The sequence below is a fragment of the Zonotrichia leucophrys genome, chromosome 7 (genome assembly GCF_028769735.1).
Source record: "Zonotrichia leucophrys gambelii isolate GWCS_2022_RI chromosome 7, RI_Zleu_2.0, whole genome shotgun sequence".
Taxonomy (NCBI): domain Eukaryota; kingdom Metazoa; phylum Chordata; class Aves; order Passeriformes; family Passerellidae; genus Zonotrichia; species Zonotrichia leucophrys.
This window is the reverse complement of record NC_088177.1, coordinates 16,949,426-17,093,604: the sequence shown is the minus strand read 5'-3', so window position 1 is coordinate 17,093,604 and position 144,179 is coordinate 16,949,426. Positions and strand designations below refer to the sequence as shown.

The following is a 144,179-nucleotide window of genomic DNA, read 5'->3' as shown; positions in this document are numbered from 1 at the left end:
GATTTAGGAAAACCCACTGTCATGTTTCTGGAAAGCACAGAATATGGTAGGCTTGGCTTCATTATGTTGAGGAATAGGAAATTCCTTTAAATCTCTGTTTATCTAAAGGAATGAAGTGATTCTGAACCACACATGGCCAGGCACTGTCAGTGCTGTTTGCCTCTTGAGGGTACAGGGTGGCCCTGAGTGCAAGCTGAATGGAATTGTGCCTCAGCTGCTTTTCTGCATTCCCTGGAGCTGATGCCAGCCAGCTGGGAGGAAAGCCCAGCTGCTGTACAGAGCCTGGTGCTTCCTTAGCACCCTTCAGCAGCACCCAGCTTGGGCTGGACTTACAGTTCAGTTCAGGAGTACTCAATGAACTCTTGTTTCCTGTGAAGGAAATAATCTCCTCTCTCTGCAAGTGCAAACACCTGCAGCTGCTGGAGTCAATGTACTCCACTGATGTGTTTGGTCCAGCGGCAGGTGAAGATTCAAAAGAGTCAGAATTCACTCTGGAGTGTGGCAATACTTGAGTAATTAATATTTGTTAAGGGAGAGGGAGCTTTTGCAACAATAAACCCCAAAACTGAACCTGGGCCTCCCATCCAGCCTGCAGCACTCATCAAAGGGTACCATCCTCCTTACTGGGATTTGGGCATAAGCAGCTCTAAAATAAACCTTGTTAAGATTATAGCCAGGCTTCCCCAAACAGAGGAATTACAATGTCTTGACTGACATTTTGGTTGGTTCTTTTTCCATACAAAATCCTCCATTCAAAACAAATACAAACCCCTCCATTCAAACTCCTACGTACCTGCTGAGCCTCACACCAGACCAGAGGAGACCCCACCACCTTTTCCCTTGACATGTGCCATCTGGCTGCTTTGTAGCATCTCATATTCCTCAAACTTCAGCAGATTGTTGGCAAAATTCAGCAGAACACTAATTCCTGGTAAGATGGACTCATTTCTGAAAGTCAGTCTAAAGCTGCTTCCTTGCATCTTTCCATTAAGGCCAGAGAAAGAAAAATAACCCCGATCAGAATTGGGTTTCAGCTGGCTAGATAATTTCATACATCTATGCATGTGGTTATTACTGAAAATGTAACTTTTGGCCATAAGTCTGATCTCACTGTAGACACAGCACCGTGTGTACAGGGTAAGGATGTGGCACCCTTCCTCAGCACGTGGAATATGTAAAGGGAAACAAGAGGGGGAAGAGAGAAAAAGAAGTTTTGTTTAAAGAAAGAATTTCTGTAATAAGCTGAATCACACAGCAAGGTGGTGTATAAATGCAAGCTTAGGGCTCTATAGCCCTGCATACTCCTGCAGCACCTCATCCTTTATCCATGGTGTAGCTCTGTGGAAAGGGAAATTCAGTAGACAATTTCCCCAAAGGTGAGAATAAAGAGAGCAAAACAGAGATAAAGACCCTCCTTAAACTCAGGAATGTGACCAATTTAAAGAGTCTCTTTAATGTTTAAAAGTCTCTTTAATGTTTAAACGTTCTCTACCCAAACAGAGGACAACTTGATCTGCTGAAATTCCCACTGGTGTTCTTGAACCAATTCAACTAAACTGACCAACTTTTGATGACAAAAACCTCAGTATGTGGCACACACCTGCTCAGTTTTCACCTTTAGGTGGCCAGAACTCTCACAGGTTCAACTGGAATTCTCCTTGAAGGAGAAACTGAGACACTCTAGAATGAACTTAATGAAAAAGCTGTGTGTCGAATACAGCTCCATGAACGAAAGTATTTTGTCTTTTTAAGTATTTATGTTGATTTTTTCCCCTCAAATTTGAATGGCTGGTTTTGACATGGCATTCACTTGAGTAAGCCTTAGGAGTGAGTGTACAAAAGCTGTTTTCCTACACATAATTAATATGGTTTTATAAACATGCCCAGTTCTATGATTAAATTAATTGCGAAACTACTTCTGATCTAATTGCTGTTTTACTTTTTCTGTCCTAATAAGGAATCAGGTTACATCCCAAAATTCCATGCTTCTGACAAATACAGAGAAGGTCATGCTCAGCATCTGCACTACCAGTTACTTACTTACACCTGAACTCAAAATGTCCAGGAGGTTTTCTAAACACATAAAATAGATGACATTGAACAGACGTAGATGTTTTCTACTCACATTAAAATAAAATTATAGCAACAAGAAACCAGTAATTTTGTCTCCACAGATTTAAGGTTAGAAAACATGGAAAAATGTAAACCTTGAGTTGGATTTATTTTTCTAGATTAACTGATAATTATTTCTTTTTACAACACTTTAAAAGCTGATTTGCAGTAGTTTGAAGGAAGCAATGTAGCGCTTAAAATGTGTAAATAAAATAAGCAGGACATTACTGATTTTGATACACCTAACTGGTTTGCTGCACAAACAAGACTCAAATATCAGTCAGCATCTTGTAACCAAGGGAAATCGGTAGTTGCATTTCCATATGGGGTCCTGAATCCCTTCTTTACTCTCACATTAAACTAGTAGAGTGGCAACACACACTTTGGTGATAAATTTCATCACCTTGATGTTTTTCTTAGTGTTTGAGTGAAATCAGAGTTTTGATATGCATAGGTTCATAAATGGGAAGCATATGCAAAATATTTGAATTTTATTATGACTGTGGTTATGCCACGATATGGATGAGATTAAGGAAGAAGCCTCTCCTATTACTCTTCTATTTATTTACTTATTCTGATTAAAAATAATAAATTATGCTTATCCAGGACCTTAGGCATTGTAACACATCATTAATATTACAATAAAATCTCAGCAGTATTAAACTAATCGCTCAGTTCGACACACTCCTACACAGATTCCTTCTCAGTCTTTCCTTGTGGGAAAAAACCCCCACAACACTGCCCTAAATATTATCTAACTCAAACAAACTTTTGAACTCAAACAAATTCGAGGTGTGTAAAGGAAGCAATTCTAGAAACATGAACTTTTATAAAAATTACTTGGTACAGATTCCTCTGTTCTTTATGGTGAGGAATAGGATGTTCTGGGATCCCAGCTGTTCCCTGTTTAATACTTGCAGGTAACATGTTTTTTTGCAGTAGCGTTTGCTGAGCTGGCTTGTCCAATGATGCAATTTGCCATGGCTGTGATTGATCATTTTTTGAGTGTCAGCTGTAGATGTTTTTTTGGAGGTCACCTTCAGTGTTCTTTTTATGTTCCAGTGAGCCAGAGTGGAGTTGGTAACCACACCCTGTACTACAGGTGGTCACACGCATCCTAAAACTTAGTATGTACTTTGAAAAAATATATTACTTGGATTTTGTCACATAATCCAGTCAAAAGGAAAGGATCAATCATTTAGGGGATGTTAAATATAAGTTATTAGTTATGTGTCACTGTTTGATTTTCTGAAAAGACAGGGAAATGCAGCCAATATCAACAGAACTTCCTACAGAAAGAAGTCAAATCCTTGAAAGACTTGCTAATGAAAGAAGAAAATGAAAGGACATTTGAATTTCCTTTAGTGACCTATATATACAGGGACTTTTTCTCCTTATTAACAAAAATGTCCAGTATGGCAGTTCAGTCTGTATTTTGTTGATTGTACAGGGAGAGGCACAGATAGCCTCACATCTGTTGATGCCTCATAGATATCTTCTTGAATGACATTTATTGTTTTCATATGAGTCCATTAACTTAGCTGAAATTTCATCAGTAGTCACTGTATAAGAGAAAACTACACCATAAGGATATGCAACTAGTATAGTTCTTTTCTTAATTTGATACCTTAATGAAGACTCTGCTAAAATAAGGACAGCAGTTGTGTACTGCTTTGCACAACCAAACCACTCTAATTATGACAGGACTTGTTGCATATGTTGAATTTCACAGGAGAGGTTTTTTCCCCACACTTACATCCATTTTCAGTTAATTATCTGAGTCAGAGATTACAAGAATGAGGAAACCTGTAAAATCTGTGACAGAATCAAGATTAAATTTCAGTTGTGTTTCTAGAAGCTTGCTGTTAGACTGCAGTGCCCTGTGGGAACCATTTAAAGAGCTGCAGACCTGAAGAAGACTGGGCAGAATGTTGGCTGCAGACAAGGATGCTATAGAACACCTGAGTATTCTGAGTTGCAAGGGACCCACAAGGATCAAAGAGTCCAGCTGTTAAGTGAATGGCCCATTCTGGAATCAAACCCACAGCCCTGGCATTATGAACATATTCATTATTGCCTCAAGTCCCACAAAACCTCCTGCCTTTTTTGAATATCTTTTTGGAATTCTTTCATGTCATGAGGGCAGAAAAGTAAGTTTTTAGTATCAGCCATATGAAACAGCAGAGGCCAAAATCCAGAAGGAAACAAAACACTTCTTTTTGAGTTTGCCTGGCCTCATCCTTTCCCTTCTGACCCACACAAGGAGAAAACAGAACAAGGGAACCACAGGGTGGTGCTGATAGCTCATTCCTGATACTTGCAGTATTTGATTCCTTTGGAGCCTGTCTTCCCAGCATTGGCTAAGTCAAAGCTATTTTGTTAATCATAACATCACTAATTTCCTTTCCTGCTGATAGCTGCATGGTGGTTCTGCTGCTGTCACTCCACAGTAATGAAATGTCATTGCAGGTGGTACAAAATGTGGCAAAGTTAAACAGTTGGGAGCAAACAGCCTTCTCAGTTACAGCAGCTCGATGGCATGGATTAATTTGGGGGGAGATTCCTTCATATTCTCAGGAAGGTTCACCTCTGCTCTCATTCAAAGGGTGTTGCATAAATGGTCTGTGAATTCTCACTGCTTGGGCTTTCTGGGGAGAGTGCCACAGATTCAGTTCCATGCCTGGCCTATCCTTCCTCACTCACATGATCTTTTCTAGCCACTGAAACCCTCTCCAAAGCAGGGCAAAGCAACCCAGGCTGCTAAGGCATCCTGGGCCAGCTGCATCCTGAGAATGGCTCAGAGAACACACTTTGCACCCCACCTCTTCCTGAGCTCATGCAAGTGAAGGGAAAACAGGAGGATCTCCAGCCTAAGTCACAGTTACTTCCCAAATTATCTCCTTGTGTGCCCCAGCCTATATCTGTGTTGAGTCCAACTGCTTCTTTCACTGATTGGAGGGTAATTTCACTTAACAGATGAATTCAAGGCAATCACAATATGCTCCTGGAAAACTGGAGCCCAGAAAAGCAAGAAAGAAAAAAAAAAAAGGGAGAAAAAGGGAAAAAAACCCCTGGAGTGTCATGAAATTGAAACCCAACAATTATAATCCTAATGTTTATTCTCTCACCTGAAATGATTTCCAAAGATATTTGATTTCTAAAGCATACATATGGCAAGGAATGTTTTAACACTCCTGTGTTAGTCACCACATCTCAGAATTATTTCAAGTGAATTTAAAGTGCTTGTGCATCGTGGCAGCTGTAGGAATAATATTCTAGGGGACGCCATTTCCTGTAAAGTATTTCTCAGCAGCTTCTGAGCAGAGACAAGTCACTTCTAATGGTGTTGCAGAAGCCTCCTGGGCAGTTTTACAGAGCCATTGCACTCAATCGGTGCATGGAAAAATATTGCTCTCTTGTAAAGCAAATAAAACCAGGAAAAAGCTTATAGTGAGGCAATATATCTTTTCCCCCCCAATCTTCTATGCAGATCAATACAAACAGTTCAAGTTGATTGAATGTAATTCTTTGCCCAGATCAGATCAAAACCATAAAAACTAATGCAATGAGGTAGTCACTCAGTCTTGCTTTAAACATAAAACTTTTCCCCCTTGTAATGCATTAATTAATCAGGCAATCTGGTTGGTATATGGGAACCATCATTTACATTCCCATTTGCAAAATGTGTGAGAGCTTGTTACATAAATTCATATGTGATAACTTTTTTGAAGTTCCATTTTGATGGTAGTAGAGTTTGATAGTTCCCTTTCTATATGCTTAGGTCAGAAATTGCAGCCTCTCAAGAAATGTGTTCTGCCCAGCATCTGAGTCTACGTTATTGTAGAAGCACTACTGCATGTCCCACATAACCCAGTAAACACAGAACCTTGTCTCTAAAATATTGGTGAAAAGAGAAACAAGAGTAGACATAGGCCTGCTTGAAAAGCATCCTACTTCCTCAGAACAGGTTCCATTAAAAATCTTAGTTAAGAGCCTCTCTTAAAAGCTTTTAGAAACCAAAGTGCCTTGTGTGGCCCCCTGAAGCCTGATGAAGAACCCACCAGTGATTTGTAGCTCAGGGAGGCACAAGCACCAGAGTGGATGTTAATTGCCATCATGGCAAAGTCTCTGTCTCCTTTTTTTCCCCCTATGGTTAACATTTTATGGGCAATGAACCACAGGAACTAACTGCTACTGATTATAATGAAAATGCTGAAACCTCTTAAATTACAGCATCAGGCAGGAGCAGTGCTGATGTAATTACTCTGTTAATGATCAAGTAATATTTAAGTACTCCTGTGTGATTTCCTAGTATTTTTCAGTACTCATCTCTAATGTCCTGTGGAGGGCTGAATAGCTGCTGCCATTCCCCTGCTGGGTTCCCATGCAGAGACTCTGAAAGCTGTGCTAGACCCACTTAGGTCTCACAGCAGGGACCAGGACTCCTCCTGCTGCTCTGCTCTAAGAGCCCCTTCCATCCTGCTCCAGGTCTCCAAAGAGGCACCAGCATTGTGATTAGGTCAGGATTTTCATAGGAGACTGAAAATCCCTCATCATTCCCCTCTCTGAGTCCATTTGTACCGAAGGCAGAGCCAGGACACAAAATGCAAGGTATCAGAATGGCTGCTTTGGCAAAGGGAGTGTGGAGCACACACTCCCCATAATTCTGAATTTTCACTGTGCTACAGGCTATTTTTGACACATCTCTTGCAAACTGGCATCTGGTAATTTTGGAAGTACTGCCTTTGTGTGTCTAGATACTCTTGGGAGGAAGGAAATAGAATGCAACTGTGGTTCTAGTCTGACAGCTGGCTCCCAGGCACACCTGCCATGGAGCTGCCTCAACACCAAATGCTCTTCCCCTGACAACCTTGAGCACAAGGCTAATAATTATTTACTGGGAAAGCAAGTGTTATAATGATATCACTAAAAACTTTGTTCTGTTTTCTTTGTTTCTCTGTTTCTTGTGTTTATTCAAAGAAGCCTTCCCCAGGTCTAGTGATGCAGCTATAGGTTTGGAAATCCTATAAATCCACAATTAGATCATAAGTTAAGGAAGTTTACTTTTAAATTGATATTATAAAGTCTTAGAATCCAGAATGTCTGTGCTAAAGCTACCAAAGCCTTTGAGTCACAATGAATTGTAGAGCCTCCTGTACTGGTCACCACTTTCATATTAGCTCTTCTCCACAGAAAAGGGTCTGTATTTCTGGTCTGCTATTTTTTGACTGGAAAAATTAACCCTGAAATTTTCACATGTGATATTTAATATTTTGTGTGTTTGTATTGTGACTATTCTGCTTGGGGAAAATAAGTCTCAAGTGTCACGTGTGTGTAGCTGATCATTGCACTTGTCACTTGAGGGGGGGGGGGTTCACTCCAGAGATGGTGATCCAGGTAAAGTAAAAGAGGAGAGCTGTGACACATCATTGCTTTTCTGTTTAGCAGGAACAACCCACAGCCTCACTAATAAACTCTGACACTTGTCAGAGCCTGGATGCCCTGATTCTGGTGGAACAATAGAAACACGGGACTAAATGCAATCCTGCTATAGTAGGGAAAAACAAATGGATGCAAAAATGGAGGAGTGAGCAAAGTGCATCAGGGAGACAGCTTGTGAAAGAGACAACAGTCTCAGAGCTTCTGCAGTTTAGTCATTACTTACACAAAGCTGACAGCATGACAAGAGATCTTAAAGAACAAGCCAATAGCCTGTCCCCAGGCTGAGCAGTCTGGGGAGGTTTATGGCTAATTAACTCTAACTGAAGGTACTCCAGCCAGCCTGCAGCTCTGCTGCACTCCTTCCTTGTCCACAGCTCTCCTGTCTGTGTTTGGAGCAACCAGGCTGTGTGCTGACCTTGGGGGCACACAGGTACACAACCTGGGCCCTGAGCAAGGGGGACAGAGACTCCCCAGGAGAAATAAGGAGCAGAAGGCAGAAAGAAAAAGAAAGGTGACAGGATTACTGTGTGAGTCAGAAAGAATGACACATTAATATCTAGTGGGGAAAGATGGAAGGGTGAGCCCATTTGACCAAGAGTCCCCTGGCTGGGTGTGGAGGAGTTGGAGAGTGGGTCTGCAGGAAGGGGCATCAGAGCAGGAAAATTCCTCTTCCTGAAGGTATGAAAGATGCCAAGCTCAGAACCCCCTCCCACCACACCATCTCCAGGCCAGGAGAAGCCCTGCACACCACACAGCCATGGCAGGAGCACAGAGCTTCCCTGGGGAATTTTCCAGCCCCAGGGAAGGACTGGCTGGAGCCAGCATGGCACAGTCAGTGTCTTGCATGTGTGAAAGGCTGAAAAGCTGCACTTCAATAGTTCAGCAAGGACAGCTCTTATGTGTCTAAGCCATAGGGCAGAGAACTTTTTCAGAGGCTGGGAACTGTCAGTCTCCTACTGTCCCTGATCAGGTTCAGCAGATGAGCACCTCTATCACATCACCCTTCCTTTGCAGGATAAAGTTGCTGGAAAAGTACCTGGCTCTACTCATCCATAGGCCTATTCAGGGCTCTGCCTCCTTTTATCCAAATATCTTACGTGTCTTTGACCAACCAGAATTCTAGCAGACTTTTGACACACTATGTGACTCAAAGGTACCTTCTGTGTCCTTTTCATACTTGTCAGGTGTACAGAGCTTGGCAGGGACTCCTGAGCACTGCTTATCTGTCATCCATAAACTGCTGGAAACATGTGATGGAGGAACAAATATCCTTAAAAAAAAAAAAAAAAACAAAACAAAACCAAAAACAGGTGACTAAAACACAAGTAAACATCCAAGATAATTTTTATATTTTGTTATAGGCAAGTATGTGTAGTTTGAGGGCAAATATTTGAAGATGCTAAATGGCAAGCAGAATTAGTTTTTCTGTGGATAAATGTCTTTATTTAATTACAGAAAACGGATTGGCAGACTTCTTTTAGTATTCATAGATGCTTTCCCCAAAAATGCCAATTCAGCAAAGGGATTCTTAATTTGTAAATGTGCATCACTAATTTTGATTTTCAGTCAGTAATCTCAGTCTGAACATAGACTGACATTCTGCACACACCGAAATTCTTGCATTTTGTTCTGTTTTATAGAAAACAGGTCAGTCTTGTAAATTAAGCAGATTTTGTAAGAAGTTAGTAAGTAGTGAAAGGAAACCTATTGTAGGTAATAATCTGAAACCAGAATTTTGCTTTTAAACAACACTTCAGGAGGTCCATAAGCATATTTCAAATGATATTTTAATAACTGATGCTTAAATACTTTTAAAGCAGCACTGTAATTAGATGTGTCTCTTTGAAACTTTCAGTTAAATAATTGCACACTAATGTAAAGAAAAACAGCTTTTCACTAAATAATTTTGCTTTCATCAGCTGAGATTAATACACTTAATAAGCAGTTGTTATTAAACTAAACATTCAATAATGAGCTATATTAAATCCTTAGGGCCAAGTGCTGCAGCTTGTACTCCTAGAAGTGGGCAAAGTTCCCATTGCCTGAATGGAAGATTTAACTGTACACTAATTGTAGGACTTGTCTCAAAACTAGCTGGAAAAACTGATAAGGAAAAATGAGACTGTGCTGAAGCTGAGTTTGAAAAGACATTTCAGTTCTTACCTATTCCTTCTGCCTTAAGTCATATACTTACATTATACCTGCATATATTTCTTGTACCATTCATCATTGTACAACAGTTAAAAGGGATGTGCCTAGTTCTAACTTAATGAAATTTCAATTTAACATGACTACTCTAAAAGTCATCATAGGAACTACGATATCTCTGGAGATCTTGTTCAGTTTTTGTTTCTTCAATATGATCTAATTTTTGAGTAAAAACACCATTCAGATCTAAAAATGGGTTTTAAAATCACTTTTAAATCAAAAATTCTGCCAAAACCAAGAAAATTATGAACTTAGTTGACTTAAAAGAGAGACTTCTGTAAAATTTGTCATCTTAGAAGACACAGCATACATTCTAAATTCTACATTTTTCTTCAATTTAAATAGGAAAAAATTAGCATCTTGCCTTTTTTATGATCTAAAAATCTTCAAAATTGATGGTGATCAGATGAAATAGCTGAATTTCTAACAGGAAGTTAAATGGTCTTAATGATAAATATCTTTGTTCAAAATGCAAAGTCCTGTGAACATTAGCAAACATTCCTTCACACGCATTGGGTTTTAAAAATTATAAACTTTTTAAATATGAAGAGGTGTCCAAACCAGCTGCCAGCACTTCCACTGAAGTTTAACTCTGGCATTTTAAAAGACCTGAGAAAGTTACAATGACAGAACAAATATATAGCAGCACTTGGTGGGACATTCCAGTTCACAAAGATCTGAACCAAAGGACTTCACTGGGCAGATATGATTATCTTTTTATTTAATTATTCAAGTTGCATATTTTTTGTCTGTGAAATTCAAGTATTAACTCTGCAAAATATTTTTAATAGATCAGCATTGCATATAGGAGTTTTAGGTTTTGTTCTTGTGTATAATTTCTGAGCTATCAAGACACCGTCTTCATCACTTGTAAGCAAGAACTAACTTTCTAACTTTAAAGCACAAGTACTGTACTTTCTGCTAAAGTGACAAGAATATGCATAGATTTATTATCCTTGTGAGACATGAAGCTAATAATTTGAATTTGAAAACAGTATTCAGTTCTTTTTAAAGTTTAATACTTGTAGTTAAGAACAATTTAGTATAGCAATAGTCCTTGAAATGTTCAAATGCTTTTGAGACTTGATCCCTGAATTACCACTATAAAAAAGGAATTACTCCCTTTTTTTTGTTTCAAATAATGTTGTTTGGGAGTTCAGGCTGCACAATGCACAAATGCCTCAGTGTGGATCCCAAGTGCAGTTTGTGCTTGTTATTTAAATGAGTTGGTTTTGAGCTTGTTAAGTAGAGTAGCATTTGAGCTCTCTCAGCCTAGAGCTCTACAAGGTGAATGACTTGCACAAGGAGTCCTTGTCACTCCTTTTCAATTTTCTCTCAAACTCCCTCAAGCCCTAAAAGAATCAGTTTCACTATAACAAGAGTTTAGCCTTTAACATGCAAAGCTCACAAGCCCTTAGTCTTCAAAAGGCCAATTTAACAGGAACAAGAAGAAAACCCACAACACAAACTTGTTTTGTTAAGTCTGCAGGTGAACTGCATGGTTTGTGGAAATTCTAAATTCTCCCCAAGCCTGACATTGGAAGTTTGAACCTAAAAGAAGGATATATGATACTGATATATGAATTGAGTCTTATTTAACACCATATAGGTTTAAAGCAGTTTCAATGAATGTATAATTAAAATCACTGACATGTAATTAATGGAGCACAACATTGATTCACCAAGGGCAGTAGTGGCAAAGCATGGCACTGCCCTTCTTTGGGCACAAGAACTGATCTGTGGGCTTAGGGCAAATGACAGATCTGATTTCTCTGTGTCCTGCTAATGAAACTGATCCATCTCGTGAGATTTTGTGGTTTAAGCTGAAGAACATCACAAGGATGGTAAGGAAGGTAAGAGTCTGGCTAATGGGAAGCTAATGACAAGTCATAAAACCTGGCAATAATGAGGTTGCAGACAACTTAGTGAAAAGGTTGACCTGGCATTAGATATCAATCAATATTTCTGTCAATTGTGTGACAGAAAATGAGAAAATGCTATTGAAATTGCTTGTGAGGCTGGAAACGTTCATTGATATGGGAATTAAACATTAGGATAATAAGGAATGCACTTAGGAGATCCTGTATTATGAGAATTTCATCCCTCCTAGGGAAAGTTTAGCTAAATTATTTTCTCATTCAGGACTGCTAAGTTTGGTGTTGTATTTACATTGCAAAAAGGTTCCTAAAAGGGCATTGGCTCTAGTATTTTGAAGCACAAGGTAATTTTAAAAGATGGTGATTGTGATGACCTCTGTGGATCTGTGAGCACAGGCTACCACTGCAAGGATCAGCACATCCTTGCTGGGAGCCAGCCACACACAGCACCAGCAGACCCTGCTTCAGTAAGAACAGAAAGCCAGCCCCCTGCTCTCATTTTTGGGATTTTTAGGCTAGGCCTAATTACCTTCAGGTCCAGCTCATTGTGGCCCTGTAGGAAATCTCAACTGGAAATCTGAAAATTCTTGCATTTCTCTCATAGCACACCAACAGGCAAAATAACAGAGGCTCTGCAATAATTAATGTATAAAAATAAATATAAATTGTAAATACACCATCATATGAGAACATCATTGTTGTATAATTCACCTGATAGAGGTCAGCCATCGTGCTCTGTCACCTGCAGCTGTGAGTACTTGGGCTGAATGTGATTCATGCAAAGTCCCAGGGACAAATTGCTGCAGAAATATTTGGGTGGAATTTCAAGCTCACCTTCAAGAATGATTATGTTTTGGTGTGTTGTCAGAGTCTGAGCTTAAGCCCAGAGTTCATTAAGGTATTGTCAGATTGCTGCAAGAAAACAACAGCACAGCTTTGTGGACTTCTCCACTCAAACCCATGCTCTGAATATCTTCTATTGTTCCTGACAAGTTTTAAGTTACAATATCAGTCATGTCTAATATGCTGAAAGATTGGTAAAGGAACTAATAAAAGTTTGCATTTTATCAGGCATGTGCCTTGTTATAAGAATCTGCAATAATTTGAGTAGCAATGATGCTTCTAAGAGAATTGTCACATACATAATGCCAGTGATTTCCAGTATCTTCTGCTTCCTGTGGGAGGATGGACATATATTACTGGAATTTGCTTTATAATGATGCACAAGAAAGGCAGTTCATAGTCCAAAATCAATTTTTATCTCTCTTTTTAAGATCATGACTACATGTGATTAAATTTCAGAATAGATACAACTGCATGCTACTCCCACTCTAAAGAAATATTTCAAAAGCTCTAATAATATTTGTTCATGGTTTTATTATTTTCCCATCATATTTATTCCTTCCTCTTTATGTTCAACATATGTGCTATTAAGTCAATGAAATTTAAGGGTAGATTCTGAAAGAGAAATGGGAGCACCTTACTTTACTAAGCAGCTAGGTGCAGCTATCCCAAATTACAGGTCAATGTCTGTTCTTACAGTAGGATAACTGGCTCCAATTGGTCATGTTGATATCTTTTTGCACTGGGATAGCAAAGCAGGACTTGTCACAAATCTGTCATAGCAAATGAAATGGGGAGGGCAATGTGCACTTGGCCAGCAGTGCTGAAGTGACAGGTACCTGAACTAAATGCAGCTCACTGGTACCACTCAGTCCCCCAGAAACCTCCATCCCTCATTGCAGGTTCTGTTTCTCTCATAAGAGTCTTCTCTTGAACAGATTTAGCTTTCCTGTAAGCAGGCAAATGGTGAAGAAATAAAACAAAAATAGATGAGTTGTGAACTTTACTATTGGATTGACTAGGTTTGCTGATAAAAAGCCTGTATCTAAAATGAAGACATTATGTTAGATTAATGATCCAGCTACCATGCAGCAGCAGCAATGTATTTTAGTTACAACATTTTTGATTGGCTGAATAAAATAGCTTATTTACTGAATAAATACTTAAATAGAAGCAAAAACATCCTAAGTGACTTACATAATGATCCTTCTTAAGAAATGATGAGATATTCATTTCTGAATCTATTCATGAAGAAAAATTAATACAACCAAAATAAGAATGGGTACATTTACCAGCCAGATGACAGAGGAAGGTTCTAATAAAATAAACAATACTCATAACAATGTCAATTTTAATATTCAGAAATATTTCTGAAATGAATTGTTAGAAGTGTTTTTCCTATTAAGGATGCTTCTGTGGGTGATGGATAGAAAAAATTAATTAACTTAACCTGCCATTGTGACATTGTTCCAACTGACATCCTAACCTTGACCCATCTCTTCCCTCCTGTATTACATTCACTTGTTTATTGTATATTTGCCTTCACCTGTATGGTATTTCCCCATGCTACATGATATTTTGTAAAGTAGCAATCATGTTTTGAAAACTCTGGTAAAAGTGGCATGTAGAATTATACATTGATACATATTTTTTTAAAATATCTACTTAAAAAAGGACATTAAATAAAAAGTTTAACTGAGAAATTCAGATAGTTATTTACTAGACAAAACTCTGACCTTCAAATGGCAGTTCCTTCAGCATCCCGCAAATAAAGAACTAAAGAAATACATTGGATTGTTTAATTGTCATTGTTTTGCACAGTGCTCAGCACAGTTGCAGTCTCCACCTGCCCAAAACTTGTGAGGGAGGTGATGTGCACAAACCAAATTTCACTGAATGCAGGATTACTCTATTGAAGCCCAGCCCGTAGTGAAGGAGCTGAGGAACTGCTCCAGTGAGTCCAGAGTGACTTGGAAAGGCATTTTCAAATCTGTGTTTCCCTGTCCACAGGGGCTACAAACCTAAATCTGGATTTGCTCTGGGGTGAGGGAGCTCACAATTGCCCCTGCATCATGGCTTGGGTGCACTGAGGTGCCTGTGTTTAGATTAGGGGACACTTGGAAATTATTTTAGTTCTTTGACAAGCACCAGGAGATGGAGCTCCAGACTGCACAGCACAATTTCTTGGTGCCAGAGCAATGAAACCTGTTATTTCTGCCCTGTTAAATGCTTCTTTCTTTTCAGCTCATCATTTACAGGATTTCTTTAAATCATCTCTCTACTTATGGGAATTAAATGCTCCTTCTTTGAAGCACTGTATTAACCCCAGGGAGCAATTGCTAATGTTTTTCTTCATGGATCTACAGCCTAAAGTTAAAGGGAAAAAAAAATCTGATTAGGGAGAAATCAGAACAGACATTGATTTAAAATAGGTTTTGGGGATTATTCTGGTAGTATACAGTAACTTTAACTCTATCATCTTCTCAGTTTTACAAGTGTATGGAAATGCTCAAAAAGTAAAATTCTTTGGAAAATATGACCAGGTACATCCCTACTATCTCCCTTTAGAAATGGAAAGCACAATTTTTTGTGATGTAAAAGCATAGTAGTTAGAAAGGGAAGAAGGCAACTACATGAAAGATATCCATGATACAGTGAGTGATTTCCTTCACTGGCATTTCATAAATTACATATTTTGGGAGTTCTAATAATTTTAGGTCACATTTAATCACTTCTGTGAAGAAAAAGAGTCATTGCTTTGTTCAAAGCAGTGAATTTTGGAGTTGTCTGAGAAATCATTACCTACTATGGAGGTCTAACAGGAAAACTGTTCTCACATGTAACCTGAGAGCAACATTCTAATAAATCCCTTAAAAAGTAAAAATCCCTTCATGAAACTAAATTAGTTCAATTCTGGTTAGCCTCCCACCTCATGAGAGGCCTGATACAGCAATTAACCTTGTTTTTAACTGATATTTAAACTTAAAGTGTATGCACATGCTTTGATCTCTACTCAGATTTCTGATACCAATCAGGGAGATTGTCTCCAACATCCCAGAGCTGCAGGTTCCTCAGAGCATGTTGCTATTAACATTTCCCCAGTAAAACAGTTACATGTTGAGAATAAAACTTTAAAAAGCTATAAAGAGGCTTAAGAACATAATTCATGCTGACTTTAACTTTTTGTGTATGTGTCAATGTATTTTCATTAAATCACAGTAAATTAAATGGACTTCCCCCCCTCTGTGCTATGTAAGATTAGAAGATACAGTAAAAAACAGATCTTGTTTTTATGCTATAGTGTTTCAAAAGTGTCATATTAATTCTGGAAAAAATAGTCTACAAAAGAGCTTTATGCTAGTTATAAATGTTTGACATAGGAAATATGTGAAAGACCAATTATGGGCTGATCAGACATATCTCTTGACATTTTTAGAGTGCAATGTGAGAAGGGTTCACAAATTCAATTATGACTTTTCCAAATAGGGTTCTCCAACTCAATGGGAGCCACCACACTTACTGTTTTAAGGAAAGATAGATTTTTATGATAGAGGGAGGGAAAAGAACATGTCTCCAGGCTAAAGTGGTTATCAGTTTTTAGATCAGTCACCCTTATGTAAGTGTTTCCATTGGTAGCAAGATATTAAGATATTTACAGCCAACATATATCACACTGAATGGATTGTATGAAGGAAGATGGAAAAATGAGAATATAATCAGCATGCAGACTATAGAGCTTTCATTAAAAGTCTAAATAAGATAGCTGTTAAATAACTTACCTCAGAATGTCTTGCCAAAGATTAGATAATGAAGTCCTGCTGTAAGCTTAATATTTCTTTCATATTTTTAAAATTGGACTTACCAGCATACCATTAAAATTTCATTTTCCTAAATTACTCTTCCATGTTTATACTCAAAATACTTACAAGAGCATGCAAAAGATTATTTTTTTGATTTGTGAAATTCATGGAATGAACTGGCCATTTGGGCTCCTAGAACTGTGAAAAGAATTTCTGTTGTGAAAGCCATAGGCTGCCCTCACACAGGTTACCACAGCACACCTGGATGTGATCACTGCAGTGCAACCTGAGTGAATGCACAGATTCTGCTTGAGCCAACTGCCCAAGGCTGCAGAGAAAAAGAGGAAAACTCACTCTAGACTGTTAATTCAGAGCCCTGTGGTCTGACGCCAGCACAGGTACCACCTCTGTGTGCTGCTGTTCTTGTTCTGCTGCTGGGTCCCTGTGCGTATGCAGAACACAGCTTCCTCTTCATATGAAAACAAGAAACTGGGCTCAAGAAATGCCCCCAAAGTCAGAGAAATATTAGATTAAATGCGTGCAGCTTCAAACTTTGGTCTGTTGTGGATAAGTGGCGCAAGAGAGACAACTAGTCCCAGTTTTGGCTATTAAGAGGTGGTCAAATAAATAAAACACTGCTATACTTGCACTACTTCAGATACGTTATGCAGTCATGAAGAGAAAAAGCCTCTTCTGGTCTGTTGAATTGTAAATGCTCCCTATGTGAGACAAATTTCTGTATCAAAATACAGTTAACAATACAAAATGATGAGAATTCCTGTTTCAGTATGATAACAGGATCACAGAAAGTGCTCTTGTTACTCCCAGAAAAGAGGGTGGGTATATATAGAATATGCCTGGTAGCAGCTTCTATAATTAACCTCCAAAAGTAGTTAGCATTGTAATTCCCTGTTTTCAATCACTTATAGCATTATGAAACATCTCCCTTTTGTGCTGCAATTTTCATCCTGGATTTATGCCAATGTCAGCATTTCAAAGTATGAAGAAAGTCTTCTGTATTCCCAAGAAGACTGAGAATGCACACTCACAGGAGTGACAGTGCACAGAACTGCCGTGGCTCCCTGCAGTTCTGTGCCCCAAAGTTCTGCTTGAATGTTGCATTTTGCCAAGGATTGGACCTTGCCAAGGCCCAAGACTTTGTCCCAGGAGTCAGAGTTAGTGATTTGTTCATATGGAAAAGGAAGATCATGTACTAAATGAGCTTATGCTCAGGGAATTGACACAGGGGTTTTTTTCACACTTTCCCCACAGGAAAGCCTTTATTGGCTGAGAAAATTAGCAAAATCTATCCAACCTCCCACCTCTCTCTTTTAACTAGCTCTAACAGCTGCCTTACATACTGATAGTGCTAGTTGCTTATGTTCCAGTAGCAGGATACATGGACACTTGAAAAGAAACCAGGCAAAGTTCTCATATCTGGGCAATGCTCACCCACATAGTTAAGCATTGTCCCAGTTTAAAGCAGGAAGAAAGAAAAGATTTTTGGTGTGATCACAGTTTTCATAAATACCTGCAAAGTAGAATTTTTGATGTGTCTGCAATCATAAATAGGTTTGTTGAGCATGCAGCTTTTAAAGGTCAAGTAGGACTCTTTAAATTTCTTCTAATTACAATCTTTACTCTGAAAGGATAGTAGTGTGTGCTTACTCTTGAACTGTTTGTGAAATACAGCAAAATGAAAAAGTTCCCTAGGTCTGTAAAGCTATAGTTTAATATATGACAAAAGGAAAAATCTTTTGTTTCTCAAGCTGGTAGAACCCAAGGTGCTCTTTTTATTAATTGATGCAAACATTAAAAATAAATTCTCTCACCTATATATGTATCCACTTTCTTGTGGAAGTGCACACAAAGAATCTGTGATGTTTCCTCCTGTGTTCAATCACATCTTTGCCTTTTAAGCATTCAGCAAAATCCAGACCAGTCTCATGGAGAGTTTAAGGGATTTGCTAAGGTCTTTCTTCTCTTCCTCTTCACCTCCAGCATCTCTGCCACCCAGGGAGATCCAGGGAATGCTCTAGCTTAGAAAAGAAAATAAAAACTTCTATATGGGCTACTCTCCCCAGAGATCTGCTGCTTTTAGGCCCTTGGCTCTGCTGATCCATAACTTATTGCTCTGAGCCCAGTTTCTCTCCAATGAATTCTCTTCAATTCATATTAGAAATGGAAAGGAGAAGTGATGTAACTCCAAAACCATTATCTTCTCCCCTGTGGATTTGTACATGAACATGAAATTGGTACAACGTACATGAAAATGTACCAACAAACCAGCAGTGCCTACAGATTCCCTGCTATGCCAGCAGCTGTACAAATAAAAGCACATATATAAAGGAGTCATAATCTTGGCTAAGTGTAAGATACTACAAGAAGAAAAAGCATCTTGACTAGTAGGAATTTTAGCTTGATTTTGGGCAGAGAACCTATGGATGTAGTGGCCACGCTACAAAGGCAAACCCATCAGTACTTTGTGTTCAGCAGTAGGAAAGTAAAACTTCACTCACTCAAGGATGCCTAATGCTTTAGGAGTTGGCTTCTATTCTCAATAGTTTTAGGCAGTTCAGAATCGAATATTGGTCAGATGTATAAATATGTGGCAATGTGGAAAAGGTGTTTCAGAAAGGCCCCCAACAGAGGAGGTGCTGACTCCAGCAGATGCAGAAGAGTCAGTCACACTTGCCCAGCTCTGAGCACCACACACAGAGCTGTTTCCTGCACTGCAGCTGAGCAGACACCTCTGCACATCTGACACAGACAATTTCTGTAGCTTCTACCTGGCACTCTTGTCTTAAATAAAGAGAAAAGAAGCAGACTGTGTATTTTAGCCCCCTTGTTTTTTCCCTTCTTTTAAATTTTTTTTAATAAATCTTTTATCTAGTCTTTAAGATAATTTTCTGCTGACCAGCTCAGTTGTTTAAGTTGTGTATTAAAGGTACTTAACTCCCTGTGCATCTGCCTGTTCTTGTGCATCTCCTACAGTCTCCTGGTAGTTTATACACTGGGCCCCTTCAGCAGAGTCTGAGGCTTGCCATTGCAACCCTTATATCCTTCATTATACAACAGCAATAAATGCCACAAACACACTACATATTTTTTCTTGATTTTGTCTCATCGATATTGAATTATGGTTTCTGATAGTTTTCCCCTTCTTTGGCTCCACAGGCATCTCCTAATAATTTTTCCCAATTAGGACTGGTACATTTAGCCCAACAGAACTGGACATTTACATAGAACAATTTTTCACTTGGATAAACCAATTTTCAAGTGAAGGAAAACCCAGTTCCTTGTCCTAATAAATGGTGTAAATGGCCAAATCATCAGAGCTAAATAGTGGATTCTAAAGATCTCTTGTTTGATAACCTATTGCCAGCCTTCAGACAAAGGAAGAATTCTCTGGCAACATTAGAAAGCTCCTAAAGTCAAAAAAACAGAGATTCAGCAAGTGATACTTCCTGTAAATTATACAGCATATCCCTAAGGATAGGAAATATGAATCTGTGGAATTAAATGACAGTTCTCAGATTGGTTTTTGCCAGAGGTTAAGCCAAAGGCTAAACTTGTCCTTACTGAGCAGGAGGCCACAGGCATGAGGCTCACAGCTGAAGTGTCCAATTACTGTGGTTAGATCAGGTTGAACACTGGCCTTGATGTGTGTTGGCTTTCTCTGCCAGCTCTGAGACAGTGCTGGTGTTAAGCTATTGCTTTAGAAACCCTTTTATGGTTACTGATCAGCATTTGTCCAAGAGCCCTTCAGGGTGCACTCAAGGGGTTACATAAATGATTGGCAAAAATCCACAAAAAGGAACTTGATGTGTGTGAGCTTCAAGCACCCGGTGGTCTAAATTTGGGTTTGAGTATTCAATTTAGATAATAGTTAAGTACAGCACTGAAATTAGTGGCCATCGGAATAAGGAGCTTCAGGAACAACCAAGGGTCAAACCCATAATTCTGTTTTCACACATCTTCAACCCAATTTAAGGGCTTTAGCTAATATACACAACTTGTAAACCTTTCTGTTTCTGGAGACAATGGTGGTGCTATTGTTTGATGTACCACTAAGTAATTGGCTGATGGTTCTGCTTAAGTAGAAAATTTGACCTTTTTCTATTGTTTTTTTTTGCTACCATCAGTAAATTATGCTCAGCTGAACTCTAAAAGCTTCAAGCTTTTATTCTTCTCTAATGAATAAGCTATTTACTTCATTAGAGTGATGCTAGGCTTACAGAGGCAGAGTTTTCACATGGCAATAAAATGGCATGTGAGTGGTTATAATGGCACTTCAAGATATCCCTCTTATATTCAGCAATTTATTATTATTTTCAATTATATGCTCAAGATAGGAGGTTAAATATTATCAGGTTGTCATCACCTTTATATATAAGAGTATATATAAATTGGAGAGACCTTATCAATGGTGATATTTGCTTCCAAATAGTGCTAATGGCCATTGTCCTGGTTGAGTAGTCTTCAAGACCATACTTGCAACACTGTGCTCTGGTACTCAGTGACATATTTTAGCAAGCTCAGTGGAGGGGACCAGGCTTTTATGCTTTGCAAAAAACTGCACATGTGAGGCTTTCCAAGACCTCACAGAGTTCTGTCTTTCTGACTGTATTCCATTCCTTCATACTGAGTTAGAAATTTTGTACAAAGGGTGGTGATGCCACCTGTCAAACAAAATTCCTCATTCTAATAATTCTAGGGAATCAGCCTCACTTTTTAAAGAGCAGTGAGGTTTCTCTTCTGCAGCTCCACGCTCTCTGGAGGCTATTTCTTGACAGGTAGAGTATGATGGCTTCCAGTTGTTCAAAAGAATGTCTCTTGCCATCATTGTACATGGCTAATTGCATTTTATAAAAATGGTTTGCAAGTGATTTGTGAGGGAGATGTGCATTATAGCTTGCACTTCATGCTCATTTCCAAATTCATTTATCTCACATAAGTGTTTTCTAAAAGTCAAGAACTAAAAAATATAACTAGGAGTAGTTTTCAGAAGTCTATTACTGCAAGTTCTTCTACAGGGAAATGAGCAAAATAAAGTTTAAATGCTTCTTCATTGCCAATAGCTCCCCTTGATCCAGTTATAACTTCTTTACCTAACGTTACACAAGACTGATTTAAAGATAACTGCCCAGATTGATCTGAGAAGAAATGCATTAAAACATTTATGTTATTACAATATACACAAAATGCATTAAAGTAATGAGAACAGCCTGACAGAAACTCACAAAATCAAAGACTTTCACAGGGGAGGTTGAAATGTCATTTTTAACACACCCAGCAGAGAGATTACAGCTTTTGGAGAAGAAGAAATTACATGCTTTTTTGAGGCTCCCTAATAAAGAATCACTCAGGCATATTGTAATGGTTTCAAAATTATATGGTATTTTAATCCTTTGCATTTGTCTTTGTATTATGTAAGTTAGATTTCTATCAACATTTCAACACTCTGTCTTAGTCAAATTATTATCTTTTCATTACTTCTTCTTTTTCAAGAGTAGCAGTACTTATTGTTAACTGTCTCAGTTCTAGAGACCCTTCTTGGTCTCTCTTTCAGGAAATTAGTGGGATTTTTGTTTCAGCCTTGGTTTTAGATCAGCAGTAAAGTATTTTCATATACACAACCAAAGAACTTTGAAAACTAGCTCTTAAAACCTAAAGTCAGCCGAATGGCTGTGGGTAACAGCACAAAATCCTCAGATTCTTCTCTCAAAAGCAGTTTCTCCAGCTCCAAGTCCCATGGCAATTCATGCAACTGCAGCATGATTGCTACTCAATACCCAGCACAAAGTCATACCTCTTGAGGAACAAGAGGTTTTTAGTGACAAAGCAATGGTGAGGGATAATATGGAGATCTAATAAACACATTAGACTAATTGAGAGATATGATTATTAAATACCAAGAAAATCTGAGCATTTATATTTTTCTTTAATACATTTTTATGTTCAATACCCTACTTTCTTATTCCATCTATTGCTAAAGTATCTGTCACATCTGAGGAGGCCACATTACACAAAATATCATCATACAATTTCACAAGGCTTCAACCCACAGAGAATAACACCTTACCTCTTCAGAAGGCTTTAAGCATCTGCCCTTCTTGTTCTTTAGCCCAACCTTTTATACCCATATCATACATGCACTGCACCTGTGTGCCCTCTGTTCCCTGTGGTGGTGGCTCAGTGCCCCTGGGCACTCCATGGCTCACTGCTGTCAATAGGGATGAGGGGCTGGGCCACAGCCCCACTCCCAGCCACCACAAACTGTGTGCCTACAAGTATCCAGCTGGTCAATTGTCAATGAATGTCTGAAAGTTCAGCAAAAATATAAACCAAGTACAAATCTTTTTTAATAAAGGAACAGATAAGCTAAAAATGAATTTTGAGAAGAGACAGCTTCTAGGCTTGTCTGCAGTAACTTTTCTGGTGTGGGCCCAGGTGGGCCTCAGCTCTGATTTGGGGTGTATCATTTTCACAGTAGGTCTAGGCTGTAGTTTAAGATATGCTAACCCTTTCCCAATTCCCCTGTTATTAAATAGCAACCTCAATAAAAGATTACATTTTTAAGATCATCAGTGTGCAATTTCCAGAAAGCACAATTAATCAGTACTTTCCTGATCCTCCCAGGCCAGGACAAAGGAGAGTTTTAGTTGACTCTTTTGACCATCACAGCCTATTTTCTAATTCTATTTTCTGTGAGAGCTGACCTGGGCCTTTTGCCACTGTCACTGACAGTCAAACACATAACTTATTGGATGTGGTGACTGATTTGAGACAGGCATCCATCACTCACCAGGAAAAACTACCTGTTCTGGCAGGGCTCAGGTACATCCAGGGGCACTTTTCAGGGGGAACAGCCTTAAGGACATTAGGGGCTGCCTCTGTGTTTCCATGTTACAGAGATTTCAATGCACTCCTGGTGTCACAGGCCATTCTTTGGCTCGTCTTCTAGATGAGAGAGAGAGAGAGGCAGAGAGAGGTTCCAGGTAGAGAACCTTGAGTTCAGGATTTTATGCTCTCTTCTGAGAGTAGATGCAACTGTCTGGCAAAATTTGCCCCCAAAAACTTGAACTTTGTCTTGTGCCTATTTACCAAATGCAGTGTGAATGAAGAAACAGTTGTGAAAAAATCAGGCTCAGCATGAATTTAAGTATGGTTCAGAATGGTGCACCTGAATTTTAGAAAGCTTGATGCTCATTAACTGAGAGAGTTTGTTGTGTCTCCCCAAACCATGACACATCACCCCTAAAAACCACTTAGTTCTTGAGGACAGTTCAGCACAAGAGTAGCATGGTGTATGAAGGGCTATAGTTTAAAATAACTGCTGACAAAGAAACTTCAGTGGGAAACTTGCCAGGCTTATAAAAGGAAAAGATACCATAGCAGAATATAAAAAAAGATAAATAATAAATTGCAACTTCGTCTGGAGCTGTGGAGTGTGCTAGTATTTACGGTTTTGAAAGGTTTTATGGAGAAAATATTTTATTTTTTATGTTGTGAAATATATAGCAACATAAAAATGTAATGGTTGGCTTAACCTATAAAGAGTTTTTTAATCAGTAAGTTCCTGACAGAAGGTGGAATTTGTATCTCAGTACAGATTTTTTTTTTTCTTTTAATTTTCAAAGTTCAAGATGCCTTGAAGTTGCCTGACGTTTTAGGATAAATTTTCAAAGCTCCATGCAGGAGAGATGCCAACATGAAAAACATCAAGCAAACGCTGAGTTATGTTTGTGCATCTCCTGTGTTGTGTTTTGATAATTTCTCCCATATATCTGCATAAAGATAGGGTTTGTGAGCACAGTGAAATTATAGATTGAGCTGGCTATTTTCCTTCTTCCACGTTATGTGGAAATTAATAAAGTAATTAAATGTTACATTTACTGTTCATTGAATAACTTGGTTGTTTGGTAATTATTAGTGTGATTACAAAGTGACATAAACAACTGTGTGCCTCAAATGTGCAATTATGTACAATATATGCTGAGCTGACACACACAGAACATATTCCCCCGATTGTGCAGGTAATTAATAAGTGCTCATGCAGAGCAGCCTGTGCTAAGAGCTGTAAATACTGCAAGAGAGTCCATTTCTTGTTCAGCTTGTGCTGGTGTTTGCACTGAAGCACACTGCCAGTGAGGTCAAACAGAGGCAATTTGACTTGTTCATTGCTAAATGTCATTTAAGTGGATGATAAAGGCAGTCCTGCTCACCAGCAACTTCCTTGTCTGGCCGCTTTGTCTGTCCTGCTGGGACACCTGTATATAATGGCACACTGTTGCAAGAAAGTGGTAATATTGAATTACCAGAGATTTTGAGGATTTATATGATTCTGGCCTTGATTTCTCTAGTAATGTTGCACAATTCTGAAAAAGAGAAATTTTCTGTGTTTGCATATGGCAACATTCATGTTATTATTTCCTATTTTCTGGTCTATTTACTGTAAAATAGGGCTACATGTGACTGCCACTACTGTCTGCTTTCTGATCCTAATAAGAGAGATGGTGTTCTTCCATTTCCTGAAATAATTTTTTGAAAAGACAGAAGTTGTTCATCAAAAATGAATGAAATCATGACTCACAAGGTTGAACCACAGCTATCACATAAACCATACCTGTGTAGTATTTTGTAAGCAAGGTCAGTGGGTTCTTCCTTTGCTAGGAGCAAATGAACTTTGTGTATCTATAATGTATCTGACTGTGAATATGGAGGTGATTCCAACTCTGCTCCACTACTTTAACTGCACTGGCCTTGAGCTTGATTTTGCTGGCAGGGATGCATAAGAGAATGAGCCATCCTGATACCTCATTCTTTCCCCTCCTTTTCCTTTTTCTTCTTGCATCCATTCTACACCATGCTGAAATTTTATGCTTTTCATTGCAGTCAAGTGTTTGGCAGTTTAAGGCCGTGCATAATCCATTCATGTGTCTCGACACACTAGTTATTCTCACTAGGCTGGAAGGGAGATAAAGAAGAGCAGCATAAATGTAGGACTGTGCATATATGTTACAGACATTTTCTTCTTCTTCCAAAAACTCTGGAACCTCTGGGATCATATGACCTTGAAGAAAAATCTTCCACCAGCACCACAGCACAGTAAGTTTGCTTCACCCTGGGCTGATGACTTCAGCTGTGTTTTCTGCATTGCCTCAGTAATGTCCATAAATCTTGCTTGTTTGGCTGCTAGTGCAGGTCCAGGTATGGCCTTTGATATCACTAGGTGCTGCTGTTTCCTCAATCCTTTTGGCAGTTTGAGTCATTTCCTGAAGAACTTGCACAGACTGATATATGAGGGCATTTGGCTTCTGCAGAGAGGCAAAACAGAAGGAAGCAAGGGAGGAAGAGGCTTGGATCTGTGTCCCAGACAGCTCTGAATGTGAGAGAACCAATGCAATTCCAGCCTGTGGATAGCCAGTATTGCTGTGGTGCACACTCACTGTGACCTTCAGGCCTGTGCTGTGCTGCACAAACCTCTCAGCCCAGGGTAAACACGCCCAGCTCAGTGAGCAGAGGAGTCTGGGGCAGGTCCTGCTCTGTTCCACCACTGCCTCACCTCCATGGCACCTTGCCTGTATTCAGGGGTGCAGCAAGGAGTTGGCATGTGAGCACCCCTGCTGTTTGACAGTGGAAGGGATGAACAGAGTCATTTTGTGGAGGAAAGTCAGACAAAGTTGAATGACAAAGGGTAGAATCTCTTTTGGACATGGTGTGCTGCACACACAGCACAAGCCCCATGGGTGTTTAACTGCTCACTGTTCCTGCTGTCTGGAAGGACACAAGATTTTCTATGCTAATCTCTCCTTGTAATGCCAGCTCTAATAAATGGCATAAAGCTGTCCTCCACAAGGCCTCAGAGGATTTCTAACTGCAAGCACCTTAACAGACCAGCACCTCCTGCTGCAAACCACCCACACCCTGGGTGTGCAAGAAAATAGCTCTCAAATGAGATAACCTGAATATCTTATATAGTCTTGGATGAACTACTGGTCTGCACTGTGACTTGGCACAATAAGCCCCTGGTGAAGGTATTCCCTGTGTATTATCATCAGCTACAAGTGAACAAGTACAATGGACTGAGCCAGGATTTATTGAGTCCTGATTCATTAAGAGGCAGAGGCAGGTAGGCTACAGCAATGAAGTAGGAAAAGCCATGCAGGGGACAGCACTCAAATTTAATGCCAGGAAGCAGCTTCTGTGAAGATGAAAAGACAACATTCATCCTGACATTTCTCATGCTTTCTGATTTTTTTTTTTTTTTAATGTATTGGCAACCTATGCTGTTGGAGGCAGAAAATGGATGGTCTGAGTGGAAAAGCTGTGAAAGAAAGAGCTTCTGCCATGGCCCTGATCTGCCCTGCTGGGTGCACACAATGGGGCATTGTATTAAACCCTTACAAAGTGCTGTTGCCCTCCTAGGTCTCTGGCTTTTTTGCAGGCTTGTAACAAGTTATGCACAGGGACAGTTTTTGAACAATACAATCAAGCAATGTAAAATAGCTTGCAGTCAAGCTATTAGGCCAGGGATCTGGACCAGATTTGAAGAATCAGATTTGTATCTGAATGCTAAGAGGAACAGAGGAGAAACTCATGAAGAAAGAAATAGCGTTAAGCTAATACTAACCCAGTTTCTGGCTTCATTTTCTAATTGCCATGTTCTTGTTGTAAAATGCTTAGAAAAGCAGAAACAAAATTCAGTGTTTGCTCTTCTTTCACCCCTTGCCTCGTTTTATTTTGTCAGCACTATGGTGTGACAGACAGAGACAGGGATAAAAAACTTGCCATTTAGCTGTTTCTGAAACACAGCAACCACAGCCAGTGCTTGAAAACTTGCAGGCTGATATCCACTCTGATAATGTCAGGAAATGGAGTCATCATATTGGTTTTGCTCTTGGGCAAACTCTTCCAGCCTTTGAGTAATATTTGTGAGCATGCTTTCTTTAGCTCTTTTCTGAGACCCCAACAAAGTAGTCCCTTGCACTCTTAAAAGTAAGTGGGAAACAGAAGATCAATCCTGTAGACCTTTACCTTCCTGGGTAGGCTTTCCTTTCAAGAGGTCTCTGTGCCTTTTTCCATTAGGGAGTTATCCTTTTCCTCATTTTGCTGCAGCACATTTTGTGCCTGCTTAGTGGGCTGGTAGAAAAGCAGGGCCGAACACATCTTTTAGACATGGATCTCATCTCTTTCTGGACATCTTTTTGAAAAAAATAATGGTAAACAGATGTGGAAAAGTCAGAGGATACAATTGTCACTGGTGTGATGATGTCACTTTATGCTGTTGTTTTTCTGTAGACAAACCACTAAGGTGTCACCTCTTGAGGGCTCTTTGATAAACCCAACACCGTCTTCCATTAATTTCCTTGGGAACAAAGTGCACTCAGTGGAATGTAGCTTTGGCACTGGAGTCAACGGGAATGATTTTTTTGACCTCAGTTTGCTCTGGACAGGGTCCATGGTGTCCAGCAGTGAATTTATGGTGCCACCTAAACCCTTCAGGGTATGCATGAGTCATCTCTGTGGTGCTGAGGCAATCTCAGTAAATAAGAAGAGACAGCTTCTTTCTCAACAGGTGAACCAAATCCCCAAAGTAATTTTTTTTTTTCCCTCAAGGAAACAAAAGGTTAATTTGAACTGCTCATGGTCTTCCATGAATCAAATGAAGTAATCCCATGCCTGAGGTTTAAAAGCATCTGTAAATTAGAAGGGTGTAGTGTGCAGATCAAAAAGAGGGTTATCAAAGATTAATAAAAAGAGAGAGAGAGAGGCAAGAGAGGGAGAGAGACTGCTAGAAACCCTCTCATAACTCCAACCTGGAAAGTACAGTTCACTTACTTGGGGCCAGTTAGCACACAGTGTATTGTACAGCTCAGGGCAACAATATAAAAATGTCAGAAGGAAGACATAAGGTAATTGAGAATGTGGAAAATAAAGTCTTCAAAAAAACCCCAACAAAATGAGGAATGACTATATGAGAATATGTAGAGAAAAAAATGTAAAAATCTAAGAAAAAAATTCTCGGGTATTTTATCCCGTATGAAGCTTGATTATTTTTTAATGCCAGCTCTATCTGAAAGACAAGTTATATAATGAAAATACGGGAAAAACCAGCTTTTTTTCTGGAAGGTAATTCATTAGGTGGAATGAAAAACTGATTTCTTAGGGGAAAAAAATAAAAAGAAGCTGATCATGCAAAGGGAAAACCCTTCTATCACAGAAGGAGTAGTGATGACTCTGAGAGACCAACACATTCTGTGCTCTCTAATAGTGACAAAAATTTCCCCAGGCCAAATTAAATTGCCAGGAGTATTGCAGGGGACTGGTCATGTATCCTGATTTTTAGCTAGTGACTGAAGTCCTCTACATCCCCTAATACTCAGTATTAAACAGTGTGAATTAGTTCATGCCACACCATGCAGGATGGGATTTAGGAGGAAGTGTGCAAGGCAAACAGTGAACAGTGCCCTTTTTCAATGGAGATGTCACAACAGTCTCCAGACCAACAAGGCTTTCACCTTACATGCACATGCCTGACAGTCCACTTGGGCAGAAGCTGTGTTGTCTTAATAAGACAGAATCTTTCAGTCACAACAAAAAAATCAAACCAAACCCACAATTATGCCATTGAAACACTGCAGTTCAATTACTTTGCATGCTTGCCTCTGGTTAAAATTTTATTGAAGTGAGCAATCTTCAGGAGCTCATATTTTGCACAGCAATCCGTGTTGCCAAGCAGCAGTTGGAAGAGCAGAAGATGGAGCAGAAAACCAAAAGACAATGCAGAAGGAATTTGAAAACACTGTAGAAGGGTGAGAGAAATCTCATGCCTAATTTGTTTTTCATAGATAATTGTTTATGATTGAAAAGCGTGGGGAGAAAACATTAACATTTGAGTTGGAACAAGCAGATTAAAACTTCCCTCTCACAGTGCTCTAAGTGTTGACCTACCAAGACTGCAGCTGCATCAGGGTCTTGGCAGATCAGGGAGTGTCCTGGCATACATCTCAGCTGCCAGGCATGACACCCTGCCCAGGTGGGTGGCTCTGTGCTAAACAGGAAATCTCTGCATTTCACATCCCCACGAACGGAAGGAGGGTGGAGAGGGAATAGAAGGCGTGAAGAACAAAACACACAGCAAAGGCCTGAATATTTCATGAGGACTCATTTTCAGTGGAAGTCCCTGTATAGAAAGCTCTGGTGTATCATCTATCATCTTTCTGAGAGTGTGGCTGTAATATGAGACAGCACACAACCTTGGATTGTGTTATCACACACAGCAAATGCCTTTCAATGGTTTTGTCTCAGCAAGCAAAGGCCTTGACCCTGTGCAGAGTGCTGTGTGTCAGCCCTCACTGCTGGTGCACAGCAGCATCTTGTGCTTGTTGGTACCTGAAACATTGAAATACCCCAGCCCATTTCCCCCTTTTATTCCAGCCTAGCTGGGCTCTGCTGCTGTGTCTGCTCCCCTGAGGTCAGAGCCTGTCTGCCCATCTCCCAATTCTTTTGTATCACCTTCATTTCTCTAGAAAAGAATGGTCAGTATTTTCAAAGCTGTGCAGGTAGTCTGCCCTAAAAGTTGTGTGCATGTCTGGGGCAGACCTGTCAGTATCCTGGCTCTGCATGTTTATCAGTGGGGAGATTAACCCCTAATGCTGACCTTTTGGGGCAAGGTTCCAAAGGATGCACTCTAGTCAGCCTAGTACCTTTGCTTTATTTTCAGTTTATCATGCAGCTTATCACAGATTTAAACAACGCCATCATCCTTATTGTCCTCCACTGGAAGTTCTCTCAGTGGCCAAGAAAAGGATGGTCTCTCTAAATCTCTTAGTAAGGCCCTGACCCAATGCCTGTGGAGGTAGAAATGAAGTTCCCTCTTGCCTAAGTGAGCATTGGGCTGGATCCTGGTCACCTTTTCTTTGTGGTTGAACTGGCCTGCAAACTGCTGGAAAACCTGGATTGGTTATTTCAACAGCCACAATGGTGCAGACTGAAGTTATGTTAGTAACTTATCAGCTAGCAACATCAGTGAATATGTTCAGATTATTTCCCTTTAATATGATGCTAATTTATTGTTGAGGAGCATCATACTTGATTTTTTTATGTGTCAATAATTAAAAAATAGTGATTTGAATAAGAGACCCATGGTTCAATTAGAAAACTGTACTATGTGCTGGAAAAATAAAATTGAATAAAATGAAATAAAAAAAAAATGCAGCACCATAACAGGAGATAACAGGTAATTAACTTTTAAAAATGCACTCAAATCTGTCATTCAGTTACACAAGTTGTCCAAAATCTGGTGAATAACAAATCAAAAAAATTGTTACTCACTATTACTATCAATTCAATTAAAGTCTAAAACAACTTCTCATCATGACTATTCTGAAAGCCTTAAAAACTGCTGTATTTCAGCATTCCCATTCATGGTGTTCAGCTTCTAGAAATTCAATTGAGAAAGCAACCAAAAAACTGAAGCATAAACCACTATCAACTTTGTATTCCAAGAGAAAGACATTTCAAAGTTTTATATCGACATTAATCACCAGCTGTCAGTTAAATAGCTAAATAGGCCAACTCTAAATACACCAAGATTTCACTGCTGATATTTTGAATCTGCATTTAAATCACCCTTCACTCCCATTCCATAAGCCAGTGAATATTACTCCTATTTTCTGTGAAGTCATGTTCCTAATTTCTTCTGAGCCTGCACTGAGGTTATGTCCTGCATGGTATCAGAGGTTGTGCTGTTACAGCCAGATGTCAGCAGTGAAACAATCCCTGCTGTACTTTGGGTATGATATAATAGCAAGATCCCACCTCCTGGAAAATATCTATTAGTACAGCAATGGTTGTCTTTATTTGTAGCCCAGGTTTTTCATTGTTCCTAAGCTTTTATTGAATTTTTTTGCCTCAATGTTGTGTTTTGATTGCATAAATGCATGCAGGGCCTCAGTTATGCATCTTGAGAGGTATTTGTTATTTATACTGCATGTGATCACCAGTGCAGTTATAAAACTTCAGTCACCGAGCCAGGGAGCAGAAATAGTCTCTCACAAGCTGAACATCCATTTGCACAGTGTGCTCTATGCACAGATAAAGCCAGGCTCTCAAAATGGGCACAGACTGGATTGTGCCCTCAAAGATCTTCATACTCCTACAGAAGATACTTAAACCATAACCACTACAGCTGCAAGGGGATTGCCCTCCAAAAGAGACCCCTCAGCCCACCCCTCTTCCCTGCACCCAGTTTTGCTAGCTGGCTTCTCCAACAGCTGCTGCTCATACATTTTTTGTCCTGAAGAAAGGTGCAGAATGAGCAAGGCACCTGCCAGTGTGTGCACTCTGTGGCAGAGATATGCTCAGCATGGAAGGCTGGGCAACACTTTAGAGGTAATGTGAATGTCACAAGAGCAGAATTGACAATGGCATACCATAGGATTGTGTCCTTTTAAGACCTGTGGCTTTTATGGTCACGTATTTGACCAACGCGCATTTGATGCAAGATGCTTCTTAAAGATCTCACTCTATGTAAAATTTTGTCTACACATCATCAAAATTTTGGTTCTAAGTTGCTGCTCAGCTGTCTAAGGTGGTTCTAAAGTGCTGTTTGAAAGTTACATATAAGTACCCTTGAGATTTTTACTCCAGAAATCAAGGAGCAGTTTGCAAACCAAATTCTCATCTTTGAAAGTGTTAGTGGGACCTTTTGTACATGATGTGCTTATTTTGTGTCAATTGTGATAACAATGAAAGAGAAATTGAACAGGTGTGGTACAGCAGAGAGAAAAGCCTTGATTTGACACCCTTAAACAGTTTCAATCAACAGGAACATTCAGCATCTTGCAGAATAATCCAATGTTTCCTAGTGCAAGTATTGATGGAGGACAGCTCACAAATTTGGAGTGGCACAGCAACCCCCTCTCTGATTGCGATTGCCACTGACTACCTTTGCAAAGTGAAGAGGATGTGCCTGTGTGTTTGCACACCTGATAAAGAAACCCACGCTCTGACAGTGGTCTGATTATCAACTGCACAGCTGAAGCCCTACTTAACTACAGCAGGTCTAAATAATTCATCATTGCACAGGCTGGAGCAGCAGTGACTGAGCCTTGCTGGGTAGAACAAGACTCACCTGTCTCCAGTGATTTCCCCAATCCACATTTTCAACTGTAGAGATAATGGTAAAGATGTGCACATAATAATTTTCTAATATGTAATAACTAAAAATTATGTTAAAAATAAAATAAGTGACAAACCTTACCAAGAAACAGATATTGTTTTCACAAGTGTTGTTGCATCTGGAGCATCTCTCTGTCTCTAGTTAACATATATTACATGGTTTTGTGTAGATTAATTCCCTATTTAAAGTATTGTTTCAATGGATAAACTAAGCACAAAGAGTTGTGCTGTTCTCTCTTCCGAGTGAGGAGTTAAAACCTCTTTATTTTATGCTGGGGCTGCAATAGAGTTGGGCAGGTTCTTTCCTATCCTTAATGACTTTTTCTTCTGACATTTAAAACTTCCAATTAGGAATCTACTTTGGGCTGAACATCTGAATCATTAGGGTTGGAAAAGATCTCCAAGATCATCCTGTCCAACCTTTGACCAAACAGCAGCTTGTCAACTAAACCACAGCACCAAGTGCCACACTGAGCTGTTCCTTGAACCCTTCCAGGGATGGTGATTCCACCAGCTCCCTGTGCTGCCCATCCTAATCCCTGACCACCCTTTCCTGATGTCCAGCCTGAGCCTCCTCCAGCAGAGTTTGAGGCCATTTGCTCTTGTCCTGTTGCTAGTCCTGAGAGAGGAGACTGAGACCCACCTTTCAGGAAGCTGGAGAGAGTGATAAGGACAAGATGAACAGACCCATGATATTCTGAAACCAACTGGGAAAAAACACAACAAACAAACAAACCAACAAACAACCCCACTTACATGATGAGGTAGTCCAATCCTCAAAGTGCTGCACTGCTTGGTGTCCTCAGTATTGGAATTTGTCTCTCATTTTCAGCCTTCTTCCGAATATTCTAAAGTAGAGTAAAATAGAGTGGTTCTTAAAAGGTTGAAATAATGGTTGTTGAAAAATAAAAATATTTACTTGGTAAATTCAAAATCGCTACCATTCAAAAATGGTAGGAGGTTTATATCTGCCCCCAGCAAAGACACTAGAAAGCAGCTCACAGTGGGTGAATATTTTGAAGATTATGAGAATATGGGTTATTTTACCTACATAACCATTTTGTACTTGATTCAAAGGCTGTTTGTGTAACTGAAAAGCTTGAGCATATACTCTATGTTGGCTGTCCTTTATGAATTTTTTTTGCTCTGGAAAAGAAAACAAGAGTAAATAAATACTCATTCCATCTTAATAAACCTATCAATAAATCTATTCTGTGTGCCAATGATCTTGAAAGTTCAAAGCCAATATTCTAAAAATTGTGCAGACATGACTTATTCCAAGATATTGTGCAGCTGAAATGCTGGGTCTTACCTCAATTCCATAAATCTAGAGTTATCCTTTTGTTATCATTTGCTCTTTCCACAGAAATAATTTGTTACAAATTAAGTTCTAACAAATTGCCTCGTTATCTTTGCTGTACAATCAGTTCTTCCCAACTGCAGGCACAAACCTTTGGAAAGGTTTACAGAGATTGATGTGGTGCGTTGGATGTGCACCAATAAGCCAAGATTGCTACATGTGATTGTTTCATAACAATTATCACAGATATTTTAAAGACAGCTTTTCTTTCTTTTGGAAAATGTGGGCTGGAAAAAGAAGCAGCAGACTTTTAAACAGACCTTATGATTATGACTTAATTATCTTTTCAGAGATATTTCCATTTCAGCCTGCACCTGTTTTTCTTAGGAGAAACAAGTCTTTCCATTATTTTCTTTTGTTTTTCTTCCCCCTGTCTCTGGTCCCCCATTTTTATTTGTATTCCTCTTTTAGGGCAGAGGATAACCTCAAGCAGAGGGGCCAAAAAGACTTTCTAGTAGCCATCCTGTGTTTACCCTCTGATGTCATGTGGGCTTTCAAGTGCTATTGCTCTCTTTCAGCCCCTAATCATCCCCTGACAGAAATATTTAGTGTGCACATTTATATTCTTTCCTCCAGGATACTCACTCACAAGACTGTCATACCCACCTCAAACAAAAACATGTGCCCTCAGGAGCAGGATAATCTCCTGAGTGAGCAAGCCCAGGGTTTGAAGAGTGAGTTATTCCCATGCTGACTCTGGCCACAGGATGTCAAACTTGCTTTAGCATTTTCAGGGAGCAATTTGCATAGCACCAGGCTTCACTGTAAAGGCTTTATTTTTTTTTTTCCTGTTTATCACAGTTTGCCTGCTTTAAAAGAAAAGATTTCGTTTCTGTCCTTTTTTTTTATGGATTCTGCTGGATGTATGTATTCTCTGTGATCCTCCAAGCTGTTGCAGATTAACCAGACCCTTTGCAGCTGCCCAGGACCCTTCCAAGAGGATACCTGCAGCACTGGCCCAGGCACTGAGGGTGGCCCCTCAGTTCTGGAAATAAAATCTGCACTCTTCACCTGATTGTTCAAAAGCAGAGATAGCTTAAAGGCTTTATTCATAACGTTCTGCCTGAGCTTTATAAGGAAAAGGGTCCACTGAGTTCAGTGGGGGCAAGATTAGGATGGAGCATTTGCACACTCTGAAAACAAAAGTGATGCCTGTAGGGCTGCCCAGGATATCCCCACACTTTGAGTGACATGGATTTCCTGCTGTGCACACATGCAAAACCTGCATCTCCTCAGTAGGGAAGAGAGCTTCATATTTATTTTATGCCTGGAGAGCCAGGCAGCCTGTTGGCTCCTTAAGATGCACATTAGATTTATGTCTTCCTCTAGGAATTAATGAAACTGCAGGAATTATGATGAAAGATATGGAGTGATTTATGAATGTCCATCACAGTTAGTCATTTTGCTTGTTGAGGAGGTTTCCAGGTTTTATGAACGCTGCTTTTGCAGGTTCATTGCCTCTTATATATGAACAATAAATGTCCTGTTTCATGGTGGAAAAATGGCTTGATAAAAAAAAAGGAAAAAAAAATAAAAGCCAATGTCATAAGGAGCATTTTTAAACAGCTTCAGTGTGAAGCTGTGATCTGATAACAGCCATTCAGAAAAAACGAGGAACTGTCACCTGGAAAGAGTCCTTCAGAGCAGGGCAGTGATAGATAATAAAAACCAGTGCTCATATTGTGGGTTGGGAACTTGCTGCTTGACCCTACTTGCTATAAAGTTTGATCCTTCAGTCTCTGATCTTTCACACTTGAAGCCAGTGGGAGTTTTTTCATCCTAGCACTAAGCAAGTCCCAGGACTTCAGTGGAACTAGTCTTTGGCTCTGTGTGTCAAATGAAGCACGTGTGTGAAGGAGTGACATCAGAGAGCCAGAGCCCACCTGAATCAAAACATTCAACAGTGAACCATGGAGTGGAACAGCCTTTTGGTATTTGTTTTCACAGGGAGATAGATGGCTTTTGTAAGCTCAATATCTTTTTTTATCCCAAGGCAGGCACTCATTGCTTGTGGTCGTGTTTGCAATATTGTATGGGCCAAACAAATCCAGCCGTCCTCACTTTCACACAATGAATTTTTCTCCTAATTTAATGGGTCTGGGATTTTGACCATTTGCTGAGAAATAATCCCCGAAAGAACTGTTCTGTTGGCTAGGCTTGTAGTGACAATTCCTCACTATCTAATTATATTCTCATTTTTCAGATTTGAACTACAGACCATATTAAAATAAAAAGAAAGTTAAACAGTTAAACTGTAATGAAAACACCATTCTATCTCTTATACTTCTTTCTTTTCTTTCAGCATAATATGGGATTGTGGTCTGGGTAGCATAACTAAAATATTGTATTGATTAGCCTTGCAAAGGAAAAAGACTTCCTGAGATACTTTTCTCATGCTTACAATAGAGCTTTTGGCATTGTTTATTAATTCTTTGAAATATGAAGTTGCATAAAGGCAAGTTTAGTAAGTAGTCCTGTGTTCTGGATTTCCCCTCAGTCTGATGTCCTCAGGGAAATGAAACACAGCAGTGGGATCTGGAGGGTTTGGAAAAATTCACCATTCAAAATAGCCAAGCTCAAAACAATGTTCCTGGTAGGGGCAGGGCACAGCATGAAGATGGCTGATGCCTTCACACTTTGGTGTCAGTTTTTACACTGTTTACAGCACTTCTGGTGCCTAAGTGGCTGAATCACATAGAGCCTGATCTGGTTCGGCACAATGGTGTTCTTTGGAACCTGTTTGTGAAAGTGACTGCTGTAACCTAAGGGAAATTAATAAAAACCTAACCACTGCTACTGTGTCCTAGTTCTTTTAACTCAGTGGGCCTTGAAATATGTTTCTCTGAATTTTATGTTGCTTAATGAGAATTATTTTAATACCTAGATCCTACTTCCGAGCATGAGGGTTTCTAGTCCTGGGATCTATTGGGGTAAGTAGTAGTGGATATTCATAAAATCTTACTTTGATTAAAACATGGTGTGAAATTGAGATATACGGTGAGTAGGATCAAATTGGATAAAACCCTCCAATAACTGTCTTTTTCTGTCAGCAGAACCATGGCTCTGTGTTCTCTGTTTTAGCTCCAAACTCTAGACTGTGAATAGGGCACTAAGTCAATGAGGCTTAGAAAGGATTTTTTAGATGAAAAAGTCATCTTTAATTTCAGTTATAGTGCCTGTTGATCCTCAGAACAAATATTAACTCCTCAAGAGATGCCATAGCTTTATGAACAGAAAAGCTCTTCTAAATTACATTATAGACTCACATAGTCCTTAACAAGGTGGCTTGAAAAGTTAGATGTGAAGAGCAGCCCAGATTCTGGTGTTCAGAGTGATATATATTTTTTAGTTCTTGTGTTGTTGATGACTATGTGGCATTCCATGAGCTGGAGGTCTGAGTAGTGAGTTTCAAAACTGTGGGAAAATATCTGTGCCTTTGCAGCCTGGAAAGAACCTAAATGTGATGGCAATCTATTTTGGAGCTTAGGAATCCCTACAAGTCAGGGATCTCTCTTAGGAGTCCCACAGCTCAGTCCAGACAGGGCATAACTTGGTTTATAATGACAAAAGAAAACAAAATTGGATGTTTTACTAATTTGTTATATAGTAATATTTCTATTAGTTTAGTTCACAAAGCATATTTCTCTACATATACTAGAATCTTGATTTTTCCTACTATCAAGTTTACCATAACATTCCTGTCAATATTACTAAATCCTTTGAGCTTCACCTGCAACTCCCTTAAAAAAGGCTTTTCTCGTATGTTGTGCAGGGCTGGGCCAAATTCATCTGGACATGTTGGTAATGTCTGCATTTTTGGCACTTTCTTTATTTTCTTCCCGGGGTCTAGGTCTTTAAATGAAGAGCTATTTCCCTTACTGACATTGAACAACAGTGTGAATTATTGTCAGTTGTATTTTGTAAACTATTGAACAGCATGAGGGGAAGCCTGATTTCTGTCTTAAGAGAACTAGTTTTGGATATATAACAGCTGCAGGATGTAGTGTAACAATGTACACCTGTCTAACTGCAGCCCTTTCCTTTCCACATCTTCTGTCCTGCAATTTGTGATCTTTGTGACCACAAGGTCACTGCAGATGAAATTTTGACTTTTTTTCAGAGAGGTAATGCCATAGGTGAATTTGTTATGTTCTTATCCACTCTCTCACATACAAGCAGGAGATCCTATAACTGTTATTTCTTTCCATACTTCAGATAAATGTGTTCCATGCTGTCAGAGGCAGACTTTATAGACAAAAGTGTAATCAAAGCTACTGTAAAATAAAAGCACAGGGCAAGCCAACCTGCTCAGTAGTAGCAGCAAATTAAAGATGTGGTTACATTGCCTTGTGCTGCTTTGTGAGTAGATGCCACTTGGTAAGATTTCTCAAGAAAAATACTTACTAAACTACTTCTAACCACTGAATTAATCTTAAAATATTGAATTATTTTTCAAAATATAACATTGTGTTGGTCTCAAATGAAGGCCTATGATTCAAGGGTCTATAAGAAGTTTTAATCTTCATTTATGTAAGATATATATAGTAAAAAGTAACTAACACAGGCTTGGTGAATATGCTGTTACCATTTCACTGACAGCCAGAGACCTCTGCTGATTTGCTTTGATCCTGAAGCACAACTCCAGGTCCATGCCTAAAGGAAAGGTGTACCTGATGTACCTGTGGACAGCCAAGGTGCACCATGGCTGTGAGCCCCCTGTGAGCACCCCCACTCTGGCCCTGCCTGGGGAATTTGGGATGACCAAGGGGGACCCAGCTGAGGCTGAAATTTCTTTTCATTCATACTTAGTGGCTTAAAAAACCCTACTGGGGAAACCCCAGATTGAGGTGTTCTCACTGAAACTCTTTCTCAACATCTTCTGTCAGATTTCAGGAAAAAGAACCCCAAACTCCTTTAATGTTAGGTTCTGTTTCATTACATGCACCAAGTTGCTTAAAACTACATTTTTGTTTTCCTGGCATTTAGTAAAAGCTGGTCCACAGAGTGTGCTTGGTTTGGGACTCTACCTTCTCAGGGCAATACTTTGTGATTTTTGAGAATTAATAGGTGGATGTAAACTGTTATACTCTAACAGCTTGTTCTTTTACTTCCCAAATCCTTCATTTTTACTGGTATGCCCCAAAATCCACAGTCCTGTGAAGTTCATATCAGTGATCTAAACTGCAGGTACTCAGGGAGAAAGAAGAAGAACTATCATGGAGGTGACCTGCAGGCTACAACATCTTTCTGTCAGGGGACAGTGAGATTAAGCTGATTTAGTCAGGAAGGATCCTTCATGATTGCTAATAGGTGTGGCTTTGGACTAATTTTGTATAATTGTCCATGGGTTAAGAAGGGCCTTTTCTAGCTCCCATTTGTGCAAAATGCAGTTATTCATTATGATAAGAGGGGCAAACTTTACTTCGATCTCTGCCAGACATGACAGCTACAACATCCTCTCTGTTTTTCATGTTGCTCAGTGTGTTTATTTGAAAGGCCAAGTAAGGCTCTTTCTGAAGAGGCAGGAAGATGGGTGAGCCCTGCTCTGAAGGTTTTGCAATCTGAAGATCTAACTGAAAAAACACAAAAGAAAAAAGTCTAATATCCATATTTCCTCATCCCATATTTGTGGCCTCTTTAAAAACAGCTTGAGCTCTAACCATGGCAGAAAAACTTGCAGGACTGTCAAATGACCTCAGGGAATTTATGTTTGTTTCCATGGCTGCAATTTAACTGCATCTGAGTGCAGACTAAACGGATGTCTCTGTGTCCCTGAGCTCTCCTTTGTGCTGGCATTAATGGCTGAAGGATTGTACTGGGAGCCACATCATGGAGCCACTGCTGTAAATGATCTGGGAATTTTGTGTCAGGTCACTTTTTCAACCAGCCCACTTCCCTGGCCCAGCTCCCTCTGCAGTCACGATGTCTGCTCTGCACAGTGGCCAGGGCTTGGCAGGTTGGAGCTCCCTTCCTAGTGCAGCTATCTGTGCCTAAATGAGATTAATCTGATTGTGAGTACACAGGTGCAACTCTCAAGTCACATACAGGCAGTATCCAACCCAGAGCAAATACTAACCGGGAGTTCATGGAGAGGTTTTGGCAGGAGCAGAGGGAGGAGTGTTCCTTGGTTAATTTTGTAGCCCAGTGAAGGTCAGAGAAGCCCACAGGCCCTAGAATGGCTATCTAATGTCACTGGGGTCCCTGGGAGTCTGGTGTCAAGGCATTGTGTGATATTAAAGGCCCACTTTGTGGAGATGTCCAATAACATGAGTGTAGAAAAAAGTCCAAATGAATTCCAGTGAAATCTGTAGCTGTTGCAGCTCTAGGAGTTCAGACATGTAATGCTGATGTTCCTGAGGGCCTCAGAAACCTTATTGTGATGGTGTTCAGGGCCAAAGACGGTCAATACTTTTGAGTTCTCACTTTTTGAAGTCAGACTTGTCCTGCCTGGGGTCCTGATTTATGATTTTTGAACATTTAGCTTGGTAGCAGAGAGAAAAGACAATCTTTAACTTGATTTAAGGAAAAGGCTTGTATTTGGCCTCCGTAATTTGTATTCCTGCCTGAACACAAATGCAGACCCTGAGCTACGTCCCCAGTTCTCCCCCTTGGCTCAGCTGTGCCTGTAACTTGGTGCTCTCATCCCTGCCCCAGCAGTTTCTCCTGCTGGGATCTGACCTGCTCCCCAGACCAGCTCACCAAATGGGATGGGATCCCCATCAGTCATTGTCCTGTGGCTGACAGCACCCTCATAGACAGATGCAGAGCTGACTCCCAGGCACTAGTGCAGGCTGCAGGATATTTTCCTTCATTTGGCACAATGATGAGCAAAGCCATCTATTTTTCCCCTGTATTTTCCCCCCCAACTGCTGTTACAGAATTTTTGTCTTTTATCATTAAATAGGCAACCATTCATCAAGCAAATCTGGTGCTTCTCAAAATACCATAAAGCTAAAGGGGAAAAAAAAAAAGCTTAGGAAGATAGATGGAACTGTTTGCTTAGTTTATCTTTATGTCCAAAGTGACTAATTGATTTCAAGTGATATTTTATAGAAATAGTTGATATCCAAAGCTAAAAACCTCATGTAACAAATCTCAGCACAGATGGTATTGTAGTTGCAATAAAAGAAAAATGGCATATAGTAAATGAGTAGAGAAGATTTCAAATCCAATATAGTAAGTCTTGAAACATGGTTGGAAAAACAACACTTCATGTGTTGAGAAATTAGAAAGTTGGCTTCTGACAGAAATAGCACAAAACTTGGCCTTAAATGTTTTAATCTGCCAAACTGAGCTAAAGATACTCAGGGTAGGTGTGGAAGTGAACCTTACATAAGTGAGGGCAGATAGTAGGCTCTTTGCTGAGTAACAAAATAAATCCCTTAGTCTCTACCTAAAAGTATCCTTCTTACTCTCTGGGATATGGAAAGATCTTTTGAGGAATAATATTAAGATGGTGACAATGTTGATTTGCTGGGTAAAGGGAAATACCTGCTTTAGCCTATGGAACAAATCAGTTTTACACCTGGACCCTTTCAATTCAGCAGTTTTGAATTAGTATTCCAGGAATAAAGAGTTGCTCTGAGTTCATAAGCACCAAAATACAAAACCAGAGAACACTGAATAACAAAGCATAAATTTGGAGTGCAAATATTCTGTGCATGGAGGAGGAGGTGACAGGGAAGAATTAGAAATGAAGACTGCAATGGTTAAAAAGGCACAGCTGGAAAATCTGCCTGGACAGAACAGTTACTGGGGAGGCTGGAGAGGATGGGTCTGCCTGGAATGTCTTGGGCTAAAAGACATGAATATTTCCTTGTCTTGGAGGAGAGACTCAGCCCGTTGCGGGATGGCGGGATGTCCTGTGGTGATTGAGAGCAAAGAGTTCACCCAGCTACAGCAGCCCCTGGCTGTGCATGGCTGGCAGCTGAGGGACCGTGAGGAGAAGTGTCAGACTTTGTGCCATGGTCCTCATTTCCCCCCTGGCCATCTGCCTTCAGCTGCCGCTGGAGATTGGCTGCTGCCTTGCACAGATCCTGGTCTGATCCAGTCCACATTTTCTCCTGTCCAGTGACAGGAGATGAATGCAGTGAAAGTCCTCAACAGCAACAATATGTCTCCTGAAAACTTTGGTGTCCTTCTGGGAGGTGGGCAAGGTTGATGTTTCACAGAACTGGGCAGATATTTGCAATCCCTTAGGAAATCAATAGAGTATATAATAAATTTAATGAAGAAATTTACTTTTCTTTAAAGAATAGGAGCATTTTTCAGTGTTGGTTTTGGTAGGCATGTACTTTGCACACATATGTAGGAGGGCATATGAGGTTTTGATGGAAAGAAGATAATTCAAACTCACTGACTCTAGCCTCAATAACAATATTCTATCATAATATTCACATTTTATGCTAACTGCCCATTAATGCTATTTCTTTTACCTTTTCCACTGCTGCTGAGGCATACATTATTTTCTACAAGACTTTGAAAGACACAGACAAGCATCTTCAATGGGAAATCCTTTACCTCTTGTTATCTGTAGGTTTTGTTAACTCTTCTAAAATAAATCTTAGGACAGTCTGAGAGTCACATTCATTCATATTATATATGGGTTCTGCAATGAAACAACAATTAAAATAGTGTCTGTAATGCTAAGGTTACTGACCTCAAGAAGACAGCATTTGTATCAGTTTCAGGATCATTTACAACTTCCATGATAATGGAACTAACATCTAAAGTAATTATTCTCCAAATAAATAATTAAACTGAGTAAAGCAGGGCAATTTTAACTATTTATAGGAGCTGTCCCAAAAGACACTAATGGCAAGGATGTTTCTTTTTCTTAAAGAAAATGAGTTTACAGAATTTCTGCAAGTCATTACACAGGACAAAGAGAGCAATGTCCTCTGCTTTCAACTAGAAGCCTTGAAGTGGCAGTGTCTTTGTTTACTGCAATTCAGACACACTCAATGTTTTAAGAAAATTATTAAAGAAGTTAGCAATGTCCTAGCCTTTTCTAGCTACTTCTGCTACTTACACAGATAGAAAATTTTCCCTGCTTTGACGGAAGGCTATAGATCACTGACAGTTAAAGGATTTTAGCCTGTGTTCTAGACTCATTTACTAGATCTCCACTGAATATAAATGAAGCCCAGGATGAGGACCCTATTGTACAAATATATAATGGGAATGCATGAAATATGGAGAGCTTATTCACTGATGTATATAGCTTATTCACAAGTATAAGATTCTAAGCTGGCCAAGATATTTCTGTTAGAACAGTCATGTGGATTTTGTCTTTTGTGTGCAGAAGAAAGGCAGAGATGCATTTTAAGATAAGTACAATATAAAATGCATCACTGTGTCCAAGGTTCATGTAGTAAATTACTCATTCAGAATGCTGCAAGGTATGTTGTTTGCATTTCTATCTTATTAAATGAAAATTCCAGTTTCAGTCCCTGGGAAGAGGAAGTTCTCTTTGTTGTAGACAGTGTAATGGTACCCTGGGCAGTGTTAAGAGGACGGATAAGAATAAAGATTCTATCAACAGAATATTTGACTTTTACTGTCTTCTAGTACCACAGGGAACTTTCTCTTCAGCCTGCTACTCTTTGACTTCTTAATTTATTTTTTTTTAGGTAAATCATTACTCATTAAGTATAATTAATACCAAGAAGAACGAGAGAACTCAATTAAACCGATGTCCTCTTGTTTAAACATAAACATTTTGCCAACAGTTTCTCTGGAATTACAACATCTCAGGTTTCAAATTAAATCTGACATCTAACCTACCATTTGGGACACTAAATATACGATTTTCTCTAGAGAGGAACTGTCTGTTCAGTTCAAGGGCTGCTGCATCAGCAGTGACCTATCAGGAGAAGGATAAAAACTCAGCCCTTCGCCTTGCTGCCAAGATGCTTTATATAGCATTTGAAAAACACAAAGCTGTTGATCCTGGGAAATGGTTCCAATCTGCTGTGAACAATTATATTATATAATTATGATTTTTCAGTGTGGCTGAAAGATTTGCTTGTCTCACATACAGAGCTCATGTTATCTCCTGGCCATCAGAGTGAATGGCAGGAATGAAACCATTGGTTGTATTCCAGATAATCCAGCTCTGTGAAAGGGCCCAGGCCACTAATTTGTGAAGCCATGAGCAGTATCTCCCAGGGTAATTTGTGGTAAGGGAAAGAAGAGGAATAAGTCTTTAAGTTCTACAGATATTTCATCTTTCATAGCAAAATTTATGCAAAGTAATAACTGCTCTTACAGGTGACAAGTCCTGCCCCAAAATTCCCAGTAAAATGCTAATTAGAACTGGCTCTTGAGAAGTTTGAGAAATTTGCATTTGATTTTTACATGCCAGTGATGGTCTGAATCAAAGGGATGTTTGCTGCCTATAAATCATGTTCACCATGGCGCTTCCCCTGGCAGGGAGCTCACAGTTAGAGATCCAGAATGTGGTAGGATGGCAAAGAAATGGGCATGCAAAGAAAAATGAGTGTTTCTCCCTTTAGCCAGCTCAGCTCTCATGCTGCAGAGCTGTCCCAGAGCTGCTCACACGTGCTGCATGTGGCAAGTACCAAATGAGGATGATAACGTGTGGGCTCCCATGGGCACGGGCCTGGGTGAGGTTGGCCTGGCCTCCCAGCCAAGGTTTTGAAAGTAAATTTGTAGCTGAAAGGCTCAATTTGCTTCTGAGGAACTACTGTGAAAATCAGAAGCCATGCAGACGGGTAGAGACCTGCATGTGCTGTCTTCTCCCACCTTGTGGATGATTTATAAGCAGTTTAACTGTTAGAGGTCAGCTCTTACTCTCCCATCTCAATTCTTTTGCAGGTAGGATCATCGTTTTGGTCAGGCTGTTTTCTCCTTTGACTTATTTTATCAGAACTGGACCGTTAATTGGAGCCAGGGTTTGGCTTCCTTTACTGTGAAATATAATTCTGTTATCACTGCAACCACATTCTTCCCTACGTGATTTCCACTTTGGCTTTAATTATTTTAATTTATTTTTTTTAAATCCCATGAAATATAAAGTATTTCCTTACTTGGATAAGCTGGATAGCCCTTTGGTCTAAACAGAGTTCTTTCATTTTGAGATTTCTGATATGCTAAACCTCTGTGAAAGTTTGATAAAAGGTAGCTTTGAGGCTTCTAATTAATTATGTACAAAAAGTTGACAGTACTCCACTGGGAGGTGTTCCTAATAATCCATGCATGTAATATAGTGGGAACATTGTTTATAAATATAAATGAATTGGAAGGTTTGTAACCTTGGAATAATAGAAGATGAGAAATCAAATCATGGCTGGCAACCTCACAATTAAATGTTCCAAGATTAAATGACCTACTTGAAAGCTACATTTTTATCTTTGTTTTCCAGTAAGTAGAGGAAAAATAATCCCTGTAATAGCTCCTTTAAGCTCTTACAGAGAGTGAAGCAGGGAAATGTTTGTTTTAATATTTCATATCTCCCACAAATGAAAAGACACTCTTACAGTCTGGCCTAGGTGGAAAATACACAGTTCACATCATGCTGAAAGAGAGGGTAGAGAAGGGAGAGAGAAAGGAGATGTCAATAAATTAGCTACACAACAGTGGCTAAAGGATACTGAAAGTCACACGTAAGGAAAGGAGAAACAGTCACAAAACTGGAAAAGAGTCTGTCTGTGGGGAAAGTGTTAAGAATATTAACAAAGCAAAAGGAATCCAAAGATGTAGAGGAAAGACCAGTCTTCAGATTGAATTCACTTCTGTCATCATAGCATTTGCTGGATTAAGAATCCTATACCATTGGCCAGCATGGATTTAAAAACCCCATCTTTTCATCATCGGTGTTGCACCTATTTTGCTTTTGCTTGGCAGCAGCAGAGCAGCCACCTCCTGGAGAAGGAGCAGCACATCAGGAGTCTGGATCAGGTCACTCAGAACCACCCCTCTGCAGCTGCTGCCTCAGCTCTGCTCTGCTGGCATCGTTAAAAGGAGCATTTACAGCCTGAAAGTCACATTTCTCTCTGTTCTCATGAAGCTTAACAGGGATCACCTTCATAGTTGTGAAGTTAAAGAAGTTGGGAATAAAAATCTACCTTTTAGCTGTTTTCTCTCAATGTCTGACTGTTTCAGTGAGGGGGGCACAACTCCTTCACAAGGCTGCTGCAGCAATAAAGGGCACAAAGTGCCTCGAGATTGTTACAGGGAGAAAATGTGACTGAGCAAACCCCACTTTTGTCCCTGCTGCCCTTTGCTAGGCAGAAGTGGTCACAGACTGCTGCCCTGCACCAGGGCAATGTTTGCCAGGCTGCCCTGAGCTGCCTCAGCCTGGCTGGCCCAGGGGCAGCACCACCCTGCTCACACCTGCTTGCTGCAAAGACCCTTATGCAACTTTTTGTCTTTTGAAAAAGTGCTAATTTCAAAAGTCAGCAAGCTCCCTTTGGCCCTTTAGTAATCTTTGTGACAGCACTTAAAGCTTGAGGGCGCTGGGATTGCTTTTACATATTATTTTCCATACAGAACACTCCTATTTTTCAGACATAGAGAACAAAATACTTAACCTGCTCCCTCCTCCTTTCTTCACTGGCATGTACAGAACAGCTGATATAATTTTAAAAGTCCCCTAGACATCAAAATTCCAATGTTATAATGTTTGGCTTCTGCCATTGACCAATGGACCAACAGATTTGGGAAAATGCTGTCCTGCTTTGCAAGAACACAGAATAAAAAATGAATAATAACTCATAGCTAACACTTTCATGTTCATTTTCAGTATGTCAGAGGGAAAATCTATTTCATTTAAGAAATAGATTATTTTATGTCTGATTTTGAAAGCAAAGCTCTGTTTGGGATCCATCTCCTCATTTCCATATGAGTCACAATAAGATGCAAAGCCCCAGAAGCACACAGTGGGCTGCAAACAGCAGATGCTGAGTTAATCTCCAACCCGTTGTGATTCCTTTTGCTGCTATGCTTGTTGCTCCCAGGAGATTTTTATCAAGGCATGCATTACAGTTAATTCTTCAGGGATATGGAGAAATATCTAGGGACAGTGGGCTTTGAATATCTGTATGTTTAACAACTGATTGTTATTTAATTATTTGTTGGAGAATTTTTTTAAAATAATGCAAATATTTGAAGAGAAGTACCTGGTTTTAGATTTCTGCTTCAGAAACCCAGGAAAGAAAACACGTGGCAGATATTTCCTGACTGTATTTTTAACCTTCACATAGAAAAACTGAGAGGGAAATTTGCACTTCAAACTATAGCTGGAAACAAACCGCCCACATACAGAGATAATAAAACATCAAAAGGCCTGTGAAATATGCTGGCACATGTATATGTGTTTAAAAGTGCACAAAAATGAAGAAACTGGGAACAGGAAACCAAAATTCTTTTCCAGATGTAATATTAGCTATAATAAAGAAAAGCACTACATTTTTTAGTCTTTAACTCAAGCTCAGCTGAAGTGATATGGTAAAAATGAATGTTTTCTGTACTATTCAGATTGCTGAACATAAACACATCTGCTCACAGGATTGAGAATATTGAAAGATGCAAACATCACTCAGCCTCATTAATTCTATTTGGCTAAAAAACTGTTGTCTTGTGCTCTGGGGAACATGTTGTTTTATTAAAGTGAAAGTTCTGAAAACGTATCATGGAAAAGTTAATACCATATTACTTATGATCTTAAGGCTCAACACTGTTGTGCTGAACCCAGAAGCAGCTTCTTGTTGTCTTTTGCCAGGGTAACGTGGCTGCAGAGCAGTTCCACACATGACTCCCTCTCATTTTGACATGACAGCACAATGGGGAAAATGAAATTCTGCAGTGTTGGCTGTCAGAGAGATCAGAGACACCACAGGGCTGCTGGAGCACCCTGCCCTACCTCCTCCTGCTCAGCCATGGAGATTCCTGGAGGGGACAGGCTGGCACAGCCAAACGTAGGGAAAGCTGGAGGTCACAGTGTGCCCTGGGACAGTCCAGAGGAGATTGCTGCTACTGAGAAAACCTCAGAAAGCTTTCTTCTTCTGACTGCTGGCAATTTCTCTCTTGGTCTGTGCTGGGTTTCCCTGGGAGCTGGGATGAAGCCCTGGCTGTCCCAGGCTGTCAGAAGCAGAGCAGTCCTGCTCTACCCTCTGCTCCTGCCAAGCAGTACCACCCCAGCACAGGGCACAGCATCCCAGGAATTAATCCTTTTGGCATGTGGCCATTGCTGAAGTATATTGCCAAACCAGAGTTTTTGACCTGAGTTGTTTTTTTTTAACTTTCCATTTGATAGGCTTTTATTTTATTCTGCAGTTGTTAAAGTGTAGGGTGGGAGTGCTGGAAAAATCCTGTACAGTGAGCTGTGCCCCAGAGCCTGAGGTCTCATTTTGAGTAGATCTGTTATCAGAAATGAAACTGGAAATACCAGCTCTCACTTGATGGGCTTTTCTTTGGAAAAGGAACAAAGGTACTAAGAATCTGCCGCTGATAGTCATTGCTATTTTTATATCAAAGCCTCCTTATCTACTTGGCAAGTGATTCAGGGATTTTCTCTCTCTCCTAGGTGCCCCTGCAATATGTTTGTTGTAATCTCTCACATATCCTCATTATACTTTTTGCTCCACATTAATAAGAAATGAAGAAGTCAGGTTGCATTAGTTTTCTTATCTTATCCATCTCTTTTAAGGCTTCCTCCACCAAAAGTTAAATGCCCTCTTTTCACTTGACTTTCTCGTTTCCCTTTCCTACAGACTTTTCTTCTCTATTCTGTGCTCACAATCTCACAATATCTCTGCTCTGTGACCTGAGTTGACCTCCTCAAAGCTTTTAACACAATGATTAAACACAGTACTGTTAGCTTTCATATGTGCATTGCACACACTAGCATTATTCTTATATGTATAAATATACTTCTGCTTAGTTTTTAATCCTTTTTTTATGTCTTCCTCCCTCCCTCCCTCCCCACGTTTTCATGCAAGTGGGTTTGCTTTATCTGTCCCAACAGACACTGTGAGTTGTGACAGGCTCTCCTTAGCACTTCTGCCAGTCTCTACTGGCTCCAGTCAGATCTGTTCTGCTTTCCTGCAAAGGCCAGCTCTGATGCTTCACTTTGCCTCTGCCATGAAAAATTATCTCAAACGCTGATGACTTCAAACTCACAAGAAACAGACAGGCAGAAACTGTGATATTTGGATTTGGGCTTGGAGCTTAGGTTCTACAGAGTTCAGGCTATCTTGATCTGCCTAGTATAAGGATAAAGGTTGCAAGCAAAATAGCAACTGAGGTAGCTCTGATTCTAATGATAAGGACACTCAAAAGCCTTTAGTTTGGCACCAGCTTCTTCTATCAGAAAAAGTTAATTCCCAATTGACCATTTATCAGTCTTGGAAGTAACAAAACTGGCTTTTGTAATCAGATGGGAAGAACTGCTCAGAGCCAGTGACTTTGTGAAGTGTTAATGTGTTTCCTTTTCTGTACTAAAGGTAAAAAGGAGTGATGGCATGTTTTCTGGTAATGTACAATTGTATTTCCAAGTAACTCGGACATGATCTCAGAAAAAGAATGTTACCAAAGGGGAGAATAGCACCTCTGTTGCCCTCCCCAATACAAAGAACCAGGCCATGCAAAACTGACTCAGTGGAGGTCTGCCTTGCCTGGCAAATGTCCTAAAAGGTCTCTGAAACACCATAGGGTTCATTGCTCTATCATGCCAAAGATACCAGGGAATTTTGGTGAAGTGGTGGTGTAAAATACTATGGGATGGCTGCAGTAGCTGCTATGCATTTTACTCCTTGCCTACAGTAGCACTCTTTGAGTCCCATTTCACAGACCCTAAAGGGAAGGTAAGGAATGCTCTAATCCCACCCATCTAGGAAAAAGGCTGCTGTATGATAGAAAACCAACAACAACTTGTTTTAAAGAATATTCCATAATCCACTGACCTGTGGGTGTCTGAGATGCCGAAAGATGAGGAGGCATGGCTGCAGAGTGAGTTGGTCAACGGCAGGAGCTCCACAAGACCCAGAGGAAATGAAAATGCTGCTCAGAGCAGAACTGAATGTCCTTTCATCTGCTGGCATTGGAGAGACCAACCTGCAAGTAAAAAAGGCACATTGGCAGCTGTGAGCCTTTGGGTCAGCCATTTTGCTAAAGCAATCCCTTAACAACATCTAGTTCCTGCATTCCTTTTCATGAGGTCTGTTATCAGTCATTGTGTTGTATGTTCCCTGCTCTTTGTGAGCAGCAAGTGGTGGGAATATAAACCAAAGTGCTGCTTCTGAGCCTGTGCCCTTAGTGAATCAGGTTTTTACATCAGTTCTCTACCTATTCACTTTCAGGTCTTTTTTATTTTTTTAAAGAGTATTTTGCTACAGCTCACATGAAAAAATTCTCTGTTCCATTGCTGGTGCTTGGCATAGCCTCCAGCCTCCTGCAGTGAATTGCGTCTGATGCAGCTTCAATCCACAATATATCTCCTATTTCCCTTCAGTTGCTCTCCATTTTCTTTTAAACTGTGAGCCAAAAATCACAACTCTTGGAAGGACTTTTACACATATGCTAAAAGTATGCTTTTAACCAGGGACTTCTGCCTGCATGTGCTGTGAAAGACAGAGAAAAAGAGGACAGGGAAGAATGGTGGGGATTTTCTCCTCCTTTTGAACCCTGCATGAATGTGCTGCTTTGGAGGGATGGTGCTGCCCAGTGCTGAGGGTGTGCTGGGTTGGATGGGGGTGTCTGTGTCTGCATGCAAAGATGCTCCCCTTCCCTCAGCAGCTGGCAGTAAGGAACCCAGCCACTGCCATCAGACCATTTTTATACAAGATGCAGGTAGGGGAATAGCAAAACCACATTATCTATGTAGACTGTACTTCCATCACAGTTGGGTAGTTGTTTTAAGTTGCATAAGCATGCAATCTCATTTAAATCCTGGATACTTACCCACATGTACTGCTTCTGAAGACACTACTGCTGCCTTTTACTGTGTCTTAAATTTGCATTTATCTTAAAATAGAAATTCAAATTCTGTTCTAAACACCTTTGCAGGTGTTGAAATTGGTATTTAAATGCCAATTCATCAAGTATTGGAAAGTTTGCCTCTCCTAACCAGTGTGTTATGAGGATCATGAGCCACTTGAAGGGATTTGTAGGGGGTGTGTGGTACTTCTGAGTGTGTGCAAAATTATATGAGATAGAATTGGGGCAGCATTTCCTTTTTACTGCCTGGACCCAAAACACTTTGTTATCCTGTTGGCTGCCTTCAAGACTTGCACTAACTCTCTGGAGTGAAAGCTGATGTTGGGGGTGATGATAACAAGCTGGGGCACCCTTTACACTCATGGGTGTAAGGCTGCCTTTTAAAGTTGGGAATTTTTATTTCCCAGTACTTTTCTGGATGGTTCTCAGCTAGGGACACAATTGTTTAGCAGTAAAGACCCAAACTCTGCAAAAGGAGACTGACCCACACCCAGAGCTTGTGCTCCCTCTTTTTGCCCCAAGGAAGAGAAAAGCCAAAACAATTGTTTTGAAAGATTTAGGATTATTGGTATTCCTTCCTTCCATTTCCTTCCCATGTAAATATAAACACTGATCATAAATGGAAAAAGATGCAAGAACCACAGATTAGGAACATAAACTGTTAACTTGTTGGGTTTCTTGTTCCCCCTCTCCAACAGAGAAGGAAGGGCCATATTGTGGATGTGAACAAAGTAAATGTCAAGTAAAGGGAGAAAAATGAGTGTATCAATATTTGCATATGTACAGGAGGGAAAATCTCGGGCAATTTTCTTATGGCAATTTTCTTTGCTGTTGAGATGAATTTTAAAAAACAGGAAGTAATTCCTTCTAGAGTTTTCTATAAATGATGATTTATATAATTTTGCCTCTAGGCAATTCCTATGATATATAGATAAAAAATTATCAATATTTGTGCAGATACATCTGCTAGAGATGAGCCATGTTTCTTCAATTAAAAATGTATTCTTGATGCAAACATTTTGCAAAAGTTGTCACATTCCCCCATTCATCTCCCACTGCATCCTCCAGTTTTTCTACACTTAAAAAGTTATTTTTATTAAAAGAAAATGTTTGCAAATGTGCTGAAGATTTTTGTTAAGTAATTAAGAGATAGTAATAGATTAATGTATTTTTATATTATGTCAATGTCAACTCATGAATTGTGTTGACATTGCAATCCTGTGGCTTAGTTCCAAATGAAGCAACAGGTCTGGCAGAGGATTTTAACTTACAAATGGGTTGCAGAAGTCAGTCCCAGTCCCATGCAGTGACACTGTCCTCTGGAACACAGCAAGTCCCAGGTGCAGATTTACTGAAGATCTGCACCCTTTCCTACAGAGTGGGATTTGTGGTGAAGAAGAGCAATCCCATTCACACCACAGTGCACCTATTCCAGCTCTCCATTTCCATACATCTTTGCTACTGCAAGCAAATCTGCTGTTCCTCCTTAGTGGGACACACTGCCAGTCTTGGATGAAACAATGCTTTACAAAACTCTGGCAGGAATCTGTAAATATACTTTTCATGCCCTAAATCTAAAGAGCACAGTATTCAATTCTACAGGTTGATCAGTGGCTCCCATCTTTGGTATTTGTTTGTATTTTTGACCATTGTTCTTGAAGCATGTTCTTGTATTTCCTTGACTTTCTGTGTGCTTTAATTAGGTACATGTAGAATTTAAACTCAGAAAAACACAGGCTGACCTGGATCAAAGAATAATAAATTTCTAAGGATTTCTCAAGCTCATAAAAATTTCCTCAAATGAATGCATAACATAAACAGAGAGGTTAAAACACCTTACACATTCTGATTACAAGAGGCTGGATGTTGTACTACTTTTTTTGCTGGTGTTTTCAAGTCACTTAGGAAAATTTTGTTCACCAATATTGGGTTTTCCATCAGGAATATTTTAATTTATTTGAAAAAAATGTATTTTATTTAATTTATTTGGGGAAGCTGATGAAAAGTCTACATACTACCCCAGAAAATAAAAAAATAAGTATTTGGAAATATTCAAATTTTAGTCTTTCACACAAAGCTCTTTTGTGAACAGACTGCATTCTGTTTTTCTGTTTTCCTTTTTATATATCACCATATTATGCTTCTGTACAGAGTTAAAACATTTACTTCTCACTCTTGTGTGATAAATAAAAGAACCAGCTTCCTACTTTCATTAATTCTGCTTCCTCAGTAATCTACAACTGTTACTTAATGAGTGAGATCAAATAATTTCTGTGACATGATTTAAGCCATTTTAAGCCATATTTTAAGCCATTGCTCAGGGTAATTTTGAGCTCAGAAGTCATACCAGCTCTGCAGCAGCCCATCAGATGAAAGCTGAAAGGATTGGCTCCCTCAGAGGTGAGCCCTGTGGTCATCATGAGCCCCTGTCAAAGAGAGCACAGCACAGTTGGCCACACCAGCTCCTTGCTAAACCAAAGAGTAAAATAAGGATCATGCAAAGGAGCGAAATAAAGTAGAAATAAAGTAAAACAGCATTAAACCCTTCTAAGCTTCTGCTTCTTTTGGGGAATTTTACTTGCTGTGACTTGTTACTCTGCCAGTGAGGTGAGTCAGGGTGGCTGTGCCTCCTTCCCAGCTGTGCTGCTGGGGCAGCCCGTGCTCTGCTCCTGCACCCTGGGCTGACACCCAGATGGTGTCTGAAGGGACCGAGTTTGCCAAGAGTTTTGGGAAGGAGTCATTGCAAGGAACACGACAGTCAGTTTTCAAAGGATGGGGTTTGTGACTTGTAAAGTTTCTCACTATTACAGATAATCATGAGCTTTAGTTTCTTTTCTTTCAAAGGTGACAGAGGAAGAGCTAAAATGCACTATAAATCGAAGTAAGGAGCAGGTCTCCACATTGCTCATAGGATAGGTATTGCTGTTGTGCATGGGGTAGAAGGCACTGTACTTTCTCTATTCTCCTTCCATGAGCCTTCAATGATGAACATAGATCTTAAAACTATTGCATTTGCTTCAGTAAAGCTGGATGTAGTGATACCAGAAATGGGTTCTGCAGGCGGTTGAAGAGATTCTTCATTGAAACTGGCAGGCACATTGGGAAGCAGCTGTTGGCTGTAGGTAGATAATTTTAAGGTATTTTTGAAAAAGGTAGAGGATAATTCCAAATTTCTATAGCACAAGCCAAGATAATTCCCTGAGCAGTCTAACCAAGAAAATTGCACAGGTCCTTGACACAATACTACCAGATTTGATATGGCTTTTCTCTGGGATCCTTTGTAGTGGAGAATTAAAGAAAATGTAATGAATTCTGTGTGGGTATTGTAATTGGTACACAGGGTGTGAAGGAAAAAAATATATAGAATCTGTTTAGTTATAGTCCCAGGAAATAGTAAAACCTCCCTGGTTTATAGAGCCTGTAAAGGTGCTCTGCTGCAGCTGGCCATCGTAATGATAAAATACATTTTATGTGATCACAGGCAAGTTCTCCCTGTGTGTTGAGCAAATCCGTCTGAGCTTCTACTTTATAGGTACAGTTGTATTTATCTACATTAAAGGTTGCTCAGAGACTTTGAGGTCTTTGTGTGAAACTTGTTACTGTAGGAAGTCAAAATAGTATTATGCAATCTTAGGAATAAAACCTAACTTCCAACTCCCAGGGTGTTACTAGCTGAGAGAACTTTACCCAGGTGAGTGACATTGAGGAGCTGTGAATACAATTTTGCTGATAAAGTAAATAAGCTACCACCTTTATGGTTTAAGGATTTAAACAAGTAAGGTGCCAACTTTCCTATTCCAGTGGGTTTAGCACAAAAGCTGAAGCTGCCTCCCACCTTTCAGCAAAGCCAAACTATATTCTATAGTGAGTTTTGAGTAATAATTATTCACAGCTTTGACAAATAAAAATAGGGTACCCCTAATTTAGTATGAAACACACTCCAAGTAAATACTAATCTCATTAGAAATTTCCTTATTCAGGCTTGCTCATACAAGTCTACTTCTTGCATGTGACTAAGACACAGAATTTTCAAAAATCAATATTAAAACAGCTGTATGTTTTGGAATAATAAATTAGGAACTATGGTACATTATAATAAAAGTAATCTTCATTTGCATGTGCTAATTAATTTCTACTTTATTGCATCAACATTTGGGAGTAGTAGCTTTATTAACAGGAATGAGTTTGCTTATAGTCTGAAACTAAACACTGAACAAACTCAGTGAAGGTGACTCTTTTTCCTTTCAATTGTGAAGGCTAATGATAAAATTAATTAGATCAATTTTTTACCTTTGATTAGGAGAATTTACCTTCTTTCAGCTTTGTCACAGAACCTGGATCTACAGTGAAAGATTTTGCCTTCTGTACTAAACTCAGTAGTTTTGTGTCATTCTTTTTAAAAACTCTTCCATGTTTCTGCTACTCAGATGATGTCAGATTATTGAAGTCAAATTAGAGACTCTGTATTTGTTTTATCTTGTCATTATCCTTTTCCTGCTCTAATTCAATAATGAAATCTGCTTTTATGAAATAGTTTAACAATTTAAGATGAAACAGATTAAAAATTAATTGGTTTCTGTTCTTTTCATGTACTGCCCGTTATAGTTGCAGTTATAATCTAGAGCACTGACATGAGTCATCAGTAGAATATTACCTTTATTTCTGATTTGCTTTTCCCTGTAATTAGCCTGATTTCTGTTCTTTGGCTGTTATAAATATAATGAGGAATAGCTGAGGACATTAATTTTGCTCAAATATTCTGCTGCTGTCTGGCACATTCTAAAAGCATTAACTATGGTTTAATCTTGAATGGCACAAAGGCCCCATCATCCTAGATGTGCTCAGGCTAAGCACAGGCACTCTCCTCAAGAGTTTGTAGGCTAAATAAACATGGGTTAATTGGCAAATACAGGAAGGTCTGGAGAACAAATAATTATCTCATCTTCTGGTGGGTAACAAAAATTTTAATTGATTTGCCCTCTGTGACAAATCTGTCCCTGGATCAATAGTTTAATCTGAGTCTGAAATTTATTGCCTTAATGAGAAGGACATCTTATTTTGGCTGTAATATGACCCTTTCCTGATTAGGCAGACTGAGAAAGCATTAGTAGTTAACTTCTGCAACCTTCTGCCTCTTAGCAATTAACAGAGGGACTAATTCTGCAAGGTAAGGAAGCCTTTCTGGGTGGTGGCAAATATTTCCCTTTCATTGCAAGGAATTTAAAGTTTTGGTATAGTAATAATAATAATAATAAATAACAAGAATAAATAACAATAACTAATAACTATAATAGTAATAGTAATAATAGAGAAGTAATAAAGGTGCCAGGTCAAATAGGAAAGGATTAGGAATGGTTTGCATCCAGATCATAAGAGATAATTAAGCAGCTGGACTCCACTTAGTCATTGGAGGGTGTAAGGACATCATAAGGTGATAGCTACCAAAGGAAAGTTCTCGTTGGTCTCCTTTTGCTCTGATAATCCCACTTGTTTTCTCTGCTCACACACTTTCACTATCCCCCCATTTTATATTTCTTCTCATTATTATTTCAGACATAGCCTCCCTTTATGCCTCCCTTTTTCAAAGCTTTTCAGATGGTCTCTGTCAGGAGGACATCAACAGTGCAGCAGTAACCCTGGCTTTCCCTCCTGTGCTGCTCCAGCCTTCAGGGCCTGCTGGTGCTCACTGCAGCCCACTCATCAGCAGCCTCGAGGGGTGTGTGGCACTTCTCAGGGCTGCACACAGAAGCGCCCCTCAGCTGCACCTTTCACAAGTGTGACTGACAGCCCCCTACTGCAGAAACTAGTTCAGACAAGAAAAATGGACCCTGTTCTCCTCGTATGGTTGGGAGCACCCAGCACTCCAAACCCCGAGTCATTGCAGAGCTCTCATTCCTTGGTGAGGAGCTCCTTTTGTCTAACCTGGCATAGCCATTCTAGGAGCAGAATGGCCTTTTCTATTCTAGCATGGCTGACAGGCAGCCAGTATGCTCATCAGCCTCAGTGAACTCTGCTTCTGTGTGAAGATCCATTTGACAGCAACCATGAACTCTTTCAGCATAACAAAAGTCACTAAAACATCTAATATTCTGCCTTTAGTGGGAGGGGCCATCCAGAAAGCCCCAACATCTCTGCTGGGCTATTTGCTTAATAGAAGACAGATCCAACTAAATGTGATTGGTTTCCTTATCTCAAGACTATCAGAGATAGGGATCTTTAGTTGTCATGATTACCCTGTAAGCAGTTAGAACAGGAGGATTAGGAGGATTATACCTATATATACAAAGAAATTTGCAACAAAAGTCTAAATAGAACTTTCAAAAATTCCTTTTCCCCTTTTCTCCCTTATCAGTTTTTGCCAAGTAAAGAAAAATCATTTTATAAAAGTAAGAAATCATCAAAATCTCCTTTCCCACTCAAATTATCATATCTTAGCTGGCTTTTAGCTATTGAGCAATCTGTTTTTCCTCTATCTGCTAGTTTGCACCTTCACATTATTTCCTGTTTTCATGTCCTCACTCCATACTTGCAGTCCTGTGGATTCTCAACTGTCATATCTTCAATACAAGAAAATCCACTGGCTTTCTCCTTGTTTATTATAAACTACATATGTGATTTCCTTTGAGTATTAAAAGCAGGAGTGTAAGAAAAGTCAAATATTTGTTAGCTAATTGGAGATGAAGGCCAAATAAATATCTCCATAACCATGCCCTTACACTTCATTGCCATTACTATGGGCTATGGCTAGTGTAAAAAGAACAAGTTGTTTTCTTTTGTGAGCAATAGTCAAGAATGTCACAGCCACTAAAACGCAGCAAACTGGCAGGCAGTAGCTTGGAATTTTGCTGGGAGGTATCTCAGATCCACCTTTCCTTACACTGTGGTGAGAGCCTGTGCTCCCTGTGGCCTGAAGTGGACGTGAGGAATTCCAGCTGAGGAGGCCGCACTCTGCTTTTGGTGCCACTTGTTCTGCTGACCTGCTCCCTTTTGCTGCAGGAGATTAGGGTACACTGGCACACCATGTAGTCACAGGGCTCTCTCTGTGAAGTACAAGCCACAGGAAAGGAGCTTACATTTTTCTTCTAATCAGTCAAACTTGTTTAAGGATGTACAGTCCTGGCTTGTCAGCTCCCTGCTGCTGTGGCTTAGACTTGTGCCTTACCTCATCCTCAGATGAGTCCCAAAGGTCACCCCAAGCAAATGTCTTAAGTGTTTATAAGCAGAAGGGGAGCACTTCTGCTCAACTGCTGTGTAACCCTAAAAATGGAGCTAGAGTTAATCAAATAATCATGATTTCAGCCATTGTTTTATCCCTCCACTGAGTATTTAGCAAGAACTTTGAGGCTTGGAGATATTCTTGCCAAGATTCTTGCCATATTCAAAATGTTTTTGAAGGCAGTAAACAAAACACTTCCAAAAGCATTCTAAAACCACAGGGAAAATGAACATTTACTATTATTTATGGAATTGCCATGGGTATATTTAATTTTCCCCACCTACAGATAGAGAGAGTAATGATCACAATAATACTGGTATGGATAAAATATTGAGAAGAAAAACAGGGAGCCTCCGGTACCAATTTACAGTGACCAAAACTGGGAAGGGATATGGGTTTGATTTGGAGTGAAGATAAACCCATTGGCCTGGGCACCACTGCCTAAATCTACAAACACAACTGAATTAAGGTGGGGGGAGTTTTAGGATCAATAGTAAACGGACAACACCAAAATGAACACATTAGGTATATAAGCCTCCCAATCACAGCCAGCTTTCATTTTTTTCCCCTGTAATTAAACCTTTGTTTTATGGTTTATTAACTCACCATGCCCACAGAGAGGTGCTTTTGAAGGGAAAGCCACCAAGAATTACAACTGTGCCACTAGAGTGCATTTTTAAAATACAAATCAAGGTAATTTTGCAAATGGACAGTGCCTTCTCATTGAAAATTTAATCACCTTGTACATGGGGTTGATAGCTGGAGCAGAGCTAATGTCTCCATTCATTTATCCTTTCATCTTGGGATGTTGCAGCTCAGTATGGAAGAACAGCAGAAACCAGTGCAGTGACTTTGGCAATTATCACAATATTTACTGTGCTTCATGTGAATGAGACTGATTTATATGGTCTGCAGGTAGCCCGAAGGAATGGCCTACTCAATTTCCTTTCCCCTGATGCAGGCTCAGAATCAGCAGCAGAAAAAAGCAGCTCTACTGCCCCAGCACCTTGCATTCATTCTTCAGGCAGACTGAAGCTCCACTTTGCCTCAGGGTACCAAAGAGCTGGTAGCAGGTACTGCACTAGAACACCAATGTCCAAAACTCTTTTTGCTGGATTTCTCTGAGAAATTATGACCCAGAAGTAGCTATGAAGATTTCCTCTGTCCAATGAATATTCCCTGTTCTTGTGAATACGTATTTTAAAGGCAGAATTTAATCGGAAATTTTACTTTTCCCTAAATTATCTTGTCTTAAAAGTTGAAAGAATGCTTCTCCATGTGAGATACATTGCAAAGACACAGGCTTTTGCATGACATTCAGAGTCCTTTTTACGATCTACTCATGGCTGACTGCATTTAGCTGCTTTTCTTTATGACTACTAGAAGGTTCAGACATTTTATCACTTCACTCCCAGTCTAAGATCCCTTCTTTTTCAGCTCATGGTAATTGTGTGAAATGGCTTTCCATTCACTTTTATCAAAGGATGGAGCCTTGCTGGGGCAGCAGCAGATCAGCAACATGAGTGGTTTCTCTGGGCTGGTAGGATGCACCCACATCTTCCCATGCCTTCATCCTTCAGCTCAGGGAAAGGGGGACTCCAGAAAAGTCCACTGATACAAAAATGCAGCTTGTTGTTCCTTTGGGGGAGGGGAGCTTGCCTGTGGTTTGTTGTCATTGCTGTTATTTTGAAAGGCAAAACAAAACAACACAGCCTCGTTTCAGGGAGCACCAGAATGCAAATGCAGAAGCCTTGTCAATTAGCCCCCCTTGGAGCAATACACTGCAGTTTGTTCCTTTCTTGACATCCTATGAGTTCTGAGGAATCTCAGCTAAGAGGGTGGCCTCATTTTTCTGTACCAACACATCCAGAAACAGAAAGTTGTATTGCAAATACGATAAAGTGATACCTCATGAGTGGCAAGAAGCCTGGACAACCCGAGTCTCTGGGTGAGAGAGGGAAAGATGAAGGGACAAACCCAAAGTCACCCTGAGCCTGTAGAAGGCAGGCTATGAGCATAACCTGGACGTGATGGTCAGACAAGTCTGTGCATTTGTGGACAAATTTGGGCAGAAAATGAATGTACTTAATCTAAAGAGCAGGAGCCGTTAAAGAGAACTAGATATCTTCATTAGAGAAGAAAAACATTCCGGAAAATGTTTAATGGGCACACTAAGAGACTGGACTTATAAAACATTTCTGACAAATTCACCAGGATATTGAGAGGAATTTGTATTCTGCAACAGAACTCAGGACAATTTGTGCTACTTTCTTGTAATAAGACACCATAAAGAAAGAAATGGTAATTATGTGCCTTTATATGCAACTGATAGATACCTTTAAGTACTGAGCAGCTTGCTAATGCACCCCTAGTATTTGAATAAATACCTGAAGTAAATACATGGATGAAACCTCTCAGACTGCTGGATGGTGAAGGAGTATTTAACTTGCTCAGGCCTGTCTTTGTACAAGTTGTTCCTGAGCAGGTCTGCAGGTGACCTGACCAGAGATCACAGGCAGTGATCACACAGGCTCAAGGAAAACTGCACTTAGTTTCATGATGGGAGTTTACATAGGCTGCACCAGAATATGAAGACCAAATATGCCAAGGTAAAACCCTGTGAGTTGCAATTTAGTTTTCAGTAATTAATCTGAGACTACTACAACTATAACCTTCCTCACCAATTTTCTTGGAGGTCATTTAGAGGCCAGCCTGAAGAACTATTTGTTGCTAACTCAAACATCTAAATGTGAAAGTCTTACTATTCAGTTTTACATGATTATTTAAAAGACACTGCTATCAATTAGAGGAGAAATTTCATAAATAAATAGAATCTGACCTGGTGAAACTTATAACTTGTAATCATCTGCATTAATTCTCAGAGCAGACAGCATTTCAGAGCCAGACTATGCTGTATTTCTCCTCCCTGTTTCCTATAGGAACCAGCACTGAATCGAGCACCTCTTGCATTCTAGGTTTCTCAGAAATTCAATAATGATCCCAATCTGATTTGTTTTCTTCATCTCCACTCCTCTCCCACCCCACCTCCCCCAAGATCATAGCAATCTTAAAATTTGATGTCTCAAAGTCTCAATATTCTTCTGAGAGAGTGACTGTTTTCCCATTTCATGGTAGCTTACAAGGCTGATTATTTTCTTGGAGCAGGCTGAGCGGGGCCAGGCATCCAGCCTTGACAGGACAACAAATTTAGGGAACTTTATTGGTGACAGAGTGGCTGGAGCAGCAAGAACCATGTGGCAGTGCAGCTTCTCCTGCTCCTAATGTGCCATCTCCAAGGTCTTTTCCTGTGGAACCAGTCCCAGCATTCTAAAGCTGACAGAGCAGCCAAAATATTAGTCAGGTTTTTTATTTTCCTTCAGAGGTCTGATTTTCATTCCTCATCTGCTGATTAGACTTTTTTTTGTAATGTTATTTAAAACACTTTTTCTTGGCACGAGATGTTTGTTTGTTATCTAAATGTAAGTGGGGCTATGAATGCTCTCAAAAGAACACTGACCTTTAAGCATATGTACAACATCTGTAGGAAACAGCTGGAAAACCTATCACGTGCTTCTTCAGGTAAAAGTGCAAAGTAGTGCTCCTGCAAAGCTTTTTTCAAACCCCTTCTTTTCACATCATGCATCACACAGCAGTGCTATTCATTAAAAGCTGAAAAAATAATTCTCTATTGGCCTGAATATTTTAACACAGAACATAAGGTGCCCATAGGTGAAATTGGTAGCGCAAAAAAGAAAAAGAAAACACCCAGTGAACCTTTTTTTTCTACTACTTTTAGCTTTCAAGCACTCATTTGCTAAATAACTCCTTTTTAGCATCCATTTTTCACCCTGCCAAATATGTGCTACTATAATGACTCCACCTGACTAATCACTCCTCAAGCAGTCAAACACATTAGCTAATTGGTTTGCCGGGGTTAAAGCAAGTGGTTGGTAAACCTCAAATAATGTTGGCAACATTCAAAGATTGAGATGGTTATCCAAAATTTACCCGAACAGCCTCCTCTGGCTAAAAGCTCAGTGAGGGTTGCCATTTTTTATTGTTTCAGATTGGCCATAAAAACCAGCAAGTCTTTTGTTTGAGCTGCTGCTTCCCAGTTTTCCTAAAGACTCTTTCCATATAGACAAATGTTTCTTTCATACATTTCAGATTATATGGGTGAAGAATCTACCTAAATGGATGGCAGGTTGAGAATGGCTTTGGATCCTGGGTTTAGGGCATCATGTTCTGGAGTTGCTTATGCAGCTCTGTGATGTGGCCATGGCAAGGCGCCCATGGGTGCTCACACTGCCACTAGATACTGATCCCCTGAGTGCAGCCAGTGCAAAAGCATCACTCAGTGCTCGTCCTGGGCTTATGGATATTTTTCTTCCAGGATACAGCTTGTGACACATGAACCCTGCATGGGGACTGAACAAAACCAGTCTTAGGCAAGGGAAGGTTCTAAAGATTTGAACTAAAGAACAAGCCCTGAGCCTCTCCAGCCCCCATTTCTTCCAATATGTTCCTTTGGCTGAACTGAATATCCAGAAAATCATTTCAAACCACGTTTTGTTTCCTGAGGTGATATTCTCTCCTTGCCTTACAAGAGTTTGCTTTCACCTCAGCTCCCATGAAGTAAAACTGAGCCCAGTTTCCTGAGCTAAAATGCATTTCTCTGCTCCCTGAGGCTCTTTGTGTGCTCCCTGCCCTTGTGTTTTGCTCAGCCCTCAGGGTCACTGTGGCCAGCAGTCACCTTTTCCTCCTCAGACAACCTCCCACGTGTGCAGGGCCAGGCTGGCTCCTGGGGGGACCTGTGGGTGTGCTGAGGGCCAGCAAGGCAGGCTGCTGGGGCAGGGATAGCCACACACCCCCTGTTGGAGCAGGGGCAGGAGGAGCCAGTGCCTGTTTGCCACTCCTGTAAACACAAAGCACAGAGCCTGTGGCACTCTTTGTCTCTGAAATGGGGTAGAAGACACTGAAGGATTGGACCATCCCCTTTGGAAACACACAAGAACTCTCCCCATTTCCCACTCCCCAAGCTCTGGGGTGGTATCTCATCACTATCTGAGTGATCATACAAAGTTTAACCTGCAAAATTATGCGCTGTAAATGACAACCATTTTACTCTCAAGGTGAAAGACTTGGAGACAGAGAGAAAGAAAGAAAAAGAGAGAGCCAGTTTCCATGACAACCCAATGAAACTTATACACCGTAGGAAAATGTCATTTTCCAAAAAAGACAGAACTTCATGGACAAGAGGTACAGTACATCAGAAAGGAAATTGCAGTTTTAAGTGAAAAGCTCATTTGCATTTATGGTTCTGAGTTTCATTCTCTAGTTACAAGACCCAATTGTAGACAATTTAGTAGTAAAAATTATATTCAACATTTCAGGTGAATAATGTAGATTACTATCTAGTTCAGCCAGAAGTTCCTGGTGGCAGACTCGGGTTCAGAGAACAGAGGTGTGCATGGATTCTGCTTTAGCTGGGCTTATGCTGCAGCATCAGAGAAGTTATTGACATTTTACACCTCTAATAGACTTTGCAAAGTCAGGAGCTATCCATAGCTGTTGAGATTCCTGCCACAGCTTGCAATTTCAGCACCTGAAGTTATACCTTCTAGGTTCCATGTTACCTGTGATACCATCAATCACCATCCTTTGTAAGCCACATTGCATAGGGGAGCATTTTATGATGAGCATTAGTGTTGTAATATAGCAAAGAGCACTGTTAATGAAGCATGGAAAAAGAATAAATTCAGCTAATGGGTATATGTGTCAAATTTCAATTAGGGATATGTTGGAAAGTGAAAGAGAGCGACAAGCATACAAATTAAACCTTTGACCTTCAGAGTAAAGGGAGAACAACCTGAGAGAAAAGGGGGGATGCTCAGAGATGTTTTCCTAGCTGAATGCTGAAAAGTCTGAGCGCAAACTTTGAAGCATTCTTTTCTCTTCAATTACCATTATTTAAGAAATGACTCAGAAAAATTCTGTTTTGATTCAGCCGGTTTGTTGACAGCTATATTACTGTTTGTGCTATTTCCTGTGTGGGGGAGAGATAAAGATTGGAAGCAGTTTATGGTGATGGCAGACAAAATCTCACCTTTGTGAAGCCTAGGCAGAGGATATTAAAGCTTATCCTTCCCTGCCTGTGAAGTGCTCTGAACAGAACCTCCTTCTCACCCCTCTTAGGCTTTCAAACAGATTTAAGTTGAGCCAAATTATGCTTTAGTGCATGATCTGATGTGCATGGCTTTTGAATGCAAATAAACAGTGCTGGAGGGTGCAGCAGGAGCAAAGCTGAGCAAGCTGCAAGGGCTGGACACGGCTCAAGGCACCCGGCAATTGGTGGCTCATGTTTGCTGTGACAGTGAAGGGAGCAATAGCTCACACCACAGCAGTGGGCTCAAACAGGAGCTGCTGCAAGCCTGCACATGTGATTTAACATCAGCTGCTCTGCTGAAGCAGGGTAGGATGAATTCAGCTCGAGTTTAACAAGCACAATTGCCATTACATGTACATATGTCAGGGTTTAATTCAACTCATTCTTCTGCATGAGGAGTGAGGGTCTGTTCCACAGAGCACTGAGGCTTGGGTTCAAAACTGCTCAGACCTGAAGCCATGTCCATTGCCCTGGCCAAAGCCAATGTGCTGATGCTTTTCTGACCTGTTGACTGCTAGAGCAAGCTTCCTGAGGTGCCTGTGTGTGAAGCACACCTGAGGACAGCCCTGGGCCACACCTCTGCCTGAGAAATGAAAACAGTAGGCAGGAAGTCACCTCTCACTGCCAGTCTAGCAAGGAAACAAAACCCACTTGTGTTATTTCCCCACAACCAATTAATACAATTAACACTTTGAGGTTCTCAAAATAGTTAAACATTTGGCCAGGAGACCAACCATTGATAGAACCCAAAGTGTATCCTCAGGTTGTTGCCACAGGATTTCATTTCCCACAAAAGTCCATCATTTTGAGGACCTCCCTTATCTTTGCAACTTTTTTAGTCACAAAAGCCTCTGGATCCTTGACAGTGCAAGTCTTTGCTCTTTTCTAGACATTGCTCCTGCCACCCCTCTGCTCTGTGGGGGTGTGCAGCCAGCTATAGGTTTAACCACAGCACAGGGCTCTGGTTTGTGCCAAATTCAATACAGAAAGCAAGATTATAGTGAGCTGCTGGGTAGCAAAATCTTGAAAGCATGAGGGAAAGGAATCTCTGTGTCTCAGGGACAGTTCAGTGGCAACGAACCCCAGGCTCACCAGGAGGAGCCCACGTGGAGCTGGAAAGACCTTGATGCCCTCTACTTTTTGGTTTGTAGAACAATATGTAAATGATTGCTAGCAAGAGGATATATTACATAGAAGACTGTGTTTTGCTTCTTCAAAAGCTCATGCAAAGACTAGAGAAATGTTGAATTTATCCTTCATTCAGAATTACTAACATTTTTCTTGTTAAGTTTTCAACTAGGACAGATATCTCAGAAATATTGCATGATTATTCTTAGCATCTGCTAATGGATGTATGGACAGCTAATTATCCTGTTAAATCATATGATATCACTTTTGTTTCATGACTGAATGATGTATATCCCTGTAAGTAGGTAATACAGGAGTATTTCTAAATGACAAAATTTGCTTTGACAATTCCTGCAGCCTGAAACTTTAAATTCTCCTAATTCCCACATGGCAGCACATATTTAAGACTCATTTTTAATCTTGTGTATTTACTTTCAGTAGCTAGAAAGAAAATATTTTCAGAAGAGTATCTACTCTAATGAACATTATATGTTTATTTACAACTATATTTATTGGTTTTAATAGCAAAAATGTAACATTATTGTTACATGATAAATGTTATACTGATTATACTGTTATATACTGAATATACTGCTATATTAAGACTATTTCCAGTCTTAATATTCTCATTTACACGTTAGAGAAGGAGCAATCTTCTGTGAACTTCCTGCAAAATTTGTTTTCAGCTTCTGTTTAAGTGAAAATCCTTGCCAGAAAACTTGTCAATAAAATATTCAGGAAGTTTTATTTGCTCTAGTGCATCTAACCATATGAAAATAAAATCCTACTTCTGAACTTTAAAGAGCAATTCCTCAATGAATAGGGGATTTCCCTAAAACCAAACCCCACCTAAGCTGCTGTTCTCCAGGCACTGCAGTGCTCAGACACTGCAGAGGAGATCTGTGGGCACATTCAGCAGGCTGGCACAGGGAGTGACATCCCCCAGTGTCTCATCTGGACCTGACACAAAGGAGGAGCAAGGAAGGGGAGGGATCCAGCTCTGCATTTACTCAGAGTTTAAGTGCCTGCAGTGGTGTTACCTGGGGAGAATTTTTTCCTGTTTTAGCAGATTTTTCCCAAATACCTTCAAATAAGCTTTCCACAAGCAGCAGAGACGTTCAGCTGAGTGCTACAGGCTTAGTCCTGTCAGGTAAATTACCCACAACTACATAATTTCTTGCTCAAGTCAGGGCTGGAGATCTTGACCCAAAGCTCCAGCTCATTTCTCTCTTGCTAGTGAGGATGAAGACCTGCCCTACTTGCCAGCTGTGGATTTCCTCCCTGATTAGAAACAATATCTAATGCAATTTAAATCTGACACTGAGGTGGTGTCACCAGACAGAGAGACATTCCTCAGTACATTAGAGGGAGGAGTTGGGTGAGCCAGAGAAGTAATTAGTGTGCTTTAATTTAGGGCTGGGTATGCACACTGCACCAACAGCTCAGTATGCTCAGAGTCAAGTAGATTAAATGCAGCAATTTATTGCCAAGATGCAGGATTTAAGCACAGTGGATATATGTTTATGTTTTACACCTCTAACCTGTTGTGCAGACTTTAAAATTGCACCAGTGAGAAGAGGCTGAGTATGGCTATCCTTCAGGTAAAAAATGGAGGGCTCAGGAAATTTAAAAAAAAAAGAAAAAAGGAAGAGTATAAGAGTCCTTCTATCACTCCAGGAATTTTTCAGGACCTTTCTGCTTTTTGATGCAATATAGATTTCTACAGCACATTGTTAGGAGAATGTCATAAAACATAGATTAATGATTGCATTTTCATGCCTTTGATGTGCCGTTTAATGAGGTGTATTCCCTTTCATACTCAACATCAAAAAGACAACCGCTGGAATTCTTCACGTATACATCAAACAAGTTTTTGTGTTAACAGGTAAAATCATCTAGGCAAGAGAATGCTGCTTCTATAGTCACTGTTGTGCAGCTGGTTTGATACAGGCAGTCTGGTACTAGTGTTTACTCACTAGAGTCATTGAAAATGTATGTGCAAGCTCTACAGCTCAAGCCCACTCTGCTTCCCAGCCCCAAATGAAAGTGAACAAGGTCTCCCTCTCTGTGAGTTAGACTAAGTTTGCAATTTAAAGAGCTTTTAAGCATGTCCAGCATAGTCTACAGAATTTGTAGCTTTCATTTAAATCAATATTCTCTTTAAAGGGTCCTACTTTTAACACTTCCAGCTTTTGTGATTTTCTATAAAGTGAATAACATTATTCTGAAAGCACTTGTTAGATGGTACGTTGAAAAGATGTCCAGCTTTTCATAACAGCGGATTTGTTTCTGCAGGTAACTATGATTTTTACAAAATAATCCCACCACAGGTATCTTGAGCAAGTTTGGGCTTGCAGAAAAAATTACCTCCTAGAAAGACTGAATTACCTCCTAGTTATCCCAAAAGTGGCTCTGATGTTAAAATTATTTCATTTCACTCCAAACCCATGAGCATATTGGTTCTTCAGTTCAGACAAGTTTTGCAACTTTTATCACTGATTGTGCCCTTGTGCTGGTCCAAACACCTATCACTGTTGGGAGAACATGGGGAAACCTCCTTCCCTCAGAGTATTTGTTCCCACTGCCTCCAAGCAGTTTTTTAGCTGATGGTTTGCTACAAGTGCAGGGTTTGTTTTTTTACACAATTGATCTGTGGGGGCTCTGGTACACAGCCCTCTGTGGGGTCAGGCTCTCACCCATCCAGGCATTGTCTTGGACTTCTTGCCAAATTTGCTGCCACCACACTTTTATTCCCTGCCATTTCTAAGGGCTTAGTGTGGTTTGAACAAGTGTCCCAGTAGATAGCAGTGTTGCCTAAAAGTGCTGGGGATTTCTAAGAAAAAAGCTTTCTACTACATATTCCTGAAATTTATGCTATACCTTAAGACTATTCATTCAAACACAATATGGGCAAATTGCAGGATGTCTCCCAAAATACAAGCTGCAACAAATATGGATTTCGACATTCATTCCTACACATTTCTGCATTTAATCAACCTGTTCTTCTCTATGCCACGCAGTCATTTAGTGCTTAAATTCTAAAGCCATTTTACAAGACCTGTGGAATTGTTTCTTAAAATATAATGAGAGAGAAAGCTCTGTTTTGTTTCAGTAAAAAACCAAATTCAAACAATGCTCTCTAGTTCTCTTTATAATGACTGGATATGCAAAAGCTGGTTTTAGATTCTGTGACTCATCTCCAGCAGCAGGCTCAGCTGAAGGAACACGGGAGAGTTCTAGCCAGTGTTTTGCAGATACATCATTTTTCTGAACAAAGGTGAAGGTTGGTTTGCATAGAGCTGCGTGCAAGTGAATAAGCACAGCCACTAGTACTGCTCTGCAATTTGTTCTTTCTCTTGCTTCAGGAGACAGCACAAATGCTTTTCTTTCTTTTTTTTTTTTTTTAATATGTATTGGGATTATATTAATACATACCTATTTGTCCCTGACTTATTGCTCACCTTTGAGCATAGATTCAGGTCCTAAATTTAACTATTGCTTTCCCAAGATGGTAATAGGAAGCTGGTATATGTAAAAAAAATGTCTCAGGTCTATTTATGAGCAAACCATACTCATAAATAAGGTAGAGAATTGTTTACTTGTTGCTTTGGGAAATGTTCCCCAATTTTCTTAATTTTATTATCAACAAATTCTCTTGCTATGACACTGTCTATATCTATCTATCTTATATGTATAGATATACATATGTATGTCTTATATGTATATATACACACATATATATGAGTTTAATATATTAAATCCTGAAATGTTACACTGAGAACTAATGCTATCCACAGTGTTTGAAGATTTGAGCCAGAAGGCCATTCTTCCCACAGACCTTAGACTGATATGTAGCTTTGAATGGGTTTTTAAATATATCTTTGGAGATTTAAAAATAGTTTTATACCAGAAGGCAAATATACAGTAGCTCCTCCTGTGAAGCTTATCTTTCAGCTGGCAATAAATAGTGTATGGCTCAGGGATTTTTGATCTAGTTTGGCCTATCCATTCTGTTATACCTGAATGGATTGCTTTAATATGCTATTGAGATGAGCTCCCACTCTGGAAGGTCATTAAATGGTAATGAATTACCAGCTTTTCTTCTCCTGAGCTGGAGCCCAGCGGCTCTCTGAGACTGCAGTGCCATCACCAGGGGTCTGCAGGGAGAGGCTGGGGCAGCATTTCAGCAAGGGGCTGTGCCCTGTGAGCATGGGCAGCCAGGGAACCTTCCCGCTATCAGCCGTGCCACGTCCTTATCACACAATAGACTGCAACACGGAATCTTCTCCCTGTGACTTCCTAGTGCTGCCCTCACTGAGAAGGGCGACTTTTAAACTCTCACATCTTCCTCTTTAATTTTTTTGAGATACTCTCCTTCCCACATCCTCGAAATTTTATTTACTTTTTAACAAGCACCCTGTATGAATACTATCTGGGTAAAAGGCATTTAAGAGAGAAACAGTTTTGTTGCTTTTTTCCCCCTAAAGCATATTACATAATAATCATAAAGAACAACCAAATATGGTTGTTCTAAGCTGTGTATAATGGCATTTAATTGAAAACTTTGTGTACCCCATGTCTTCCTTTCTAAGTACAAATGGATACTTAGCGAATAAGATGCGTGACTTGAACAGAAATGAAAATTAAAGTGAACCTTGGTGAGCCAGGGCCCTGTATTGTATATTGATTGAAGTTTTTCATTATTTGATGTAGGTAAAATAGCTTTTATTTCAGGATAAATATTTATCCTCAAAGAAAAAATTAAATTACCTATTTACTTATTCTTCAGGGCAATATGTGTCCTGAAGAAGAGACTCTGTGGTGTTCAGAAATGCCAGCTAATAGATGGCATAGAGGACTGAAGGTGAGCTACGTGTGAATTTCTTTTACACAGAACTCTTCAAATGCTGGCAGCAACACAATCATTCTGATAAATAAGCCAAAGAGTAATTACTGAGCACTGGGATGGTTAGCTACCACCTGAAGGCATAATTCTACAAGATGAATGCACATGGACTTTGACAACAGATAAGATTTCTGATTTCCCACACAGCACTTTACAATACTCCCCACCTTACCACTTTACAATAACGTAACTTGTTTGATTATTATCATTCATCTTATGCATTATACAGAAAGGTAGTTCCAGTGGAGGTAAAATACCCTCGAAATTACCCTCTCTTTCTTTTTTTATAAGTAAAAGCTATTTGTCCTTCTACTCTCCTCTCATACAAAAGCTTTTCAGTCTGAGGCATTGACCACATCCCAGCTGAGCCATAGGGCTCACTTTCAAGTCCAAAGGAAATTTCTGTGGGTGATCTGTCTCATTACAAGAGAGAAACTGAGCTGGGGTGCAGACATCTCACCAAATTCATCATGTTTCTTCTATTCTGAGTTAAGCTACTGTATCTGATTTAGGAAATGAGCTGGAGAAAAAAAAAATCATGTTTGGCTCATTCAGATACCACCTATAAATATAGTTAATTTTATACAGGTTAAGCATGGTTATAAAGTGCCAGGAAAGTACATGATGCATAAAACAGCCCTTCCAGAAAATAATTCTACAGTAAATTGTACTTTTGCTTGTAATGAATCCATATATAAACTACACAATGAGGCAAGTCATGCCCATATTAAACCATTGAGTAGCATGCCAAACCTGTGATTATTACTTCATTTTTCTTGATTCCCTTATTTCCCACATAATCCTCTTGTTTTCCACTTTAAAAATGTTATTTTCTCTACAAAGCTCATGAAGGCTATGAAAAATATTACTATCAGTATAGACTGTGAATAGACTGAATTTTTTATCTTGTCCTTTCAGTCTTACAGAATAACAGCAGGATCAAGCTTTCAACACCCACAGATCTTGAAACTGAAAGCACCCATCAGAGACTTGGTGTGATAAGCAGGTAGAGTCTGCATTTTCCCTTCTGCTTCCTCTCTGCTGATGGTAACTTTAAAAAACTTGGATATGGGGTTTATTATCCAACCTAAGGAAGTGAATGCATTAGCATTCTCCAATTCCATTCTGTCTCATTGCATGGGAATGAGTGAAGCCCTAAGAAAAAGAGAGGGGAAAGGGCTGGTCACTGCAGCCCCTGTGCAGCTATTCCTGGTAAACTCTGCTCATCCTTGCAGATACAAGCTTGGTTTTCATAAAGCCTCATGCCTGTTTATGTAACAAAGATTAAAGGCACATTTTAGCAGACATTTTCTTCCTAAACTTGCATATTAAAAGGAAACAATGACTTTTTTTTTTTCCCAGGTGATAGTTTAACATAATGGGAATCATCACAAGGAGCAATCACTTTCTGAGCAGGTGCTCAGCTTCATTAGCCTGAATTAGGAAATGTAAAGACATGATATATAAAAATGAATCTCTGGTGCCACGTTATTTCTAGTAAATGAAAAATAACTCCCCTCCTGTCAGTTAAGCTTAACCAACATTAAATTAGCCCAAATTAGGTCAGAATCAGGCCCAGAGAAGATACTGAATATATTGAAAAAGAAATAGTGGAGTGTTTAACCTGTCATTTATTAATTTTGTGTTTCCCCAAACTACTCTTATTGGCATCAAGTACACTGAATATATTTTATAAATATAAATACCAACTTATGAACCTGAGTACACTTCATCTGTGTAAACAATGAGTAAGAACTTGCTTTCATTGCTAGGACTGGAATTAGCAAGTATTTAAATAAAGGGAAAATGATTATAGGATTACTAAAGAAAACAGTAGCAAAATATGCACAGCTAGAAGACCCTACATTAAGGAGTGTACAAAAGCAGCAGGTACTAAGAACCCAAGTCACTGTTGTTAGAGCAATGTGCAAGCTGAAAGCTATCATATCTATCTAACAGCACAAATCCAAAACCAAACTATCTTCTTGCTAAATTACCTTCAAAGACAATAACTCATAAAATAATTCTAATGTAAAAACCAATAGTACAGTAATTTATACTCTAAATTTGGTATTAGTCTCAGTGTGTCTGTAGGAATGTTCTTGATTATTGTTGTTTTAATATAAATTTCTATTAAACGCAAGGACATAGCTGACACACAAAATTCACATTTATAAATAGTTTCTTATTCCCACAAACACCAAGAATCCTTGGAAGAACTCTAGCCTCAAACTTCTAGCATGCAATTAATTGTTTTTCTGTGCTGATTGGAAGCCTCAACACATTTTGCTGTTTTTAAATCAGAAAATGTTTCCAAATTAAGGATTCTTGCTCAGAATTTGTACCTGTACTCTGTGTTTTCCAAGAAATTATTCTTAATAGGAAACAATCAAGTAAATGTACATGTGCTTCAAAATCCAAGTAGTTTAGGAGCAGTGGAGATTTTCATGTGAAAAGCTGCAGCTCAAATTAATTTGAGACATTAAAATGTCTCCTACGACGTTCCCTGTCCAGAACTGCTTGGGAGAGATGGTGTAGACAGAACAACATTTCTCTTAAATGAGGTTTTGACTCATGGATACCAGGGCAGCCTCACACAAGGCTGTTTTTATCTTTTACTGTGTAACAAGGTGCAAGTCCGATTGCTGTAATTAGGGATTCAACACATTCTAATATTGGAAAGCAAATAGCAGTCTTAGTGCAAACCTTCACTCAGGGAAAAAAAGAAACAAACCACACTAAGCTATAATTCCCAGAAGTTTGAGAGAGAACATTTTAAAGCTGGCAGAGCAGAGATAAATGAAGAGAAAGGAAAACGCTTTGAAATTATGTTTCAAGCAAAACATTTCAAAGTGCTACCAATGGAAAACCAATAAAGACTTCCATTACCACATTACTTCACAGTTGTAAACCTGTGCATATAATTTTTCTTTTAAAAAAATCAACCTCCTCAGGGGAGTCACCACCCAAGCAGTCTCAGTAGCAGCTGTCTGGGAGTTCAAGAGTTTGGGTGACAAATAAGGGAAATTCTGCAGCTGCTGACTCACTTCACACAAAGGTAATTGCAGAAGACCTGAGCAAGGTTTTGTCTTGAACAAAATCAGGAAAAGTCACAGAGTGCACTGAGACAGGGTCTGTTTTTCAGTGTGACAGCTGCTAGAACAAAGTTAACTATCTCTTGGGTTTTAAGCCATTGGTGAAAGGAAGACCCTCCAGCAAAATATGTGCATCTGGCCAGTCAGCAGTGAGAAGATGGTATCTGAAAATATGAGAGAGCTGGTCTAAAGAACAGTCTGCAAGGGGGGTGGAGGAAAGCCCTTTAATTAGGGCAGATACATCGACATTTGGAAAAAAAATGGCCAGGCCCCATTTTGTCCTCAATTGCTGTGTGGCCTTGTGCAACAGCAAGATCTTTCAAGGTCAGCAACCTTGCAGTCAGCAACACAGAAGCTACTAGTTTGGGAAATCATAAATATTGCAAAAAGCATTGCCAGAGAGCATTTATTTTTCATAAGTTCCCACAACTGATAGGGTTATCTCCTCCAAGCCTGCTTTCACAGTTAAGCACAATGACATTCAGGAATAGTAGAGGAAGAGCAGCATACTTCACACAAGATGCACCTTTAGATTCTTCTAACTACCCTCACATTAAAACTTCATATACATCAGCCAAGAATTCATTCTTCTGTTTCCTTACAGAAATAATGGATTCAAAACAAGTAGTTCACCTAGAGTACTAATTGGGTGTTTTGCAATCTTTGAAGTGATAATATAAAACCATCAGAAAATACAGGCTTCCTCTGAAAAATAAGTAGGATCACTATTAATGGTTTGGGGGCTTTAAAGGGGCAAAAAAAAAAAAGCTGGATTCTGTAGATGTAATTTTTGCATGCATTATCCAGAAATCATCTATCTTAGGAAGATATTTTCCTAAGAGAGAGGTCTCTGGATAATTTTGCAAAACCAAAATGAAGTTAGGATTTTTCCACAGCAGTTTAGAAGTGCTTGGAGCTACTAGATCCATTAGCACACAAAAGCTGAAAAAAATAAAAGCAGGTGGTATAGTAAAATATTTTGTGGATCAGATAGCTGTTAGCATAGCATAAGTGCCCTTGATGTTGCTTTCCAAATCCAGTTGTCTGCACATGGTCCTGAATGTTGCAAAAAACAGAATCCCAGAATTGCCCGGTTGGAAGGGACCTTAAAGGACATCTAATTCCATCTAATTTTAGCTCCTGCCATGGGCAAGGATGCCACCCTCTAGACTCAGGCCCCCATCCAACCTGGCCTTGAACAAATCTCTTTGTATATTAACAGGTTCCTCCCTCTGCAACATGTGGGGAAAGCAAAGTACAAACCTCACTTTTATGGATCTTAGGTGTCACAATATTGAGGGCAACATCTCAAAAATCCCACTGAGACAGATGTCAGTTCCTGATTTCCCCAAGGTGAAGACGCACTGCACCTAGAGTATTTATTGAGACTTTTTGCCTCAGGGTGGGATTTAGTACAATCATTTTAAGATGAAAGCAACTGCACAAAGGTAAATTTCCTCACAGATTTAGAACTAGCTTGATGAAGGGAATTATTGATTACTGATGAAATGCTAATATCATGCTAAATGTAATTTATTCAAGAGGTAGCTGTGTTGTTAATGAACAGAAACACTTCTATGCCTGAAATTTACTGAATGATGTAAAAAGTAAATTGTATGCTCAAGGTGGTTTTACAAGGTATTTGAGGGTATTGCTTTTAGTCCAACAGTGGATGAAAATTCAGGGCTGCCATTTTAAACACTGTATTGCTCCAAATTCTTTATTTGGTTGGAATACAAGGAGAAGTAGCATGGCAAACAGGCTGTTTGATCAACCTAGTGTGGGGCCATGCACAGAGCCTGGGGCAGGGGTTGGGGTGCACTCCCTGAGAGCGCTGGGATGGGACTGGGAGCCCAAATCCTGGGATGTGGGCCATGAGAGGGGATTAAGGCAGCCTTGAAAGGGAGAGAAGAGCAGCTGACTTGCTGACAATGTGGTTTTTAGGAGAAATGTGCAGGTTTTGTGAGAACCACAAAACAGACAAAGGGAGCTCAAAGATCGAGGAACTTGAGGCAGCAAAGTCAATCCTTCTCTGTGGTACTAAAACTTTACATGGAAATTTTTGCAGATGACTTTTACCTCTCTGAAAATAGAAGCTGATAATGAAACTGTGGACTTGAATTTAATGATCCCAGTGTGAAAGGGCACCTATAAAATGATTTCTCCTTTTGTTGGCTGCTTCTAACCAACAGTTTAGAAAAACATAAACACTTGACAGCAACAAAAGGCTTTTTTTCTCCCTGACCTGCATGCAGTAATTGCTACATTTATTTTATGATTCTCTTTTTGGAAAAAAATAAAATAAAATCGATGATGAGCAGAGCAGAGGGCATTTGGTGCCAAACAAGAAAAGTGACAGATGGTCACTGAATGACCACACAAAGTCATAACATCAGAGATCCTGGAAAGGACTCTGGTCCAGGCAATGAGTAACATGGCATAGTTTCCCAGACTTAAATAGGTACTTTTGAAGCATAACTCTAAAATCACCCTGAAGTATTTTTAAAACTGCTCAATATTGTGCCTGTGGGGGGAAGCTATTTTTTGTGTGTTGGCGGAGATTTCAGGAGTGAATTTTGGCAAGCTCAGCTGAGTTCCCTCACTGCACAGTATATAATAATGTTCATTATGATTATATCAAGTACTATCCATTTTGTGCAGAATTAAATTTGATCTAATTCTGAAATGAATTCAAACTCCTAATACCCAGGTGCATCCTGGAATCAGATTTTTCTTGGTAATTAGTCCATGAGTCCTTGATGGTTAATTTCATAAATTTTGTACAAAACTCTTATTGCATTTTACATTACTGCTTTTTGTATGGAAAATATTTAACAGAGCAACAAATAGATCCTCTATTCTACCTTTTTTGTTGGAGGCCAAGGAACCACAACAATGGACCACAAAGATTCCCCAAGCTCTCTCACTGCTTTGCTCCTGAAGAAGCAGAATACCTTTCCAGTCTCCAGTGCTGAAGCTCTGGAGAGTCTTGAGTGTTAAAAGTTTCTAATCTTTTATTCTGCTTCACTTATCTGGCCATACATATTCATGAGAAAGGTCATTATAGCAGCACCCAGTAGTGTGGCTCCAGTTTAGAGCAGCGGCACTCGGCGCTCAACAGCCAAATCCACAGAAGCTCAGCAGGCAGGAGAAAGCAACAGTCTGAAACCTAATGAAACCAAAAAAGTTTTCACCTACATTATTGGGCTACCAGGGGAAAAAGAGCTTTTGAACTTATTTGTGTCTGTCTTCCTAGAGATTTTTAAAAGGCATTTTGCCTAGAGAGTGCTCTGGCAGGTGCTGCATATCTGTATTCCTCAACTGCCACAGGAGTGCTGCACAGGGCAGGTAGGGACATAGGACAAATCTCATGGATCCAAAGAGCCTGGTCACCAAATATCAGAGAAGAGTGGGCTGAAGAACAGTGCAAGGATCAGGTTTGTTCTCCTACAGCTGTGGTCTGTGACCACTCCAGATGTTCCTAACAAACTTGATGATACCAAAAAAAATTTGGCCTAAGAAAAACTAGTGGCCAAATGAGCTTTGAGTAACAATTAGGCGCAGAGCTGAGATTTTAGAGGAAGCTCCTGGAGACCCCCTCAGGCCACCTGAGATTGAAGGAACTCTGCGGGTACTGGGGTTACCCCAATCCTGTCCACTGACCCCAAATGCAACATTACAACATCCCTCCTGTAAATGACACTTCTGAAAAATCCAAAAAATACCCAGCTACCTTTTAGTTCCCTGCCTCACATCACTCTATTCGTACTCAGTGCAGTATAAAACAATTTTTCAAGTGATTTATAGCTTCATGATAGTAAAACCATATGCAGATTACTTAAAGACTAATATATGCTACATAAAATGTTTCTAGCATTCAAACAGGCATACTTTAAAATATTTCAATTAAGCATTTAATTCAAATTACTTTATCATTACTTATATCACTGTCAATATATATAACTGCAGGTGTGTTTGGATGAGTGGGTGGCAGTAAATGCATGACCAGTGTATTTCAATACCGCAAACTGAGTATTAATTTCTTATAAACTCTTTTACCAAAGCATTAGTTTGACTCATTAGATTCAAGTGTCCATGAATGTTTGAGAGTCAAAGAGCAACATAGTGAGACAAAGGAGAGCATTCCTATCCCTCACCACAGAGAAGGCCATTTCCTCCCACTCTCACATATTTGTGCCTCAACAGAAGGAACATCTAATGCTGGAACACATTTCCCTGCAGGTAGCTACAGCAGCAAGTGAAAAGGGGAAAAAAAGGGCAGTGAGTCCCTTGTATGCAGTCTGGGGCTACTAGAGTGTGAGTGGAGGTCTCATTCCCACTGCCTTTCCAGGACTTGGCAGCTTCTGGAGGAATCCTGCCCCATGTTGGTATCTAGCTCTCATTTTGGAATGGAGGATCAAGTCTGGGTCCTGATTGTTTTCTCCTCTCTTTCTTGTCAGCTTTTATCTTCTCTGCTCTGTGGGATTGGCTGCCTCTGTACTGCAGTCAGGGTCCCCCACACTGTACCTCAGCGATTTCAAGGTAAGATTTTATTGTATCCCTATCACTGCTGTGGTCCTGGAGACAGTTTCTGTACCTTCCCTCACTTACCTGTATTCCCCCTGTGACACTGAACTGAAAGATTTTTCTTTTCCTCTGGACATCTCCTTCCCTGCTCTTGACTTTGCCAAGTGATTGCGTCTGACACGGCTGCCCTTGGCCTTGAACCTATCCTGAGCACTGAACAGCTCACTGCAGGGTTACCTGAACTGCATCTGGGCCATCCCTACAGCCTTAATTTTAGGTGTTTTTGAAGGAAGAAGTGATTTTCCACAGCTCAGATAGCTTTCATCAGAATATTCTTAATATTAAACAATGATGCCTTTCAACGAGTTAAAGCCACCACTCTCTAGAGACTATTCAAAATTCAGTAACCTTGGCAACAAAATAAAAAGCAATTCTGACTTAGTTGTTTAAAATGGGGAAAATACACCCTTACATATGTGAACATATTGTTAACAGATTGGTTTATGTTCCTATTTTCCTAATTGTATGCCTTTCTTAAACATTCCAGTATTAGAAAATACCACATTTTATTCATCTAAAATTTGTCCTACATTACAGAACATCACCTGATCAGGGAAAAAAACCAAACACATCCCTCTGGAACAGAGTCAGAAAATGGTGCTGGCGCCTACAGAGATTCTTGTCAACTGACTACAAACAGAAAATAACAGTATGCACTCAGGTGAGTTTTCAAGGCAAAGTGAGTAGTCACTCAGTATTCTTTTCATATCTTATATAATATTTCCATACCTATCCCCTGCAGAGGTATGCATTTCAGGGTAGGAATCAAAAGAGGAGCATTCCCTTCAAAGCTGAAGCCTCGTGTAGCTCCAGAAGAGCTATCTGTGTGAGCTCTGTGCTAAGAGACAAGCTGGTGAGGCTGGACAGTGCTGCTAAACATGGAAATAGCTGGGACAAATGGGAAAAGGTTGGGTGGCTCTGTGCCCCAGCACCACCCAGGTCCCTGGTGCTCTGCACCTCCACAGGGCTCCACAATTGAAATTGGCTGCCTGAGATTTTCCTTTTTGCAAATTGTACCAAAATGTTACCCTCATTCACTTAGGAGGCTTGAGGCAAAAAGCTCAGGCCATCTAACAGCAAACTGCTAAAAGTGCTGCATGTTTTCTTTTTTAAGTTGGTGAAATAATTTGTTTCCCCAAGCTAGTGATAATATGGATTTGGAGCACAGCTTTCCCAGATTTATTTAATAAAGGGTTACCATTTTTCTTCTAGCAGAAACAATCAGAGAAAAGAAAGCTATTCTCCTCCACACAATGGAAAGCAGGATTATAGAATAAATGCAAGGGAGATAAGAAAGGTGAATCAATTTAAATGACCTTTACTCAGGCTTCATTGAAACAAATGAATAAGAGGATTTATCTACCAGAAAATAAAGCAGAAATAAGAAAATAATGGCTAAACAGCAAACTAAAGGGAAAATTCTAATTATATTGAAAGAGATTTGCCAGGGTTTCTTAGTTTAAAATTAAAAACAGCTTAGAGTATGTTAAAACATGTATAGATTATAGCTGAGCAAACATAATAAACCCACTTGGACAGCTAAGCTAGGAGTAGGATAGAATGCAGTGCTTGCAGCTGAGAAAGGGCTTTGCCTATTTGCACCATTAACTTTCTAAAATTTAGTCCTCCTACCTTATGGATCAACTGTTTTAGAGATTAATTGGCTTGCTAATACCATAAAATCCTATTTTTTATTTCTCACATAGGACAGGAGCCTAAATAGTCCATTGCAAAGCTAGGTAAAAAAGCACATAGATGGAATTTTAATTGTGCCACAAGCAGCAGCTGTGGGGCTGAAAGTCCTGAGCATTGGCTAAGCTCTATGCTGGGTCCTCAGCCGGACATGGGCCTGGCTGTGCCAAGCAGAGGCATCCCTAGGATAGTGCCAAGCGTGCAGATCCTGCTCTCCAGAGCTGGTGGGTGCCAGCCAGCACCCACACCCCAGCAGCTCCCACCCAGAGCCTTTGCTGCCCACAGCCAGCTCAACGGGGCTGCTGAGCACCCTGAACAGCATCTGCTTTCCAGTGCTGGGCAGAACCCCATGGATGTTGCTTGTTCCCCATAAATATTTCTTTTCATATTTGTAAAAACAGAGCCCTAAATAAGCCAACTGCATATGCAGTTCTTCTGGGAAGGAAAAAAACCCACCTTTTTTTGTTTGCTTAGCTTAAACCTTAAATCTTTGCCTCCTTTTGATATGACAGTCAACCAACTAAGACCATTAATTACATGGTGATATATTTCTTTCAGTGCACAGATACCAGGGTAATAGGTTTAAGCAAAGTCATGGAATTTGGCAGCTTTCCTTTCCTAGCAAGATTATGTCAGTGCTCCTAAATCCATTGATCCAGCGAGACAGTAATTAGTTAATTTAATGAGAATCAAAGGATTTTAGCCTGCAGAATTTACAGTACTAACAAGACAGGTTCTTTTTGGAAGCTATTTCCAATAAAAACACTTCAATCAGCCAGCAAGAATATTGTCTCTTGATTAAAACATGAAGCATCGTTTATTGCTATCACCAGAGGGTTAGGCTAATGCTGGAAAGTATCCTGTGCTTACACTGGTTTTGGCTACTGTTAGAGTGCCTGTTTTGTTTTAAGAACATTATTGTGAATCACCTTTGTGAGCATCTTCTTAGGGTTCAGCCATGTGCATGGATGGTTCTGCTTGTTCTCGTTAATTATTTTTCCCGCAGTGAGGAGATTTCTTCTGGTGCCTGATTGCTGTGGCTGCCAGGGGCAAAACAGTGGGCAGGGAAAACAAGGCTCAACTGCAAAAGGCAGATTTGCTTGGCAGCAAGACATGCCCAAGAAATGCTGGTTTCAGCTGAGGGGCTCCACACAAGCCTAGTGTGCAGGAAAGCTGCGTTGAGCTCACACGGTCCTGGAGGCTGCCTTGGCCATATCTCTGAAGAATGATTAATTGCTCTGAAGACACATCCTAAACCTGGCATTTAATTTCACTCTACAGAGACCTAGCACTTCTGCTGTTAGCACAAACAAGCAAAGAAACCATTTCGCAAAAGAGCAAACCAAATAAAGCCAAGCAGGAGCCAACTACAGGAAAAACACAGCCCATGAGCCTCTGTTCACACACACTTAGCCTGTCCTAAGCAGGCCCAGGTCTAAAAGCATCTGAGGCAGACAGACAGCTGGACATCCCCCCATTCCCGTCCCAGATTTTGGTTGTGCAAGGGACCTCTGGAAAGAAAATATATTCTGTGGAGAAGTGTCTCCTGCCACTGCAAGAAGTCAGGCCGAAGGCAGTGTCCACAAAATGTGAATTATTGGCAATGCATACCTTTGCTTTTGTAGACCATGCTTGCAGAACGAGAGCTGTGAACCAAGGTGGGAATATTGCTCATCTCTGGAATTGGCTCTAATTCTGGCTTCCACCACAAAATTCATGGCTCCTTTCATGGGTGATTTTGCTTATTCTCCAGCATCCATATTGCAAACAGCCTGAACACTTCAGACAGCTCTAAGGGAGAAAGAAGAAGAGGAGCAATATTTTTTGGCAAAACTTTCCTTACAATATAAATATTTACAGGGGTATGAGTTCCTTAGGTGTTTATTTAAAAGCACCTTCAATTTACAGGCAGCTCCAGAATCACTGCATAATATCCCCTTCATGGAATGAATCAGTTTACACATAAATATAACAACTTTTTCTCTTGTATTTTTCTTTGCTTACACAAAACAGACATTTGAGTATAGAAATATTGTGATTAAATTGGGGAATTAGTTGGCTGAGTACTTAAACAATTCCCCTACCAGAAAAATAAAAACTATTTAACTAAAAGAGTCAATGTCTTCTCTGAGGATGCTTTAAAAGATTATTTAAATCTTATAAATATTTAAAGACCTGCATAGAAGTTAATGGATTTTTAAAGAAAAACAAAACAGCAATGAATAACAGCATCTTATCTTCTACTAAACCAATTAAAGAGTAAATCCTGTGTTGTGACTGTATTTCGAAAATTACCTTGGTTGAACTAGATTGTATCTCTATTGAGATGCAGTCAGGATTTTGCTGAAAACAACACAGATGTTTTTCAGCTTAAACAGGTAAAACTCCTGCCACAGGAGCATCACATGGCCTTCAAGAACCAAAGCGAGGATGCAGGTTTCCCATCCTTCCCTCTCTTTGCTGTAAATAGCTGGCCCTGGCCAGTGTCTGATTCCCCTGCTCATTGTACATGCCTGAAGACCAGAGTTTGTTTAAAAGAGTAGCCATCATATTTCTCAGGAGATTAAAAAAGAAACTAAATCTGACTAACTTTGTAAGTAAAACTACCAATGCAATCACTTGTTTGTCCCTGATGGTAGGGTCCGAGTATGTTGAAAATGTAGAAGTTTGTTTTTACACAGATCCTTGGGCATTTGAAAGTGAGCACTTATTCAAGCCTGTGGAACGGTGATTGGTTAGATGAGGCCTCCCACGGTGTATCGTGGTCACTTGTGTGGAAAGCTCCCCAGTTTCTACAAAATCTCAGCTCTGACAGAAGGAAAATAAATCCAAACACCTCCAACTTTTATCATTCAAAACCAATGATTTCATTACCACTCTCTGTGCTGAACAAACATTTTCCACCTCGTCATTAAGCTTGATCATGAAGACAAAAACATCATTTGCACATATTTTTAGGATAAAATAGTGGTCTGATTTAATTTACTTCACCACAAAGCTGGTGTGCACCCTGTCTAAGTGAGAGGAGAGCAAAGGCCTTGTTACCATTATCCTTGAATCTATAGAAAGTTTAAAGTGATGTGAATAATGGGGGTGGGAGGGGGAGTTGGGTTTTTCTTCCAATGCTCTGCTTTTTTCTCACGGAACACATTGACAAATGTTAAGATGAGCCCTCAGCTGAAGGAGATCCTGCAGAAATACAGCCCCCTAGCAACACTGTTACTATGCACAGGGAGTACATAAAACCTTATTCCCCTAAAAGACCGTGTTTGAGGAGGGAATAAAATTTTATTTTCTTTTAAAATAAAGATAAGGTGCTGGCAAATGTTTCACGTGCCTCTAAATATACTGTAAGCACAATCTGAATGGAGACATAGAGGCAGGATTCATAATATAAACTCAGAATGATGACCGTGGCACGGCAGCAGATAACAGAGGAACCAAAGATACAGATCTTTTCTGTGAAAGGCATGTTTCCACCACTATGAATTGGGAGAAACAGAGCATTTGACTTTGAGTCCAGAGAAACAGAAGAAAAGAGGACAATAGCATCCACAAAGGGGAGCTGCTTAAATAAGGGAGGGCACGTGGATGGGGAAAGCTTTTGGCAGCCAGGAGAGGCCTGGGTCTGCACAGAGAGGTGTGCCACAAAAGGCACTCCTGCAAGAAAGCAAAGTGAATAGGAGAGGAAAATGAATCTTTTCACTGGCCAGATGAAGGATGTGTTCAGAACAATGTGCCTCCAGGAATAAATCCTCTTTCTCCTCTCTCAGCAGCTTACTCAGGAACCAGAGCCCACAGAGCACTAATGATTGCAGTGAGTTAATGAGTATGTGCCTATGAAGCATCCAGCAATTTTTTTAAACTATGATTAATCCTCCAAACTCTTACTAAGGAAGAATCCTATCACTATATATCTCTAAGCAAATTATTTGAATGTGTTGCTTTTAGTGACTGCATATTTTCTCTTTATTGACCAAAGCTTTTGTGAGTTGGGGTCCAGTACAGGTCTCAGCATGCTTGTGAGAACAGCTCCTCTAAAATGCATAGGGCTGTATCCCTGTACATTTGGTCACCAGAAACAAGGGGAGGGGGGGGGATCTTTCTCCTCCAACAGCACAAATGCACATAAAAAGCAGACCGAGCTGCTGAGCATTTAACAAAGGGTCCTCCATGCTGATATCCTGGGAAAGAGGACCCAAGCTCTGCTGGCCTCCATCGCTGTGAAACTGGCCAGCTGTAGTGCACAGTGTTATTTTGATATTCAGAAATGGCTGTTTTGCACCCATATTTCCCATGGCAGCAGAGGTCTGAGCCCCAAAGAGCTGCACTGCAGAGCCCCAGCACTGCTGCCATCACCACCTGACAGGGACACGTGCCCAACAGGCTCAGCAGCTTCAGCCACATCCTGGCAGAAGGAATATGAACTAGCCTTAGGAAAAATGTGGGAGTTTTTTCCTCTCTAAAAATCACCTTTTCCAGCAGCAGGCTTTGTAGCTTGTTTTACTTTTCCAGCTGAGCAGACCCAGTGCAGAGGCAGCCTAAGGTAGTGCTTTTCATTTCGTACACCCACATTCACAAGTCTCTCTCTCATTGTTCCTGCTTTCGACAGAGGTTACCAATTATACTGCTTGTCGTACATGGCAACTGTTTACAAGAAAATTACCTTGTTTATATATTTTTCCTACAGTTAACAAATTATCTTAAATGTCAAGTTGCTTGATACAAAAATAAGCAAGCCTACTGTATGCTTTAAAGCACTACAATTGTTGGTAAATTGCACTCAGCACAGAATTATAGACATCATTTGGAAGGAAAATACTTTCCCAAGGGATTCATCTGACATCATAAACTATGAAAATGAAGGCTTAGCCATTTATAAATGTCAGCAGAACAAAACCAGCCCATCTTTTGAGCACAATTAGTCACGTGCAGTTAACTGTTTAACACTTGCACATATTGCTATTGATCTCTGATTGCTTTCATGAAATCAATTCCACAGCTGTTCATTTATCATTAATTGTGCTGAGCTTCAGAGAGGATTGAGAGCACAAAGGAGGTTGGCTCACAGACTGGACCGAGCAGTTTTTGACATAATGAGTAAGAGTGAGCCACCTCTCTCATTCTGCATGTATAAAACACCCATAACAATCATGCTTGTCCTCACCACTGTCTTCTGTGTCACTGTGGCAGCAGTTTTTATCAGTTAGGCCCACTAGGCACTGAAAAAAAAATCAGCATTTTCTGTTTTCATAGAGAGGAGTTGCCAGCCAGGGGCTGTGGCTGGCTTGCAGGAGCAGCTCAGGGCAGCAATGAGCTGGCACCCTCTCCTCTGCTCAGCCTCTCCTGCATGGTCACAGCACCAGCACAGCAAGTCCCTCTCTCAGCTCTACAGGCAGGATGGTGAATCCCAACAGCTTCAGATGACACTCACTACCCCAGGAAGTTGGGGATGGTATAGTTGTTTCACTGACCACTGCCTTTTCTCCTCAAGGCTGATTCCCTGTTGGGAAGATGTGACTCCTCTGGAAACCTGCCCATACTATGTATATACTATATACTTCCCCTCACTCTCCTAATAGTCTTCCATATAAAAAATCCATCTCTGGTGAACAAAACCACCTCATTTCAATGCCCTTGTTTTCCTCCTGGAGTCCCCTTTGCATAATAAGAGAAGAGAGAGTCATGCTTCCATGCCTGGCACTTTGCTTTCTGACACTGCACTGCTCTATTACAGCAGATGGAGAGTATGGTCTCTTCCCTAAAGTAACAACTTCCTGGTTCTTGGTATTCTCATATAAATCCTTGTTTTTTCCAGAGTTACAATGGCAAATCATAAATATTTGCTCTGGTCTTAATAATGAGTCTAATATTTCAGATGATCCTCTGCTCTTGCCTGTACTCACCCCATTTCAATGGAGTAGTAAATGGGACAGATGATTCACACAAAATTACACTGGCAAACCATAACCCATCCTTGTATCACACTTTAGTGGTGTCTTTCTGTGCCTTTCCAGCAGCAGATCATCAGTCACTGCAGAAGGAGCTTTACTACTCATTATGATGGTAATGTAGTATGATTTGCACTTGCTTCATACATATTACATATTTCAGATGTATAATAAGGGGAACAGTGTAAATACCCAAAGAAAAGGCATAATAGGCTATAATATCAAGACAAGGATTCCAGAAAGAGAAAGAAAAATATAGTTGTTGAGAAATATTTCGTTCAAATCTGAACCAAACAGTCTTAACAAAACTGACTGCAGAAAGAGGAATTAGAACAGCCCCAAGAAGCATGTCATTTCCAAGAATTTCCTTTCAACTAAGTTGTGATTTAAAAGATGAGCATCTTATGCAGACTGGCATTAGAAATGAGATTAAATTGCAAGGAGAGAAAGGAGAGAAAATGTTCAAAATGAGGGAAAGGTGAAAGAGGTGCATGCATTAAAAACAGTCCACTGTCACTCAAGAGACAGTGACAGGACTGTGAGAGGTAAATAGAAGGACTTTTTTCCCCAATGACAGAACCACTTCAAGAATGTTTCAGTGTCTCTTCTTATTTACATTAATGTGTATTTGATCATTACAGCCTATGAAAAATGACAATAACAATGTTCTTCAGATACAAGGACAGTCAGTGTTTATGAAGGGAGACTGGGCTACAACATCCCAAAGTCCACAAATAGCTGATGACAATTGGATAGTCTCAGTCAAGCCCCTGCTCTCCATGTGTGCCTTTTCTACAAAGTGAAGATTCTTTTCTCTGAGTGTTTTATATGGGATACCAACTCATATATCAGATCACATTTCATTATCTTTTATGGTAATGCTTAGGCCATCTATCATATTCTACAATAAATCTTAGCTTTGGCAGCCCAGCAGAGTATCATAATGTTACCTTTCAAAACACTGCTTTCAGCAGCAGATACACAGGGCTGCATCTTCCATGTGGGGTTTTTTGCAGTTTATCAAAATGAAACATGACATCCACTGTAAATGATATTCCCATTTAGTGCTTAATGATACATCTGCTTCCTCTCATCCACAAATTCTGAGGGTTTGCTAAACAGATATTTTGTTTAGTGACAACCTGTATGCCAAACTGAGGGTTCGTTATCTTCAGCCTATCAGCAATGGGAGCTGATGCAATTATGAGTTGGGACTATGAGCTAAAAACCTCAGATATTATGACAAAAAAAGCACTTGCAAATACTGGATTTAACACCATGCTGGCTTCCAAAAAAAACAAGATGAGCTTTAAAATTTGAGGTGCCATCAAGCACTGCTACTGTTTTTCAGTCTAAGAGTAAAAACCAAAATGGTGCTCTGCCAACAATAACTTGACTGAGAAGCAGTCATTATCGGTATGGAAAATGAGAGAGGGAAAACACAGTTGTGGTGGTGCTTGAGGGTCTTCAGGATGAGGGAAGAGGTGAGAATATTTACTCTATGTTTCAGAAGGCTGATTTATTATTTTATTATATATAGTATATTAAAAGAAAATTCTATATTAGAACTATACTAAAGAAGGAGAAAGGAAACATCAGAATGCTAAAAAGGAATGAGTAATAAAAACCCATGACTCCTCACAGCTGGACCATGATTGTTTCTACTTGATGACCAATCTACATGGAACCAATCAAAGACACACCTGTTGGTAAGCAACCTCTAAATCACATTCCAAGCAATCAGATAATTGTTTATATTTAATTTCTGAGGCCTCTCAGCTTCTCAGGAGAAAAATCCTAGCAAAAAGATTTTCATAAAATATGCCAGTGACACATAACAATGTCTTTCCATTAGCTTCCGTGTACTTGAATAGCCATATGGACACATCCAGAATTTCATGGGATTTAGGGGCAATAGAGCATAGAAAAACCTGTTGCTGCAGATCCAACCTGTGCCCTGTTCCACAGCCTCTGGGCTGGTACCACTCCCTGCTGTCCAGTGGGCAGCAGGGCTCAGCATCCAACATTTAGGCAATCAGTTTCCAAGGATTTTTGACAGAACATTCAACTTACAGTAGACCTACATCAAAGTGCAATTTTTGCAAGTTAAGGTAGAAAGGGCTAAGTACAGTTTATTAATTTCTATCTAAATTAACTTCATATTTCTTTTTGTTTTTCTCTTAGACTCTAGAATTTTTCAAAGAAATTTTCTGAACTTTGATAAAATCAGTGGATGCCTCAGAGGCGTAAATTAGCTCTTACCTCCACTGAGACAATAACCTGAAGGAGTTAAATATCCATGGTATGGTTGTCAGGCATACTCAGTAAAAAAACCCACGTTTATTTTGTGATTGGTATCCTGACTGTACATTCATAAAAAAGAAGACCTCCATTTTCATCACTAGCTTTCGGTCAGGCTGGTCTGTGGGAAGTGGGCATGGCCTTCTTTCTTCATTCTCTCTGACTCTGGAGGTCACCCTAGGGAGCAGATAGCTCTCTGGCCATCACTCACACACCTCTCTGACAATGCCTTAAGCTGTTACAGGCTGACCATGATCCCAAACATCCCAGGGACATGGCCTTGTCAAAATAAAGTTGACTTCTAGATGACACTCCAAATGTTAAGATATCTGAGGTGCTACTGGAGGAGAAGGCAGAAAGTTTATTTAATGTGAGCCTTTCACCTGAATTTCCAACCCTTGCCATGCTGACATCCGGTTAAAGGAGGGAGAAAAATCATTATTTTTTATCTTACCTGTCACTCAGTACATTTCCTCCTTAGAAAGCTGATAGCTCCAGAGTCATGCCCTTAGAACCATGTTTTGGCTCCTGTTCCAATGAAGAAAGTACAAATCCATTACTTTGAAATACTCTTTGATATTTAAAGAGAAATTCATATTTTTTAAAATATAACATCTTCTAAGTGAAAACTCTATAGCTGCTTGAGAAGACTGTCACTGTTGAGATGGCCACAATGCACAGGCTGTCACCAGACAATTTCAGAAAGCTTCAACCCATGCAGAGTAACACCTTACCTCTTCAGAAGGCTTCAGGCACCTGCCCTTCTTGTTCTTTAGCCCAACCTTTTATCCCCTCATGTTGATGCATGGCCCCTGTGTGCCCTATGTTCCCTGTGGTGGTTGCTCAGTGCCCCGGGCACTCCATGGCTCATTGCTGTCAGTGCTGCTCACCTGCTGCTCACAGCTGTGCCCATTGGGGATGAGGCTCAGCCCCACTCCCAACCACCACAAACTGTGTGTGCCTACAGAAGACCCTATCTACACCCTTACCCAAAATCTCCAGCCCTGCTATGTTCTCTTTCTGCCAGGATGATCTCTCCCTTCCTGACACCCCAGAGCGGCTGGGAATGAGGCAGTTGTCATGAGTGCAGCCACTTCTACATATCCCATCCTAGACTGGGAACTGAAAGCTGGATCCTCTCTCCTGTCCCACCCAGGCCACTGAAATGATGCTCACTGGTGGCATCACCAGTGGCACTGGTGCTTTAGCTGCCACCTGAATGCCATCCCTCAGCCCTCTGCCCACCCCACCCCCATTGCTGTGTGCCAGGATGTAGGGATGCTCCTTGGAGCTAAATCACCCTGTTAACACAGCTTTCATTTTCCACTTCTCCAAACTGGTTTTACTTGTCTCCCTCCAGTTCAGCTGTCAAATTAAGGAAAAAAAGTAATAAAAACATCCATTACCTCAGATGTCCCATGTAACTCTAGTTTTTTGCTCCATTCTCAGACCCATCCTGAAAACCTCTGTAGTTATTAGTGGAAATTCACTTCACAGGGACAAAAATCTCCAACTCAGCAGCAGAAGTTACATTAAAAAGAGTTTTTTTCTGTGCAAAGCTCTTGATGAAAGGAAAATGTGACAGCCAAATTGCCTTCTCTCATCTGTGTTCCTCCTTGACCTGGCACAGACTTCATGAGGTGAATGGAAGGGCTCCCATTGATGTCAGTGGGCTGGGATCCAGTTCTTGATGTCCATGCTTTGAGGAACAAGAGAGCAAAGAGCACCTTTGTACTGCCTCTGTCTAGGTGATTTTAATTGTGGCAGTGGTGCAAAACAGCACCTGTATGTAAAGGATAGAAAAGGGAATGTTAAAAAGGGGCTGAGAAGTGCTGCAAGACAGGAGGAACTGCCTGTCCGTGAAAATAATGAGGAGACTAGGAGGTGTGCTTGGGGTGTTTTTTAGAGAATGTTTGAAGAGCTGCTGTCTCATCTCTGTGTAAGTGCAATGTTGGTTTTCATGAATGTGTCTAGTGGACATGCATGTCCTTCCTCACTGACATGGAGAGATCTGCTCCTCCCCAGCTCTCCTCTCCACTGGCCAGCAGCTTCTGCAGGACACAGCTCCTGAGAGCAGGGCCTAACCACCATCCACTGCCAGACACACCTTTCCTTCTCTGAAACACTTCTCCTGCCTTCTCTGGGCTGAGAGGTTCCCTGGGGATGCAGGACAATTGCCCCCACATAAATGATCTGCAGGACCAGTCTGAACATGCTGCAAATCCCTGACCATACAGGGAGCATATGCCTAGAGTACAGGGAGCTGCAACTACTGCAATTTTCCCTCAGGACAGGGGATCCAGTCTATCCTGCTGCTTGATCCTTAAAGCAACCTCTATATTTTCCTGCCTGCAAGCTAGTTCCATTTCCTGAAGATTAAATTCTCTCTACATTAATGACGAAGGAAATCAGTTTTCCTGCAAGATGTTTCTTTAACATTTCCCTGGGCTACAAACAAATGTAAGCTTTGAGGAGCTGTCTTTTAGCAGAAATGCCTGAGACTTGGAAATGCTCACACTCTTACTGGTATTACAGGTCACTGCCCTTCTCAGCGCTTGCCAGAGCTGAAACACTAAATAGCTTGTTATTTCTGTTTAGAAATGTGCCTGTGCTTGCACCTGCTAGTAACCCTAGTGTAGCAAGGAAAGATTAAACATTCAAGCAATTTAGCTTAGTTCCAGTTCATTTTCAATTAACAGGAGAAAATCCTCTCAGACATAATAGGCTATTGCTGGTTGGAGGTTAGTATATTTGTCTGACTAAAGTAAGTATATGGGCTTACAAGTTAAACTCACTAATGTTGTTACAAATGTAGTTGATTAAATAAAAATCATTCAGAAGAAAGCACAGAAAATTAAAACACTGATTTCAAAGGTATTCCCCCTTTTCAGGAGGTTTTAAAACAGTAAATACTCCTAAATCAAATCCATACAAAGTGTTTCAGGGAATAAATTGTGGTATTATTATACAAGGTTTTATTTCCTAACCTCTAAGCATTCTACATGTTCACTTGCTGTACTTAGAATGTAAAACCTGCTCTGGAACAATTTAGCAGAGTCAGCTGTCTTTTCTGATACCATTCTTTACTGTGTTACCCATGCTAAGCTGGGAAAGTTTATCCAAATATCCATTTTCCCTTACATGTTAGGCAAGATGAACTCTTCTGAAGACATTTTCCTGACTTTACAGTCAAGACCAGTATGAATCCAAGGAAATAAGGAGGTTGGCTGGACAACACGTTCCCTTGAAGTTTAATATTGTACCATCTAACAAAAGCCAAAAATTAGTCGCTACACAAATTGATGTTAATTAGGGAAGGCAAAGATTCCTCTCCCTCTGGCAAATGAAGTCCAGCAGTTTCCACAGGTAGATCAGAAAGTGTAAGGGTGGAGAGGAGAGCAGATGGCCAAAATTTTTTAGTAAAATCTCATATAAATACCTGAACTGGAAAACACACATATCTCTGTTTAACTGGTTTTTCTGTTAAGGAATCTTTTCCAAATAACCTTTCACCAAAGCCAAAGGAACTCAGACTGGAAATTCCTGCTTCATCCATTCCCAAGCTGCTAAATTTTATATGTTTCTTGTGTTTTTCCCTGTCTCTGAAAATTTATAAAACCATTATTTAATTTTTATGATTCTCATGGAATCATACTGCTTTCTGTAAAAGACAAAAGCCATTGATGAGCACATATCAGTGAGCTGCATTTAGAAATGTAGAGTAAAAGAAAGAGGATAAGAAAAAAGCATGAAAAATGCAGAAAGTCCCAGAGCACATAAAAGGTGTCTGAGACACTTTTGATTTACACATCTGGCAAGAGCTCTGCTAAGAACTAATGAGAAAGTTACAGAGGTATCAGCAATCAGCAGTGCAGAGGATATTTTGCATCTGTGAGAAACACAGGGAAAATTCCCACCATTCTCCTTCAAGCAGTTTTGACAGAATTAAAAGGGAATACTTTCACAAAACAAGGAAGCATCACAGCCACCTTTCCTCCAGCAGCTCTCATTGACCAAGCATTTCCTCTTGTATGGTGACAGAAGGAAAAACTGTGTATCCAGCTCCTCAGAAACACACTAAGCTCCAGTTCAGGGCAACCTGGGCTTGGGAAATCAATGGAAATGAGAACGATAAACATTTAGGATCGCTGGGGTGCTAATGATCCTCTTACAGCCCAAAGACACCACAATTACAGTAATCTTTGCACAAGACTGAGGACTGCAGCTCCAACCCTGAGCACACACATGGGACACCTCCCAGGGGGCTGAGTGCTCCTGACAAGCCAAGGTGACTCAAGAGAGCAGTAGCCCAGAGAAAGGTAGGGCAGCCCCTCTGCTGGGGGGAAAGGCAGGTCTGTCTGGTGCCATGCTTGTGATAAATGGACACATCTTGTGGTCTGGGAGCTATTTTAGTCCCTTTTTTGTTCTTTATTTCTGACTCACCTGTACATTGTTTTGGCATCACTGTACTTTGCAAAATGGAAAGAAGAGGAGATGGGAAAATAACCATGCTGGGACATGGCTGGCTGCACCTAGGCACAAAACCTTGTGGTAGGGGCGGGTTTTTCCTACAGAAAGCTGCTTCTTTGGGGTGGGGTTTCCTACACAAAGCTGCCTTGGTGCCCTGAGACCAAGCCTCTCCCCTCACCTCCCCATGCATGGCCATTTCTTAGGCTCTACTGAGGAAATGCTGATAAGGCTCAGATGTGGAGTTGGCAGCCGTAAGTCCCAGTCATGCTCTGCTTGCCAGAAAGCACCAGAAACCCAAACACACTGAGATTTAAAGGGCTTCCAGTGACAGAAGTTTGATTTTTCTTTCCTTTAGCAAATCTATGTAGTCTTTCTTAGTTGTTCTGGATAGATAAAAACCATTTAGAATCACACACTTCTGGATTCACACCCGAGTCAGAAAAGCTGCTCTAGTTCTCTAATTTTATCCACTTGTCCTGCATAGCTTGTTTATCTCCTGTATTCTTCCAGCCCACTTCTGTTTGCTTCGTGATTTGTCTCTTAGCACACTGCTATTCCACCTTCCTAAAAATAAAAACTCTTAATTTTCCTGAGGAGTGCTCTGCCACCCACCACTGCAATTTATAAAGAGCTGTCACCACATTCAAGTGCCAATCTTCCTCAGTGAACAAGTGCTGCTCAATGGTGCTGTACATCCTGCTGAAACTTCAGATTCTGCACTAGGTCTGACAGACCCAGGGTAGGGTAAGAAGATTTTGAAGTCAAAACTGGATGGATTGGAATCTCTGTCTGGCAGACTCTAGATGTCCCATGGACTGGTTTTTCTATCTGTCTGCTGTCCCATAATCCACATTCACCCTTTATACAAGAATTTATCTCTGTTTTGCATCTGCAGAAACAGTGGCATAAATAATTTACCTCCTCCCTGCTTGCAAGTTGGCCTCTTTCTAGAAATTTGTGCAAACAAGAGACATTTATCACTGCTTGATATATGTTTTCCTCCTTATTCTGCTTGTTCAGAACCCACCTCCTCCCTCCCGAAGAAAACCAAAAAACCAGTGACATACTTAGTCCAACAGGAAATTTCTATTATTTACTTCAAAGACTATCAAATATGAATTTGCTGCCTGAATACTAGGGTGGCCCATTCCTGATGAAAATATTTCACATGAGTAACTGTTTTACAGAGTTATACTAACAGAATTAGCCAAAGCTTACTCTCCCGTCCCCTTCAATGCCAGGATGTAAAATCACAATTTATGCCTTTTTGAAGACCACCTAGTCTTCAAAACACAAAATTAGATGGGTAGTTAATAAACTATGGCAATGCTGAAACCACCTCTTTTGCTTTAATTACTGACTGAATAAAGACAAATTAGTAGAAATTGTTCTCTGCAAAACAGTCAACTGCATTTAAGAACATTTGTTACTATGTACAGATCACAGAAACCGGTCAAAATTATAGTGTCATACTGCTTTTGTCTGTATCTGTAACATAAGGTTTGCATAGTAAGTTATTTTAAGCAGTGAGGAGACTTAAGCAGAAGTTAAAACTGATGCGGTTTGTCTTTCCTAATCAAAAAACCTCACAGAAAATCCAAAGACAATCACCACTGCAAAATCCCAGCACTATGCTTATGAAAGGAAACCAAATGACTTCTCAGAAAAGAAGATGGGCATCTCAGCGGAACCATTTTAATCTGAAAAGTAGCAAATTGTGTGACTGAGTGATTTGACTCCAAAGCAAAATTGATGCAGTGAGGACTTCTGGGAATAGCTGGGTAATGCTCAGTCCAGAGCCCAACTACTGCGACTGAGGCAGTTTTTCCCTCAGAGATTCTTTTGAAAAAACCACAAACCACCCCAAATCTGAGAAAGAAATCTTAATTTTTCATTTGTAAGAGGATTTGCTAAAATTTTCTGATTGCTTTTCTCACTTTAACCATCCTACAGAATTTCCATCCTTTGACCTCCGTTTGATTTTCCACATGGATTTTTCTTCATTTTAAATGAAAAATATTGAAAGTCATGATGAATTTCAGGGGAAGAAGCTTTAAGTTTTGTTCTACAAAGTAAAAAGTTCAAGATGGAAAATGTTTTTGTGACTCAACCAGAGTTCTTTTGTATGTGAAGAATTTGAGTCTGATGTTACTCTCGTGCTGGAAAAAAATGTAAAGTCTTTGAAGTCACTCCATCAAAGTCAAAAACTACACAGTAATAAAGAAAAAATGAGCTGTTTATGTCTTCTTTTTTGTTTGTTTCTTCCCTTAATCTGAAAAAAATAATAAAAATCACCTGATTTATGTTTGTTCTTTGTGTATATAAGTCATGACAAATACATTCAAATATGCAGACCAAATACAGTTCTGATAAAAAATTCAGGATTCTTTCCTTTCATTTTCATGGACTGTTTCAGCTTTTCATTTTGATTTTTTTTTTGAATTCACATTTTTCAGTGTGGTCTCCTTTATTCAGTTTATTAATATTTCTCATGTCTTGAGCAGAAATGATAGGTTCTGCTGCACTTTTGACACTGAGAATCAGAAACATATCTTGAGTCAAAGTAAATGAAGCTCACAATTTTCTCTCCATTCTGTATCTTATGACATAAATGTGAGTCAGAGCTTTGAAGCAATCGTGAAATTGGATGCAGTGACTGTAAGACACACAAATAAAGGGGAAAAATTAAACTCTGAAGAAGACTGAATTAACTAAAACAAATTAACGATTTTCCTAAAAATGAGATTAAATTCATTTTTACAGAAAGAAATGGCAAGTGATTTCAAGTGTATAAATACTCTGGTAAAAGTGGTACATTGGTGTTTTACTCTAGGCTGTTCATGTATTGGAAAAAATATTAAACTCTGAGTGTGTTTTTTTTGTTTTTCTTTCTTTTTAATTGTGGAAAATTAAATTAAGGTGATTGTGTTGAGAAAAACAAAGAGATGAACAAGGCACACGTTTTGGCAGGGACTGAATATAGCTGTGCCAAATTTTTCTGCACATAAACATCATACAAGCAAATTTTAAACTGAGAAAGAACGTCAGAGTGGGCTGTTGGGGAGGGTGGTGCAAGCAGTGCCCAGCCTGGCAGAGGGCAGAGCAGAAGGAAAGGGCAGAGCTGGCAGCCCTGTGCCCTTCCCAAGGTCTGCAAGTGTCACCATGAGCTTGGGTGCTCCTTCCCTTTGGGTTTGAGGCCAGGCTGGCCTTTCATTGCCCTGCTCTGTTATTCCTGTGCTCACAGTTAAGCGTGCAGAAAGCACCTGGAATACTCGTCAGTGAGTTCTGATGTTGTTGTGGAGGATTCCCCAAACTTCCTTCCTCAAGCCATCCTGGGGGCTTTCCTACCTTGCAGGGCTGCTTTTTCAATGTACCACTTTTTAAAAAATGTTCCACTAGCAGCAAATTACCCTCAAGATGCTGTTTTCAAGGCTTCATGGATGAAGGCAAATATTTTCACTAACAAAATGTCTTTCCTTGCAGAAGAGAAGAGTTCCAGATATACTTTGACTTCAAATACACACTGAGCAAGTGGTTTCCCATGTCCTCCTTGTCTTTTCACTCTTATATTGTGCCCTTCAGAGCAGCTTTTCCCACTTCTGCCATGGCAAAATATCAGCAAGGACACAAAAGTGCCAGCAGGAAGGTCACAGCAGCTGTACCCAGAGCAGCCAGGGACTTCATTTCATACAGCTGGAGAGCTGTCACCTGCCAAACCCTCAGAGCCTGGACTGTGCCTGGACTCAGGGCTGGTTTGGGGACACCAGGAGCAACTGTGCAGCCAGTGGGATGGAGGAAAGGTTGAGAGAGACTTTCCCTGATTCAAACATAGAAAATATTATTCACCTGAATAAATAATGAATATACTCTTAGAGAACGCAGGAAGAAAAGTATCAGTTACTGTGCTTAGAAGAAGAGAAGCAATGGAAATTGCAGTAGGTGATGTCATGGTCTAAGATCATGAGGGACAAGCCAGTGGGGTACCAGCAAGAACATTTACAGTGGACATATCTTCATTACTAAGGAATCTGTCCCTCTTAAGGGCAACACTTGTTGTGCTTGGCACACTGACCTAAATCAAGTTGACTAGAGAAGTCAATTTACTTTCATTTGGCTAGGGAGAAAGGACATATCCCAAATCTCTTTGGGGATCTGAATCATCTTTCTTTCCTTGCAGTCCAAAGAAATATGTGTTCATTTGCTCTGCCTGTGCATGGTTAGTGGCTCCTGGGGGAAGGAAAAGATGTTCTCCTTGTTGCCTGGCTGGCATTTTAGGAGTCCCCAGGGGTGTGGGACTCCTGTACATCCTCAGGAGAGCAGCTGGTGAACACGAGCACGAGTGGCTCAGTGAAAGACGCTGCTCAAGGGAGGGGAGCTTTGTAAATGATCTCTCACCATCACACACAGGACCCAGAGCTGCTCCTGCCAGCAAGATGCAAGCAGCACGACTTTTGGCAGGGAACAGTCACGAAGCAGCAGTGCTGAAGAGAAACGCACCAGCCCTGCAATAGGGGTGGTGGCACAGCAGGAGGAAAACTGCAAGTTTCAGTGCTTCTTCTAAAGGGGTATTTAACAGAAAAAGAAGAAGCAGAAATGCCCAAAAAGTACTTGTCAATTAGGGAAAAAAGATTATAGGTATATCAGCATGGAAGGTGTAAAATCTATTTTGCAAGAGTGATTCTTAAAAACCTGACTTCGCGTTAAAAAAAAATGTTTAAAAGCCTCTCCCATTTCAAGATTTTCTAAAAATAAGCTGAGAAGAAGTTTTGTTTAAGAGCATAAGGCTTAAGTGCAATATAATTGAAAGAAGATTTCATTTCTAAGAATATAAAGGATAACCAAAATTAAAGAAACTCTAGCAATCTTTTAATCCTAAATAGACTTTTTAATTTCAAAATATATCTTTCTACATCATCTTTCTGGCCCATCCTCCAGTTTTGATATCAGTGGCATGTTTGCTAAGGCTATGGAGGCTTCAGTGAAATTACCTCCTCTGATCAAAACAAAGGTTTCCTACCCTTCCCATGTCTTGCTGCATCTGTGGTGGTAAGCAGACAATATAAATAGACTGATCCCTTTCACTCTCCTCTTGCTGACTAAAATGCAATCAATACCTCATCATCCTGGCTCGTGCACAGCAGTGCACAGGTTATTTAGCTTCTGAACACAACTATTGGGACTGCCAGCATCAAAGGAAATGGCAGGATGGCCCTGCACAAATGTGATTCTGGCCCTATCGTGATGGCCAGAGGAAAAAGGCTGCCTCCATCCTTCTGATATCCTAACTGCATCAAGCCTTTATCAACTCCTTCCTTTCTGTCCTGTAACTGCTTTCTTCTGTTGTGGGACATGAAGAGGCTGAATATTTCTTAATTAATCCCTAACTGAAGACCTCCAACAGTTCCTTCAGCAGCTCGTGTCTGAGAGGACCTCCTAGTGGGATCCACTCAATGCCTCACTGCCTGAGCTGTGTAGGCAAAGGGAAGAGGGATCCTGGGATCATCTGCCTCCTCTATTGTGCCCAGAGGAGGTTCAGGGAGAGGAGGGTCTGGAGATCAGACTCCTAGAAAGTTTTCTGTGAACTCATTCCACTGCAGACCAAGTGTTAATTTTTTTGGTGTGGGGACTGGTAGCACACAGATCATCGTATGTTCTTGAAAAAAAGAGGAAGCCCCTCCCACTTCCCAAAGGCTTACTCTTGCCTAGATCTCATTTCAGGATGAAGAAGGAATTTAACAGGTGCCCTTCTGCTTAATTTGATTCAAGCTCTGTTAATGCTGTTAAGATTTTCACGAAAGACCAGCTCTGTTGTGCTCCTTCTTCACAAAGAACACCAATTTCTAGAGTTCAGTGCTATTCTACTTCCGGACAGTTTCTGTGCTCTCCAAAACATCTACAAAACAGGTCGGGTGATCTTGTCCCACTGTGTGAAATATAATTGCAAGATGGACAACCCAGAAGCATAAACCCATGCTCAGAGAACCTCAAAGTTTATGTGATGGTGTTATCGTACTCTGCAAAGCTGTTGACAACTGCCAAATATGTTTCATTTATATTGAAGTCTGAGGAAAACATAATTAGCACCTCATATTAAAAAGAAAGCAACCTGCTGTTGACAGTAAGCCAGGAAGTTGATAAACACAACTTCCTCAAATTAAATTTTCCTGAAAAACCTAGATGAGCACATAAATTCTAAAGAGGCTGGTGTTAGCAGCTGTGCAGCACAATCACGATGAAACTCCAAACCCTAACATTATCACTTACTCTTATAGTATATATTTGCAGAAGATTGTCAAATTATGTCAAGCAAATATATTGCTTTGGGTTGGGGGCCTCTGAGTAAGGGATGGTTTGCTAAAATTACCACCACTTAAACAAGAAGCACATAGTTGCTGACAAACTCTTGTAATTCCAGATCTGGTTGCCATCTGAGTGTACTGCTTAATTCAACATCTGCTGTGACTTTTTGGAGCTATGTGGAAATGCAGCTTTTCAAAATTGAGATTCCCTTAACAGGCACAGCTCATAAATCTGAGAGAAGATGAAGGGACAGATTCCTACAATACACCAGAAGGATGGCTATTTTCTTTGACTTGGCCCCAAATGCTGGCCTCAGTTATACAAACATAAGGTTATAGTGGGTGTAAGAGCTTTCAGTGGTGACAACTGCCCTGGCAGAATGTCACATTTCTTCTGAGACTGAGAGTTGAAAGGATGAGGGAAACATTAAGAACAGAAGCTCCCATTATCATCAATTCCAGCAATTCTTGTGGATATCTCGGTACACCTGATACCATGGTGCAGCTCAGCAGTGATTGCACAGAATTGTCTGCTGGCAGTTGGTGCAGAGGGTGAAGAAGGATTTTTCATTTCATGCATCATTTGCAACTCCCTTAAATAATTCAGCCAAGTCAATACATAGCCTTGATGCACAGTTAGCAGAAAAAGCCTGAAGCAAACAAAAGTAAGTAATCCAGAGAGTGACCAAGCATTGCTAAATCCTTTTAAGCTCTGTTTCCCCCTGCTTCCCTGCCCTTTTGCTACGTACTGTATGAGAGCACATAATGGTTTGCACAAAATTCATGGCATTCATGGAATTTTCTTGACATAAATACATAAGGAACAGACTCCCCTGTATTCCATAGTGATTTTAAGGGATTCAGTAGTGCCTTTATTTGCTCAGACCATTGAGGGTTCCAAGTGCTCATTCCCTCATAGCAGAGACCAGAGAGTAGACTTGGGAGAACATTTAATCCCCAAGAATAAGAGAAAACTGTCATTCAGACAAATGTCCTTGCCCTGACCTCTGCTTCTCAAAAAGGATTGAGAGACGTCAGGAGAACATGGAATAACACAGAAACCAGGAATCACTGCAGAATGACCCCACAGCCCACAGTCCCAGGTCAAACAGGTCAGGACTGACTTCCACTGGATAACCAAAAGCCCAAATTTCTTACATATCCTACTACCCAGGTGTGAAATTCCACCCTCAAGGTTGGGTGTAACCATCCTAGAGCAGGCAGAGGGCTGAATCAACAAAGCCACACCTCCTGTGAGACAAAGCCCTTCTCTATCCTCTGTGAATTACTTTTTCTTTTTTAATTCAGGAATGTGACAGTCAGCCTGCCATAGCATCAAGTACACGGATAAAGTCTTGTGACCTTGATAGCCTGCATGACTGCTGAGAAAATTACTAATGCTTCAGACTTAAAAAGGGAGAAAACCATTCCATGAACACAAGCAGCTCTAGAAACCTCACAGAAGAGACAAGAGGAGGGGTGAGTCTGGGATACACACGAGGCTGGAGAGCAGAGTAAATTTTCTTACTCATCCCAACACTCAATTAATAATGGCATCTTTCATTCTCACCCTGCTCTCCAGACAACGCTGGGACAACAGAAACTAAAGCCTTGGTCAACCACTTGTCAGCAGGAGGCAGAGACTGCTCAAGAAAAGACTCTTGGAGAAAAATGCAGGCAGTGATCTGGGGGTTAATTTTTCTCAAGGTTTTCTTTTCAAAGAGGTTTTCTTTCCTGCTAAGAATTCAGAATTTTTTTTCAGCTCCTGCTCCGTTCTTTTGCTTCAGCAGAACACAGCAAACACATTTCATTTCCTTTCCTGCCTAGTGGGATGCTGAGGAGATGTGATCTCTGAATTGGTATATGTTTCAGCTGGCCCATATTTGCAGCAAAATTTATGATACATGCCAGTGCCTCCAGTAGCTGATTGGATATGGCCAGGGAAATGGAGAAAGCCTCAACTCGCTGAGCTTCAAAAAATGAACTTCACTTAAATGATGTATTGTTGTTTTGCAGGAAAAAGGAACACCTGGCTTGTACAGTGGGGAAAAAGGACAAAATGCAACATTCATAAAAATGACTGAAAAGGTACTGGAGAATAAGGTTATTTTTGCTTCCACATGAGAGAACAAGCCACAAAACAGTGTTTGCAATTATAATCTGGCATATCTGTTGCTTTTGTTAGACATGATTGCATTGGTATGTCCACTAATTCAGTTTTAATCTTCATTAACACCTCCTGCACTTTTCAGAACAGCTTCAGACTGTCTGATGCTTCCCACGTCACTTGGAAGAAGAATCAGGAAATTATTATTGCTTTTCTTACGACACTGCATAATTACTTCTTCAGATATAAAAGTAATTTTTATTGTATGAGTGAGATTTTGGTTTTGCTTTTCCCACTGTACATTCTCAGTGCAGATGTACTGGTTATATCCTCAAATAAGAGAGGAAAACTGAATATGGGAAGAAAAAAGATTTTTATACATAGCATCAGTGCAGAAGATTTGCAAATACTTTTAGGTAAGTTAGAGCTTAAAATGAGTAATGAGCACACTTATAATTCAGCTAAAATAGGAGTTAACCCAGCTTGTAACTGGGCAGAGAGAAGCAGAGAGACATGAGAAGAGAAGGCCCCAAGGTAATGTCTTCTCTATTAAGCCTCAATCAGAATATCAAATGCAAAGTCTGTGTGTGTGTGTATCTGCTGGATAGATCTGTATTTATGTACACATACATAGAAGAATATGTAAATCAAGGCATATATTTTTAGCAACAGGATATGCTGTGCTACAACATTCACTAATTTGCCTTTTCCTAAATGCTACAGAAAAGCAAATCCTGTAGCAAATTCAGCATGAATATATAGATGCCATACCATTCATTAAAGCCAGACCAGCTCTTTGCTAGTAAGTAAATAAACACAGCTGACTCTGAGTGCTATTTACATGTAGACTCCTGCACGCTGCACTGAGCTATAAGAAATTAGATTACTTTTAATGCCTGGTAAGTGTGTTAGGAGATCCTAACACCAACGTGAGTGATGCTCCTGGGAGGGCAGGGGCACCTTATGGCTGTCCATTACAAGCATGTAAATAAAAGGCTCTGGCACAGGAGCCACTGCCTGGGAGCATTAATAGAGTTACTGCCTAGAAATCCTCATTGGAATGAGCAGCTTCACCTAATTGGTCCAGCAGCACCAATACAACCAAAGTACACCCATCTTCACTGGGAAAACGTGATGCCCCTTTTGGTCTGTGCTGCTCTTGGAGATATAGTTCAAGCCTTTGTTCTTGGGAAGCACAATCCATTATGATGTCTATCTTATAGAGAATAATTACTTGCCAGTAAGTGCTGGTCCTAAAAGAAATTTATTCTGAATTGATTAGTACTCAATCATCCACCCCTGCGTAGAGTTGGGGGGTTCTGTAATACCTTTCACAACTTTTCAATTAGATTTTGATTTGGGAGCACTTTTGCCTCCTGCCATGGAGGGAATTGTCTGTCAGAGTGCAGTGAGGAGCAGAAGGAGCTGTGAATCCTCCCAGCTCACTGCTCTCTGGGGGGCTGTGGCAGGCTGTGGTGCCCAACACCACGGGCTTAAAAACTGCTAACATGGTATTTCCAAAACAAAAAGGGAATTAAACAGTGCTGCTAAATGCATGCCATTGCTTGTGTCCCTCGGTTTTTAGTTTCAAACATTTGGTACATGGGTTCCTCCTCGGCATTCTGGTGCTTGGGGAGACACCCTTGCTGAGATAATTCAGTGATTGCAAGCATCACTGCTCTCCTATTTCCCCGGCTACAGGTGAATGATCTGCTAAGAACAATTCCTGAGACTTCTTTGGGCAATCCTACTCTGTACATTAGTCTGGATAATCCAGGAGACATCCAAATTCCTGGCAGTCTGAGCTCTGGGGCCAGTGATTTTAGGGAATTACATATGAGCAAAGTATTCCAATGCAGAAACCACAGTCAGTTTCAAAATGATTTCCCAACCACAAAATGAAATAAACTGGCTGGGTAATTTGTTCACAAAAATTAATTCCACCAATTATACCACTTAAACTCTTGCCTCTTAAAAGGAGTCTAGACAACTCAGTGCATCAATGTATATATTTTTTGAGAAGTATTATATGAGAAATAATCATCATAACATACCATCAACAAAGTTATAAAAGCACCTTGAATTTGTATTTCAATAGAGGAAAGGAGATGGTCACATGCAAATTGCACAAAAATATAATAAAAATAGTGATTTCTGCGTATTATAGAGAAAACAAGATAATTTCAAGAGGCAAATTGAAAATAGGATGCCAGGCACACTGCTTTCATCAAACCAAAGATGAATTCTTGAACAAAGGCCTGATGGGCAAGCCAAAAATTAGATGCTGTTTCATCACAGTAATTACAGTGAAAATTTGAAAAAATACATACTGATAAAAATCAGTACAGGCAAAGAAAATTCCTGACCTGCTGATTCCAAAATAGTAGCCTGTTTCTGTATTTTTCAGACAGCAACACAGTATAGTAATTTCAAGACATTTTCAGGGTAAAAGTCTATTTCTTTCACAAACCATTACAAATATTTAATTAACTTTGGGAGAGAAGGAGAATGAAGGGCTACTATTGTACCTTTATTTCTATCACCGTTTTGATTATGACAGATTTAAAGTCCCCTTTCAAAGGTGAATAAATTTTCCTAAATAGCCTGATTCCTTCCCACACTCTGCCTAGGGTGTGGATGTGCCAAAGGATGACTTAGTATGGGAGACTGGGAAAACACATTCTGCACAACCATCTCAGGATGCTCTTTCACACAGACAAATTGTCAGGGGAGCATCTTTGGAAGCACCTTCCTAACTTCAGTCTGGGTAATTTTCCCTCTGATGTCCTTTATGGATGATCTCCCGGCCTGTTTGCATCAGAAGGCAGCTCTGGCAAAGGAAACACACAGAGCTGCAGGTTGGGCTCCAGGGAATGCTGCTGCACTTGCTGATACCCAGGAGATGCTGGACCTGATTTGCTTTCCTCCCTGCTAACTCAGAGCTTACCGGGACAAATTCTCTCGTTCTTCAGAAGAAAACAACTTCTGAGAAAAACGTGTACAAACCAGCTTTATGTGCAAACATTTAGCAAGCATCAGCTGTGTGCAGAAAATAGCTGTATATGAACTGGCAAACAGCATTACCAACCCCTGCAAGGGGCTGGAAACGAAGCCTCTGTGCCTTTCAGCATGTGACCCAGCCCTCTGGGCTCAGCCACCCTGCTCCAGCCAACACGAGAGCTCCTGAGAAGGGAATTGGGCAGATTCAGCTTCCCTTCCTCCCATCCTGCCCTCATCAGCCTCTGGCTGTGAGATGAGCCTCCCTGTCCCTCTGGCCTGACAATGATCTTGGACACTCACTCTTGTTCCAAAAGCTGCTTGATTTATTGGCCAGATACAAAGTGGCTGCATAGATCTCTCTCAAAGCAGTGGCAAAGTTGTTTCGGGTTTTTTACTAGCAGGGTATTGAATATTTTACATTTAAAAAGGGATGAAAATCTTGTAAAACTGATAACTTAGGGGGAAATTGGAAAAAAACCCACCAAACCTCAAACTCAGATTTTGTGCAGAATGGAAAATATATTGCTCCACTTCTGTCACTTAAGTAAAAGCCTAACCCTGGAATAAAGACACCTTCCTTCATTCCAAACACTAAAGCCACAAGAGGTTGTCTCAGCTTTGGGATCAGCACATCCTTGGATTTTTGGGGCAGTTGTCCCATCCCAGCCTCTGCTGTGTTCTGTGCAATTGAATTGTTCCTTGTATTGCTTGTGTTTTTTCCCAAAGAAAACACTAAGAGTGCAATAATCAAGATAACTTGTTCTACAAGCAGTGACACAAGACTTTTTCTCTATTTGGCATTCAGCTTCACAGCCTAATTAATTAGCATTTGTACAGCACTTGGAAAATATGAGATTCAATTGAAGTGCTAAGTATGATTATTAATATTAGCAGCAGCACCAATTTGCTCTACTGAATGCATTTTCCAACAGACTTGCTACAGAACTGACATACTATAGACTTGAAATGCACTTAAGAATTCCTTCACCATGTTTGATTACTGCAAGCCAAGTGGCTGGCACATCTGCATGGCTGTGCAGTTTTTTTTGTCTATTAAAAAAATTAAATCTCATCTAGCACAATTTGTTCTGAATCTGTCAGCGAGGTGGATAAATATTGCTTTGCAGGGCAGTTTTGGGATTGTTTATGAAAACGACTCTGAGGTGTTTGACTGCCCCAGGCTACCTCTCATTTGTATGTATCCAAATATGCAATCCAGAGGAAAAAACCTGCTTCTTGAGCTCTTGTAATTGTATCTTTCTCATTTAGCGCAGGAACGGCTGGTAGTTAGAAGTCACAAACACTTCTAAATAGGAGACTGATCCCTGTTGCCCTCAATTTAAAATATAGCTATAACTTGTAAACTCAAGAGCTCCCAGGACACATCTTTCTTAATTTCCATTTTGGTAGCTGCTGTTTTTGGCAGTGCCAAGAGGATATCTGGCCTTAACCTTCTGAATCAGTTTCATTTCAAAATCAATGACTTTTACCCCATGCTGCCTATTTGCTGCTCTCAAGCTTGCTAACACATGCCCAGGGTAGTGGCTGCAGTCATTATTTCTTCACCCAGCTGCTTATACCCACCACAGTTTTATTCTGAGCCAGCCAGCCCCTTCTGCTCGAGGTAATTTGTAGTAGCTGAGAGTTGAGCAGCTCTTGGCTGCCTTAGGCCACAGAGAGTCTGCAAATGACTGAGAGACTAAATCATTAATTTCCTGTGGCTTGCTTGTTGTGGTGGCCCCAGAGGCTGTCACAGAATGGGACATGTACTCGAGACACGGCTGGGCTGGGGCAAGCCTGACTGCAGAGGAGGCTGCAGCTGCCAGAGCACCTCAGGAGCACCCTGGGGGCTCTGCTGGCAGTCCTGCCCACCTCCAAGGGCAGAGCTGGCTGGTGGCAGCCGTGCCTCTCTTTGGGTCTGCTTTGGTAGCACAGTGACCCAAACAAACCCATTCCTGCCTGGGTTTCGCACTGGGGAGCAGAACCCTGGGCTTGCGAGATGGAGTTCCCAAAGCCTTACCCAGCTCACATGTGCCAATGCAGGGGAAGGCATGAGGAGAGAGAGCAGGGGTATGAATAGCTGCTTTTTTTTGACATTTGGGGCATGACTAAATCTAAATATTTTGCTTATTGTCCTGCACTAATTTCTATGCGCATTAATGCTGACTTCATTCCATATATTCTTGCCTCTCAGTTCCTACCTATCTCCAATTGTTATTGCCATGGTGGCATTTCACAGTTGTAAGGAAGCAGGGGAGGGGACGTTCAGAGTTGCCATAAATGCCATTTAATTCAATAAAAATGAAAATGAGGCACCAAGGTAGAAAAATGAGTAGTAGAACTGGAAACCACGGTGCCGCAGAAGTTGTGGGGGCCAGGATTGCACCCCAGACTGTAGAAACTGCCTGGTGTCATTAACAGGCAGGCACATACCCACAGCACAGCCAGGAGATGGGGCAAAGAGAAGTCAGACTTGTTGGGATGAGCCAGTTAATGGGTCTGAGCCCAGGAAACCTGACAGAAGCTATCTCTCTGAAAGTCTTGAGCAGCTGATGGATCACTACAGACAGACAATGCCCCTCACAGCAACAGCAAAACAGCAACCTTGAACTGGAAGAGGCTGACAATTGCCATTAAAAGCATGGTATTCAATCATAAAAATATTTTGTGGCTTTAGTTCTTATGAGTGTTCCACTCTCCTCCTCTGAATCCCCTGACAGTGAGATAACACATCCCTTCAAGATGCAGAAGAGTGAAATACAAAGATCTTTCAAATATCAAAGCTGTGTGCTGCAGCATGCAGCCAGCACTAAAGTGCTGATGAAGATTTGTTTGATAGCCTTCTGAATTCTGGGGATATTTCCAGAGCTAGATGACATATTAGAGAGGCTGATTCATAAAGCAAAACCCAGACTCCTCATTCATTTCATGTGCAGGGTTCAAAGGAAAGACCCTGTGAAAATGTTACAAAGTACTAATAATACAAACCTCATGAAAATGAAGGAAAAAAGAGAAAATACCCAAGAAACAAAAAGCCTCCAGAAAAACACATAATAGAACTTAAACCCTGCAAAGCTGGTCTTTGAATACAAGATTGGCATAATGCATTTTGAATCTTCAGTCATACAAAAATGTCTTTTTGCATATGAAAGGTCTTTGTAATTTTTGCTATCATCACTATAAGCCTCAGATGCATTTGCTTTGATTTAGTAAACAATAAAAGAGAAAGAAAAAATCCTAACTGCTTTTCTATAGATGTGTAAAGATGGTTTAAAAAAAATGTTATTGCTTCTCCCCCCATACCAGTTGCAGAGGGAACTGCCATTCATGACTGGGTTTTGATTGTTCTTTTTTCTTTTTATTTTTCTTTAAAAAACTCCCACAATCCTCGGACTCTTAGCTTTGATGACTGAGCTTTTCTGGGGAGAACAGGAAGGGAGTGAGGAAGGACAGACAGAAGTGAAAAGAAGTATAAAAACTCCCTAAAAACAGGGCCAGTGGGGTATATTTAACAGCAGAATATGAATTAAATTTAAAAGTAAGAAAAAGTGTATGCCACTTCCATATTTGGCCAGGAGAAATATTTAACCTTTTTTTTTTACAGGTATTGTGTTTTGAAACCAGAAAGTGGAGAAAGTGAATTTTGTAAGCTCAGAGTTTCCCATTTGAAAATCACTGGTATTTGTAGTTGTTCAATAATTGTTTTATGAGGAATTATTTTTCCACCTATTTGTATTTAGCTAGTGTTTGAAAAAGGCATGAAAATGCTGCCCAGAAGAAAGGCTGGTTGGTTTTGTGTACCCTAGAAAAGAAAAGCCTGAACTTGAAGTGCCAGCAGAATCCCACAACAGGTACCAGCAGCCAAGGGTGATCTGCAGATCCAGGATGCTCCCACCTGCACCCTGCAGCTCCTACCTGCTCTGGCACCAAGTAATTGAGCAAGACACAAAGGGAACCGCGGAATTCTGGTGGAGAGCAGCACATGGATCCCAGGCTCTCAATTTGCCCAAATGCCACAGCCCTCACCCAAGGGACCTTGCCTGGGCTGTGACAAATGCTGGACCACCACTGCTTTGTGGTCAGCCACACGAAATATTTATCATGCCTCTTCAATGTGTTTTCATTCCTTGATATGATATCTTAAAGCCTAAGCAGAATTCAAGAAGCTCATTTAATTTTAATGTATTTTATCCCTCTAACCAGAACAATTTTTTCTTCAATTACCTTTAACAGAAATCTAATCTAACAAACAAGAACAGCAACAAAATATGTCATTACAAATGATTTTTACAATTTTCTTGTTGCTCTGATTTATTATGGTGTCAAGTTGTTCTAATTTTGTTTGCTGATTGCACTTTTAGGAAAAAGTGTCTTTGAATTTGCAACAATTGCCAGCAACACCTATGTAAACATTCAGATGTAAAGAGGCAATTTCAATGGACATTTAAACAGGGTAAAACACCTGCTTAGATACACAGAGTAATGAACTCAGGTCTGTTTACCAATGGCTTACAAAAAATAATACAATGTTCTACAAGACTATTACAATGTACAGCTGATAGCCAGAATTTAAAGTGGGATAAATGATTTCTGGCAAGGTCATAAAAGGAATCAATGCTGCAAATGTAGCCTTTCATCACAGAACCATGCAGATAATTGCTAGGCAACAAACAATATGCTGGCAATGACCATTTTTTCTGTCCTTAAGAGATACAGGCCTATCTACCCTTGCAAATGCTGCAGTGCAGGAGCAAAGGGTCCATGGAGGGAAACAGCTCATTTAGGTTTGGGTTGTGCCTTTCTGCTGGGCTTATGCAAACCTTGGATGTGGATGAATGCCCTTCAGAGGTGGGAAGGATCCAGGAGCCCTCCCAGGCCAGCATTCCCCCAATGGCACCTGGGGGTGCAGCCCTGCCTGAGACAAGAGGGAGCAATCCCACAGTTCCTTCACAAGCACTGCCCTGATCCAAAAGCAGGAGTGAAGGAAAGTTCTCCTGCCTCCAGAGCAGCCTTGGCCAGCCCTGCAGTGCCCAGGTGTGACAGCCAGGTCCCCTCTGTGGGTGCCAGCAGCAGCACAGCTGTTCCCAGCCCATCCTGGAGCGGGAAACCCCCAGGACTGGAGCAGGACTTCCCTTCCCTGATTGCTCCTTCCAGACCTGGGCAGGGATGGAGGCTGTCACACGCCTCAGCACATTCCCCTCTGCTTGGTCTCACACTCAGCCCCACTGAACATTTTTGGGACCATTTTAGGAGCTCCCAGCGGATGAGTTCAGCAGGCTGGCACCAAGCTCCTATTGCCCCCACTGTGAGCACCAGACTGGAAGCCTCTCTCCTCCAGCCAAACAAACATTTAATTAAAAGGAAAATTCTAAAGGCTCCAGTGGCTGGAGGCCATCTACTAGAGGTATACATACAGCTTTGAAGGTTGTTTTTCTGGCCTTGATTTCTGTTACTGTGTCTCAGCTGCAATAAAAATAATATATTGGCTTTCATTTCAGACCCTGAAGAAATACAGAATGCAAAAACCAGGATAAATTATTTTTTCTTCAGACGTAAATTTTGGTTCCAAAATGGATATTGATAAAAAGAAAATATTTCATTGACTGGTGGTGACTGCTTTGAAATTTTACCTCACAGGAAATATTACTTTAAATAAAATATCTAGCATACAGTATGGAAAGGGAGGAGGGAAAGGCATGGAAAGCTCCAGGAACCTCCTGCTTCCTCTGAGGGTGACACCACACAGCAAGTGACACCCTTGGAGGACACACAACACTTACAGGAAAGTGCCCTTCTAAAATATATCTGCTCAAGGCTTGGGACATCAGGGATTCCCAGCCCTTCCAGTACTCAGCTCCAGCTCACTCCAGTTAACTGTTCAACTCAAAACCAAACAAGAAAATGCCCCATAGTTTCTTTAGGGTTTTAAATAATTTAATTTGCATGTTGGCCAAAGACAATGAAGAGGAATCCTGTGTGGATTGCCAGAAAACTGTGCAACACTGGCAGTGAATTGTTAATTAAGGAGCAACAGGACCAAATTAAACAAATTTAGCTAATCATTTTTGGTGACTTTGTCAAGCTCTGTTTGTATCAATTGACAGGTTTTTTTTGCAAGATTGAGGGAAATTATTAATAAAATTAGCTAGATATTGAATTTCTTTTTTCAAAAATTTATTTGATTTTTGCCAGACTAAAAATCAAAGTCGAAATCCTATTTCAGAGGGGTCTTTGTATTTCTACTTTTAGACTTAAATTAAAATAGTTGTTTTCAAAATTTTACTTCAACAACTTGTCAAGAATTTTCTTTGTTCTTCCCCAAACCTCCAGAGTCTGTTTCTAACTATCCACATTTGGTAAATAACTTATATAAACAGTATCCTGATGAATATAAATATTTTAGATTCAGACAGCTTCTTTTATTCCTATCCAGGTATATCAATGTCATTTTATCCTGTATTTATTCATAAAACAATCATTACTACACCCATGGAAGGAGCACCAGCAAGGCCATACTAGAGGCTTCACAGCAGAGGGGAAAAAAGAAACCAAACCTTAATGCATCTCAAAGGTTTCGGCTTTGTTTATTCCCTAAGTGAAAATGTGGGGCTAGAAGCCACGTTTTTGAACTACACCTATTTTCCTTAAATCAGGTGAACACAAAGGCTTTAGAAAATACTCTTGTGGAAAACAATTCATCTACAGTCACCTTGCACTCTCTGAAAGTTGAAACACATGAGAGAAAAAGGGTGACAGAAGGCCAGTGGATATTTTAGCTTCTCTTTCAGATTCAGAAAAAAAGCCTAAACTCAGCTTCTCCAGGAAAAAGCAAGAAGGCGTTTATAAATGTTTGTTACCATGCAAAATAGGGTAAGAGTTGTGTTTCTTAGAGTCCCCAAAACCACCTGGAAAGGTAAGCACACATTTGGTAAAGTGAAATGGTCTTTCATGTCCCTCTTCTTGGAGGTAAATCCATTTTCCTACAAATATCCTTCAATAGGCAAAATGTTTCACTTTGTAAGCAGAGACCCTGAACACAAGGTATGCCAGCCCCCAAGGTCCACACATGCAAAAGGAATATATCAGCTCTTCATATTCATTAAAGACCACATTTAAACACTTTTTCATGGATATGTGGATGTGTTACTCATACTGGTATATCACACTGATAATTTTTAAACTTCCACAAAGTAAAAAGAAATAGGAAATATTCTTTAGAAAGCAACAAGAAAATCTATCAAAATCCTAAGCAATGGATTTTTGCTGCTGGCTTTTAACTGCTAAGCACGGGGAGAGAATTTTCTGTTAGCAAGCCAAAAGCCAACTGTCCTTCTTAGTCTTGCAACTAGGGAAATGCAAAGCCTTGGGATAGAGCATCATTCCCTTTGCAGCTAAAATTAATATGAAACAACACAGAGCCAAGCTCCTAGTTACCTTCTGCTCAAGCTCAAACGCTCATCAGCGAACAGAAATTTCTACCCACTCTTGAACTTGCTATTCAGCTTCCTAAAGGGAGGCAGCATCTCCAGCAAGGAGAGGCCCCTGGGTGCCTTTGGTCCCCTCCAATGAAGTCGCCTGCTGTGCTCCCCACATCCACGCAGGGCAATCAGGGAACGCCGCCTCTCCTTCGCGCAGCTTTTACATCGCTCTCTGAGCAGGCACCACGCAGAGAGGGCCATATGTTGGCCCTTTTCTCACTAAGCTCAGTTTAATGCTCCCAGGCTTTTCTTAAAATATGCTGAGCAGAGATAGCAGAGGACATTTGGGAAAGCCTGATGGCAAAGTGGGAGTGTTCAATCCCGTTGGGCTTCACGCCGCGTGTGTGATATCGATGTTGCTCTATACTGCAGAATTCTTTTAGAGACAGCTTGTTTTGAAGGGGAGGTCACGTTTTCCTTCCCCTAGCAGTGGTGTTCTTGTAAAACAAACACACATGCCATACACAGACTCTGAAATGTAACAGCACTGCCTGTGGTCTGGATGTTGTTGCACAGAAGAAAACAGGTCGAGGCACTGAGCGTGGAACAACCTAGGTATTCTGCCTTTCACAAAGTGATCTGACCTTTAAACAAATTTTGACTTGTAACATTTTCAGCTGCAGTTTGTAGCCACTGACAATGAGCTTGACTTCTCCATTTTCCTTAAAGAGAAACATAATGCTCATAATGGATTTGAATATAATGTGTGAAAACAATTAGGATGACCTGAGACACTGTCATTCTTCTCTGAACTAGAGGATCAAAGCTCTGGTGAATTTATACAATGGCTAACTTGATGAACTGATGATTTGAGATTTTTAATCACAATTCCACTACTCAGAGTGTGAAGAACTTGGAAAAAATAGCTTCATTCTGAAATGATACCAAGAATTTGTGGGTTTGAGGGAGAAAAAGCAAAAGAAAGAATAATTGCCATGACAATGTGACCCAGCAAATAATAAATTGCATAATCGTGACATGGGGTGACAAACTGGACACTGCACTTGAAGCAAGCACTCAGTCAGACCTGCCCTTCAAGACCACATTAGCCAAGCAAAAATTCTGGAGAAGTTGAAATTCAAATTCACTGAGAAACCACTGCATTGCATCTCAGCTACAAATTATTTTTTTTTTTTTAAAGCTAGACTATAGACAGGCTGTAATAGTGGTTTTTGAATGCCATCATTTGAACTTGACAGGCAACTGCCAGGTAAAATGAAAGGAGATTATCTTTTGGCAACTGCCCTCTCCATTTGCCAAAGTAAATGACCTTCAACCAGAGCAGCAGTGAAAATCACAGCAGTCTAATCTTAAATGTGAACCCTGTGCTGAAAGAACTGTGGATCATATTATAAGTAGGATGCAAAAATGCTTTGAATCATCATCTGATTAGATGAAAAACACCATTGTGTTCAAAAAGAACAGCTATTACACAAAGAAATGTAATAGAAAAAGGCTTAACAATGTCATAGAGACAAGCTAATGGACTTTCCCCATTTCTCTCAGATTCATGAAGATATTGTTTCCCTTGTTCACTTTTTCAATGCAGATAATTTTCCATAGATTAGCTTTTGATCTACTTTAATTAAAAAAAAGAGAGGCATGCATTGGATGACACATAAAAGCAATCACTGTGATTTCTGTATGTTATCTCTGCACATTTCTCCAATCACCTGTACCTCTTCTATGACCTCCTTCATACAACTTGAAATCATTTCCTTGACATTCTTCTTCCAGCTCTCCTGAGTGTCAGTGTCAGACATCAGTCACTCATTTTCACCTGTTTGCAAATTAGTTTTAGGGCTTTCACCTGCCATCTGGCTTTCATCAACTGTTTCAGTGTAGTAGGAATTTTTGGGTATTTGTTCAGACAGAGGACTCATCCTCTCAGTCCTTCCATCTCTACTGTATTTTGGGGAACTTGTGCCCTTCCTGGTTTCTGGAATGTCACCATCAGCTGGAAACCGCTTCTTATTTTATCAAAAGACAGCCCATCTGCTGTGCAAGTGAGGCAGCAGTTGATGATGTTTGTTGCAGTAGCTGCAGAAAGGTCCCACACTATTTGTGCAGACTGAGCCTCTGTGGTTTTCCCACAGACAATAAGGCTGGTGATTCTCTGTCCCTTCCCAGGTGCCAGTGTGTGTTCTGCATCACAGCTTGAACGAGCAGAGATGATCCCAGCTGGCCAAGCAGAAATCTTGCTCCTACAGCCACCCTGAGGAGTTACTAGGGCAGCCACATGCATCACTGCTTTTACAGGAACACTCCATTCTTTTTCCAAGTGAGATGATCCCTGCACCTTTGGGAAGTTTGGATTTAAAAGGCAGAGCATAAAGCAGCTCTGGGTTCTGTGCTGCATCCCAAAGCATCCCAGCAGCTGGTGTGCAGCAGGGTCTCTCCTCTCTGCCCTCCCTGCTCAGATGTGTGCCTGCTAAACTGCACAGCAAGGAAAGTGGTCACTGCCTGTGCCAGGGGAGCAAAAGTCCTTGTCCCTGGGTGTCTGTCCCTCTGAACACACTGACATCCCATCTTTAAGTCAGAGCACGAGCAAGTTTCTCATGTCAAGGGCAGCTGTGGGTGTCTGAGTGGCAGCAAGAGAAGCACAGGGCTGCCTCCTTCTCCCAGCTCTCTGCTGAATGCCAGCACAGTAAAAAACTAAAACATGGGAAAGGGTTTATTCCAAAGCTTTACTTCCAACAGCACATTAATGACCAAATTAAGACTGAACAGAGAACATGGCAAATCATTAAAATGCTAATGACATGACTGAAAGACATAAAAGATGAAGGATGCCCATTTTGTGCGTGGTTCAGTGATAGACACATTGACAGCAGCAATACTAAGCAAAGACTGGTGGAGTCTTTCTAATGTGATTTTAAATGCCTGCTTTTTTTTGGTAGGAGTTTTCTGCCTCTGCTCTATGAAATATGATCTTCGTTGTTTCTACATAACATAATTAAGTTCTCCAACACAGAAGACAAAACTTTGGTGAGGGCAAGCACAGCCTAGCAAGGGATGTTATTGAAACCTGAACTGCACTGAGAACTTCCACAACTGACAGTATTTCTGGGGAACAGTCATGGCATGGAAAGGGCTGACAGGAGCTGGGAAGCTCCTTACACTTCCGGGAATGTCAGTCACAGATTCGTGCCAAGGCAGGTTTGAAATAGGATGTAAATCCCCTAAGAGGAAGCATCACTGTGAGCACAATACAAGGTAGAAGTGCCAGTGCAGGACTGTTCAAAGCACATCTGTGGGTGGCTGAGAACCCACAGCCATCAAATGTTCTGGCACATTACAAACCAGAATTCATAGAATGACCAGGTTGGAAGAGACCTTCAAGATCATAAAGTCCAACCCATGCCCCAGCACATCAACTAAACCATGCACTGAGTGCCACATCCAGGCTTTTATTAACACATCCAGGGATGGTGACTCCACCACCTCCCCCCAGGTAGACCATTCCTGTACTTTATCACCCTTTCTGTAAAAAACATTTTCCTAATATCCAACCTATATTTCCCTTGGCACAGCTTGAGAGTGTGTCCTATGGTTCTGTCAGAGCTGCCTGGAGAAAGAGACCGACCACACCTGGCTACAGCCACCTTCCAGGGAGTTGTAGACAGTGATAAGGTCACCTCTGAGTCCCCTTTTCTCCAGGCTAAACAATCTGAGCTCCCTCAGTTGCTCCTCACAGCTTGTGCTCCAAGCCCCTCACCAGCCTTGGTGCCCTCCTCTGGACATGCTCAGATATCTCAATGTCCTTCCTAAACTTCCTAAACCAATGCTCTGCTTTGATTTTGCACCACAACCAACTGAGAGCACAGCTGCTTATCTCTGCACCCTCAAGCACTTTGGGTTAATGGCATAACATCTTCTCCTGGGCCCCTGATCTGATGGCACATGACTGCACACTGGAGAGGAAAGCGCTGCCTATAACATTGCTGATTTCCTTAATGCAGGTCAATATATCATAGCCAGCCAGTACATTTCTTTCTCATCTGCTAGACACATGAGCTTTCTGGCATTCAGAGCAGCTCTTGCCCTGCTGAATGCTTGGAGGAAGGCAAGTCTGAATAGTCATAAGCAAGCATCCTACAGCAGAAAAAGGTACCCTGTCTGGTACCTCGGGTACAGTAGCACTGAAATATCAGCTGCAGCACTTTTTGCTTGCAAAGCGGTGAAGCAGCAGGGCAGGCTCAGTTTAGAAAGGAATAAGAGCCAGGGAAAAAATATTCAGGATGTTTGTGTACTTATGGCTGCCCTGTGGGGTGATGGATCATTGTGTGCCTGAGTCCCCACCTCCCTACAGCAGCACCCACCTCTCCAGACCTGAGCACTGACAGCCCTTGCCACTTGTGCTGACACACCTCAGATCATCTAATTAGGATTATTTACCAATTTGTTTGACTCAGACTGAAGGGAGTCAGGAAATTTGGTGTCTCAGACCCACGGGATTAAGAACAGCAACCTGGTGTCAGGCAAAACCCCTTTGGTGCACATAATCACAGCACTACAGACTCACTTTGCACCAAATCTCAGAAGTGCTTTATTTGCAGGACAAAGGGGGAATGCAGAAAACATTACTTCCACAAACTGATTCCCTGAAAAAAATTACCTCCTAATTTTCTTTAATTTCTTTTATTTTTCTTCTTTGAAAAGAATTACACATATTTTTCATCATTATAAAAAGCTAAATATTTGTATCCTCCCAGCTTCAGATAAACTCTCCCATGCAGCAACAGATAAAGGATGTTCAGAAATTAAAATATGTGACTTGTATAAATACATAATGAAACAATTGGCAAAACATTACAAAAACTAATATTCCTACTGATAGAATACAGAAATTGAAGTCCCCTTTAATAAAACTAAACATTTGGTTTCTTCAGAAAAAAGATATTCTAAGAAGCTTAACAGCATTAAGAGAAGAGAATAAACTATTGTTAACTTAATTTACTTTATTAAAAAAAGTTAATCCTGCAAGAGTAATTTATATTTTTCTTACTCAAAGGTGCTACTATGATTCACTTTCATTCCCAACTCCATTTCAGTATAATGGAGTTTAGATGTGCCTGTGAGACTGCTGATTTATCAAGCTGTAAGTTGCATGTTCTACATTTTTAGACCAGGCACTTAAAATCCTTGCAGTGGTACCTTGTTCTGGCAATGAGTCTATGTTTTTTTCTCTTTTTGGAAAGGCAGAAGAAACCATATGGCAAAATTACATATAAGCCTCCCATAGCTGTTTCAAAAAGCACAGGGACTTCTCTTGTAATCTTTTTAGTTTCTTACTAATTGTAAAGGAGTTGTCAAACTCACTTTCCCAGCACTGTTGCTGAAAGCATTGCTAGCTTTTCCAAGGATACTTCAGCTAAGCAGTGATTTTTGGCTTGAATTATTTTGGCTAACAAAGACCCACCACCTACCAAACGTCAATTTTTTAGCTTTTCACTAAAAAATCTGAACTAATGGCTATGGACTTTGTCATATTTCAAAGTATGAAATATCATTCCAAGATGGATATTCAAACCTGTGTGGCAACAAGCATCAAAGAATGGAAAATATTTTTTTGTTCTGTTGGCTTCACTGCTGCTCCTCACTTTCAGATCAGCTGGAATAAACATCCAGCTTTTCCACAGCATGAATTGAAACTGCAAATTAAATTGCTTCCCATTTGCTCCATCTTAAGCTACCCATATACACTCAGAAACTTATTGCATTTAAACACAAATTTCTCAAGACATCCACAATAGCTTTTAAGAGACACAAAAAGATATTTTACAAATGTCATATTACTTTTGAGAGACTAAAGAAATATACCCAGTAGAATAATTTGAGACTCCACACAAATCCCATCCACAGTGCAGGCATGGCACACTGGGATGCAATGTTGCTTTTCTGAACTCTGCATTGCCATCCCAAAGATGCTCATTTGCTAACTTATCCCATCCCACAGGGAACATGCACTTGGCAAAACATCCAGCTCTTATCTCATGATTTCAATTCTTCTCTTGCTCTTATCTTACAGAAAGTGTCCTACAACTTAGATCCCTCAGCAACACTTTCACAGCAAGTCAGAGACGGAGGAAAGGAGTGAAACTCATTACAGTCTAAGTACCACAAATCCTGGCTTTTGATTTATTTTTACACTTCTGCAGCAGAAGACAGAAAAAGGGAAGGAGCTTTGAAAAAAGATTTTGGTATGGAATATTTCAAAATACAATTGAGACATAATCTACATAAAAATTAAAAATAAAGAGAAAAATGTCAACTTTGAGTAGCATAATCCTCTCTCCCAAAAGAGACATTACTCTGTTACACTTGAAAAATATGTAAGTAGGCAGTTTCTTGAACACATTGATATTATTAAAGCCTTTCCCCCACCCCTAAAAAGGGGAAAAATGAGTGCAGTTTCAGAAATTAACATGTTGGGGTTTCTAATTTGCTCAATGACTACAAAACTTCCCCCTGCAACTTATTTCTGTCACATAAATAGGGAGATGTGACCTGTCTGCCAGTCTGTGTTGTGCCAAGACTAGGATAAGGAAATCTCAACTTTGTTTCAGAAATTGGCGGTATCAATGAAATAGTTTTTATTCCTCTTTAATACTTAGCCTACAGTGAAGAACCTGAGATAACCACTGGCCAATCAAGAAGGGTTTGAAAAACTCGCATTGTTAATGCTTAATATTTCGTCTGATCGGTTTAATCAGTTGCAAATTTACAACATTTCTTCCTCCCTGACAAGAGGGAACAAATGCCTAGTTCTCCTGGAGGCCATATAAAAATTTAATATGACAGCTTCCTGAGCACCCACCTGCCTCAGTACAAACAGTAAAACTGGGATCAGGAAAAAAACAAGCTGCAATGCTGCTCCTGTTCTGATTTAGGTGTGACACAAAAATAATAATGAGAAAATCAGTTATATCATGGCCTCTGTCTGCAGCTTTTTGTTTCACCTTCTGAACAGATGTACCACTTTATCTTTCACATATTAAACAGAGACCAAAAATCTTCAAAACTATCACTGGCAAAAGGATTTTTCTTCAATTATGATTCCATAGGATTCCTCTTCTAGTAGCCCATGCAGCTGTATTGGAGCAATTGAGACAATCTATATAATAGTTTTCTAGGACATCCATCTACTTTAAGCATTCCAAGAAAATTGAAACCTTATACCTTCCCACATTAGAGATTGTTTTGCTCTTTTGATTCAGAGAACACCTAAAGCCTTTAACCCAGAAAGTCTTAAATGAAGATAAAAAGCACTACTACCCTTGATAAACAACACTTAAAAGAGTTTTGTGGGGGTTTAATTCTTTTCTAAAGGAAGAAAGATTAACACAGCAATTTAATTGGTTCATGAACATGAGAAGAACATCCAAACCCAGGAAAAAACAGAGAAAAGTCAATCTTCTAGACACTTATGCTTTAGGCTACTACTAAGCTGTAAAGACAAAACTCACAGGAAAAGGCAGAGATCTTCAGTCAGGAAGAGCCAATCCAGCAAAAAGTCTCCATCTTCCATCCTATCAGCCCTTTCTGGCCTGTGGGACTCTCCTTTATAGCCCTCATTGTTCACATACTCATCTTTTGCACCTGGTTTCCCTTCTCCCTGCAAACCAGCAGCAGTGGCTTGCCCACAGGTGCAGGTATTTCTTGTTTGGCCTTTGCCTGTTTTCTAAGGAAGCATCACCTGGGGAGCCAATTCTCAAGTGAGTCTGTATCTGGTTTACCTGTGTTAAGCACTTTTTCCTTTTTTAATTTCTTTTTTTCATCTAATTTCTACTGGATTTTGTGTGTTTCATATTTAACTTGTTACAGTTTCTTGCAGCAGGCACTTTTCTTTCCCCTCACTCCAGAAATGCATTTCCCATTTCCCACACAGATAAGTGCTCTTCTGCTCCAGCGTTCTTGGCACGCTCGCTGAAAACTTTGGAATGAAAAATAAATGAATGTGAGGGAGCAGAAAGCACTGTTTCTGACACACTTCAGCAGCTTTTCCCCAGCAGCCCTTGTGTGCTGGCCCCAGGCTAAGGCCACACACCACACTAGGCAAAAGCCACCTCAATTCCTCTTTCCTGGAACTGCACTATCTTCACATATTGAAAATTTCATTTTGTTTTACAGGCCCCTCCCCTGCACCAGGCTCCAGAGAAGACAAGTTTTATCAGTCCAGCGTCAGCAAAGTGATAAATAAGGGCACAGCCTGTTCCAGCAGGAGGCAGATGCAGAGGCTTGCTTGGCAGCACAGCCAAGTGCTTCAGCAGCTGATGATTGAAAGCGGAAGCTTAATGGAGTGAATGTGAACAAAGAATCAGAATAAACACCACCTTTTGAAATAGAAAGCAAGCAGCTTAAAGGCTTGGGTGAGACAGGAAAGCAGATGTAGAGCAGAGAAGCAGCTCTGCAAAGCCAGCCTGGATTCCAGATTCCAGTTGAGTCATCCCTGTCGGCCAGAACAATGCCAGCCTCTGTCTGAGGGGCCTCCTGCGTGTCAGCAGGTGATGGGGAAAACACATGCTCCTCTTGCAAGAGCTGACTTACTGCAGGAAATGGTTGTGTTCTGCTCTCCTGCAGAAATCTTCTTCCAATTAAGCATTTCCCTTTAGAACATGTCCCCCAAATCACCTGTAGACACATACTAATCTTCAGACTGATGGATCTTCAGGCTCCAGTAGAAGAAGTGTAATCATCTATGAAAGCTGGTCCCAGATAAAGGAGAAGTGAAGGATTTTGTCCTTCCACAATTAAAGCAGCTACAAAGTCTGGAAAGAGATTTTGCAGTGGTGCAACTGAGTTGAACCATGATGTAGCACACCAACACGAATCACTTCAAGTGCTACAAATATGGCATGTCAAGAGAACTGATGCATGTGGCTCTGTACATCCTCCTACAGGATCCCCTACCTGGTGGGACTGTTCCCTGAGCCCACACAGCCAGAAAGGACCACTGGAAAGGAATGAGTTGGACAGACTGACCCCTGAAGATCTGCAACAAGGACTGGGTTTGCCCTGACCATAGGGCTAGCAGCAGGCTGCATGCACAGGGCACAGGGGGTGAATCCTCCCTGCCTGCCAGAGGAGGCTGGGACTTGGCAGGAGAAATGAAGGGCACACTGCCCAAGGGAAAACCCTGGGAAAACCAGGCTGCTGGTGAAGGGATGGGTGAGGAGTGTGACCTGCTGGTCTCACTGAGCCTCGAGGATAAATGGCAGCATTGGAAGAAGATGTTGGATTTGTGCAAGGGCCAGGAGCAGAGGCTGTGGTGGGACTGGAGAAGATGAATCTCTGAACCCCAACACACATCAGGGATGAGGCACACAGGCCCTGGCTGTGTCTGGCCATGACACAGCTGGGACTAACAGGACATAACCAGTAAAATGTCTCTCTGTCATTTTTCTCCCAGTGGTTGCCTTGTAGAGTGCTTTTGATGAATATGAATAACCATAAGCCAAGAAGTGAACAGACCTTTGTGCAGCTTGAAGGCTGTCCATGAAAAAAATGGGCCAAATTTTAGAATGCTCAAGTAGACTCCATACTTTGCTAGCAGAAAATATTTGGCTGCTGTCTCTGGCAGTAAGGGTAGGGGCAGTGCCAGCTGCCATTCGGATGAGGCAGAGAATAATGGATTTCACCATCAAACAGCACTCACTGAAAACTGTCCAAAGATGCCTGGATATACAACATTCATTAGACAAAAAAAAGGAACTTCTTTTTTAGAAGGGTGAGTTGGAAAGCACATCATTCCTGCACAGCTGAAGGAAAACAGATACTGCTCTGGCCTGACTTCTCTTCCCTGCCTTTGAACACAGCAGCAGGGCTGCTGCCTGCTCTAGGCTGTGTTGGCAAGTGGCAATTATATCTATCTGTCAGACCTTTGGTGTTAATGTTTGCAGGTAGCCATCTGATCACATTTTGGAAACAACAGAGCATGTTCTGTACTTACCATGTTTTAAAGTGGATTTAAAAATTTCCTTAGGAAATCAAATACAAGTCAAGAGACTGAAGTCCAGTCCAGTCCTTATTAATTATGATTATAACACCATTTGACTTGACACAAAGGAGAAATTGCATTCAAATCACTTCCAAATTGTTTGCAGCATGTATGAATCTAACTGAAACTAGCGAGCTACCTTTGCATATCTGAGGAGGGAATTACTGTCTCCATCCCAATGCCCAGCACAGGTAATACACAGACATTCTTTTTAATGGCCAGGTTTATGCAGCTAATTCCTCACATTCAGCACCGTGTGTACAATAATCCTTTTGACAAATGAGTCAAGAGGCAGGGTGCTGCTGAGCATAATATGCCTTATTGCCTTGCACACATCTAGGACATTGAGATGAGTGAGGATTAATAGTCACAATTAGGAACGTAAGAGCAGACTGTGGATTGTAAAAATAATTAGCAGGTTCTGAAAAGAATTTCCAGCCCCACAAAAATGTTTTAGTGCAGAATACATTTGAAACGGAAACAATAAAAGAGACTCGGCCATGCTGTTCCCATAATGAGACTTTTGGGATTGTTAGGACAGGATTTGAAAGCTGCCTGGCTCCTTAACACAGATGGCTCAATGCTCCCAGACAGCCAGACACAGTGGCCTGCTCTGGGGATGGCAGGAAGCCAGTTGGCTTCCCAGGGTAGCCTTGGTAAAATTGTACCTGTGCTCTTGCTCTAAGGGTTGTAGCACTTCACAGTCCCCCAAGGTTTATGCTCCCCAAGCCCTCTGCTCACAGAGAAAAATGCTGCAGTATGTGGGCACCTGACCCACAGCAGGGATGGGCAGGGTTCTCCATGCAGCACCTGGGCAGGTGTGTGGAAGGAGCTGCGCTCTGCCCTGGGACCAGGGCTGCCCCTGGTTCTTAGGGAGAGAGGGCTGGACAAATCTCCTGTGCCTTGCTGAGAGTTTCCAGCACCCCAATTCGATCTGGATTTGAACTTTGCTAATAAGGGAAAATGTGGACTCTCATCAGGAAGTTTCAATAATCCTGAAACTGCATTATAAATTTATATTTTTAAAATACAGGAAGTGCTGTATTATCTTTGTTTGATTTTTAGTATTAGAGAAATGAGGGATTTCTTTTTAAAATGACAACTGAGATGCCCCCATCTGTCAGGAGCGCTGGGTTTCAGCAGAGACCCTATGGATTCAGAAGCCTTCAGTAAGGTGCAGAGGCTGCTGGAAGGAGCAGTGGAAGCAGCCAGGCTTAGGGGCCATGCTGGCAAGAAGCAGTGCTGGCTGAAGACTGAGCTGCAGGGCACCAGAGCTGCACTGCCCAGTGCTGAGGCACCTCCAGGGCACACTCCTGAGCTTCTGCCCTTTGCAGAGCAGCCACTCTGCAGCTGCTTCCCAGGTGGGCTGCCTCTGGGATTTAAATAGCTAAAATGCCATTAAGAAGATCATTAATCATTCTTCCTCAGCCGCAGTTCTCTTTCTTTTCTGTTTGAATATGTGACTGTTGATTATAATTCCTTAAGAAATGGTAGTCCATAATTTATCTTTCCAGAAAACTTTCCTCTCTGGGCTATCCTTTCACACTTTCCAGTAGACAGGAATGGTGAAAATACTCTGAGAAAGAGTTAAGGAATTCCAGGGTGTCTCTCAGATGACAGACTAAGAGTAAAATGAGGGCTCACTGCCAGTAATTCCCCTCAGGTGTACCTTGCTTCTGGCAGGAGACAACATTCCTCCAGCCATGGACTGGGCAAGGATGTCTTTGCAAACTTTGCAAGTCTCTAACTTGGCAATGAATAAAAAATTCTGGCAGGAGAGGAGCATATAATGATCAAGTGTAATGAAATGGTGACAATACATCTCACCAATCAATAGGAACACTCTCTTTGTGAGAACGTCTTCCTTATTTATAGATCAGCTGGCTTGTGCTGCAGAGGGGAGTCAACAACTTTCAGTCTGATTTAGAAGAAAGACTAACTGATGATGTGAAATTACCTGAAATGCTTAATCACAGAGATCAAAAAGGTTGGTTTGGGATTGGTTTTTGTGTGTGTGTGTGTATAAGTTCAGCTTTAAAAATCATATTATTCCAATATAACCCCCATTGTTGCTGTCAGTGTGGAGTGTCTAAGTGCCTAATATATCTAACACAGATGTGCCAAAAGGCTACAATTAAATCACTCTGCAGTCATCTTCTGGTACCAATCAACTTTTTCTCTTCCTAATGAACAGACATGCTGTTTTAAACAGTCTGATTGACTGGTTGATATGAAAACATAAAGTGGCAGAAGCTGGTGAAAAGTATTCATTATTCTCTGTGTTTGGAGCTGCAATAGAGTGAGTAATTGTTTCTGATTGTGGCAGCCACTCTTGTGCTGACTGATGAGTGCTACAGCACTGGCACAGAGGTTGTGCTAGGCAGGATGGAAACTCATTTGTGAGACCTTCATGGAAGGTAAAGCATCCCCAGTGTTTTATTTTAAATCGTAAACATGGCTTTGAGTTGGTCATTTTCTGCTGCCTGGTCCACAGAAGTCATCTTCACACCTTTGGCAAATTTCTAAGGAGCCCCAGTCCAATATTACAGCTCAGGAAACTGAGACAGAGAGGGGAAAAGCAGATTTCTCAGTACCTAAAGCAGGTTTCTCAGTACCTTTAGGCAGCCAAAGTGACCCACACACCACAGGAAGTGTCTGTCACACTCACACTTGGTACATCAGGAGACTCTGCTTGTTCATGCCAATGTAAGAAGAATTTTTTCCAGGGCTCAAATATGTTGCATTAAAAATGAAGGTTGGTGACAGGAGCAGGTGAGGAAGGAGCCCCTCACCTGATGAAAACCTCCTCAATATCAAAGTGCCCTACAGAGACAGTAAATGACCATGATCCTGTACTACTGCTCTGAAATATCTGGGGTGGGGCAAACCTGTCCTGTTTATTCATTGCTTTTAAACAACCCTGCCCACTGGTAGCCAGCTGGATTTGCCTGAGAAAAAGGGTGTCTGTAGGTAGCTGAAGCAGTGCCCAACATCCAAATACCCCACACAGGGTGAAAAAAACGAGGAGAAAACATTGCTGCTGAAACAAGGCAGGGCTGTTCACCTAAGAGAGTGATTCTTGTTCTGGAGGAAAGAAGGTTGGCTAAATTACGGTCCTCAAATGCAAAAGGACAACGAAACAAAAACCACCCTTTGGAAATACCTGGCAGCTGCAGTTACTTTTAAAGTGAACACAGTAAATAGCAAACGTAGTGAGAAATGAATGGGCTCTAATTAGGGCTGGGTATGACAGCAGCGATTTCCTGGTGAGCATGGAAACGGAATATGTGCCCACACTCAGCACTCCCATGTGAGGGCAGCACATCCCCACCAACACTGCTTTTGGATCTAGGCAAAAGATGAAACAGAACCAACAACAAAATCAAACCACACCTTTTCACCCTGAAAGAGGATGAGAGAAAACACTGGAATTGAATCACACTGTTGGTTGAGCATTTACATTTTGGTTGCAAGCACTCAACTTGCTTTTACTTGAATAGTAATAAACTTTCCTTGAGTAAAACATAGAACAAGTACTGGAATCAAATCAGAAACCTGTGCCTTTTGTGAAGGAATTATAAAAAGGAAATAAAAAAATTCCACTCATTCATTTGACAACCAGTGGTTCCCATGGAGGCTGTTGTAATACCATATTGCAATGACACAATTACATGAAATTCCTCAGTAGATAATCACAGTTTTAAATTAGTTAAAAATATTGCTGTGCTCTTTGGAGGGCTTTGCAAGTTGAACTGCAATTTTTCTGCTTTGCTGTTTTTTCATCTATCTTTGTTTGTTGGTGGGGACTGCCAAAAGTTTGTGTAGATATTTAAGCCCAAGACAGCATCTTAGCTTAGCCATCTGTGAAAACAAAACCGAGTAAAAATACAGCTTTGAATAAATGAAGCACTGAGGGAATTTCAGACTTGATATAAATAATTGCAGATATAACTTGTTGCTATGCAGTTAAGAAAAACATTTCTCCTCTTCTTGGTTAGTACTCATTTCTTTAAAAGGTTCTACTTTCAAACATGAAGACAAAGAAACATTAATATTTTTCCATCTTCCCTTTAAAGTGTACATGCAAGATCGATGCCTTCCTGTCTGGTTTGATAAAAAAAGAACACAAAGGATCTGGAGAGAGGCAGGAGAGAGGAGCCAGAGGCTCCCAGCAGCTGATTCTCACTGACACCAGCACTTCCCATGGCCTCAGACAAAGGCCAGAGGTTTCCAACTTGGGGCTCAATCCAGTGGGACTTAAAATTTGGGTGCCCTATGGAAGGTCCAAGCATGAGAAACAGAGGTTTCTGATTTTTGGGCAGGTGGAGGAGAGCTGTGAGGAATAAGCTTTGTGAAAGGGGCACTCACTTCCCAGGTGCAGCAAGAAAAGTCATTTATAATTAGCACATGGGAAAACCCTGAGGCCACAGAAAGGAAGGGAAAGCAAAGGCTGTTCCATATCAGCTCTTGGAAAGAGACACATTTTGTTGCAGGGCAATATTTGTAAGGAAGGGTTGGTTTAGGAACCTGTCCTTGAACAATCCATCACAGCTATGTGTTCAACCATGATCCTGAGCCACAAGCCTCAGCTCCAAACCTAAGCAAAGCACAGGATTCCTCGATGTAATACACAGGAATTACAAGCTTGGCTGTTTTGCAGGAAAAGGTGCCTTGTGCTGGCCACCCTCAAAGAGCCAAACCAGAGGCACTCTGCTGCTTTTGAAGCTTTACAGGGCAAGGGCTCGCATGCCCTGGCTGCCACACACAGCCCCTGCCTGTGCCCACACCCCCTCATCTCTGTGGAGCCGGGAGCACACAGCTCTGCTGGGCTGCCTGATGCCACTGCAGACACTCCAAACAGGGGAAAGGCTTAAATAATACAGCACAGCTCCTTCCCCACATGCCGCCTTCATTTCAAGCCTGGAAGGAGGGCTCAGAGGATCACAGCACCTGCATAATAAGGCATAAAACCAACAGCTATTCTGCTTCCATCCATCCTGCGTTTCCATTTCAAGTCATCATTTTCTGATCATTGCTTTAGACCTGCTTTGTAACAGTGCACAGGGTTTTGCTCTCAGTGAGGCCACAGCTCCCTGCATGAATGCTTGCAGTGCATATATGTGAGTACATTTATGCATATTCACAGGGGGAAGAGCAAAACCCAACAGCTTTTTTCAGCCTCCAAAAGGCTCAACATTTTTTGCTTCCTTGTTTGTCTTGTTTCCCTGAGAAAAAAAACCATATTGGACTTTCTTGGCTGAAAGCTGTCATCTTCAATGAAAAGCTGATTATACTGTGGAAGTAAATAATAAAAGCATGATTCTGTCTGCTTGTCTGGGCTAAATTCTTGAAAAAAACCCCTCGGTTGGCACTCAATAATTTCCTCATGAAAAAGCAGTGTTTTCTTAAGGAAATTGTGACAATTTGCTGTGGACCAAATTAACAAAGATATAATCTGTCTTCCCACTGAAGACATCGAATTTGCGTGCAAGTAATTGTGGTGTGAGAACTGGTGGTGTCACACAGCTTTAATGATGGTTTGCAGTAAAAATACCAGGAGAACAAACACAGGCTCTACAGCTTCTGCAGGTTGCCAGTGCATTATTATTGGTTCTGACCTTCTAATTGCCTCTCTATTTTCTGCTCCTGGCTGCATGGTGAACAACACGAGTGCTCTTTCAACTCCTACGTGTTCCCTGGCTGCTCCCCCCTCTCTCCTCTCTCTCTCAGGAAGAAGTAAACTACCAATTTAATGACTAACTAGCTTGTACTCTCGGAAGACTTTCTCGAGCTTTTGTAAAAAACCTTGAGCTTTGAACATTTTTCAAACAGAAATCACTATTTTTATCTCTCTTTCTCTTAACTCTCCATACATGCCAGCGAGGAGCGTTTTAGTTAGAGCCCTGTGGTACAGCCCCCCTGCCTCCTTCCAGATGCTAGTGAGCAAAAACGCTGCTCCTGTGCACTTAGAGCAGTAAACAGCTGATGGAGCTGGAGAAATGCAGGGTGGAGGGCACAGTGTGGGTCATGCCTGGTACCCGGAGCGCAGCTGGGGATGCTGCGGGTGGGATGCAGCGGGATGCTGCACCGCTCCCGGGGTGACAAGCACCGTGTCACCGCTCTCTGAAGGGGGCTCTTGGGCTGCGGGAGGCTCTTACATAAAAAATTACCTTCGTGTGAGTAAGTCTGAGAAGGAGCGGGAGCGGCGGAGGCGGCCCCGGTAGCCCGGCCGGTGCAGTGCTGGCTCGCAGCCGTGAGATGTCACTGCGGCCCCACGCAAAGGCGGCGCCGGGCTCATCTGTCCGACCGACCAGAAAGGCTGGGATGTGGCCACTGCCCTCCCTCAAGTGCTTGCCTGTCGCCCTGGTCCCTTTCCCGTCGCTGTCACAGCCGGTGCCACCGGGCAGGGCTGAGCCGCGCCTGATGCCGCTGCGGCGCATTTCTGCAGCTCCTAACCTGCGGCTGCTTCATCCCACCTTCTCTGAAGAGACCACCAAGCCTCAGACACTTCTCTGAGAGGCTGGAGTGAAAATGATAGAGTTGTTCCCTTTAGGTTTATAGCCTGACCTGACATTTTTAGAAACATTAACAAGGGATTTTAAGCAGTAGTCTAACGTAGCTGTCATGCCCTGCTTACTCTAGTGCAGTTTTTAGTCTCATCTGCAACCTTCTGATTCAGCAGCTAGATGTATTTGGAAGGGCAGGATCCTCAGTACTATTTCTGACCTACCTAGATCTAGGCTGGATGTTGTTCAGCACTTCAGTGTTCAAAATAAATGTAAATGTATGCTAGCAGGGAGAAGACTTCATTTTCTGGCAAGTTAAATAACTGCTTTCCTGACGTATCCCAAGTGCTATCCTGAATGAAAAGTTCCATCCCAAGCAACTCAGGGACAGGTGTGCTTCATCAGCACTCAGAAATTCCTCCCTCGTGGAACTTTCAGGCAATTGCATGCTTTTCACCCTAGGTGGAAAGTAAATGAGGTTTATCCCTGCAGCAAATCCTTCAGAAGACTGTCACCGTCTGCCATTGCACGAGGACTGCAGAGATACAGATAAGGAAAAGCAAGCCTAGGAAGCCTTAGCAAGGCATATAAATATGCCTTGTATTAATAGCTGCTTATTAAAAGAGGTTATAAAACACATTTTCAAAGTTCAGATAGTGGCCACCTTAGCTACGAGTGTCCAAGGAATATACTTAGATCAAAGTTTTATGACCTCTATTTATTACAGCAGATAGCACTACCTGAAAATACCCACTTTTAAAATCTTATTACTGTCAAATTCCTTATTTAGACCAGTGACTTGACATTCTTGCATGAGTGAACATTAAAGTTTTTGCCTTTTTAACCTCCTAATCCTGGTGCATAAATCTTTTATAACTGATTCTATTCTGTGTGTCTTTTTGGTGTTATTGGATTCTTATCTTTCATTCCAGTCTAGGTTTCTGATTTAATATATTAAAAACTTCGGCTCAGCTTTGCTTTCTTTATTAAGATACAAAAGAGGTAGAAGCTTATAGAATGCTGAATGAAAAGCACATTTTTTATTTTTTTTTAAGGAAAATTTAAAAGTTTTAGTTTAAAAAGAATCTTGTATCACCCTCTCATGTGGCACCCCCTTATGACTGTCACACAAATGCAGAGAATTACTTCTGATTTTGAGCAAGTGCATTTGCTCTCCCTTAGCTGCTTCTGCTCAGATAGTGGGGTCAAGCCCTGCTGCCCTAATTCTGCTGGGAGGTCTCAGCAAACTCTTCCTCCCCCAGAGTGCTGCTGGAATATCTCTCCCTGGGGACCTGCTGACAAGGATCAGAGTATGGAAGGACATGGACCTAAAATTCTCCTTTACTATCCTGTCTTGCCTTCTTCTCCTAGAACTGACACTACAGCTGGGTGGAAAAGCAAAATCCGAGCCCATTCCACCAGCAGGAAAAAAAAGTAAAAAATTAAACCAAGTCCAAACCCTAAATATTCATATGAGTATCAAAACCAGTTAAGTCTGATTTGTGTCTCAGGAGTGATCTGTTTTAAAGGTTTTCTTATGACAAAGAAGGGCTGACAGCTGAAAGGCTTACAAGAGAACTGATGGTCCCACTTTTGTTATAGGCTGTTTTGTATTTGGAAAGTCCTGGCTATACCCACAGCAGTAGCATGTCAGACTAACAGCCTGCCAGATTAGCTTACAAAGGGTATGTCAGATCCTTCACATGGGTACATCCAAGATGCCTAAGGGATGGATGAACGTGCAATGATAGCAGGATCACACTTGAAATTAAAAATTTATCCATACAGAATTAGATGCTTGAGCCACTACTGGACATAGAAAAAGGGTTGGTTAAAACATATATTTTCTGAAAAGATGAAAGTATAGAATAGAGAGATTTTTATCCCCAGTTAAATTAAATCCAGCTGCCTCGGGGTGTCAGGAGGGAGATGTTCCCATGGCATTGCTGTGCTCACTGCCAGGACATGGCCACCCCAACACTGTCTCACGCACCTTTCCAAGATCACTTGTAACAATCTCTGGAAATCAATCTGACAAATCTCCACCTGAGCTTTTTAGGTTACCCTACTTATTTTCCGCTTTGTGATTCATGCCTGTAAAAAACAAATCTAGAGCACATCTGTGTGAATCCTATCTCTGCACAGCTGCAGCAAACCCAGATCATTTGTATGGGCTATGGGAGGCACCTGTGTCCTAGGATGCAGGTTTCCCAAATGAAACCCAACCGTGATTTGATCCAAAAAGTGGGATTCTACCAGCTTGGTTGTGCTTCACACCCAGGGTGGTAAAATCCTGACAGATCTCACCATCATTCCATGTGGTGCTGCTATAATTAATCCTTGGTGAAGGGATTAAGGCTGCCAGTTTCTGCAGATGCTCTTCTGCAGATAAAAGGGGACTTCCTCCCCACCCTTGCCCCTCTTTTAATTTTGTGCAAGTTCCCTGACCTGGAAACCTGACATTTTCTGGTTCACACTTATGCACATTTCAGCTCTCCCCCTTGAGTCCTCTCTGGAATCTGTACTGACAGGAAAATGGCACAGACAGGAGAGGCTGCACCCACCCAGAGGAAATGCAAACAACAGAGCCTTGTCAGGATGGTCAGTCTCAGTTATTCCCCCTTTACAACCTCAACGAATTTATTCCAGCATCCACTTTAAATGCTTGCTTTCCTATACAGCATTTTCTATAGGTTACCCAGCTCCACTACTGCCCAGGACAGCAAACTGAAAGATTCCCTCCTGCTTTAACAGGGGAAGAATAGTGGGTGTCTTAAAAAAAACCCCAGGCTCCAGCATGAGTTTTCCCTTGCTTCTTGAAAGAAAGGGGGATAAAATAGGAAGTAGGTTCTCTCCAAGCTGACAAGCCTGCCTGAGTTCAGAGCACCGCAGAGAGTGCCAGAGAGCACTGGATTTGTAGGAGAATAATTCTGACACACGGCTGCCAAGGTCAGTCAGCCCTGTGCACTGGGCTGGCAAGCCAAACTCACTTACATAAGTAATGGCCATGGGCAGTCAACTCCAAATTTGGCACAAACTTCTCCCCCTTCACCCCAGTGTAAAAGGAAAAAGCATATTAAACTTGTTCTGCCTTAAGCTGTTTTTCCCTCACTTGTTTATTTTTTCCATCTCTTCCAGGCTGATATGCTCATAACTACCGCTCCAAGCGTAAAATTCAGCTTTCAACAAGGGCCTGATGGTTTTCCCAGTTTGTCTGGAGGCTGTTGGGATGTTATCTCATTAATGGTGTAGAGATGCCAATAGGAAAGGTTATGGAAATAAGCTGGGTGATAACAATCAAAAGCCCCATTTTAATCATGCATTCCTTGTGTCCATCTCATGCCAACACCGGAGGGACATTTCATGCCCTTGCCAGCAGCAGCTGCTGCTTACAGTGGGGTCACCACAGGGTGAGATGGATCCCTCTGTTGTCACCTGGGCTAAGCGCAGGGACACAGGACACACTCCTGTCCCTTGCAAGGCAGCAGCACACACACGGGGCTCTACAGGAAGACCTGCAGCACCCCAGGGCAGCTGGGGAAGGGCTGAGCACCCTGGGCAGGGCCAAAGTGGGGCTCAGGCCCAGGGTGGGTATGGACAGGCGCCACCCGGGCCTGCCCTGGGCCATTGGCAACATCCCCAACAACTATTTCCAAACTACTCTCTCCCCAGAGATGGCAAGTTGCAAATGAAATAGCAGAGATAGTGAAAAAGTGGTTAAGAGGAGCTTTAGGAGAAGAATAGAAGAATGTGGAAATAAGCCCCCGCCATTTCTTACATTATCTGAGAGCTGTTCAGCCATGAATTGTCTGTAATAATTAGCATGAGAATATCTCCTTGATGACATTCATACTGCATAAAAGGGTCTGCATTTCCTCCATCAAAGTGCATATTTATGAACTGAATCTCCGAAAGACGGAGCCTTTGATAGTATTATTTTAATATTTTTTGCATATGATTAGAAGCTTAAACTTCAAGAAGCCCTAATAACAAAAAAAAAAAAAAAAAAGACTATCAGGTTTCTGCTAGTCACCTCTGTTCCTAGTAAACACAAACACATATATGGAAATCACTGTTTAAATATGAAAGTGATAGACTATAGCATGGCATGAATACACTTACTTTTGTTCTTTAATGATCCTGAGAAGAGAGGCTTTAAAAACAGCCTGGATACCAAAGCCATTATGTGGCATTTGGCATTCTCAGCTCTCATTTGTTTCTTGACCCAGGTGCCAAACTATTTGAGTCACACTAAAAGCCCCTACTTTTTGTGTACACTTATGAATGTGCATGCTACTGCCCCTTTGCTGTTCAGTACATCTTATTTTATATACCTGATTACTACAATTCCTCCTAACAATCTTCATCCAAAGCTGGACTCATCAAGGGTGGGATTATAGGGCTGTGAGGACATACATGTGCCAGGAGCTTGAATAGCTGGGGAAGCTTGGGTTTGGCCCCTCTTCTCAGGTGTCAGACTTTCTGGAGGCTTGTCAACAGAGCCTGCCCAAAGCTCACACACTGGGAGCTGCTTCTGCTTTGTCCCTGTGCTATTTCCAGCCCTTTGTTTCAGCACCTACGCTGAGCAAGCAACTGCAAATTTAAGGACTTGAAATCTGAAAGGCAGTTGGCAGTCACTGAAGGGTTCCTAGAGAAAATGTTCCATTTGGTTACTGTCCTTGCAGCAGAAATGTGCAATGGTGTGACAGCTGAGGCTGGACAGGACCCAGGGAGGGACTGTGTGGGTGCAGTTGTGTTCAGGAGGTGCTGGGGCACCAAACCCACTGCCATGGGATCCTGGTTTGCCATGACCATTAGAAAATATTTCCCCTGTGGGTTATATTTGCTCCCCCTTTGGTTTGCAAGATCCCAGTGCCACTGGCGGATCCATGGATCTGTGCAGGAATCTGGCCTTGGAGCTCAGATCTGGGAATGGCAACGTGGAGAAGGTTCAGTTTCTCACTAGGTTTTAAAGGCTGCCAATGTAAAGTTTGGAAAGTTGAGGAGAAAACAAAAGGAAATATTAGTGAGGTGTGGTTTCTCTAAGAGAGAAGGACATTTTACAACAATATTGAAAACAGTGCTGTTGTTACTACATGGCCTAAAACATCTTCCCCCAAGGTTTCCACAAGGAAAAGTTTCACAGTTGCCACTATTAAGATATTACAATTCCTCTTGCTAAAGCCTTATTTTGTTAAAAAGCAAACTATTTTGACTTGAGTAATTTCAACACATATTAGACAAATCCTTTGACATTTGGCATGTATTGTTAAAGCTCCATTTCTAAAATATATTTTATTAATTAACAATAAATAATCTTTATTTAGTTCTTGAATGGAGATAGCACTACATTTTAGGCACCAGCAAAATGATGAGTGTGCATTTCTCACTCTTAGGGATGAGAAGAGTCTGGCTAAATCTCCATGCTAAAAAAGAACTAATATTTGCTAAACAAGTAACTACTCAAGGCATCTCATTTTTTCTGATAATTAAACCAAATATTCTGAATGCAACAATCCACAAAAAAAAAATCTCTTAATACTTAAAAAAATTCTGGAAATATTACAGTTTTACCTGGCATACTCAAAATAGTAATAATAGTAAATGCTGTTTAGATCAAGCATTGCTTGGTGTAATCTAAAAATGCAGAAATTTAGCACATCTCTTTTTTTTCTCCATTCTAAAACAAAATAAGAAATGAATGGGTGAAATCAGTCAGACAATGGATAATAAGGAGAAAATGTCAGCCTGTGCACCACAAACACAAACCCTATAAAATGCTTGTCCTGATCAGAAAACAACTACTTCATCCAGAATGTGCACAAGTGGCCGGGTGTTTTCATAAAATGTTAATTCCTTACCACCAGAAATTCATCTGGGAACACACACATCAGTTTTGAAGGATGGCTTTTTTGGATCTGAAACAAAGTTTCTGATCAGAAGAAAAGAAAGGATAATTGATGGTTGAGGTGTTTTCAGGGCACCTGGGAATCATCCCCACTCTATTCAAGTCTCCATTTTGCTTCTAAAAGGAAACTTCAATGTGAATCTCCCAGGTGAACATTTTAACTATTGTCTAATCTGAGATGGGTGAGATCTCACAAAAAGAGCTCCACAGAGTTTTAATTGCCAATCCTGACTTTGTGCAGGACATCTTTTGGATGCCTCAGAGAGCTGCTGTGATGTGAGAAGGTGTTTCTGGACTGGCACAGGCCCCTGCTCCAGTCCACTCCTCTCCTCACCCCTCCTGCCTCAGCAGAGGGAGCAAGAACCAGGAGCAGGCTTACAGTCTCATGCTTCTAAGGTTATCAGAATAAAAATTCACCCACATGAAAGGAGGAAAATAAATCCTATTATCATTTGGACTGATTTAAAAATCACAGTTGTTTTACTGATCATTCTTATTCATAATTCAGCTTATAGCTATAAAAGATGAAGGGGAATATGCCCTACTTTTTCCTTTGTGATTTGACAGCACCTCTGTTGAGTAGCTTTGCCATGAAAACCAATGGTTGCTCAGTTTCCCCTGCTGTGTTTTTGGGTCTTCCACAACACAAAAGGAGAGAAGAAAATCTGGAGAAGGGGGAGGAGAACCCAAATGCAATGCCTCAGGCAATTACAGCCCTCAGGATGACTTGTGCCAACCCTTTACTTGCTGTTTGCCTAGAAAATGATCAGTGGACAATGTGTTTTTCAATTCAAAAGAAGTATTTGCTCTTATCAAGGACGGGAGGACAAATCCATCCTCTAATGGCTGTGACTAAGAGTCCAAAGTCTGTAATCTCCAAGGAGCAGAAGCCTTCAGACCACGTAAAAAGGGCACAATTGTCAAGTCAGAGGGATGAAGGCAGAGAATGAGAGTGAAGTTTAAAATTGCTCTTGCTGTCCCTAGTACCTCTTTATTCCTGCTAAAGACAAAGCCTCTGGAGGCAGCCCTGAGGTGCACACCTCTGTGGCCTCTGCCTTCCCTGCAATTTGATGTCATTCCAGCCACATCTACAACCTTCCCACTATGCACAGAGGCAGAGGTCAGGCCTGCCAGAAAGCCCCTGTTCAGTTGTTCCTCTGCCCATGGATCAAAGCGGAGATGGAAAATCCATTTTCCCTCTCAAAACTTTCCTGGCTTCCTAGCCTGTTGATGAACACATCCCAGTGAGGTCAGCCATGTCTCAATGGGTTTTTTGTTAGCCATTTCCAAAGAAGCTGCTGCTTCTCTAAGTGGCTCTGCTGCACTTCTTTTGGGATTCATGATGATTCCCCGCTGCTGCTTAGTGCATGTGTGTGTGGGCAGACCCTTGCTGCCCCAGAAACCTGTGCCTGCCTCCCTGAGTGTCACTGTGCTCTATTTCTCAGGACTTTACTGACATACAAAGTCACCCAGGAAGCTTTGCTCACGCTGGTTTATTCTGTGCTGTACTTTGGCAGCTCTCAATAAACATCCCCAGCTGCACAGAACCCAGAGCAGTGAATCTCTCCTGACATGCAGACACACCCTCTCCTCTGCCCAGATCACCTGCAGCAGTGGGCTCAGCTTGCTGTCACCCACCTGTGATGCTCCTGCCTGTTCCCCCTATTTGCTGAACTTTTACTTTGTACCGATTTCACTCACATTTTTCTTCAATTATGGAATCATTCTACCTGACAACGCTGCTCACTCAGTTTCTCCCTCTCTGTAATTTCATGTGAATGCTCTCCATACAAAGTAGGACCTGTTTTAAAGGTCTTTTGCTCTGTGCTGTTTTCCATTTGTTTCTCTTGTGTATTCTGGCTAAGGAAAATCAAACAGAGATAGATTCTGCTACTTGCTCTTACTCATGCTACAAAACAGCTTATTCAGGAAAGAGCATTCTGCATGCATAAAAACACTGAAAATCTGTGCTTTTATCAGGAAACAGAATTTGAATACATGGTACTGGGGAATTTCACATATCTTGTGTGGTCTAAACCAAAAACACAGTAGTGAGCTATTAAAATGCAGTCTGTAGTGCAGATGTGTGTGGTTTTGTTTGGGATTTTTTTAAAGTAGCGTCCATTTATCTGTTGATCCACAGCAACTTATGCACTACTTACGACTTACTTCTGCATTTCAACATCTCACAGCTAAAACCACCAATTTCATTTTTGGTGAGCAGTTTCCCAGTCAGGCAGTGAGGTCTGCTCCCAGAAACTCTGCACCAAAGAACAGCTCTCCAGCAACCTCAGCAGAGGGATTATTTAGCACATCCACTCCAAGACACATCTTCCAGCTGAGGTACCCACCTGACACTCTGGGCTGGAGATCAGCCCAGGTAGAGGCAAGTTGCCCCCTCCCTCTCCTGCTAAATCTAAATTGATATGACATCCTTCTCAGTCCTTCAGCTCTCTAATGGAATTTGGGGTCATATGGCATTACCAAAACTGACTCCAGCCCTGAAATATTCCAGACTGTCTCCAGAGAGTATTTCACTAAGAGGGAAATGGGTGCTCCCTCACCCACACCACAGACATTGGCACCATTTATTCCTGCCTGGGATCTATTCTGACCCCATCCTGGGAGGGACATGTCTGCAGGAGCTCTCTCCTCCCATGGCTGCTCTGTGCAGTGCAGCCTTTGCCCCTCTCAGTTTGGGAGCCTGCGGCTCCTGCCTGCCCTGAGCCCACCATGCAGCTCTGCATCATCCCCAGAGAGGGGTCAGCTCCTCAGCAGGCCTCTCCAAATCTGGGGGTATTATTTAAAACCTTTGGAGGAGATGTGTTCCCAAGCTCACCCCTTGGTCTCTCCCACTGCCATGCACATAACAGATGACACCATTTAAGTGCTCCAGCACGCCATCCATCATTCCTTGCAGCTCCACAGGTGCACTGGCTCTGCCATATGGCAGCTCCTCAGACTTGAACAGCCCCTTTGCATGGACTCTCAGCACACGGTATTTATTCATCTGCAGCTGGTGGCACATGCTGATGTGCTTAAGACAGGTCAAGATTTTTAAGCCTCTCCCCACCTGTCATTTTGAAAGTCATGGTTTAAGCTCAGCTGACAATCACCTGTCAGGGGTTTATGGCCTGCATATGTCAAGCTTCTAGCTTTTGTCTGAGCTGTGGCACTAAAATTTTAAATAAAAATTAGTGATAGGAATAAGACTTTTATCAATAAACTGTAGAAGATTTTGACATTTTTTCTCAGCGCAGGAACATTTACCTTAGTGATTTCCAGAGCAGGGAGGGAGCCAGCTCCATCCTGACCTGCTTAGTGCCCTCCCCATTGATCCAGGTCCCAGAGCAAAGTGGCAGCACTACAAAGGGTGCCCAAGTCCCTGCTCCCAACAAGAAGAACACACTGCCTGGAACTGGAGGCCACAACATCCCAGAAGTAATGTTGGTAGTGCTTCACACAACCCTTTACTGCAGATTTTGTTCTCAGCTTCCCTTAGGACTAGAAAAATGTCCTGCAGGAAGGCTTGCCCTAGGAGATTTGTGCTCTGATTTGGGGGTCTTGAAGGGTTCAGAGAGGCATCGAAAGAGTGACTTCAACCACAGGGCAGTGAGCTCATTCTCCTCTAGAGTTCAAACCCTATTTTCCATCAGAAAAGGAACCTGTTGCACTCACTTAAAATCCCCCCAATACATCAAAGCCCCCAAAAAGTACCCCCAAAGTAATACTATTAGTTCTGATTTTTATTCCATTGGAGAACTGCAATGTTCTAATTTTTAAAAACACTGTGTGTCCTCACACAACACAAAATAAAGGAGATGTACTTAATCCTTTTGCTTTTTGCAATTATAAATTGCCCATCTCCTTGGAAATTGAAACTGGGCACTGCTGATCATTTATTGTTTTAAAACAACACACATCTCTTTGATTTAGGCAGCAATCTTCACTGTGGTTTAGGCCCTGATCATAATTCTGTGAAAGAACCAAGTAGAGGTGAGCTCTGCTGAAAACCTGAAGAGATTTAAAACTAAATATTACTTTTCCATTTTATGGCAGGTCTTTATTAAAGTGATATTTCCCCTCATCCTCTGAAACCTTCTGGAATTTTAAACTTTATTTCCCCTTTTTTATTTAAATGGACACTTCAACATCTTTAAAGCTATTTAAAGTGCAGATATTAAACATGAATAATTGCCTTCTGATTTCAGTGCATGATGAAATAAAAACCGACAATGCATGTCTTCTGGTGACATTCACACCTGCATCTGTGACAGAGACCTGTAATTTGATGAAAATTAACTTTACTCTGGGCTAGAAGGGTAAGTTTTTAACCAGCTCCAGTATCATATTCTGCATCAATTTCTCCTTTACACAGGTCATGGGCTAGCAGGAGGAAAAGGAGTGGATGAATAGACGAAATCTGAACACTTTTCAGTCCTTTATCAGCTTGAAGCATCACTAATTGAAGAAAAAAAAAAAGTAGAAAATGGATGCCTGAGCATGTTATCACGAAATTCTTTGGAGAAGCAATAGGAAGAGAAAAGTTCCTTCGTCTCCATCATCCAAACACCCAAGTCCCTCTGCTACCTCTTGAAACAATTCGGAAAAAAAAAAAAAAATTCCTCCCTGAGTCTCCCTCAACCTCTTCCTTCCAAGCTCAGTACTGCTCACTATAAGTTGCCAAGCTTGTGTCTGGGAAGAAGGGAAGCTGAGAAGTCCAGGCCCTGGTGAGCAGGGCATGCAAAAGAAACAAGGCTGACATTGCTGTGTAAATGAGCTGTGAATTATTCAGGCCCTTTTGTGAACACAGTCAAGACCTCTGGGAGATAAAGGATGGCTACCAAAGTAAAAAGTGTATTTTAATGAAATATAAATATTAGATGGAATATTACATGGAAATACTCTGGAGTCTTACACATCATTTCCAGGGAAGGAAAAAAACATATTTTTGAATCTCTTGAGGTGCCAATTCATTAATTAGTACGGATATGAAAGATATATGCTGAAATGCATCAGTCAAGCAATTATTGAGGAAGCATAATTTGAGAGCATAGTCTGGCAATGATAAGTCACTTTTATGCTCATTTACATTCACTTCACTGACATTTTATTTAGCAGGATATAAACAAGTAGAAGCAAAGAAGGATCAAGTGGCTCCTGAACAAGGTCACTAAGGATTTTTCTGGGGACATGGCACATTCCCCTTGCAGAGCACTGGTGTGGCGTAGACCCTGCTACGAGACCCAGAGCTCCACCACTCTGGCCCAACCTCCAAATCCCTGTGTGTGCCCTTTTCTGTCCTCATTCCCTGTCTCAGCAAACCTCTTCCCTTGGGCAGACTGTGAGCAGAGCAGTGCAGAGGACGGTAGTGCTGCTGCCATGAGAAGACTATGCCTTTTCTTCAAAATGTCTTCCTCTGAGGTTTGGAAAACTGTGAATTCTCACATCCTCCAGCAACCACTCCTGCTTCCAGCAATACCATGTAGTAAAGGCTGTAGAAGTCAGGTCAGGCTTTATTCCCTAAAATTTCTCTACATGTCAGCTAGGTAAAAGCAGTATGAATGAGGTTGATGTCAAGGACTTCATCCCTTTCCATGAGATTCTGCCTGATGTAGTTCATTTACCTAAAATCTGAATAGGAAAATTTCAGTCTATGAGACTTGTCAAGGTTAGAATAATTCTTATTTACATTATGTTTGATACCCAATATAAATATCTGCCTTGCAGTTACTGATGTAGTTATTTTATACCAGTTCCTCAGACAAGATGAAGCAGTTAATTATCTGTTTGCTGTAAATGTCCCAGTTGCCATCTCAAATATAATTTCTCTTACAGCTAGACCAGAAGAACATTTGTTAAAGTTATTTCCTTGCCAAGGATAAGCCCATTGTTATACTGGCATTTCATGCACCTAATTGTTAAGAAGGGTGTGGGGCGAAGACAAACTTTCACTCCCATTCTTATCAGGATCAAGTCATTAGATAGAGACCGGTATCTGTGACAGTACCTACATTTTCAGTATGCTCTTTCAAGTGTGAAGTTTAAGTTTAATTTTAAGTTTAATTTTCTCTTTCCGCTTCTGAAGTGACTTTTCAGGACTTTACACACCTACTCCTCAAGGAGAATGTGCATTCCTTAATACTTCAGCAGCATTGTATATTGCTTACAACAACATGCAATGCGAAATCAATGTGCAGGCTGAAGAGAAACCTTAATTCAGAATCTTCTGTGAGGCAGTATTTTTTTTGTGCAGCTTTGCCAGAAGAAGTTAAATGACTTCTCCCACTGACTTCTTTCATTTGCTCCTTGAACTTTTCCATACATTTGAAGAATGCAGACTGATTTCCTGATCTACATTTTCCTTTGATACTGGCAAAAGGAGATGAAAAAGAGAGGCTTCACTGCAAAGCAGAGTCAAGAAAAGGTTTCTACTCTCTGTCACATGGCATTTCTATTTCCTCGCATTTGCAGCCCAAGGTGTCACAGTCAAACATGACTCATCATCATGCCCCATAACACATGCAACAAAAGGCTTAATTTTCTCTTTTAGCACCCTCGAGGTAAAATGTGGTGCTGTAGGATAGGTTATCTTGCATAATTACTACTACAAAACTGAGACCACCTCCCAGTTTGTTCTTCTAATAACTTGTGCTTTTTAATCTCTACCTTTAACATATTTATTTGGAATTTGTCACTCTGTTTCCTGAAGAACTGAAAGCAAAGCATCTTTTGAAGCTGTATGTCCACTGTTTCCTATCTTTCTCTGACTGGGGAGAAAGGGACTCAGGTATTTTGTGCCCGTAAATTGCTGAGAGTGAATGACCTTGGTGCTGAGAAGAGCATCTGACTATTTTCTGGTGAGCTTTTGGACTCTGAGGGGCCTGGGCTCAGCTTGCTTTCAAAAACAGTTGAGTAGGATAAACATAAAATAAAAGAACTTGGTCTGGCAATGTTATGAGTTGAAACATTAGGAATGGAAGTATTTTCCCCCTGCTTTTCAGGAATATCACATTTCTGTTTTCTGAAGTATGGGTTAATTTGGGTCTTTTGTGTAGACAGCCTTGAGTAGTGCTGCATTCAAACGTGTAAGTGACTTGTGAGTGAGAAAGGCAATTCAGCTTGGGCAGCAGCAGCAGGATGCAGCGAGTCATTCAGAGAGGAGGAACTCAGCCAGACCTCTCTGATGCATCTGCAACACAATTAAATCTCCATAACGACCTCCATTAGGCCCAGCATGTAAGTCACTACAAACAACTTTCAACTTGATGAACATTTTCCCTCTAAAAAGTAACATTTCTGTTCGATTACTTTTTGCACCATTTTAGCCATATGCTAAATATTAGAATGCCTCGTTCTCATTTACCCTTCACATATTAAGGTGAAAACTCTGACCTAGTGCATTCTAATTACTTGGCTTATTAGCTTCACATTATATCAGTAATGGTGCGATAGCCAACATAATTACTAGGACTTGAAAAATTATACTTTGCTGTACTATTTCATGAACTGTGAGATGGTTCTCCCTTCTTATTAACTTTCTTATTTAATGGGTTGACCAGATTTTTTAGCTACCTAGACCATTGATCAAACAGATAATTTTAGATTTTAACTGCGATTGAGAAATTGCCCCCTAAAACAGTGAGATATATGGGATTTTTTTTAGAGGAAAATACAGACATTTATTATTCTTCTGTGCTTCTTATTGACAAGCCACCACAATTAGGTAGTTACTGCATGCTGCTTGAATGCTGTTTTTAACTTTAAAAGCTTTGTGAAATTTAGAGGGAAATTATTTTTGGTCCCTTTATTCTTTCAAATTTTTACTTTTGTAGCCACTAAAGTCTTAGTTTCCCTTTTTCTTTAATTAAAATATTCATTTTCTTGCTGGAAGCAAATACAACTTCCACACCTTTTTGTTGTTTAAGTCAAATGATGACTTTCAATCCAAACCTGGCGGGATTGGTGATGAACTGTTCACCAGATCAGCCTAGGAGGTGGATATGATTCTGAATATTTTTCTGACCCCAAATACTCTTAGCTTAGAGTATGAAGCTACAGAAGAGATTGGTTTGTTGTGCTAAGATTTTTTTTTGATGGAGACTCCTGCTGAAGGGAATAAGAGATTCCTGTCAGTGGTCACACAGCTGCCTTGAGGTGTTGTAAGCAGATTAATATTGCCAGGCCATCCTGAAAGGAGCATCCCTGGTCCTGGCTGGCTGGGACCTGCAGTGCCTCTGTGCCATGTGCTTTTCTAGCCCTCAGTGAGACTCATCCACGTCACTCAGCACTATCCCAGCACTTCTGTCCTCCAGGGAGAGCTCCCAGCCAGGCTCACTGATGCCCTCGTGTCCCTGACAGAGCGGCAGCTCTGAGGCACTTCTGGAATATTCTCCCCCAGAGCACAGAAGCAGAGGGTCAGTGCACAAATGTGAGCCAGGCATTTCCAAGGAAGTCATCTCAGAAGCCCCTGGACTGAATTAATCAGCAAACCATGGCTCCTACACTTTTTGGAGGCAGCCACAGCAACCCTCTGGCTCTTGGCAGATGGACCTGCACTTCTGCAATGCTGTGACAGCTGGAAGAGTTTGATGCTGTCTTGACTCAACATATCAGTCAGAAGCTTCCCCTGTGGGGAAACCTATGTGTGTTTTAGGCTTATTTAGTTGGAAAAAAGTAAAGCTAAACAACTACTCTTTTGTTTTTTTAGGTTTTTTGTTTCTTTTTCCCTTTTTTCTAAGCAGGAAAAGAAAATACATCCTTCATAGCTTCCTAAATTAAAGGTAGAGTTGTTGGGAGAGAGAATGACACTGGACTTTAAGGTTCCCTCCGAGAATTTCAGTGAAGGGATAAATTTTTTCATGGCTCGTCCACCTAACCAGAAGATAAAGTAAAACTGTACATCATCGCCCATTTAAAAAAAAAAAAAATCCATTCTCCCTGTGCAGCTGTACTATCAAAAGCCCCTCCCCATTTTCATGACTGCACCTTTAAGCCAAGAAGAGATGGTTTAGAAATGGCCAGTGATTATTTAATAAATAGTAGAAAATTACTTTTTTAATGTGGCAGGGAGCACCTGGAAATGTATTCTTCCTGCAGGATTTTAATTGGGCGCTACTTAATTCTATTGTGCTTGGTGCAATCAGTTTAATGGTTCTGATTTTTCTTGACCTCTCTGTACGAGGAACATTGTTATAAAAGGAAATATAATAAAAAACTTCTAAGGGTAGTATTAGAGACAAAAAAAGGTAAGAGGCAGTGTGAGCCTGCATGTGAGGCACCAGTGTTAGTGCAGATCTACAGGTGGCCTGACACTTTCCTACGTGAGTGATTAGGGCTCAGCTCATGCTGCATTTCAGATTACTGGAGGCATTAAAGCCACAGCCCTTGATATTAAAGAGATGGAGGTGAAGGTTGAGAAATTTCAGTCACAAATTGGATAAATTTCCCAAGTCTCTGGCTGCAGCGCAACACTCATTTATTTGCAGGTGAATTTAACCAACAGGGTGTTGAATGAGGAATTACTTCCCAGAGTGGTGTATTGAATTAGGTAGAATCTGCCTGAAGCCAGAACAATGGGTTCCTTTTTGCTAATTTCTGCTTTAAAAATGATTAAATGCACCTGACATTTTATGTAATCTTATATATTTAAATTAATGTGAAACTCAAACTGGTTTTTCGGAGTTCTTTTTTCACTAGTGTATGCCTATGCTATAATATGCATTGTGTAATATATAACTGTGTACCTTGTGGTTTCTTGATAATTTCAGTGAGAGAGGCTTTTAAATTAGCTATTAAATTACCATTCAGAGATTTGATCATCTTCTAATTTCCGTACAAAGCCCTCCACAGGGGATAAATCTAGTTTAAATGTTCTCTTCTTCCCATCATTTTATACTTTAGCTGTAAGATGATACAACCTTCCTGCATTTCTAACTCAAATACATTACAAGAACCTGAAAGGTTTTAGCTCAGTCTTGTCAAATAAGTTTATATTTCAATTCTAAATGTAACGAGAACTAGAAAGAAAAACATTTCTGGTGTTACTCAGTTCTCTTACCCTTACCCAGAGGTGCAAGACCAGAGGAATTCAGACAAGCACTAATGGTGGTGGGGTTTTTAAATACTTCTTCATGCTAATTGTCTCCCCAACTTCCCTTACTTACTAGAAGAATTGAAATTCTGCATTTTATTTCTTATGACTCTTTTTTAGCAGATAAACACTCACTGCTTGCTTGGACTGAAGCAAGGGCTGAATTCCCTTCCTGCTTTGCATGGCACTATGGAAAAACCTGCAGGATAAAAATGAGGATAGCCTAGTTTTTATCTGCTTTGTGAGTTTTGCCTTGCAAGATGCTCTCAGTCAAATCTATTTGGGTTCTACTTCCTACTGCAAAACACCTTTTAGTAACATGCTGATGACAGAGAACAGGGAATTGTCATCTTCTTTCAAAAAAATGAATATAAATAGAAAATACAGTAAGTCAGGGTTAACCTAGCCTATAACAGTTAAAGTAGTAATGAAAGAACAGAAATACTATATCTGAAACTAGACTGCTCTCGTGGCCTTCTTTTGCAGC

The 144,179-nt window shown here is 40.8% G+C and overlaps 1 long non-coding RNA gene across 5 annotated transcripts; it reads right to left on the bottom strand.

Moving 5' to 3' along the window:
* Positions 1-41,909: 41,909 nt before the first annotated feature.
* LOC135450325 (uncharacterized) lies at positions 41,910-118,709 on the bottom strand. 5 transcript variants are annotated; one of them, XR_010441024.1, is made up of 6 exons: positions 118,655-118,709; positions 89,238-89,614; positions 88,286-88,359; positions 81,191-81,370; positions 49,757-49,907; positions 41,910-42,024 (listed from the first exon to the last, which is right to left on the bottom strand). It is a non-coding gene; the product is annotated as an uncharacterized LOC135450325 (long non-coding RNA). The 5 variants fall into 5 exon arrangements; XR_010441027.1 differs by lacking the exons at positions 41,910-42,024; positions 49,757-49,907 and adding an exon at positions 59,567-59,683; XR_010441025.1 differs by lacking the exons at positions 41,910-42,024; positions 49,757-49,907 and adding an exon at positions 64,454-64,754.
* Positions 118,710-144,179: the final 25,470 nt, after the last annotated feature.